Below are 144,179 nucleotides of genomic sequence, written 5' to 3'. Positions count from 1 at the left end.
TTCTTCTGCATTTATTAATTAAAATTCCTCAACAAAGAAGAATCTTCACTTATCAACTCCTTAGTTACCTTAAAATACAGTTCAAACAGAAAAGACAGGCTGGAACCTTTTCTTAAGTAGTAGATTTAACTTGTCCAATACTTCCTATGATAATGGTATTTGAGCTTTTTAAACTTTTAGTTATTTATATTTTGCCAGAATAAAATTTGTTCCCTCCACATTTTCAGTTTATTACCATGGACTACACAAGCTATTCTTGTATAATTCTTTTGACTTTTACCATATTTCCTTTTTCAAACTTAAAATGGTATGCACATACATGCTTGCCTGCTCAGTCGCTTCAGTCACGTCTGACTCTTTGTGACCCTATGGACTATAGCTTGCCGGGTTCCCCAGTCCACGAGATTCTCCAGGCAAGAATACTGGAGAGGGTTGCCATGCCCTCCTCCAGGGGATCTTCCCAACACAGGGACTGAACCTGAGTCTTCTGCGGCTCCTGCATTGCAAGTGGATTCTTTACCGCTAAGCCACCAGGGAAGCCCATGTGTATACATATGTGTGTGTAAACATATGTGTGTGCACACACACACGCACACATCTGTGTTTGCATTTTTATTGATCTTTACAAGGAACTAATTTAGATTTTACATAGTTTTGATGACCCCAGAAATTGTTTTCCCTTCTATAGGTCACTTCCTAAGTACTCACTCTTGTTTCACATTTGGAATTAATCTTGAGGGTGGATAAGGAATTTCTAAGGTAATTTGTAGTTCCAAATTACCTTTCTGTTATGTTTCCTCAGCACAGACTTAACTTCCAGTACCTCATTTTACTATGCAGAGACAAATTAGAAATCATCAGGAAAAAATTCCTCCGCTTTTTACTTTTCTTGTCAACAAATTTATTTGCGTTCTTGCCTTTAAAAAAAAACAAACTCTACTCCCATTCCCTTTCCCCACAATGAAAGAGGGCACTGCATCTATCTCTCCAACATTTCTAGAGACCTTGATTAATTAATTAATGATTTTCAATTATCATCAGATGCTACCAACTTTTTTCCCTCGGTCTAAGTCTCTGCCATCTTAGGCAAATAGATACCTCCCTTTGTCCTATGCTCCCTTCTAGTTACTGCTACATGTCTTTCTCCCCATTACAGCTGGCCTATTGAAAACATAATCTGTAGTTTCCACTCACAGTCTTCCTCTACTCCTATTACTTCCTCATATCTCCTCTTGCCAAAGTCAGCATCAGCTTCTTCCTTGATTAAAAAAAAATAAATTAATAAACACTATGCACTCACCCCAGCAGCTGATGATGCTCTTGCCCTCCTTGAAGTACTTTCCTTTCTCAACTTTCTAAGACCCCACCCCACTCCACCCTCACACTTTTTCTGACTATTCTACTTTTCTAGCTATTACTTCTTATCCTCCTCTGTGGATTCCTCTTTCTGGAATAGGGAAGACCTTCAGATGTCAGACTTCCTAGCACCTTGAGCCTTCTTTTCCCACTTACCTTGGAAGAAAAAGGTGCCAATTAATATGTACAGGGTGATGGGCTTCCAGAGCTGAACTCTAGTCCAAAACATTCTCATAAGATCTTCTGTGTCCACAGTGGACTTGCCTACCTGTCATATAAGCACCCCAAAGGTAAGATGTCCAAATCTGAACTCATTATTTTTCCTCAAAACTTGTTTTCCCTCCCATTCCTCCCTCTTGATAAATGGTACTGCCATCTATCCAGTGATCCCTGCCAGAGATCTGGTATGACAGTATGAGATGGTGTGATTACAAAACAGAAAAACCACTGGATCTTGCAAGTAAAAAGAAGATTTATCACATGCTTAAGAATAATCTCATGGAAGGCATTTGTAAGAATTATAATCAACTCTCAGAGTATCTTTCCTCAAATTCTGTATTTCCCACTTCACTTGAGTTCTTTTTTTCTTTTTTGCTTTCATGTGTTTCCTCCCTCTGTGAACTAGATTTTTCTGATAATATATGGCTCACTAAGACTACTTTAATTCTAACCCAGCATGACCTTTCAGGCCAAGACCACATCAGCATTTCTCTGATGTCCCTGTTCATACCAGGAGAGATGCAGATTGCCCCAACCTAATTGACTCAAATGGTGCAAACATGTCATGCCTATGTCCTCTGTCTTAACTGGAGCTGTAGATAGGAAGAGATGCTTTTTCGAATGAGTTGTGGGAAAGATAGACTGTATGTCGAGAGTTCTTGACATTTTACTCTTCACAAATCTTTCATATCTAAGAAATAATGATGAAATTCTGTCAAATCTACCTTTTCTACTATTTCACAAATCTAGCCACTTCATCCCCCCTCACTTCTCAACTTAATGCTGCCCTTTCCTAGATTCTTCCAACATATCCCTATATTCAGTCTCTCTTTCTTCACATCCAACCTCTACAATGTAGCCAGAGTGACCTTTTTAAAGTACCAATAATGTCACTTCTTTACTTAAATCTTTTCATAGGACATGTCAAGGCTGACATCTGACATACATGTCTATATGTTAGTTCAAACCCCTTATTATTATTATGTTAGTTGCCCAGGGCTGATGTAACAGATTGCCATAAATTTAATGACTTTAAACCACAGAAATATATTCTTTCACAGTTCTAGAGGCTAGAGGTCCAAAATCGATATGTTGGCGGGGCCATGCTCTCTCTGAAGTCTCTAGGGAAGAATCTTTCTTCCCTCTTTTCTGGATTCTGGTGTCTCCCAGCAATCTTTGGCATTCCTTGGCTTGAGCTGCATCACTCCAAGCTCTGCCTTCAGCTTCACATGACCTCCTTCTCTGTGTCTGAGTCCTCTCCTCTTCTTCTAAGGACACCAGTCACTGAATTAAGGCCCACACTTAATCCAGAAGGATTTCACCTTGAGATCCTTAACCAACCTCACCAGCAAAGACCCTATTTCCAAAAGTTCACATTCTGAGGTTCCAGGTATAATCGGTTCCCGAAGGAATCCCCTTCCTTAAACTCTGTATTTCCCAACACAACTTCACTTGAATTTTTTTCTTTTTTTTTTTTTTTTTAACTTTCATCTGTTTCCTCCCTCTGTGAACTAGATTTTTCTGCCAATATATGACTCGCTAAGACTACCTGAACTTTTAACTCAGCATGACCTTTTAGGGCGACACTACTCAACCCAGTACAATGGGTTATAGGGCTTTTATGATGTGGTGTCTACTCACCTCTCCAGCCTCATCTCTTATCACTCTCCAGCCCTCATATAATCTCTAGTCATAATAGCCTTTTGCAATTCTGGGACCACAAGACACAAGAAAGACTTACTTCTGGATTTTTGCATTTCCTGCCCACCTTTGTTTAGAAATGTCCTTGCCATCTCCCTTTGCCTGGCTCTTACAGTTTTTCAGATTCAGGGATTCTAGAAAGTTTTCCCAAGTCCCACCCATATTGCCGTATGTTGTCTGATCCCAAATTCTCATGTCACCTTCCATTTATTTACCTCAATCACAGCATGTATCCTACTACTTAGTAATTTTAATTGCTCTCTCACTTCTTTTCTAGGTCTTTTTCTCAATTCTTTGACACTCAAATAATCAGTAAGGAACCAATCACTTCTCATTTTCTTTTAATTCACTTTTGTACTCTCAGTGCCTAACACAATGCCTAATAGGAACTCAACAAATGATTACAGAATGAATGGATGTCTTTGAAAAGTAGTTCACATATGGTAAGAATTTCCAGGTGTCAAAACTGATACGCAATTGCATCTGTGATGGTTTCTTTATTCAGATTTGTCTGTTAGACGGAATAATAACTTCGTCTGAGGAAATCGAAGGAAGCACTCCATGAATACTGAATATTATATTAGGCAGTATTAAATTACCCCATTTAGTTTTGCTGTTGCATGTGTTGAAAACCCACTTTGATCTGACCACAGTCCTATTCATTTTGATTATCCTTAGATCAAAAAATGCAAGATTCTCAATGATAGCCATAAATTTGAATGATAGAATTACCATATGAATGGGTTTGAATTCCGTATTAATGTTAACCTTAAAGAAAATTACGTGGGTTTTTCCCTAAAGCAAAGAAAAGCCTCTATTGAAATTGGAAAATGTGTATACCTACAAGTGAAAGAACTTGAAATAAAGCCTTAAAGAAAAGAGAAAAGTTAAAGTAGATAGTGTTGATTACTTTCAGGTAGCTCACCACTTTCATCACCAATAGAATTTAATTATGTAAGCACTCTGAATAAAATGAGGACAGAAAAGATGTTATTAAGAAGATCACATTCCTTTTAGTTAAATCATTTTTGGAATAAAAGGCTCCCAGGATTCTTGAATGTTTTCCTTTTTGGTTGATATAGCATCAAGGATTATATAAGTATATAGCAGGCATACATACTTATATATGAGTTGCCTGAACTAAAAGAGACTACAAGTTAGTTGTGGTTGAAGGGCATCAGCGAGTAGGACATCAATGATGAAGACCGTTTCTGGAGGCCCTTGGCCTCCTGAGCAACCTTGAGACCCAGTTATGGGGAAGTCCTTCCAGCTGCATTTAAGGAGGTTTAAGAATCTGTCAAAGGGCAGCTGGTAAGACCAATGAGATGTGGTAAAGTTCTCCAGACTGACACAAACCCAAGCTCCCAAGGAACATCAAGAACAAAATAACTCAAAGGTGGAGAAACTGAGCTGTGATGAGACCAAGAAAGGGATTTTGTGGTGGCCACTGGTTTTCAGATTGTGCTCTGGGAACCCACTCAGCAAAATGGAAGAGGATGACTTGTAGAGAAAAAAAAAATGACCCCTTTGCTTCACTTCTTCCCTCCTTCCTCTAATCTCTTTCCATATCTCTGTCTCCATCTGCTCTCTCTTCTCTATCACTCACACTGACTCTCTCTGTTCCTCTCTGGATACTAGAAAACAGAAATAAAAGCAAGACAAATCCCTGCTCTTCACATAACCTTTCCCTACAGCCTATTTGCCTGTGAACAAAGGCCATAGCTGGAAGGAGCTAGATATTCTCTTGTGAATGTGTTAGTTGCTCGGTCGTGTCCAACTCTTTGTGATCCCATAGACTGTAACCTGCCAGGCTCCTCTGTCCATGAGATTCTCCAGGCAAGAATACCGGAGTGGGTTGCCATTCCCTTCTCCAGGGGATCTTCCTGACCCAGGGATTGAACCCAGGTCTCCCACATCGCAGGCAGATTCTTTACAGTCTGAGCCAACTGGGAAGCCCACAGATATTCTCTTACAGCCCTCAATTCTGAAAACCTATTCATTCACTGTTTATCATTCATTCATTTATTCATTATTCAACAAACATTTACTGAACCTGTGTGTTAGGTATACAATTTGTCTTCCTGATCAGTCATTTTCAATCCCTTTCAAGTCATGCAATTTTTTTTCCTGCTAAAAGTTTGCTGATGTTCAATATGGAAACATGAAAGCTGCACTGAGTAAACTCAAGTGGGAACATAGACCTGGCCAACTCCCGCCCTGCCCTCTTCCGCAGCCACTGAAGAACGCTATGTGGGGCCCAGCACACACACCACTGTTCTGTGATGAGCACTCTCAGACATCGCAGTGGGAATGTGAATTGGTACGACGACTGTGAAAAACAGTCTGATACATAAAGTGAACGATATGCCCACCCAGTTCCTCCCCCGACTATACACACTCAAGACTGAAACTTATACATATGAGAACCAGGGGACATATCAAGAGTAAGCATAGTTTATAAGAGCCACAAAATGAAAACAATTTTAATTTCCAGCATCAGTTGAATGGGTAAGTAAAATGTTGTATAGAATAATCAAAATGGAAAAACCAACTACATGAAGCAACATGGATGAATCTAACAATGCTGAATGAAACAAGAGAAAATAATATGGATAGTATTTACAAAATGTTCATTTACATAAAGTTCAAATGTAAGCAAAACTAAACTATATTATTGAGGAAATACCTACTGAGATGGTTTTAAAAGAACACTAGAAAGTAGAACAAAGAAGTGATTACCAGAGGAAAAGAGAAGTTCCCTCTAGGGAAGATGACAGGGGATGTTAAGGGGAAAGGTCACAGGGAGTTAGTTGTAAGTGTTCTGGGGATGCTAGTATTATCTTATCCTTTCCTTTGGGAAGTGATCACACTACCATTTGTATTATTTCTTGTGGGTGATTATACCTCCATTATTCTAATTATTCATTAAACAGACTTTTATGTTTTCTATCTTTTTCTGCAATGCTTCACACTTGCTTAAATGGCTAAGCAAACAAAATACCATTGCTTGATTCCAGGGAAGTGGGAACAGGAGGAAAAAGAACCAACATCAAAGATTTTGGAGTCTCTAGCTCCTGGTATAATGTCTACCCCAGGCAAAAGATCTATATAGTAATGTTGGCTAAACCAAACTGGCCTAGGCAATGTGACATGCTTTGAAAGAGTAAACATCTTGTAGAGCCTACAGGCTACATCTAAAATTCTCATCTTTACTCCACGTCAAAGACAAAAATGCTGCTGTGGTTCTGTGTTTCTGTTTATCTTCAGTTCAGTTCAGTTCAGTTGCTCAGTTATCCCCGACTCTTTGCGACCCTATGGACTGTAGCATTCCAGGCCTCCCTGTCTATCACCAACTCCCGGAGTTTACTCAAACCGATGTCCATTGAGTTGGTAATGCCATCCAACCGTCTCATCCTCTGTCATCCCCTTCTCCTCCTGCCTTCAATCTTTCCCAGCATCAGGGTCTTTTCAAATGAGTCAGTTCTTTGCATCAGGTGGCCAAAGTATTGGAGTTTCAGCTTTTGCATCAGTCCTTCCAATGAACATTCAGGACTGACTTCCTTTAGGATGGACTGGTTGGATCTCCTTGCAGTCCAAGAGACTCTCAATAGTTTTCTCCAACACTACAGTTCAAAAGTATCAATTCTTCTGCACTCAGCTTTGTTTATAGTCCAACTCTCACAGTCATACATGACCACTGGAAAAACCATACCTTTGACTATATGAACATTTATTGGCAAAGTAATATCTGTGTTTTTTAATAAGCTGTCTAGGCTGGTCATAGCTTTTCTTCCAAGGAGCAAGTGTCTTTTAATTTCATGGCTGCAGTCACCATGTGCAGTGATTTTGAAGCCCCAAAAATTAAAGTCTTTCATTGTTTCCACTGTTTCCCCATCTATTTGCCATGAAGTGATGGGACCAGATGCCATGATCTTAGTTTTCTGAATGCTGAGTTTTAAGCCAGCTTTTTTCACTCTCCTCTTTCACTTTCATCAAAAAGATCTTTAGTTCTTCTTCGCTTTCTGCCATATGGGTGGTGTCATCTGCATACCTGAGGTTCTTGATATTTCTCCCGGCAATCTTGACTCCAGCTTGTGCTTCCTCCAGCCCAGCATTTCTCATGATGTACTCTGCATATAAGTTAAATAAGCAGGGTGACAATATACAGCCTTGATGTACTCCTTTCCCAATTTGGAACCAGTCTGTTTATCTTACTACACATTATTTAATTCACACTGAATAAAAAATAATGATTTTCTTTGAGGACATCAGTGTTTTTAATTGATTTTTGTTTAACTCAGTATTAACTTTTAACTTCAAACTTTATAAAAATTTTTCTAAATCTAGACAAAACAACTGACCTCAGTTTCTAATGGAGCCAAACACATACTGGAAGTTTGGAGATAGACACATAGTATACATATGTTCTTAATTTTTCCTGCTTCTCCTTAAAAGATTGACCAAAGGAAACTCTGATTTTTTGTGGGCTTATTTTGTTCCAATTGAGAATTCACTGTACTCTATGCTATGCAACTAAATTAAAATGCTTCATCATTTCCTTTAGATAATAGCTATATCTTTCTACTGGTCAATTCAGTTCAGTTCAGTTGCTCAGTCGTGTCCGACTCTTTGCGACCCCATGAATCGCAGCACGCCAGGCCTCCCTGTCCATCACAAAACTCCCGGAGTTTACTCAAACTCATGCCCATCTAGTCAGTGATGTCATCCAGCCATCTCATCCTCTGTCGTCCCCTTCTCCTGCCCCCAATCCCTCTCAGCATCAGAGTCTTTTCCAATGAGTTAACTCTTCGCATCAGGTGGCCCAAGTACTGGAGTTTCAGCTTCAGCATCAGTCCTTCCAATGAACACCCAGGACTGATCTCCTTTAGGATGGACTGGTTGGATCTCCCTGCAGTCCAAGGGACTCTCAAGAGTCTTCTCCAACACCATAGTTCAAAAGCATCAATTTTTCTGTGCTCAGCTTTCTTCACTGGTCAATTATTAATGACAAATCAGATTCTTTACCTGGTTTAACACTATCTATGATGATAACCAATCCTTTGAAAATTATTAGCTTCAGATGCAATTATAGAGACATTTTAATAGTTTTCAATGTTTTAAATGTAGAATTAATTGAAAAATACTTTATATATATATATATCATATATAATACTGTGTTTTTTCAATAGCTAATTTTGTCACATATGATAGCTGTAACAGCCTTAACATAAATTGAAATAAAATGAAGAAAATTTCACTCATAATCCCAATGCCATCACAAATCAAACTGTTTTCAGTTTCAATTATACAATTAGTTCCCTACTTTTAAATTAATGAGATCATTTAAAAAGTTACTTTAGTCTTTGCTCTTCTGTAAACTAGAAAGAAAAATATTTACTATTTTTTGTTTCCCGCTTAGTTCAAAATTATATGAAGGATTCACAGCAAATGTTAAAAATTCTATATATGCTTTTATATTCCAGTGCATAAATTGTTCTATGAACATTCACTCACAGGACAAAGATCTGAAATAAAATACATCAAACATAAACCAAAATGAATAAGTAGTCATGTTTATCTCATATAAACCCTAGAAACAAAAATGTGTTTATTATATTTAAAAAGTGATATTATAGTCTCATAACTTATCCTCATATCTTTTATTCAGTTATTAAATATAAATAACATGTATTCAGAGTTACAGAAGATAATAGTTGCTTATCTGCAAGACTGGCTTTTTTTTTTTAACGATATGTAAACTTGGTCAAGCCCGGCATTTCTGTGATTGTTGTTTGTTCTTACATAAAATGAAGCCACAAAGAACTCTGTAGGTACCTTAAAAGCATCAAGAAACAACCCACTGAAACAGTTTTATTAACTGTAAAGTATTAAACCACTGGGAAGATTTATTGTACATAAGGAATGTTTCAACACACTAAAGATAAATGCGATAAACCAGAAAAATCAAATGAGATGATAACAAAGTCCAGTAAAGGTGGTCTTTGATGTAGAGCACAAAGAATGAAAGTGTGATGGTGTTCCCCAGTGGGAAGCTTCCATCTAGAATTAGGATTCAAGAGTTCCTAGAAAGAGTCAACAAAGGAAAAAACAAAACCAAAACTGAAAAATCCTTAATCTATTATCTATAACAAATGGGAACCAAGCAAAGGAAAGGAGGGCTGAATGAGACTTCTCTTGTATTTAGGAGCAGACTTTTTTGTCCTCTTCGGGGTGGGGGGGAGTTCATGTGAATGTCGCCACTGCTAGTGTGCTCAATTACTGGGAGAAAATTATTACCCCCGTGTTAGGGCAAGAAACCCTTTCATTTGGGGTAAAGAAATTGAAAACAAATTAAAATTAATGGCTACACTATTTTTCAAAAATCCCCCTTTTGTACCTCAATAAGGAGTAAAAAAATAATATATTGTTCACTAATTTTTCCTTGTACTGTATTAATGTTATCTAAATATTGCTGACTTACATATATGGACCATAATACACAATATGATCTTATATATTTTTATCATGATGTCTAAAAACACAAAAAAATTTCATGCTGAAGTCTTAACTGGCTTTATTTTTTCTTTTCTTCTTGCACCAGATCCTGGGGCACAGGCTGCTTTTTTCATCCTTCATCCCTGTCTCCCTGGCCATAATCATGCTTGTTTTAAGGAATTTTCCTGCTGATCATTCTGGAAAACCTGTTTTATATCCATTCTCTCCTCTCACTCCCAGGTAAGCTCCTTAGGTGTTCCTTGTATTCACAGTATCCATTTTCTTTTTTTCTCTTCAATTTCCAGTCTGACTTAGACCCTCACCATCCACTGAAATGACCTTCTGACGGCCTAAGCCAGTGGACGAGAAAGAAGCAAGACGGCAGGCAGATACGTGCGTAACAGAGGAGGCTATTACCCCAAACCCAGGTGGAAGAAAATGGTTGCTGGGAACACAGGGATGTTGATGAGGGCAGACAAGGCTGGATTCCAGTTCTGAGAGAGACAAACCACAGGTGACTGAGTGGGGTGACGCTGCCACTTCCTGATACCAGGAACAGCAAGTTTGTGTCGGTGCGGGAGGTGGAGAAGAGGGTTTTATTAAACTGGCTCTGTACAGGGAGTTCAGTTCAGTCACTCAGTCGTGTCCAACTCTTTGCGACCCCATGGACTGCAGCACACCAGACTTCCCTGTCCATCACCAACTCCCGGAGCTTGCTCAAATTCATGTCCATCGAGTCGGTGATGCCATCCAACCATCTCATCCTCTGTCATCCCCTTCTCTTCCTGCCTTCAATCTTTCCCAGCATCAGGGTTTTTCAAATCAATCAGTTCTTCGCATCAGGTGGCCAAAGTATTGGAGTTTCAGCTTTAGCATCAGTCCTTCCAATGAATATTCAGGATTGATTTCCTTTAGGATGTACAGGAAGATCATACTAAACACGAGGGAGGACTTTCCCAAACCAGGTGTCTGATAGAGGGTTTCCCCATCTACAAGGGACAGGAAGCTTTGGCCCCTTAAAGATTTCTGAAAAGTAAAATTAGAAGCCAAATCTTCTTTTCTAGAAACAAAGGTTATTCATTCAAACAAAAGAATGTAATCCAATATCAAAGCAGCACTTGTGACAATGACTAAGGCTGGAATTGTCTGTCCAGGGATGTTGAACTGTTTCTGCTTCAGAAGACTACATTACCATGTGAAAGATAATAATAACAATTATCAGGACTTCCCTGGTCCAGTGGTTAAGAATCTGCCTTCCAATGCAGGGGACTAGGGTTTGATCCCTGGTCAGGGAACTAAGATCCCCCATGCCAGGGGGGGCAATTAAGCCTGTGTGCCACAACTAGAAAACCCACAAGCCACAATGAAGAGCACATGAACTAAGAAGCAACAACCAAAAATAAACAAACATTAAAAAAAATTATAACAGATATCATTCATTGAGGAGTTTATATACCAGAATTTAAAATATCATGCTAAGAATTTTTCATACAGTGTTTGGCTCGTTCTTCATAGCAGTCATATAAGGTAGAGAAATAATATAATCACCATTTTAGAGGTGAGGATGCAAAGACACACAGAACAGAGTTAAATACGTGGCTGAGGTCAAGTGACAAGTGACAGAGCTAGAAGTTGAACCTAGGCAATCTGATGCCAGAACCCACCCTCCCTATCCACAGGTGCATGAGTGTCAGTCACTATTCCTTGGACCTGGGTTCTTGGAGGTGATGTGATCTAAGAGGATCACAGCTCCTCTGATGAGATAGCTCTGCAGATAAGGAAAAAGGATCTGAAATTTGGGCTATCTAACTGTAGATCAAACCTAAGAAAGTGAGGTGACCAACATTATTAAAACACTCCCTATTGCATCCTGGACAGTGGGATCCTTCTGGTTATAAGACGGCCTACACTGGTTTTCCTGCTTCATAAGAAGAACAAAACAGCCATCTAATCAGAAAGTTTTGGGAAGGGGCAATATAATCAGTGTACCAGAGAAGGGATGAAGGGGCAGTTCTCGGATGCAAGGTCTGATTGATAAACAAGGATAAAATCAGTCCCTCTGCAAGAGAGCAAATGGTTGCAATGACAGAAAGAGAGCTGAAGTCTCAACAAAATGAATCCTTAATATTTTACGGGATTAACACTATGATCCTAATCAAACACATGTTTCGGCCTCTTTTTATTTTTTATTTTTATTTTTTTCAGCCTCTTTTTAAAGTAGCATTTTTTCGGACTTCCCTGGTGGTCCAGTGGTTAAAAATCTGCCTGTCAATGCAGGAGACACAGGTTCAATCCTTGGTCTGGGAAGATCCCACTTACCTCGGGGCAACTAAGCCCATCCACCACAAATTCTGAGCCCTCTCTCCAGAGTCCATGAACCATAACTACTGAAACCCACGTGCTCTAGAGCCCACGCCATCACAATGAGAAGTCCTTGCACTGTAACCAGAGAGTAGCCCGTGCTTGTCACAACGAAAGAAAGCCCACACTGCAGCAATGAAGACCCAGAGCAGCCATAAATAAATAAAAATAAAATAAAGTAACATTTTCACCTTTTCTAACTTACAATTATAAACAAGGTCCACCTTCTTCTTCCCTGATGAATATCACAGAATTTTATCTCCACTTCCTAAGTGTCAGGACGTCCTCTTCTCCTTACCTGAGAGAGTCCCAAGGCTATAATATCTCCACTGACCATAGGATCTCAAGTTGTCCTTTTGAGAATAAAATGGATCATATAATCTTGGTGTGTTAAGGAACCAGGCTGTGATGGTCTTTTGGCTACTTGTGGTAAGCATTTCCCTCCTTCCTAATTGCCATGCAATTGTTGGCAACAACAAATATTTATTTTTAAGTTTTGAGTCTCTGGCCTTTTTCTTTTCATACCAAGTGGACACCAGCTTGCGGGCACAGTCTGAAGTCGTGCAGACCCTGAGGATGGCCTAGGTAGACTATGGGATGTCCTCTTTACATTGTCTCCACTCCCCACGGAAGCCATAGTTAAGCTCTGCCCCAAGGTATTTTCAGATCAGAAACACTTGATTTTTCTGACCGGGATTATAAACTGGAGGTATCTGCCAGAATCCACACCAGCTCTCTCCACCTCTAATCTCTTTCCTATCTAGCCCTTAAACATTGGATACATTTTTGTCTGTAAGGCAAAGTGACTTTCTTTTTCTTTTTTTTATACTTTTACAGTTTAATTTGCAAACAGAATTTTTATAACAAATTATTTTTAACCAAATCATATCTTGAAAACTGTTTATATAGAAAACCCAGGGAATAAAGTGAACTGTTCATTGTGGAAGGCCTCAAATTACATTATGACAATAGAAAATACAGGAGGTAGAAGATAACTGAAAAGACTAATGCAACATCAGATTCAAATCTATAGCTCCTGTAGCTACTTAAAACATGGTTTTAGAAACTAAAACCAACATTTCCAGTAACCATAGAAACAGTTAAAATAAAATTTGCCATGAAAGCCCTTATATCATGCTTGATATTGGGAGGTAGGAAGATGTAAGAACCAGGACACATGAGACATGACATTTTATCTACAACTTCTGTTTGCTTTACTGAGGGTGTAGTTTCAAAATTCAGTCACCTTCTTCAGCTTCAGACTCAGATTCTTCTTCAGCATTTTTGAGCCAGTCTACAAACTTTTTCATTTGCTCAAGGAAGACACTCTTCCCCTTGGCAATGTGTGCATCTTTACACCACTTTAGAACGGGTTCTTCACTCAGAACTTCAGCTTTATTAAAAAAAAAAAAAAGAGCACCACTCTTTTCTGGAAGGCTTTCATGAAATGAATGTTGTCATAGCAGTACTCCTGAATCTTCAGTAACAGAGTCAGCTCAGACTGACCTTGAGTTGTAAAGGCAGCAAGTAGAGGGCTGTATTGCTTCAATGAAAAAAAACATCCCAGAACCCATTGTCATTGGAATAGCATGGTCCAGCGTAATGAGCACCATGGAATGGAAAAAAGAGGAGCTTGTAGCGAAGCAAAGTGACTTTCTATAGGAACTCTTCAGTCCAAGAGTCAGCAAAGGAGGTCTCTGAGCTCACATGGAGCAAGGAGAACCCTAGTGGCCAGATTGTGTTCGCTACAGATCATTCCTCATTAAAAGGAACTCAGGTTCTGTGGAGGAGAGGCTGATTCCAGAGACTACTAGGTTCATACCAAAAGAACTTAGGAACCTTCTAGAATAAGCGCTCATTGGCCAAGAATGGTAAGTTTGGACATTACTGAGGTTAATAACTGCAACAGCTTAAAACACATCAAATGTATTTAAGCCTTGTGTTTAAAATGACACTTTTAAAAAAATCCAACTAATGGGTCACTTTTGGAAGGTGCTAGTGAACTGATTCATTCCTTTTGGAAACTGGTAAACAGAGCAAAGAATTAATCATTACTCCTGTATTTCCTGTACACACTACCTCAGAGTAACCAATACGTGATGATTAAATTTGGTCTTTATAGAATTACAGATGGAAAGAAAGAACAACAGAATTAGAATATCAGCATCTTGCAATCTCTCATGAATTAATCTAGTCAATGATCATCAATGAGGCTGCTAACATCACGAAGAACACAACTGGACTTTCTGTACCACATGACAGAACACACACCACCACTCACAAAATTCTCTTGAAAATTAAAAATCCAACGTCAGTCTGGTTAATCATTAGATTCAATTTACAGGAAATATAAAGGACAGAGAAACATGTTAAATGACAAGACTGGGATGCAAACTACAGTGGGCAGTGGAAACTACAGGAGATACAACCCAGTTTCTTCAAGAAAAAAAAACTACAAGGGCAAAAAGAAGGGGGGGAAAAGGAGATTTATGGGAATATCGAGGTTCTCCAGAGAAACAGAATCTATAGTATAGGTAGATAGACAGACACACAGATCTAGAGATGAGTGAACTATTATAAGAAATTGGCTCACTTGGTTACAGGTGACTGACAAGTCCTAAGATCTGCAGCCAGCAAGCCAGAAGCATAGGAGAGCTGATGGCATACTTCTACTCCATAAGCCAGCAGGTTCTAGACCTAGGAGAAGCTGACGCTGAAGCTCGAACCCAAAAGCAGGGGGAAAAATAACCCAGCTTAAAGGCAGTCAGGTAGGAGGAATTCTCCCTTATTCAGGAGATGGTCAGCCTTTTGTTCTATCCAGACCACCAACTGATTGGGTGAGACCCACCCCCATTAGAGAGAGCAATCTACTTTACTCCGTCTACTTATTTAAATGCTAAAACCACCAAAAACAAACAAAAAAACCTCTCACAGAAACAACAGAATAGTATTTGACCAAATATCTGGGAACTCTGTGGCCTAGTCAAGTTGACAAATAAAATTATCTAGCACAATAGGGTAAGTGTGGATTAAAAGAGACTAACTAAAGACATATGTCAATAATAAATGGAACATATTTGGATTCTAACACTGACAAAACAACTGTACAATTTTTTTAAGGAAAAGGATAAGGAAAATTCGAACACAGGTTATTTGATGATATAAATGAATTCTTTTAAAAACCTTTTAGGTGGAAGAATGATACAGTTGAGTTTTTTAAAAGAATTCTACATCTTCAGAAATACATATTTAAATATTTACAGATAAAATTCTATGACATTTGGAATTTGTTTTAAAATAATAACATAATCTTGGGTGGTGGAAATTGAAAGTATAGATATTGGCACTGTGTTGATAAATAGTGAAGCTAGGTGATAGGTATGTGGAAATTCATTGTATTATTTTCTCTAATTTTGTAAATATTTGAAATTTTCCACATAAAAGTTTTTTTTTAAAAAAGAAAAGCATTATTTTTCAACCTCTATTAAATAACTAATTAAGGTAAAAATCGGTGAATGTTAAAAAATTGAGTAAATGATTAATAGGAAACTTTATAATGAAAGAATCAAACTTTCAGTGCTGGAATCCACTTATAAATATTATCTATCAAAGTGGGATAATTAGGAACTTCCTGGAAGTCTAATGGTTAAGACTCGATGCTTCCAATGCAGGGGACGTGGGTTCCATCCCTGGTCAGGGGACTAGTATCACATCCTTCGCAGTGCAGCCAAAAATTAAAAAAAAAAAAAAAGAAAAAACACCTAAGTGGGATAATTGGACATTATGTACATCCTGATATGATGGATTATGAAGTACATAGTACTACCTATGAAGTATTCTTGCCAAAAAGACCTTATCAAGGGATTAGATGTAATTTTCAACATACAGAACGTTTAGAAGCTAAAGAAACAAGTTAAACCACACCATGAAGAAATAGCCATTCAAATTCTTTTGTTGAACATCCCACAGCACAGCTCACGTTTCTTCGACAAATCAGAGGCATAAATGAGTAGGGGAGAGAAGGGAGGAATGTTGTTCTGGATTAAAAACACTTGACAGAAGGAATTCCCTGGTGGCCCAGTGCTTTCCATACCAGGTGTCCAGTTCAATCCCTGGTAGGGGGACTAACATCCTGCAAGCCAAGTGGCCTGGCAAGCCAAGCTGAAACAAACAAAAAGTACTTGAGAGACATAATACCCAAATACAATATATGGTTATTGCTTGGGAACAAACTAACTGAAAGAAAAAAACAAAAACAAAAACTTTGTTGACAATCAGAGAAACTTAAATAAGAAATGAGTGTTAGATTACATTAAGAAATTATTTTTTATTTTGTTAGTTACAAAAAATTATTATTTTTAGGGTGGCCTATTGGATTATTTAGGGGTGAAATGATATGATGCCTAAGTGTCGCTTTAAAATATTCTAGCAAAAAAGTATAAGAGTGCTTGTTGAAAAAATGTTAACTGAGTGAAGAGTACATTGTTAATCTTTTTTACATTTCTGAATAATTTTGGAAATTTCCATAATAAAAGACAAACTGAAACATTATGTGCCATTCTCCATAATTTGGAATAGGTTTGCAAAGTTTGAGCCCAAATTATAGTTTTCTCTTACTAGATTCAAGGTCAGGATGGACTTCTGTTTTCTGCTTTTCTTGAAGTAGACTCCTCAAGTCAACACTCTCTATCAGACTTCAGGTTTTATGATTACTCCTTCCAGCACTAGCCCAGAGATTGAGACACAACATTTGAGATATTAAGTGGACAATTTTTCTTAGAAATTCCAGACAGAATTTTCCCTCCTCATTTTCCATCCCTCCCTCTCTACTAGATTCTTCTCACCAGTATTTAAATACATTAACAAATTAAAAACAATCCTCCCCAGATCAGTGCTTCTGAAAATTTCATAAACATAAGAATCACCTGGGCATCTTGTTAAACAGCAGATTCAAATTTAGTATGTTTGTGATGGGCCCAAGACATTGAATTTCTAATAAGGAGATGGAGAGATGCTGGTGTTGCAAATCCTTGAATCAACCTTTCAGAAAGAGGAGCTGAGCTCTTACTTCTCACTCTGTGCTACGCTGTGCTTGGCTGTTCAGTTGTGCCCGACTCTTTGAGACCCCATGGACTGCAGCCCACCAGGCTCCTCTGTCCACGGGATTCTCCAGGCAACAATACTGGAGTGGGTTGCCATGCCCTCCTCCAGGGGGTCTTCCCAACCCAGGGATCAAACTCAGGTCTCCCACATTGCAGGCGTATTCTTTACCATCTGAGCCACCAGGGAAGCCCATGAAAATTGAGTGGGTAGCCTATCCCTTCTCCAGGGGATCTTCCTGACCTAGGAATCGAACTGGGGTCTCCTACAATTCAGGCGGGTTCTTTGCCAGCTGAGCTACCAGGGGAGCCCATTTTTCACTCTGCTGCTGCTGCTAAGTCACTTCAGTCGTGTCCGACTCTGTGTGACCCCATAGACGGCAGCCCACCAGGCTCCCCTGTCCCTGGGATTCTCCAGGCAAAAACACTGGAGCGGGTTGCCATTTCCTTCTCCAATGTGTGAAAGTGAAAAGTGAAAGTGAAGTCGCTCAGTCATGTCTGACTCTTAGCGACCCCATGGACCGCAGCCTACCAGGCTCCTCCATCCATGGGATTTTCCAGGCAAGAGTACTGGAGTGGGGTGCCATTGCCTTCTCCAATTTCTCACTCTACATAGAGCCAAACGTCTCAAGAAAGTCCACACTCTTGTCTCCATTTCCTTGTTTCCCATTCCTGCTTCAATCCATTCCCCATTACCTAAATAAAATAGTCCCCATTAAGTTCCATACTACAAATCATGTGTGTTCTGTGTGTCAGTGTTCATCACACTGGACCTCTCAGTAGCATCTGTTGGAGATCCTCTTTGAAGCCATTCTCTTCCACTGCTACTATGACATCACACTCTCCTGACTGCCTTTCAGTCTCTCAATCAGAGCTTCTCATTATTCACTGCCAAATCATCTATACATGGTGGAAACTTTTAAAGATTCAGGCCTGGCTTCCCTTTCTTCTAATTCTCCTCTCTGTCTCTGCCTGTCTTTGACACCAATCCCAGCCATCCTTTGACTGTGACCTCATGAGACACCTAAGCTAGAACCCTTTGATCAAGTCACTCAAATTTCTGACTCATGAAAACAATAAGAAATTATAAATGACTACTATTATAAAAAGCCACTAAGCTTTGGGGTGATTTGGTACATTGAGCAATAGATATTCAGAACATCCCCTGACTTCCACACAGACATCTCCCCAAATAATTCAGGATACACCATCCCAAAATACGCCACTCTGGCATAGTGATTATTTTAAACTGAAGGCACTTGAGAAAAAAACAGGTGCAGGAAGAGCTCTCTGATCTCTCTCTTTCTACTGAAAAACAGGCCATAAAATCTCCCATGAGAAAGATACCCTTCCTATATCAGGAAGAAAAGAACATCCCTATCACTAGAAACTGGAAGATGATGCTGAATTGGATCTATATAAACTTACTAGAACAGATTACCAGGTGACACAGTGGTAAAGAATCTGCCTGCCGATGCAAGAGACCCAGGAGACGCGGGTTTGATCCCTCAGTTGGGAAGATCCCCTGGAGGAGGAAATGGCAACATACTCCAGTATTCTTGCCTGGAGAATCCCATGAACAGAGGAGCCTGGTGGGCCCCACTCCGTGGGATTGCAAAGAGTCAGATAGGACTGAGCACACAGGTATGCAACAACACACACAAACTCACTAAAATAACCCTTCATCTTTCACTAGTTTCCCTGTGTACTTTCTGGTTACTTCCCCACCATGTAGTGCCCCTACTTCAAACCTCTTGGGCTTCCCTGGTGGATCAGATGGTAAAGAATCTGCCTGCAATGCAGGAGAAACAGGTTTGATCCAGAAGATCCCCTGGAGAAGGGAATGGCAACCCACTACAGTATTCTTGCCTAGAGAATTCCATGGACAGAGGAGCCTAGTGGGCTATAGTCCATGGGGTCATAAAGAGTTGGACACGACTGAGTGACTAGCATTTTCACTTTCACTTCAAACCTCTTTCTTATCAATTCTTCAAAAATGTATTGTCTCTTTCTCTAAAGGGTCACTTCTTTGGGCTTTCATTTTCTTGTGAAGATTCCCATGTATATGTAAAATTCTAATAAAATTTGTAGGTTTTCCTCTTGTTAACCTGTCTTATGTCAGTTTAATTCTTAGGCTGAGCTGGAGACTCCAAGAGAACAGAGAAGAAATTTTTTCTTCCCCCTCTCTGGTCCTGTTGTTTTACAGGTTTCCCCGATTGCTGAGTAGTTTGTTGTCCTCATATATAACCCACCTCCCATCTCCAGAAACTTAGCTTCATGTTTGATTTTCATTTGGTACCTAGATGTATCCTTCTGTCAATTTTCTGTATTTACTAATCTGTCTTGTTTTCCCTATAATTTTTATTTGGTAGCATCCAAGGCACTTGTGCAGTATTTTTTTTTTAATTCCCCAAGTGCAGCCAGGGCAGACAAAATACAAACGAGACTGACTCTTACGTATGCATAACTTGGAATACAGATCCAAGTGTTTCATGAAAATAATTACCTGTGATCAAAGCAAAACCGTTAAACCCTGATATGAGCTGTTAACAAAAACAATTTGTTTTCTTTAAAAGAACATTAAAAGAATTAGATACAAAACTATTTAGGGATCTAAGCAGTAAAGATAGTTCTAAAGCTAGGAGAAAGGTCTGAATGGCCAGTAGTCTGTGGAGAATCCAATTTTAAAGACTGATAGAGGCCTGGATTAGTCATATCTTCACCCAAAGCACTATTTTTGTATATACACCTCACCTGCTCATTCCCATCAAGTAATAAATGGATACATTTTTCTAGGACTTTATTTCTCTTGGCCTTAACCTACACTCAGGATGGAAAAAGTGGGAGGAACTAAAAGAATCTTTGTCAGAGTAAAGGAAAGAGGGAGGAGTAGAAGAGGGGTGAAAAAGACTAGAAATGCCCAAGGTGGGAGGAAATGGAGAGAGAATGACACATGCATTAAGGGGGGTTGCGTCCTGGATAAGGTCATGTGGAATTTCCTTTGGGGGGCTTCCATCAGCATATCTCTTGCTCAGAAAGAAGAGCTCTCTGCCTTGACTTGAGAAGAATGTTGGTCACAAATGTAAATAAATAGAAAAATGCCATTGTAGTGTAACACCTAAATACACAGAATTATGAACAACCAAGGAGAAGGCAATGGCACCCCACTCCAGTACTCTTGCCTGGAAAATCCCATGGACGGAGGAGCCTGGTGGGCTGTAGTCCATGGGGTCGCTAAGAGTCAGACACGACTGAATGACTTCACTTTCACTTTTTACTTTCATGCATTGGAGAAGGAAATGGCAACCCACTCCAGTGTTCTTGCCTGGAGAATCCCAGGGACAGAGGAGCCTGGCGGGCTGCCGTCTATGCGGTCGCACAGAGTCGGACGCGAAGTCGACACGAAGTCGCTCAGAAGTGACTTAGCAGCAGCAGCAGCAGCATGAGCAACCGAGCCCGAGTACTGCAACTACTGAAGCCCTCTCACTCTGGAGTCTGCCGGCGACAACTACTGAGCCTGAGCCATGCTGCAATGAAAGATCCCACATAAGGCACAACTAAGGTCCCAAGTGCTGCAGTTAAGACCTGATGCAGCCAAATAAATAAATATATAGTGTTATACACCTCCAGGTTTGGACGTGTTAAACAAAAAGAATGTGCAGCTTTCCTTGTGGTCCCGTGGTTAAGAGTCCGCCTTCCAATGCAGGGGACACAGGTTCAATCCCTGGGCCCACACACCTCCAGGAAACTAAACGCACGCCCCACAATCAGAGAAACCTGTGCAGCGCCACTGCTAAGCCCATGTGCTCCAAAGCCCGCCAACCTCAACAGAGTCCAACCACAGCAACAAAGACCCAGCGCAGCCAAAAAACAAACAAAACCCAAAGAATGAATCTCTGAAAGCAAATATAATAATTGGTTTTTGTGAGAGAAAGGAGGAGAGGGAAAAGAAGAGGTAAAGGGAAGGGGAGAGACAGAGAGGAAGTAATCCTTCAGAAATTCTACCAGGAAAAAGAAAAAAAAAAAAACCAAGTTCTGTGTCACTGATACCACTACGTATTGGAACATAAAATAAATCAGTATCTCAGTCCCTAGATATTTTAACACAACTAAATAACTCACCTAAGGTAATGCATACTTAATAGATAAGGTCCAAACTGAACCACCAAAGTAATTTAGAATGAACGTAAACAGCTTCTGATATTAGGATCCTTGAGTGTGATGTATTTTGAGAAAACAGCTCTCTCCATTTCTGACAAATACCACATCTGAGATGACACCCGAATAATATTTTTAGCATCAATAATACATTTTCAGAAGGGATGTGTTATCCTGGATGCAAATTTTCAAATAATAAACAGCACTTCTTGTTCTCACTTCCCATTATGCGTCTTTCATCACCTATTTAGCCAGCTGCGCTGTGATGCAGACAAAAGCAAACATGTAACAGATGTTCCTAGAACTTAAAGCATGAGATGTTTTCAAACATGGCTAGCTACACTGGTTGGAGATAAAAGGTGTATGCACTAGAAAACAGCTTAGTTTATCCATTTAGACTGGTAGATAATGGAATAAAATCCACCACTTGCTGGTTATGTGATCTTGAGGTAAGTTACTTAACTTTCCAAGCCTCAGACTTCTCATCTATAAAATGAGAAAATAGGACTTCCCCGGTTCTCCAGTGGTTGCGAGTTAGCCTGCCAATGTGTGAGACATTGGGTTCAGTCCCTGGTCTGGGAACTAAGGGACTAAGTCCCTGGTCAGGGGGCAACTAAGCCTGTGAGCCACAACTACTGAAGGCCATGTGTCTAGAGTCCGTGCTCTGCAACAAGAAAGCCACCACAATGAGAAGCTCACACGTTGCCAAGAGTAGCCCCTGCTTGCTGCAAGTAGAGAAAGCCCAGGTACAGTAACAAAGACCCAACACAGCCAAAAATAAATCAAATAATTTTTAAACCAAAATGAGAAACCATCTCTAATAACAGTATGTACTTCCTAGGATATTTGTGACAATTAAACAACTTAATCCATGTAAACCCTTAAAAACAAACATACCTGGCACAGAGTAAATGTTCCATAACGTTACCTGCATATTATTGCACATTTTTGAATTGCATATGTAAGTGCTTTGGCTTCCCAGGTGGCGCAGTGGTAAAGAATCCGCCTTCCAATACAGGAGATGCAAGAGACTCGGGTTCGACCCCTGGGTCAGGAAGATCCCCTGGAGGAGGAAGGGGCAACTCACTCCAGTATTCTTGCCTGGAAAATTCCATGGACAGAAGAGCCTGGTGGGCTACAGTCCATGGAGTCACAAAGAGTTGGACATGACTGACTGAAGATACACAAGAGCTTTAAACAGTAAGGAAAGGAAGTGAAGAAAGCAACTTGGTTTAACGCAGTGGTTCTATAGAGCTGCTGCTGAGGCTGCTGCTTGGTCGAAGAAAGAGAAGGAGGGGAAGGAGAAGCAGAAGGAGGAGAAGGAGGGGGAGGGGGAGGGGCATCAGGAGCCAGAAGAGGAGGGAGGAGGAGTGTGAGTGGAGAAGTTCACCTTCTATCCTCTATATATGAAAGCTCTGTGTAAAATTTCAATTAAAAAATAACTAGTTATTTTAAAATAATTTAAAATAAAGGATAGTGGGGAGAGCCTTTGATTGATCAAAGATTGCAGATGTGCAATCATATATCTAATAATAAACTCTTAGAAAACTAGGGATTAAAAAGGACTTACCTAATATGACAATTGATATCTACAAAACAACCTAGAGCAACTATATACTTATTAGTAAAATGCTGAAAGATTTCTCTCTGAGGTAAGAATGAGAAAGGGATGTCTGCTCTCCATTCGATGTTGTACTAGTCAGTGATGCCACGCAAGGCCCTGTGGAACTCCCAGGCCCAGAGAACTTTGCGTCCCCCATTTCTTACAGGTAAAACTTCAGTCTTCAGGACCTTCTCTGAGTTTCCAAAAGACAGAACAGTTGCTGATCAAGGTAGGAACAGTAATGAAACCACCTGAGACAAAATTAAAGGGACCAGAGAATCTCATCAAGGTTAGGAGCCCTAACCACCTGGTAACTCTTCACACACCATAAACCTGTCAGCAAGCCCATCCTTTTGAAACTTGGCAGAAGAGAGAATACAAGACTGTTACTGCCTTAACCCTTATCACATAGCCCTGACTGACTACATAACCTCTCCCTATTTCCCAGGGAGAGGGATCACAGTTTTTGAGGCACTAGCCTACTGTGTTCCCCCTTTGCCTGGCAAAGAAAGAAAGCAAGCTACTCTTTCTTTCTCTTCCATAACTCTGTCTCCCTATTTCTGTTCGGCATCAGGGCACAGAGAGCCAAGATTTTGGCAGCACCAAGAAAAAGAAATAAAAGTTACAAAGATTGGAACCGAAACAATATGTGTGATTAATTTCAACAGTATAATTTTAAACATACAAATTCAAAATGGCCCATAGATAAATTAGAATTAATAAAATTTCATTAAAATTGATGGGTACAGGACTTGCCTGGTGGTCAAGAATCTGCCTTTGAATGCAGGAGATGTGGGTTCGATCCCCAGTTAGGGAACATGACGAAGGGCAACTCAGCCCACAAGCAGCAACTACTGAGCCCGCAGACCACAACTAGAGAGCTACAAGCCGCAACTACTGAGCCTGCTTGCCACAGTGAAAGAACCCACATACGAAGATCCTATATAGCCAAATAAATACTTTTTTTAAATAAAATAAAATTGATGGGTGTGAAATCAACATACAAAGCTCAATTCTATCTTGATACCCAAGCAACAAATAGAAAATAAGTTTTTTAAAAGACAATTTTCTACACTTTCAAAACATCAAATATGTGGTAGCAAATTCAGCAAATGAAATGTTATTGGGATACATTTTTAAAAAACAAAATAGAAGGATATAGCATGTTCTTAGATTACCAGGCTTAATGTTAAAAGGATGTCAAGTCTTCCTAAATTGACTTTCAGTTTAATGTAAATTCAACCAAAATCTCAACAAGAATTTTGTAACTTGAGAAGGTAATACTAAAATTTACATGAAATTGCAAATGGCTAAGAATAAGAGGATTGGAGGGACTTCCCTGGTGGTACAGTGGATAGGAATCTTCCTGCCAAAGCAGAGTACAAAGGTTCTATCCCTGGTGCAGGAAGACCTCCACATGCCACAGAACAACTAAGCTTGTTGTCATATCTCAGACATGTTAAAGAAAAAAAAATAACAATTCCCATTTAAAAAACTCAATTTTTAAAAAGTTATCTCCATGAAAAAATGGGCAGGAGACTTGAAAGTCACCTCACATAAAAAGATACACAAATGGCCGGTGACATATGAAAATATGCTGGAACTCATTAATAATCAAAGAAATCCAAATTAAAGCTCTAGTGATATACTCGTCATGTTGCTCAGTCGTATCGGACTCTTTGTGACCCTTTGGATTGTAGCCTGCCAAGCTCCTCTGTCCATGGGATTTCCCAGGCAAGAATACTGGAGTGGGTTGCCATTTCCTCCTCTGGGGTATCTTCCCAACCCAGGGATCAAACCTGTGTCTCCTGTATTGCAGGCAGATTCTTTACCTGCTGAGCCATCGGTAAAGTTCTGACATTACACTACACCTTTAAATATAGCTTAAAATTAAAATAATTCACAGTATTAAGTTTCAACAAACTTAACTCTAACAGACAAACTTGCTGAAGCTGAAGCTCCAATACTTTGGCCACCTGACACGAAGAGCCAACTCACTGGCAAAGACCCTGATGCTGTGAAAGACTGAAGGCAAAAGGAGAATGGGGCAACAGAGGATGAGATGATTAGAAAGCATCACTGATTCAAGGGACATGAATTTGAGCAAACTCTAGGAGACAGTGGAGGACAGAAGAGTTGGAGCCTGGCATGCTGAGGTCCACTGGGTTACAAGAGTAGGACATGACTTAGCGACTGAACAACAACAAAAGTTTTAACAAAGATGTGAAGCAAAGAAAACTCATCTGCTCCTAGTGGGAGTGCTCAATGGTATAAATATGGGAAATATTTGGCATTCTCTATTAAAGCCAAACATGCACATACCTATGTCCCAGCAATTCCATTCCCCAGATACATATCTAAGAGAAAATTAACCAAGAGACATGTACTGAAGTGTCTACAGCAACATATTTCTGATATCCCTAAACTGGAAATAACACAATGCCCATCAAAAATGTAATCTATAACTAAAGTGTGGAATGGACATACAGTGAAATACTACATAGAAATAGCTACATGAATCAATTTGGATGAATCTTACAAACATAATGAGTAACAAGAAAAATCAGACATTGATTACATACTGCATCTGTTTACATAAATGTCGATGAAAAATTAATCAGTTGAACCAAGAAAGGAAAGGAAATTTTTATTTGAACTAAATTTAAGGATTATTACCCTGGAAGAGCATCTCAGAAAGCTCTGAGAACTGTCCCACTTGGTAGAAGTCAAGACATAGTTATATAAGTTCCTTGACACAGAGGGCTGTACATAAAATGGCATATTATTGACAGTTTACATAATCCAGATCTAATCGCCATCATAGTGGGTCATGTGTCCCTCACAAGATCAAGAAGGAATGTTATCTTCTAAGGAGTTATTTTGTTGGAACTGGGAGAATGTTGCTCTTTATGGTTGAGCGGGTATTCCTGCTGATGGGAAAGAAGGTCTGGCTGATACTTAAAATGCAGATACACACTGCACAGTGGGGGAAAGGAGGCCAAAGGGCAGAGAACTTTATATTTAAATTTTTTCTTGTCATGCCATAAAATATGAGTTTTATTTCACATAAAGTTTAAACAGGCATAGCTAAGCTGTTGTGTTAAAGTCAAGAGATTACTTTGGGGGGTAACTGGGGAAGAATATGAGGGGGGCTTCTAGGCTGTTAGCAATATTGACTTTTTTGACCTGGAAGATGGTCAACTTTATTTTGTGATAAATAATAAATAATAAAATAAAATAAAATAAAAATAATAAATAAACTGTTCTCTGATGGCTTGTACATTTTTCTGTATTTATTATTTCAAAATACTTTAAATTTTTAAAAGCAATTTCATTAAGAAATCATTAGCATACAATCAAATGTACCATTCTAAGACTTAGTTCCTTGAGTTTCAAGAAATATATACAAGTTGTGTAGCTACCATTACAAAATCAAGATACAAAACATATCCATCACTCTCAAAAGCTTCTATCAACCCCACCTGCTCCTTGGCTCTGGGCAACATCTGACATGAGATAGATTAGTTTTAGTTTTATGGAACTCCAAGCATACACCATGTACTCTTTTGTGTCTGGCTTCTTTCACTTAGTATAATGTTTTTGAGATAAACCCATGGGACAGCATTTTTCAGCAGTTTGGTCCTTTTCATCTCTGGGTAGTATCCCATTGCATGGATGTACCACAATTCATTGATCTTTTGATTTATTGACAAACATTGATTTCCAGTTTGGAGATACTAGAAATCAAGATTCTCTGAACCTTTTTACACATCTTTGTGTCGACATATATTTTCATTACTCTTGGGTATATGTTAACTTTTTAAAGTTAAAAATAATAAAAAGTAAAGTCATTCAAGTGTGAAAGGCACAGTGGGCTAAGAGTGGTGGGAGAGACTTGAACACGTGTAAATGTGGCTGGAGGCAGCCCTCTTTGCATGGTGAACTGCACCTGTCTCATAAACACTGCTAATATCTCAACTGATTCATCCTGTGATACTTGGTGACATGGGGTCTCAAGTACCTCCTTTTTGAAATAAGAGTGATAGCAACCCTTGGCCTATTCGCCTGACCGCTGGAGGAATCAAATAAGGTAAGTATGAGAAACTGCTGTGGAAATATAAGGTTTTACAGCACTCCACGAAAGTGTCAGGTTTAGCATCTGTTTTCTTCAGAGAGTTAAAGTACAGAAGCAAAAGCAGGAACAGCTTTGGATGGGAATGCAGTATATGTGACCTTTGAGGCCCTGTCATATCTGTAACTGAGACCCTGAACCAACAAATTACTTATGCCTGACATGAATTAAAACGGTTCTGACGAAGTATGGGCCAACTAACAAATGACAAAGCTGTGCTTAATATATTAATGCAGTGGATCTATAGGTAGACTGAGGTCCAAGTATAATCACTCTTTTTGAAAAATAATAAAAAATAATAGCTCTTATGATTTTTTTAAGGTACAGAGCTTAGCAAGCTTTTAAACGTATTCTCATTTTATTCAACCAAAGTTCCACTCTGCTGAACTTCTTGATGCCGGAAACGGACCATGTAAGAAAAGACTATACTGAGAAACTCAAATAGAGGACTTCCCTGATGGTCCAGTCGTTGAAAATCTGCCTGCCAATGCAGGGCACTTGGGTTCAATCTCTGGTTGGGGAACTAAGATTCCATAGGCCAAGGAGCAGCTAGCTAAGCCCGAGGGCCACAACTACTCAGCCCGCATTCTACAGCCCATGCTCCGCAACAAGAGAAGCCACTGCATTGAGAAGCCTGTGCACCGCAAGGAACTAGAGAAAGCCCACACGCAGCAGTGAAGACCCAGAGCAACCAAAAATTTAATTAAATAAATAAATCTTAAAAAAAAAAAAAAAAAGGACTAACAAAACACCAGACTTTCTTATACCCCAGCAAGCAATTGAAATTGCCTTCTCGAGTCTGACTTGACCAACGCCATCACTGCAGCAAACCCACTCACCTTGGTGTCTTTCTCACAGATTCAGGAAAGCAATTTATAATCCATCAGGGTTCATCTGTCCCCTGTGAGAAGTCAGCATTGGATTCCGGATCTAGCCCAGGTCTGGATGATCGTGGTCACAGTTTTTCTTTAGCAGCGCATTTTCCATTCTCACTTGTGTTTCTCACAAGGTCCCATCCAGCAGGGATGGAACTGGTTTTCCGGATGTTTATCCTCTAAGGTTTCAGTCTAGAAGATCATGATCTCTTCTTTAGAAGCGTCATTCAAAGAGTTTTGCTAGGAATTCAAAATTGGGGAGCCACATGTGGCAGACCCAGTCATCCCCAGGAACCGAGGCAGTTGTCCTGGTGGGACCTGCAATCCTGGCTCCAGCGTCCCTCCCATCAGGGAGCAATGCCTGTCTTTGAGTTCAAAACTCCAAAATATTTAAGAATAGGGTGAGATATCTGCCTTTTTCCTTCAGGTGACCCCGCAGCTAGGATGCACATTATCAGTAAGCAGGTACCAGCAGGGGAGATGCCTTTGACCAGAAGTGGGTCACATTCATGTGGTGTCGGTCAGCCGGAGATGGGGTGTGGAGGGACACGTGACCTTGTGCCCGGAAACACTTAACAGGCGTTGCGGGGGAGGAGGCATGTGACGCTGAGATTGGAGGCCAGGCGAGCTTGTGACCTTGGAGGCGGGGGAAGCGTGCTCGGGCGCACACGTGCATGTGTGAGTAGCGGGGCGTGAGGGGATGGCATGTGCCCAAGGCCAGGGAGGCACGTGACCCTCAGAGAAGGGTGGAGGGTACATGACCTGGAAGCTGGGGTGGCCCATGTGACCGGGATGCTACGTGGAGTGTAACTCCGAGATAAGCGTGAGGGAGCACGTGACCCAGAAGTTGGGGGTGGGGGAGTAAACTGGAGGCCAATGGGCCTGTGACTCAGATATAGGAGTATGGAAGTACACAACTCCTGGAGATTGGAATCACGGAACACAGACCCCAGGGGTACGTGACCCGGAGATCGGGGTGTGGGTGCACATGACCTAGAGGCCGCGGAAGCACATGACCGGGAGAGCAAGGTGAGCACGCAGTCCCCGAGTGAGTAGACCTGATTGGGCGGGGCCATGAAGGTGAGCCGCATCGGGCATGGAAGCGTTTAAACTTCAATTCTCCTCCAAAAGGTCCAGGGGCTGGGATATTTATTATGTGGAAAAATGAGTGAATGAATGAAGAATAAATAATACTAAAAAGGGAGTGACATCTCCCAGATTGCTATTGAGTCTAATGAAGAAGTCAAAGATTGAAGGGGTGATGATAACCACCTTGATGCATAATGAATTTGATTTCATTTCTGTTCCTGACGGCAAGTTTATGAACAGTTTGCAGTGCTGAGAAGTAATGCAATATACAGTTATCCTTCAGTTTATGCCACTTAGTACCGATCTTTGATAACTGAAAGAAATCCGACGACAATTTCCTTTTACATGAAAAAAAAAAAAGCAAAAATAGCATTCAGCGTTTGCTTTGTGGCAAGCAGCGCGCCCCCAGCAGCTAGAGTGACACCACCAACCTCATTCCCAGGGGCTTACATTCATCATCTCAGCATCAAGCCGCCCTGGCTTTGAACTGTGTCTGTGGGCATCCTTGCTTTTTCTCCATTTATTTTTGTGCATCCCTTAGCAAGATGTGAAGTAAGGTAATTGCTTCTTCACTTTATGCCATTTCAATTTAGGAAAAGCTTCACAGGAACTCTCTACTTGTGGATAGCAAGAGAAATCTGTACATAGTGAGGAAATCAGTGCTTGTTTTATGATTGCTTGGCTAAAGAAATTGCCTGTCTAGAAAGAGAGACCTGGGTCTCAGCTTCCAATCTAGGCTTTGAAGCATTCTCATCTGTCTTTTCTCCCTGAGTTGTCTCAGTCCTGCCAATGTTTCCAACTATAACCTTTATGTGGATGTGCCCCTCTCTGTGAGGTCACTAACTTCATCTACTCTCTGAACTATAGACTTAATGTCACAAATAACCTCCTGATTATAGGATGACTAACTGTCATATTTTGCACAGGAATGAGGGAACTTCCAGGAAATGAATTTTCATTGGTAAAACTGGGCAAGACCCAAGCAAACTAAAATAAGTTGGTCACCTTACTATTAAATAACTCGAATGACTTTGGAGGCACCTAATACTCAACATAACTGAAATTCATTGATCTTCTTCCTCCTCAATATGATTTCTCCCAGTATTCTTTATAGCAGTGGGCAGCATCATTGTCCACACTGACTACCATGTTAGAAACTTCGGGGAGTCTTCACAAATCTTTCTCATTTACCTCTCCCACTAAATGGAGTCCTCTTTGTGGCTATTTTGGAAACTGTTTAGTTGGTTTAACTTCATCATCTCTTTCATGGACTCTTGCAAAGGCCTCCTATTAGGAAATGATACCAAAAATATTCCCCCCAGCACATCTCATTACTTATATTATTTGTATTTGTGTTTATAAAAAAAAAATTATTAATTTATCTTGATTTCAATGAAAAGTTGAAGAAGTGTTCCCAAGTAATGCAACATGACAGAATTCTAGATTAGGGGGAGAGGGGAGTTGCTATTAAGGATAATATTGAAACAATCAGCATAAAGTGAATATGGACATATATTAGATAATAGTATTTTATCAACATTAAATTTCTTGAGTTAGATCATCACCCTGCAGTTATTTTTAAGTGTTTAGTTTTTTTTTTCCCCAGTTAATTAATTTATTTAGCTGCAACACACAGGATCTTTGTTGGTCATGCCAGATCTTTGGTTGCTGGACACAGACTCTCTAGTTGTGGTACAAGGGCTCAGTAGTTGCAAGTTAAGGGCTTAGATGCTCCAAGGCATGCAGGATCTTAGTTCCCCGACCAGGAATCGAACCCATGTCCCTTGCATTGTAAGACAGAGTCTCAACACTGAACCACCAGGGAACTCCCCACTCTGCAGTTTTGTATCTAAATATTCTTGTTCTCGAGATTTACTATTGGTGGGAGGGGGGATAAATCAGGAGTTTGGGATTAAAATATACACCATAAAATATACACCATTAAAATATACTCCATAGTGTAGATAACTGATGAGGACCTACTGTATAGCACAGGAACTATAGTCAATATCTTGTAATAACCTATAATAGAAAAGAATCTAAAAAAGAATATATGTATTAATATACTAAAAGAATATGTATGTAACTGAATCACTTTGCTGTATACTTGAAACTAATACAACATTGTAAATCAACTATATTTTAATTAAAAAATTTATGAAGGTTTACTAGCTGGGTGACAGGCCATGATCTCAGCAACTTACTCTCATATTGCTAGCAAAATAATAATAACAATTGGAATAAGAAAGGAATAAAATAGAAAAAGTTATCTTAGAGGTGTGTAAGTACTTGGCAACATTGGTGAAACATTAACTAATCACAAACTACTTAGTGCCCAAATGTTTTGTGTCAGGCAGTGTGTTCAAAGGTCTCATTCATGGCAAATGCAATGAAGATCTAAGGTCTAGTGCCAGATCAATATAAGTTTTAAAGTCAGAGGTATACTGTAAGGCTTTTCCTGGCCTAAATGAGGATGTTGGGATCCCATGAGCCAAAGTTCTGTGAAAGAACTTGGATTTGCCAATAAATGCTTACCAAAGTAAAGCTTAGAAGAATAAAATAAAGGCAGAAGTAGCAGATGTTGTCTGTTGCAACACTGCCTTCTACTTCCTATTGCATCCATTCACCATTGCAACCCAACTTTCTGCTTTCTGAATTTTTTCGAATCTTTGACACTAAGAAGTGAAATCTTGAAAGGGTAAATCTAACATATACGGTCAACTGGCTTTATGTCTTAAAGAAACCAGAGCAGATGACCTTGCTAATAATATAGCACCCCTGAATCACTGAACCAATGACTAGAGATCAGTTCTCATGGGGCTGACCCATGAGAAAAGCGCCTGTTTTGTGAATCTGAATCTGAGGCCTTCAACAGCTTCCTGCACAAAGAGTCACTTTCTAAGACGTGGGGCTGGAAGGACAGCATGTCATCCTGACACTGGATTTGCTTTTTTCTAAAGCCCGAGTCCAAAACTTAAATGGTCTGATGCCACATTCAAACTCTGAACAAGCCGCCTTTGAACTCTGTCCTATGTCTAATCTCTATGCCTACTATTCCTGCAAACATAGCTTAACTTTCAGCTGTATCTAAATACCCTGCCCAACACTTACCCGTTTATGGCCCCATGCTCTTACTTCTACTGGATCACCCTTGTCCACCAGATATGCAAGAAACCTCACTTTGCTTGAAGTTTATCCCAAGTACCTTTTTGTCTTTGAAATATTTTTTTCTTTTTATATGGCTTATTTTTGTTTTTTATTGGCCCCACAGTGTGGCACGTGGGATCTTAAGTTCCTCAACCATGGATCAAACCCACATCCCCCGCATTGAAAGCGCAGAATCTTAATCACTGAACTGCCAGGGAAGTCCCCTGCTCTCGAAATCTTTACTAAACATTTTTATAATTCTTCCAAACAGAGATTGACTCTCTCATACAAAATTTTATAAAACCTTTTATTAAAATTTTTATTTTGTATTATTGTAAGTTTTCCTGTCTGCCTCCTGCGATAACTCCTTCAAGGCCCAGACTGGGTCATAGCAATTGTTCAGGTCATTTCCATTCCTCTTCTACAGCACCTTTAACCTCTCATAGCTCTGTCCTTATACTGATACAATGCCAGCTTTCCAGTGTCTTGTCCTGCCCGTTTCAATACCTCTACCAGTCCTTTTCAGGGGATTTGTTCTCTTCTTATCTAGATCTGGTGTTTTACTATCTACTGCCCTCTGTACACTTAGAGTGAGGGAGGAACAAGTGTAACTCCATCACTCCAGGTAGCCAGGAGCCTCCCCGGTGTGTGTTACACTTGCCTTTAGCATCACTCAGCCTGAAGGTTCTTCCAGTTCACTGACCATTGCACCAGGTGTCTGTGGTGCTTAGCACCCAAGCTGGTGTGAAACTTACCCATTTCCCTGCTTATTGCAGCATATTGGATACTCTGGGTGTGGGATGGACCCCCCTCTGTTAGATGAAGCTATAACCGAGGGCAAAAATGCAAATAGAAGTACAGACTGTAAGTAAAAGACCATGTTGTAATCAGTGTGATTGCTGAGTATGTACAAAACCATGCATGAGGCTGGTTCAATCCCTCGGACAGGAAGATACCCTGGAATAGGAAATGGCAACCCACTCCAGTTTTCTTGCCTGAAAAATCCCATGCACAGAGGAGCTTGGTGGGCTACAGTCCACGAGGTCACAGAGAGTTAGACATGACTGAGCATAGCATGAACCACTGCTGACTGGAAGAGACAAGAGCCGTACCAGCCCCTCACCCGCATCCCACCCCACCCCATCACCCCACCCTCCCACCCCACCACTGCATGTTGCTTGGACTAGACCTGTCCCTCTCTGTCTCTTGCAGTCTCTTGGAGGATGGTCCGTGAACCTTATAGTGCAGCTTGAGTTTTCTCCAGAAGGAGATTAAAGGGTGGAGCCCTATGGAATGGAAAATACTGGGATATATGCCATGGTTACAGTTAAAGGAGTGTCTGGTTTGGGGAGTAAACTGTACAGCAGTTCTGCCATGGGTGTATGGATAACCAGTTTTCTTGGCAACAGATGGAAGAAAAGAATAATCCGTTCTTACAGTATACCAACCCTTTGCACTCATGACCTGACTGAATCCTCAAAATAGTCCAATGAACCATGAGTTATTTTGATTTCACAGATGTGGAAAGTAAATCTTAGGTCAACTTATTAATTATTCTAACAGCAAATTAGTGATAGACTCAACACTGAAATTCAGATTCATCTAACTCCACAGTCACCATGATGTAATACCCCGAAACACATATCCAAGCATAGTTTATTCATTTATTCAAAAGATATCTGTTGTGCTCCCGCTGGCAGCAGGTACACACTGGGGATTTAATAATAAGGTAAACCAAAACAAAAACATACTTGTCCAAATGAATCTTACAGCCTAGTGGAAGAATACACATCAATCAAATCATCACACAAGTAAAAATATAAAATTACAGCTGTGAATAGTACCAGAGGGAAAAGTCCATGATGCTGCTATAAGAGTGTGAAATAAGATTCTAACCTAACAGAGTAAATGTCTATCTTCACACCTTCAGCATTCCCTCTTCTAGAAACTACCCTTCAATTTTCTTCTAGAGAACCTCTCTTCCTCATCTTCCAACTGCTCTTCAGGTGTAACTGACCTCAACACTGACTTCACTGAAAGTCACATGATCTGGTCCTGACTAATGAGAGTGGAGGCATATCACATTTTAATGTGATTCACTTTATAGTGCTTCCAGATAGTGCATTTTTAATAAACTGAAGACTTGGGGGAACTCAGCATTGTCAGATGTTGGTTAGCATTTTTCAGCAATAAAGTACTTTTAAATTAAGGTATGTACATTTTTTAGACATAATGCTATTGCGCCCTTAGTAGCCTACAGTTTGGTATCAGTTCAGTTCAGTTCAGTTTCTCAGTGTGTCTGATTCTGCAACGCCATGGACTGCAGCACGCCAGTCTTCCCTGTCCATCACCATCTCCCAGAGCTTGCTCAAACTCATGTCCATTGAGTTGGTGATGCCATCTAGCTATCTCATCCTCTGTCGCCCCTTTCTCCTCCTGCCTTCAATAATTCCCAGCATCAGGGTCTTTCCCAAGGAGTCAGTTCTTCACATCAGGTGGCCAAAGTATGGTATAAACGTAACTTTTATATGCACTAAGAAATCCAAAAATTCACAACTTGCTTTATTGCAATATTTGCTTTATTGTGGAAGTCTAGAACCAGACCTGCAGTGTCTTTCAGGAATGCCTGTACTGCACCATGACCACAGTGATTGGTTCAAAAATGCTACATGTGAGCTGTGGTTCATATATACAATGAAATACTACTCAGCTATAAAAAATAACACATTCAAGTCAGTTCTAAAGAGGTGGGTGAAACTGGAGCCTATTATACAGAGTGAAGTAAGTCAGAAAGAGAAAAACAAGTACTGTATATTAACACATATATATGGAACCTAGAAAGATGGTACTGATGAACCTATTTGCAGGGCAGCAATTTGCAGAAACACAGACAAAGAGAACAGTCTTAAGGACAAGGGTGGGGGAGAGGAAGGAGAGGGTGAGATGAATGGAGAGAGTAACAGTGGAAGCATATACACTAAAATATGTAAAATAGATAGCCAGTGGAAATTTGTTGTATGATTCAGGGAACTCAAACTGGGGCTCTGTGACAACCTAAAGGAGAGGGGACATACGTATCAGTTCAGTTCAATTCAGTCGCTCAGTCATGTCCAACTCTTTGCGACCCCATGGACTGCAGCATTCCAGGCCTCCCTGTCTATCACCAACTCCCAGAGTTTACTCAAACTCATGTCTGTTGAGTTGGTGATGCCATCCAACCATCTCATCCTCTGTCATCCCCTTCTCCTCTCACCTTCAATCTTTCCCAGCATCAGGGTCTTTTCTAATAAGTCAGTTCTTTGCATCAGGTGGCCAAAGCATTGGAGTTTTAGCTTCAACATCAGTCCTTCCAATCAACACCCAGGACTGATCTCTTTTAGGATGGACTGGTTGGATCTCCTTCGAGTCCAAGGGACTGTTAAGAGTCTTCTCCAACACCACAGTTCAAAAGCATCAATTCTTCCACACTCAGCTTTCTTTATAGTCCAACTTTCACATCCATACATGACTACTGGAAAAACCATAGTCTTGACTAGACATCGAAATTTTAGGAATCAGTGAACTAAAATGGACTGGAATGGGTGAATTTAACTCAGATGACCATTATATCCACTACTGTGGGCAAGAATCCCTTAGAAGAAATGGAGTAGCCATCATAGTCAACAAAACTGGAATGCAGTACTTGGATGCAATCTCAAAAATGACAGAATAGTCTCTGTTCATTTCCAACGCAAACCATTCAATATCACAGTAATCCAAGTCCATGCCCTGACCAGTAATGCTGTAGAAGCTGAAGTTGAACGGTTCTATGAAGACCTAAAAGACCTTTTGGAATACCCAAAAAAGATGTCATTTTCATTATATGGGACTGGAATGCGAAAGTAGAAAGTCAAGAAACACCTGGAGTAACAGGCAAATTTGGCCTTGGAGTACAGAATGAAGCAGGGCAAAGGCTAATAGAGTTTTGCCAAGAGAATGCACTGGTCATTGCAAACACCCTCTTCCAACAACACAAGAGAAGACTCTACACATGGACATCATCAGGTGGTGGACACCAAAATAATATTGATTATATTCTTTGCAGCCAAAGTTGGAGAAGCTCTATACAGTCAGCAAAAACAAGACTGGGAGCTGACTGTGGCTCAAATTGTGAACTCCTTATTGCCAAATTCAGACTTAAATTGAAAAAGGTAGGGAAAACCACTAGACCATTCAGGTATGACCTAAATCAAATCCTTTACGATTATACAGTGGAAGTGAGAAATAGATTTAAGGGACTAGATCTGATAGACAGAGTGCCTGATGAACTATGGATGGAGGTTCGTGACATTGTACAGGAGACAGGGATCAAGACCATCCCCAGGAAAAAGAAATGCAAAAAAGCAAAATGGCTGTCTGAGGAGGCCTTACAAATAGCTTTGAAAAGAAGAGAAGCAAAAAGCAAAGGAGAAAAGGAAAAATATACCCATTTGAATGCAGAGTTCCAAGGAATAGCAAGGAGAGATAAGAAAGCCTTCCTCAGCGGTCAATGCAAAGAAATAGAGGAAAACAACAGAATGGGAAAGACTAGAGATCTCTTCAAGAAAATTAGAGATACCAAGGGAACATTTCATGCAAAGATGGGCTCGATAAAGGACAGAAATGGTATGGACCTGGCAGAAGCAGAAGATATTAAGAAGAGGTGGCAAGAATACACAGAAGAACTGTATGAAAAAGATCTTCACAACCCAGATAATCACGATAGTGTGATCAACTCACCTAGAGTCAGACATCCTGGAATGTGAAGTCAAGTGGGCCTTAGGAAGCATCACCACGAACAAAGCTAGTGGAGGTGATGGAATTCCAGTTGAACTATTTCGGATCCTTAAAGATGATGCCATGAAAGTGCTGCACTCAATATGCCAGCAAATGTGGAAAACTCAGCAGTGGCCGCAGGACTGGAAAAGTTTCAGTTTTCATTCCAGTCCCAAAGAAGGGCAATGCCAAAGAATGTTCAAACTACACAATTGCACTCATCTCACACTCTAGTAAAGAAATGCTCAAGATTCTCCAAGCCAAGCTTCAACAATATGTGAACCGTGAACTTCCAGATGTTCAAGCTGGATTTAGAAAAGGCAGAGGAACCAGAGATCAAATTGCCAACATCCGTTGGATCATAGAAAAAGCAAGAGAGTTCCAAAAAAACATCTACTTCTGCTTTATTGACTACGCCAAAGCCTTTGACTGTGTGGTCACAACCAACTGTGGAAAATTCTGAAAGAGATGGGAATACCAGACCACCTGACCTGCCTTTTGAGAACTCTGTATGCAGGACAGGAAGCAACAGTTAGAACTGGACATGGAACAACAGATTGGTTCCAAACAGGAAAAGGAGTACATCAAGGCTGTATATTGTCACCCTGCTTATTTAACTTATGTGCAGAGTACATCATGAGAAACGCTGGGCTTGAGGAAGCACAAGCTGGAATCAAGACTGCTGGGAGAAATATCAAGAACATCAGATATGCAGATGACACCACCCTTATGGTACAAAGTGAAGAAGAACTAAAGAGCCTCTTGATGAAAGTGAAAGAGGAGAGTGAAAAAGTTGGCTTAAAACTCAACATTCAGAAAACTAAGATCATGGCATCTGGTCTCATCACTTCATGGCAGATAGATGGGGAAACAGTGGAAATAGTGACAGACTTTATTTTTTGGGGCTCCAAAATCACGGCAGATGGTGACTGCAGCCATGAAATTAAAAGATGCTTGCTCCTTGGAAGAAAAGTTATAATCAACCTAGACAGCATATTAAAAAGCAGAGACATTACTTTGCCAACAAAGGTCCATACAAACAAAGCTATGGTTTTTCCAGTAGTGATGCATGGATGTAAGAGTTGCACTACAAAGAAAGCTGAATGCCGAAGAATTAATGTTTTTGAACTGTGGTGTTGGAGAAGACTCTTGAGAGTCCCTTGGACAGCAAGGAGATCCAAGCAGTCCATCCTAAAGGCCGCAGTAGTGTTAAGTGTCCAACACAACACCTGCACAGACACTATTAAAAGGTATGTTTCCTTCATTCATTTATTAATTCTACAAGCATGCACTGACTTTCTACTATGTTCCCAGCACTTTCTACTATGTTCAAGTCACTGAGGTGAGATCTCTGCCCTCACGGAACTTGTGTTCTAGTGCCTAGCACTATAATTATAATTTATAGCCCATTGCTAGCTGACATATTTTATTTGGCCGAGATAGGCTTTCTTCTTTTTTAACATTTTACTATAAGAATTTCAAACATACAGAAAAGGAGAAGGGGTATATAGTGAGTCACTGTTGGCCCATCACCTAACTTCTATGTTTGTCAACAGTTTGCTCATCTTTGCACAGAATTTTTAAAATATTTAAATTGGTTAATGTTAATTGTCAGGATATTTTAATGATATTTCAGATTTAGAAAAACTAGAGCGTTAGGCAACACTGGACCCACATTCCCACACAGCAACAATTATCTAAACCCAAGAAACCTCTGACATTAGCTTATCATCAGCTAATACATATGTGTGATTATCTTATTTCTCACTTCTAATTGTCTCTCCTTTACTGAAGTCTACTGACAGATACAATGTTGTTGTTGCTGCTGTTTCTAATTGTGGTAAAATACACAGACCATGAATTTTGTCATCTTAGCTATTTTTAAGTAGACAGTTTAGTAGCGTTGAATACATTCACATTGTTGGGCAGCTAATCTCCAGAACTCTTTTCCTCTTGCAGTTCTGAAACCCCGCACCCATTAAAAAACAAGTCCCTGTTATTACTCTCCTCAAGTCCTTGGCAACCACATTCTACTTTCTATCTCTATGAGTTTGACCGCTCAAGGTACCTCAAATAAATGCCATTATCCAATATTTACTTTTTGGTGACTGGCTTATTTCTCTTAGCATAGTTTCAGTAAGATTCATCACTGTGCCAGTATGTGTCAGAATTTCCTCCTTTTAAGGCTGAATAATGTTCCATTGTATGTGTATACCACATTTTGTTTATCCAGTCACCTGTTGATTGACACCTTGGTTGCCTTCATCTTTTGGCTCTTGTAAATAATGCTGCTATGAACATGGGTGTACAAATATCTTTTGAATGAGTGTGTGTGTGCACGTGTGTTCAGTTGCTAAGTCGTGTCCGACTCTTTGAGACCCCATGGACTTAGCCCACCAGGCTCCTCTGTCCATAGGATTTTCCAGGCAAGGGTACTGGAGTGGATTGGCATTTCCTCCTCTAGGGGATCTTCCTGACCCAGAGATTGAACCCATGTCTCATGTGTTTCCTGCATTCCAGGGGGATTCTTTATCCTCTCAGCCATCGGGGTGCCCCATCTTTTGAGTACCTGCTTTGAATTCTTTTGGGTATATACTTACTCAGAAGTGGAATTGCTGAAATCATATGGTAATTCTATTTTGAATTTTTTGATGAGCTATTATATTGTTTTCCACAATGACTGCACTTTACATTCCTGCCAGCAGTTCACAAGAATTCCAATTTCTCCATATCCTTGCCAGCATTCCTTATTTTCTGCTTCTTAAATAGTAGCCATTCTAATGGGTGTGAAAAGCTATCTCAGTGTGGTTTCGATTTACAGTTTTGTAACAATTAGTAATATTGAGTGTTTTCTCATGTACTTATTGGGTTTTTCTAGGCATTCTTAGAAATATCTAGTCAAGTTCTTTAAGTGAGTGTGAAAATTGCTCAGTCATGACTTTTTGCAACCCCATGGACTATACAGTCCATGGAATTCTCCAGGCTAGTATACTGGAGTGGTTAGCCTTTCCCTTCTCCAGGGTATCTTCCCAACCCAGGATCGAACCCAGGTCTCCCGCATTGCAGGCAGATTCTTTACAAGCTGAGTCACAAGGGAAGCCCAAGTTCTTTAACCATTTTTTAACTGGATTATTTGTGTTTTTAAATTACCGTTGAGTTACACATTTTTTGTTTGTTTGTTTGACCATGACTCATGGCTTATGGGATCTTAGTTTCCCAGCCAGGGATTGAAACTGGGCCCTCAGCAGTGAGGCCACAGAGTCTTTTTTTTTTCCCTCCCACATTATCTATATGGTGAAATTTTAACTTTTGAACACAAAATGCTATTTTAAGAAAAAAAAGTTTCTCTTTACTTTTTTTAATGTGGCTTCCAGAAGTTTTGAATACACATGTGGCTCTTGTTAGATGTATACTGGATAGCACTGCTCTTGCTAATTCTGCCCAATTCCAGAATACAGTTGGTGGTAGGTTTACAGTACTGGTTTTTTAAAAAGAATGATATTTTATAAGCACATACTGCTGGTGTGTCCCTGATATGCCATCCAAATTTACTTTGAGTCTTAGTGAGCTGTAGGGCTCTAATTATCTGCTTCCTTATGAGTACTTACATAGTCAACTATAACTGTTATCATATTTTTAGGGCATGAAATGTGTATTCTATCAAGCTAAAAATAGGAAAGGCACCACTCATTCAAGGGTTAATTTAAGACTCCAGAAGAGGCAGCTTCACCATCTGAACCCCAAACCAGAGTCAACCATCCAGGACCAGACACACCTTCCTCTGGTGAACCACAAGAGTGATGGTGAAAGTTATGCCAAGTCAAAACTTTCTTGTACTTCAAGGAAACAGCATTCACTAATTAACACAAAGGCTGTATACTCCTGAAGACACTCTTGCTACTCTGCAGTACAAAGTTCAAATGACCTAAGGAAACACCAGAGTCCTCTGAGGCATTTTATTTGTACTTATTACATCCCTAGAGAAAGAACCCAAGGATTTTCCCTCCTGTATGTTTTCGTCTTGCTTCTTCATGGTCCGTGATGCCAGCTGAGGTTGTTAGTACAGTGAAATCAAACTGACGGGATGGGAGCAGGTTATTCTGTCATTTTACTAGATCTTTGAGGTGCACATCAAATCTGGGGCTGATCACTCCACACTTATTTAGCCTGCCTTTGAGGTTCACAACAATCTTCCCAGCCCTGTGATCATCAATGATTTCAAATTCGCCAATGTAACCATGCTTCATCATCACTGTTAGAAACCTGATGATGACTTTGGAGCACAACCTAATAAGGACCTGGCATTTGCCTCTCTTTTTGGCATTGTTGATACTCTTGAGATCATCCGCCAGGACATTCATGCACGCCATTCTGGCGGCACAGAAAGATAGCGAAAAGAAGCGGGCCACAGAGTCTTGACCACTGGTCTGTCAGGGAATTCTCAGAATTTTTTTTTAATATATTCTAGATATTAGCCTCTTATAGAATCTATGATTTGCAAATATCTCAATCTGTAGGTTTCTATTCTTTAATGGCTTTTAAGAATATGAGGCACTTCGTTGCAGCATGTGGAATCTTTAGCTGAGGCATGCAAGCTCTTAGCTGCCGTGTGTGGGATCTAGTTTCCTGACAAGGGATGAAATCTGGGCTCCCTGTATTGGGAGCAAGAAGTCTTAGCCACTGGACCACCAAGGAAGTCCCCAGTAGGTTGCTAATTTTTTTATTTCATCTTGATTTATATTTATATTAACTGTCTGAGTCTTTATATTCTCTTTGGGTCTTTGAATTTTTGACCGCTAGCTGATATTTTCTGGGTCACAACATTTAACATGTCTTCCTGAAACACAAGACTCTTTGACTGGATTTGGATATTTTCTAAATTCTTCAGTTAATATTAAAGACAATTTCTTTGTTCTATCATTTGTACAAGTGGTTGAACTCATCCATTACATTCTTGAATCTACCTAATTTCATTTCTCATTAACTTTAATTTGGAAAGTACCTTGCTATAATCCCCATGCATATGATACTTTAGCTTCATTGATCTTACTCTACCAGTTTTTTTAATTTTGTTCTAGTTTTTAACCACAGTACTTTCATTTTAATTTTTCTCCCCAAAGGAGAGAGAGAGATAATTTTCATACTGCAGTTTCAATGATACCTGATACCTGCTCAGTTAAATTTATTTTTATATATTCTTAAATTATTGGAGAAGGAAATGGCAACCCACTCCAGTATTCTTGCCTGGGGAATCCTGTGGACGGAGGAGCCTGGTGGGCTGCCATCTATGGGGTCTCACAGCGTCGGACATGACTGAAGGGACTTAGCAGCAGCAGCAGCGTTCTTAAATTATAGGCCGCTGATTCTTCTGGAAGCAAAGGTACACGCACAATGGGAAGCTGAGGCCACGAGCTAACAGGACTCTGATGTGCTTTCATGCTGTCGTTTCTTCTTTGAAAAAATGATCTGTGGTGTCTGTCCTATAGAAAGAACAGACAAATGCAACTCACATAGCTCCTGGCCCAAAAGATACAGATTTAAAGCACAATTTTAAGGGGACAAAAACAATTTAGTAGAATAATCAAGCAAAGTAACAAAATTTAAAGAACATTGATTTTGGATCTCATGAGAGATGATAGCATTGGTTCTTTTATTTATTTATTTTTCCATTTATTTTTATTAGTTGGAGGCTAATTACTTTATGATATTGTAGTGGTTTTTGTCATACATTGACATGAATCAACCATGGATTTACATGTATTCCCCATCCCGATCGTCATAACAAAGGCATACAAACTTCTTCAGTTGCCAAAATCAGTCTTCAGAACAAAATTCCATTATTAGAACCTTCAGTAGACCTATTTTTTTTTCCTTTGGAAACAGCCCTAAGAAACACTCTGGATACCATTACAATACTTGTATTCAAGACTGGATTTAAATGAAAGTCTTGGAGTTTCCAAAGATCTTACTTAGATCTCCAGTAAACTTTCCCTCAAGGTACAGCCAATTTATACTGTCATTATTAGTGCCTGGATTGACAGCAGAAATTGCTTTCTTTACAGGTTGGGCACAGAAGGAAGAAAACCTCTGGGAAAGAATGACTTTCATTCCAACCAACAAAGGAATAAAGACACTTTGGGGACATTTGTGTTAGGCTGACTAATGATAGTTGCAGACAGCACACCAAAAATACAGTCAAAAAATGTTTTAAAATCTTCTTTGCCTCAGTTTTTCATCTATAAAATTATTATAATAATTATGCCTATTTACAGAGTTATTGGGGGTTCCCTCATAGCTCAGTTGGTAAAGAATCTGCCTGCAATGCAGGAGACCAGGGTTCAATTCCTGGGCCGGGAAGATCCTCTGGAGAAGGAAATGGCAACCCACTCCAGTATCCTCGCCTGGAGAATCCCACAGACAGAGGAGCCTGGCAGGCTACAGTCCATGGATCGCAAGAGTCGGACACAACTTAGTGACTAAATCACCATCACCAGAGTTATTGTTACGAGAGAATGGAACACTACATGTAAATTACTTACAAGAGTTGATTTTAAAAAGAAAATATTCTTCAAATTTATTTTGGTACTTATATAAGGTATGGTTCTCACTTAATTTTCTCTAGATTATAATCTAGTTGTCTTATGAAATCTTTCTTTCCTTTGCCTTTATTTTTCAGTATATTTTTAATTCTATGTTTAATTATGGTATGTAATAATGTTCTATTTCTGAAATTTCTATTCACTTACGTGGATCTGTTTTGTACCATTATATAAATTTTTGTTGTATCATACTATCATTTGCCATCTTGAAAACTACTGTCTTCTCTTTGCGCTTCTTTTTGAAGCTATTTTTTGAGACCTTAACCTATTTAGTATGCTTTAGTGAACTTTTCATCAGCTTTATCTTCTTCTGAGAAAAATCCTATTGGTGTTTTGATTGGAATGATGTTAAGCTATAAATTGACTTAGAAAGAATAACATATTTATGGTATTTGTTTGCTTTCTTTTTCCCCCCTTCCAAAATCCTTTGGTGCATGTCATCTTTAAATATCCAGTAATGCAGTTTTTCCTAAATATATCTTTACCATGTTTGTTGTAATTATCTATCACTTTTACTATAATATTTTCAAGGTGGTAATTGCTCAGTAAGCATATGTTTTCATCATTTATCTTCTACTTTCATGTTAGACCTCAGTTATATAAAATTTAATCATACCTCTCAATTCATTGCTTAATATCAAGATCATTTATGTAATGCTTATTACTGGTCTATTTTAGTTTCTTTAACCTCAATCCAAATCCCATGTTCCTCTCCTCACTCTAATGTGTCTAATACAGATTATAAAATATGCATATGTTCTTGTGAAATACATAGTTTTAAACTTTTTTTCCTCAGCATTAATTTTCTATGATGTACCCATATTGCTGTATATATCTTGCTTCTACCTGCATAGCATTTCACATTCACTACATTTTATGTACCCATCCCTTAGCATACTTCCACCATAAACACTGCAACAAATGTCCCTGTATAACTCTCCTTCAGATCTGTGCAAGAATTTCTTTGGTATGTATATTCCCTGAGATAAGTGAGTCTGAGGCATGCACTGACATTTTTACTGAATTCTACCAGAATGCCTTCCAGAGTACCTGTACCAATTTACATTACTTCTCCGTATCCTTGCCAAACTGATATCATCCTTTCCAATTTTTGCCAATTTGATGGGTATAAAATGGTGTATCATTTTTGCTTCAATTTTGATATATCAGCTTACTAGTGATGTTGAGGATCTTTTTATTATTTGTTAGCCCTTTGGGCTTCCTCTGCTTCAAATTGCCTATTCATATCTTTTATCTATTTTTATATTCAGTTTCCAATTCTATTCCTGATGATTTACAGAAACTTTTCGTGTATTCTAGCTTTTCTTTTTTGGCTGCACTGCACAGCATGTGAAATCGTAGTTCCCAACCAGGGATTGAACCCATGCCCCTTGCTTTAGAAGCATAGAGTCTTAACCATTGGACCACTGGGGAAATCCCTCTAGTTTTTTGTTTTTAATTGAAATATTTATGTTAGTTTCAGGTGTATAGCAAAGTGATTCAGTTGTATATGAATGTGTGTGTGTATATATATGTATATATATACATATATACTTTTAGGACGGCTTCCTAGGTGGTGCTAGTGGTAAAGAATCTGCCTGCCAGTGCGGCAGACATGAGACGTGGGTTTAATCCCTGGATCAGGAAGATCCCCTGGAGGAGGAAATGGCAACCCACTCTAGCATTCTTGCCTAGAGAGTCCCACGGACAGAGGAGCCTGGTGGGCTGCAGTCCGTGAGGGTTGCAAAGAGTCGGACAGGACTGAAGTGATTTAAAACACACACACACACACATACTTTTACAGATTCTTTTCCCTTATAGGTTATTACAAAATATTGAGTATAGTTCACTGTGTATGCAGTGGGTCCTTGTTGTATATTTTAGTTTTAATGCCCTGTAGAGTTTAGTCATTGCTGGTATCTCCTCTTAGTCATTTGTCTAAGTTTATACTTCATTGAACAGAAATCTTCAAATTTTATGCAGTGATAATAATTGTTTCTTTATCTCATGTTTATATTTTGGGGTCTTGCTTAAAAAGGTTTCCCCCTGGTTCGTAAAGACAGCCCTTTCATATTCTATTACTTTAATAGGTTGTAAAATCCATTTTGAATCCCCTTAGCATATAGTAAAAATGCAGGATCAAGCTCAGTTTTTCTTTGTACAGTGATCCAGTTTTCTCATACTACCTAAGAAGCAATCTATCTATCCACTCCAGATTGTTCTGTGGTGCTACCTTTATCAAATACCAAGTTTATATTTTTAAGCTCTCCATTGTGTTCCTCTGCTTTGCTGTCTTCCTACACGAACGCTATACTATCATTACCACAGATTTTCAGTGAAGTCATACTACCATTACATTTTCTTAACCTTGTATTAGGAACACATTATCTTATGGTGAAGGGAATTGCAGAGTGATTAGTGTGACTTCTTTAAGAGTAGATAGCAATAAGTTTTTTATTTAATGACACTTGTTTTCTCACAAAATGGAAAAAATATTGATTACATCATGAGTGTCAGAGAGTCTTCAAATCCATATCAAGCAGCTAGGTTGTTTATTTACATCCTTTTCCCATGGATTTTTCAAGTTTGGGGTTTCTTCCACACCCTTTCTTCTGGCCCCACAACACAGGTACCAGGAATATGGATGAGCTTTATCAGGTCCCCTAATACAGTCAGCCCTCTGTATCTGTGGATACTGAGGCCAATTGCACTACACCATTTTATATAAGGGACTTGAGCACCACCAAGTTTTAATACCGCAGGGGCTCCTGGAACCAATACCCCATGGCTATCAAGTGAAGACTATAATTGCATGGAATTGGTTGATTATCTTACCTATTAGCCTCATTTTGGGGGGTCTTGTCCCTACTCTTCCTTTGATCAGCTTTGGATAAAAGTCTTAGTATGTGTTAGTGAAGTTGCTCCGTCGTGTCCGACTCTTTGCGACCTCACGGACTGTAGCCTGCCAGGCTTCTCCATCCATGGGATTTTCCAGGCAAGAGTACTGGAGTGGGTTGCCATTTCCTTCTCCAGGGGATCTTCCCAACCAAGGGATCGAACCCAGGTCTCCCACATTACAGGCAGACACTTTACCGTCTGAGCCACCAGGGAAGCCCTTAGTATGTGTTATTCCCTACAAACTGAATTTCTCTAAGTTTGGGGCTTCCAGACTGAAACTGCTGTGTTACTGCAAATACCCTTGTCCAAATGTTAATCTCTTTGCTACGATGCTCCACTTCTCTCCCAGCGTGTCTTCCTCCCTGTTGCTTCCTACTAAATCTTTCTCACTCTACTTGCCTGGAGCAAAGAAGAAGTAGAAAATGAAATTCACAACCACGATGTAAGAAGGAGAATGTTGTTGTTGTTGTTTAGTTGCTAAGTCATGTCCGACTCTTTTGCGACCCCATGGACTGCAGTCTGCCAGGCTCCTCTGTCCATGGGATTTTCCAGGCAATGATACTGGAGTGGGACGCCATGTCCTTCTCCAGGGGGTCTTCGCAACCCAGGGATGGAACCCACATCTCCGGCATTGGCAGGCGGATTCTTTACCACTGAGTCACTGGGGAATCCCAGGAAGGAGAATGGAGCGTGTTAAACACGAACCTTTTCGCTTGCTGAATATTTCTGTAGGTTTGGATATGCAAAAGTGGGTCCGGACCTTAGCTTGGAAGTAGACACCAGCCAGAACTGTGTGTTCTGCATAAAGAATGAAGAATTTGCATTGGAGGCTGCAATCCAGGAAGGAGAGGATTCTGAGGAGATAGCACGTGGGAGAAAGGAAGATAAACAAGCTAGCTAGTGTGTTGCTGAGCCCCTATATGGATGAACAGCCAATAGAACAATTCCTGGGAAAAGAACTCTTAAGAAGAATCAGTTTTCAAGTAGTAGGAGTTCATTTTTTAAAAAATTTTATTTTATATTGGAATAAGGGCTTCCCTTGTAGCTCCGTCAGTAAAGAATCTGCCTGTAGGGCAGGAGACCGGGGTTCGATCCCTGGGTTGGGAAGATCCCCTGGAGAAGGAAATGGCAACCCACTTCAGTATCCTTGCCTGGAATATCTCATGGACAGAGGAGCCTGGTGGGCTGCAGTCCTTGGGGTCGCAAAGAGTCGGGCACGATTGAGCGACTAACACTTACTTATAGCTGATTAACGATGTTGTAATAATTTCAGGTGGACAGTAGGAGTTCATTTTTGAGCTGTAAATACTCATACCCTGTTTGTCACCCTCAATTTGCACTGAATTCTGATAAAAACAAAAATATCTCATGTTAACAGATATATACACATCTGTGTGTATTGAGGGGGAGAGGGAAGTGGTGGTGTTATTAGTATGTATCAACTATGAAAGGGAATAAGATTCACAGATGGATTTGCCTAGTGCAGAACACAACAACTTGAGTAAGAAATAGTGAAACAATCTATTAACTGACCAGTGTCCAGTGGAAGCAGGAACTCAGAACCAGAGGTCATCACAGTAACAAGGGGAAGGAGGAAGAAGCAAAAGAGAAGGAGAAAGGAGGATGAAGGAGGGAAATAACGGTCATTTGTAAAGTGTGCCAAGATTTGTTCAAATGCTTTGCTTTTCACAGATGAGGGTAACCATGAGAATGTAATACCCAGCAGTTGCCTCTTCTCTCCCGGAGATTGCCAGCAATCTCAGAGAGGAATTGGACTTCCCACAGTAAGCAGGCCAGTCCTGTCTATTAAATATAGGAGGCCTCAATTAACATCTGGGTGGCTTTTAACTAAGCATTAACCCTTACTTACTCCCAAACATACTCCAAAGGAGCTTGAAGGCCTGGTACTGTGATAGATCACAACTATCTTCTGGCTTCAGGCCCTAAAAGCATCCCCAAACTCATCATTAGAACAAACCTTTGTTGTAATTTCCAGTGTATCATAATGACTGTGAATATTTTTAAAGGAAAAATACTTTATTAAAAAATAGAAAAAGCAAAAAAAAAAGTTTGTGAGTTGATCTATTCTTTTTGTGGATCTTGATCTTGTATCATCTCTCACTTGACTTTGATTCAGGCCAGTAACCTTCTGCTTTCTCTTAATCTCACTCTGGGGTACCCGAGCTGGTACCCTAGCTTTCACTACTGACTGTTTTTCCTGGTCGAGTCAAGTTGGAGCTCATCAGGCCCCAGACTCTGGGAACTTCCATAATGGACGAGAGTCTCTTTCATAGTCACCCTCAGTCTCAGCCGAGTCTCCTCAGCTCTTGGCTGCCCTCTTCTGGGATCAGGTCCCTCAGCCGCTGCTGTGGGCCAGAAAGCCCCTTTCTCCAACTCCCCTCTGACCTGGGACAGGTGGGGTAATCACAACCGTGTATTTGGACTCTTCTGCTGCCATAAGATCTAACAATGCTATCTTATCTATATATTCACCTGTTAAGTGTTGTAGCTATTTTACCAACAAAGAAGATTTTATGGAAGAAAAAAATAAATGCTGAGCCCTCTAAAATAATAAACCATTGTGTATGTGTGTGTGTATGTGTGTGTGTACGTGCTCAGTCATGTCCGGCTCTTTGAAACCCCGTAGACTGTAACCCACTAGGAGCCTCTGTCCATGAGATTTTCTCAGCAAGAATACTGGAGAGGGTAGCCATTTCCTCCTCCAGGGAATCTTCCCAACCCAGGGATCAAACCTGTGTCTCCTGAGTCTCCTGCATTGGCAGGCAGATTCTTTACCACTGAGCCACCTGGGAATCTCAATAAACATTAAGTGAATTCAATAAAAACATAACATTATCTGGTAATATCTGTTATCTCTTCTCAAAATGTCACTTGTAGGTTGCACATCATCACCACTGATAAATATCTGAAAGTTTTAAATAAAATAATTTCTTGCATTATTCTGGAATGGCTAATATTTTAAGATTAAATTGATATATGAAGAGTAGGGGGATATGCTCGATGTTTTTAAAGTTCTCAGTTGAGTGGGAACTTTAGAAGTATTTGTTCCTAAAGTTAGTTTGTGCTATGAATTATCTAAGAACACATGAAAAACACATGCTCCCTCCATACACACAAACACACTCACACACACAAGTGCACATTTTCTACGTAAACACAATGGATTATTACTCAGCTATAAAAAAGAATGTATTTGAGTCAGTTCTAATGAGATGGATGAAACTAAAGCCTATTATACACAGTGAAATAAGCAGAAAGAAAAACACCAATACAGTATATTAATGCATATATATGGAATTTAGAAAGATGGTAACAATGACCTTATATGCAAGACAGCAAAAGAGACACAGATGTAAAGAACGGACTTTTTAACTCTGTGGGAGAAGGCGAGGGTGGGATGATTTGAGAGAATAGCTTTGAAACATGTATATTATCATGTGTGAAATAGATGACCAGTGCAAGTTCAATGCATGAAACAGGGTACTCAAAGCCGGTGCACTGAAACAACCCAGAGAGATCGGGTGGGGAGGGAGGTGGGAGGGGGGTTCAGGACGGGGGTATACATGTGCACCCCTGGCTGATCCATGTCAATGTATGGCAAAAACCACAGCATTATTGTAAAGTAATTAGCCTCCAATTAAAGTAAATAAATTAAAAAAAAGAATTACATTGCTTAGGACCCTCAGATTTTCAAATCCTTCTCTTCTTGGCCATGTACATAGTTTGTTCCTAAATTAAGACCTTTCCTCTCAATTATATGGAAATGATTATGAAGCTGGGGAAGCAAGGAGGCAAAACAAAAGGAAAAATGAAAAGACAGGATTTTCATACATTGCTAGAGTATTAAAACGTTTTAAAATTTTAGTTATTTACTTATTTTTGGGTGTGCTGGGTCTTCATTGCTTTGAGAGGGCTTGCTCTGGATGCAGCAAGTGGGGGCTACTCTCTAGTTGTGGTGCTTGGGCTTCTCATTTCAGGGGCTTCTTTTGTGGTAGATCATGGGCTCTAGGCACATGAACTTCAGTAGTTGTAATGCATGGGTTCTATAACTTGGACTCAGTGGTTGTGGTCCAAGGGCTTATTTGCTCTGTGGCATATGGAATCTTCCTGTACCCAGGATCAAACCTATATCCCCTATGCTGGCATGCTGTTTACCACTGGACAAACAGGGAAGTCCAAGAGTATAAAATTATATAACTACTTAGGCAAACTCTGTGGCAATTTCTACTCAAGTACAATATATTCCACTCTATGACACAGTGTTTTCCCTCTTACGTATTTACCCAAGAGAAATGAAAACAAATATCCACACAAAGATTTTTACACAGATGTTCATAGCAGCTTAATTTACAGTAGCTCTAACCTAGAAACAACCCAAACATCCATTAACACTGGAATGGATGAACAATTTCTACCTGCAACAGCATGGATGAATCTCAAAAAACATTATGCAGAGCCGACACAAAAGAATATACACTATTAGACTCTGTTTTCTCTTTTTAAAAATCATTTTGTTGCTGTTGTTGTTTTTAATTACTTTTTCTTTTGTTTTTGTGAAGTTCTAGAAAAGACAAATAGGCAAAGAACACAAACTTTGGCGAGTGATTGGTGGTTACTGACTGTTAATGGGTACAAGAGAATTTGCTTGGGTGATAGAAACATTCCATATTGTACCTATATATATATAGTTGGATATATAGGTAAAAAGTCAGTGAACTGTATACTTAAGATCTGTGTATTGTACTAAATGTCAATTATATTTCAATTTAAACTAGAAAAATAGAATATATAAAGAAACAGAAATTAGAAAATCAAACAGTGACATGAGTTAAGGGAGAGAGTTGCCAGTTAGCAATATCTAAATTTTCAACGCAGAATTCTATTAAATATTCCATCCCGTGTTGAAGTAAAATGATTTTAAAAATTTATTTTGATTCCAAATGATGTCCCCAAATATGGCAGTAATTTCCTGGGCTCTTCCTTTTGCTCAGGACCCGGTCAACGTCCTGAGAGGGCTGAATCTGGGCTCTGGAATGAGAGGGGGCTTCCTGGACATACAACCTATGCAGTAGCGTAGGACAATGAGCTCAGAAAGAGTTTCATGCTCTGCTGTCACAGCCTTGAAATTCTAAAAAATTTTATCTTTGAATTTGTGTTTTGCAAGAGAAATTTGTTGAGACAATGAAGCCTGTGCGTCAACAGAAGAGATATGAACAATAGATGTGTCTGCTACTTGTTGCTGTTCTATTTGCACATACAATTTGTGAGGCCCATGGTCACAAAATTTCCATGGGTTCACAGTGTGTGGGAGTTCCATAAGACTCGAACCAAGGGCAAGATAACATACTGCATCTATGACTGAGTAAGGAATGAAGCCCTGACAGCCCCCAGAGGCCAGGTTATCTGCTTGAACTGGAACTAGTTTCCAAAATAGGAAAAAAAAAAAAAAGGCAGTGGTGTTCTAAGAAACAATAATCCTTGTATTGTGGTGGTGGCTTAGTCACTAAGTCATGTCTGATTCTTTGCAACCCCACAGACTGTAGCCCGCCAGGCTCTCCTGTCCATGGGATTTCCCAGGCAAGAATACTGGAGTGGGTCGTCATTTCCTTCTCCAGGGGATCTTCCCAACTCAGGGATCGAACCCATGTCTCCTGCATTGTAGGTGGCTTCTTTACCGCTGAGCCACCTGAGAAGCTCAATTTCTTGTATAGCCAAGTGAACATTGTGGCATAAAAGGAAAAGGAAATATAAGGCAACTCATGTTTTCTTTTTCTTTCCTTTTTAGTCATTCCTTATTTATCAGAAAGCTGAAGGTAGAATGTGTTGATAGACTGTATGCATATCAAGAAATGAAATAAGGGACTTCGCTGGTGGTCCAGTGGTTAAGACATCATGCTGCCAATGCAGGGGGTACAGGTTCAATCCTTGGTTCAGAAACTAAGATCCCACATGCTGAGGGGCATAGCCAAAAGACTAAAAAAATAATAACAAAAAATAAAGAAGTTAAATAACTGTGCAGCCAATCTAGTTGTAAGACATTTCTATCCTTCGAAAAGAACCTCTGTATTCAGAGAAGTAGTCATATGAAAATCTTATTCACATTTACAGTCTAATTTCTCTTTGGATATAAATAAAAGGATATGGGTTTTAATTATAGTATTAAAAAAGAAGCAAAATAAAAACAGTTGGATTGGCATTGTTCAGTGTTTTACTGTCTCACTGTTTTTCTTTACTTAGAACAACAAAACATGACAAGTCAGGAGAGACTGAAGAAAAAAAGAATATTTTTATTTTGGTGCCTTTAAGAGCATTTTTTTTTCTTTTTGATTAAGAAGTCCCACTTTTTCATTTTGCACTGGGCCTCACAAATTAGGCAGCCTGTGTTGCCTGGAGCTGAAACCCTCAGACAATCTTGTGTTTTGGGTAAAGGTGAGAATAATAACAAACCTAGAGAGCATATTAAAAAGCAGAGACATTACTTTGCCAACAAAGGTCCACATAGTCAAAGCTATGGTTTTTCCATTAGTCATGTATGGTTGTGAGATGTGGAACATAAAGAAGGCTGAGCACCAAAGAATTGATGCTTTTGAACTATGGTACTAGATAAGATTCTTGAGAGTCCCTTGGACTGCAAAGAGATCAAACCAGTCAATCCTAAAGGAAATCAACCCTGAATTTTCCTTGGAAGGACTGATGCTGAAGCTGAAACTCCAATAATTTGGCCATCTGATGTGAAGAGCTGACTCATTAGAAAAGACCCTGATACTGGGAAAGATTGAAAGCAGAAAGAGATGGGGATGACAGAGGATGAGATGGTTGGATGGCATCACTGACTTGATGGACATGAGTTTGAGCAAGCTCTGGGAGTTGGTGAAGGACGGGGAAGCCTGGTGTGCTGCAGTACATGGGGTCACAAACAGTTGGACTGAGCAACTCAGTTGAACTGAGAATAATGAGAAGAATAGGAAATGGTGTGGAGCAGGCACCCTGGAGCCCTTCTTAATCTCATAGACTCAGTACCTGGGCTGCAGAAGAAATTCAACCCCAAGTAGGAGAGTCAGAGAGCAGTTTGATTTTGAGAGTAGTATTGTGTGCCGTTTTTTCCAAGGTCTTCTGACCCAGGCTGATTGTGAGAAACTAACAGAACTCTTCAGAATAGCCCTACAACAAGAAGACTGTGGTAAGTGGCAAGAGGCTTGAGGTCTAATACCACTGTCAACACTGTGGAGCATGGGGATTGGTGAATCTTTTTCCTTCCCAGAATTGGGTGCTACCTACTAGGCCTTCCATGATGTGGATGAGAGGAGGAGTGACTTTGATATGGAGGCTACAACAAGAGCCTGAAGTCAGCTCATTTCATTGGGAGCCATAGGGTCAATAAAAGCTGATGAACCTTAGCTTCACAAATTTGGAGATGAAATCTAATAGGCACTGTGGCGGTTTTAAAACATTATCCCAAATGCTTTGGTGCTCCTCTCATTAAAAGGTAGGGTCCATGTTCCCTCCCCTGCATTTCATAGAATATGGCAGGATTCATGCTCTGATAGCTTCCAGTTCCAGGCAGACACCACATCCTGTCTCTTTGGGATGCTGGTCTTGGAACACACTGATTATGCTGTGAGGAAGTTGAAGCAGCTTGTGGAGAGGCTTACATCGGGAGGAATCAGGCCCCCAGTTGACACCCCTGGATGATTCTCAGCATCGTCAGCACCGGCTAACCAGCCATGAGGCTGAGTCGTCTTGGAAGTAAATCTTCTAGCTTCCAGATGACCTGCTCCAGTTGACACTGCATGGAGCAAAAACAAGCCTTCTTTGTGAAATCCCACTCAAACTACAGACTTGTGAGCTACATAAAGGATTGTTGCTGCTTAAAACCACTAGTTTTGGCATGGCTTTTTATGAGGCAGTGGAAAGAATGGTATATTCCTTGGCTTCTACCAGGGGAAAAGCTCAGCTTTGATTTAGGACTGAGGCTCTAACATTTCCACCAAGGAGAAGTCAGCTGAGTGTAGAGGTTAATCATATAGACCCTGGAGTTAGATTTCCTTGGTTACTATTTCCAGTTACACCAGTTACAGTTGTGTGACTGTAGTTTCTACACTCAGTTTCCTCATCCATCCAAAATAGAACAATAATGATGATAACTTTACCACATTGGTGTCAAGGTCAAATGAGCACTTAGAATGGAATCTGGTGCAGCGATATCATTATTTTCAGAGCAAAAGCATCTTCATAACTTTTTGAAAGTATTCTTTACTTGTGATTTTACTCTCTAGAGTAGCTGGGCTTGAGAAAATACAACTTTACCTTTTACTCATTTAGTAATGACCTCTCTCTTCAGATTCTGCTGTCATTCTGGCTTTTTATGTTCTACAACATAAAGTTTTATTTTATTTATAACCAGAAAAACAAAATCAGCAGCACAAAGAGTGGAGGTCATGCTGAAAGCCCACCTGGTGGATTTGAGCCTATCAGGTAAGCATATCATCTCATGCTTCTATTCTGTAACTGCTACTCATTTTATATTACTTGGTAAATTATTAATATAAATGTTATAGATGAACTTAAGACTACGGAAACATGAGTATTATGTTTTTGTCTGCACTTTTCTGTACTTTTACCATCTCAAAGTTAAAAGTGAAAACACACAATACCTGTTTATTATTTGAAATCTGGAAGATACAAAATAGTACAATAATTACTCATAATTTAACCACCTGGAGGTTACTCTTAAATGTCAGTACCCTTTTCTTAGTTGAAGGGAAAATGGACCAACCATCTAAGCATTTTATGAAGGTTAAAGTGGTGCCATCTGAAAGCAAAATATCAATACTACACTTGAAAACAAGTGATATCAGATACTTCAAAGAAAGTCAGGGACCATAAGTGTACTTGACACAGATGCAGAAGAGTAAAATCTCAGATGAGCAGAACATTACAACACAATGGTCATAATCTATATGACACTTTTAATTTCATATGACCGTGTTTCAGAACTCTGCCATTCTAGTTAGTAGAACCATTTACCTCAAAAAAATATCCATCTCTAATAAGCTACAAGGACCTACTTATAGCACAAAGAACTACACTCTCAATATTTTGTAATAACCTATAAGGGAAAAGAATCTGAAAAAGAATATATACATGTATATGTTGTATATACCTGAAACTACATTGTAAATCACATTGTAAATCAACTGTACTTCAATTAAAAAAAAATGTGACTCGCTAAAAATTAAAATATATATAAATGTGTGTATGTATATATATATATACATATATGTATATACATAAACACTCAAAACAATTTTGCTTTTCCTTTGGGTCTGTAAGTAGCAAAATGATTTTTGCAAATTTATTTATTCACCCAATTTATGAATGATAAAGTTATCTCTAAGGAATTTCTGCCACTTTACTTTCTCTTTGGGTTCCTGGTTCTTTCTAGATGGAGGCTTGGAGGTGTCACAAAGAGGAATGAGTGAGTGAAAGTCGCTCAGTCATGTCTGACTCTTTGCGATCCCATGGACTATACAGTCCATGGAATTCTCCAGGACAGAATACTGGAATGGGTAGCCTTTCCCTTCTCCAGGGGATCTTCCCAACCCAGGGATTGAACCCAGGTCTCCTGCACTGCAGGTGGATTCTTTACCAGCTGAGCCACAAGGGAAGCCCAAGAAGAAGGACAGTGAAAGTGAAGTTGCATTTGACTCTTTGCTACTCCACAGACTGTAGTCTACCAGGCTTCTCCGTCCAAGGGACTTTCCAGGCAAGAGTACCAGAGTGGGTTGCCATTTCCTTCTCCATTGGATCTTCCCGACTCAGGGATCGAACCCGCGCCTCCCGCATTGCGGGCAGACGCTTTACCCTCTGACCTACCAGGGAAGGAGGTTTTGAACAGGCAGATGCTTTACCCTCTGAGCTACCAGGGAAAAAAGTGAAAAGTGAAGTCGCTCAGCTGTGTCCGACTCTCTGCGACCCCATGGACTGTAGCCTACCAGGCTCCTCCGTCCATGGGATTCTCCAGGCAAGAATACTGGAGTGGGTTGCCATTTCCTTCTCCAGGGGATCTTCGCGACCCAGGGTTCGAACCCGGGTCTCCGGCATTGCAGGCAGACGCTTTAACCAGGGAAGGAGGTTTCAAATCATGTTTGACCAACTAGCTTGAAGCAGAAGCTGCTTAAAGTTAAGCTCCTGAGGCAAATGCGCTCCAGCCCCACCCAGTCCTTGTGCTCAGCAACACTGTCCTAAAACAGGATCGAGACTGTGGCTTTTGGCTTTAAAATAGGACTCCATATTCTCTCTCTCCAATTTCAACTGCCGGAGACCAGACTCAGCTGGGTTGGAATCCTCCTGCTTGGCAGTAGAAACCTTCATTCAGCACTCCACCTGGTCCATTAACAGGCTGCCAGGATGCGTGCTACTATAGAAAGTTGTTGCTTTGGCAGGTGAGGAAAGCAAGGAAATGGAAGGATTATACAACTTTATCTCACTGAGGTAGGAACTAAGGTTTGAGGAACTGAGGTAAGAACTTTACTAAGAAGCTGTTCAGCTGGAGTGATGAGTTGGTTAGAGGGTTGGGCATCAGGGCTGAGGGAAATGAGAGAAGCTGACAGGAGAAAATACGCTGCTCCAAGGGACCTGAAACGGAGACAGGTAAATCTGTGATAAGGTCAGTCAGCATGGTTCTGGGATTTTCTGCAGGAGAGTCCCCAAATACAGACAGAGAATCTTCTAAAAGCAAAATCACTAAAAAGGGAGGGTTGAGAACCTGGGTGACTTGGGGGGTTTTATGCTTCCCTCAGGTGGCTCAGACGGTAAAGTATCTGCCTGCAATGCAGGAGACCCAGGCTCCTGGGTTGTGACCATCCCTTGGAGAAGGGAATGGCTACCCACTCCAGTATTCTTGCCTGGAAATCCCATGAACAGAGGAGCCTGGTGGGCTACAGTTCATGGATCAGACAGGACTGAGTGACTAAGCACACACAGGGCATCTAAAACATAATCAAGATTTGGCTTTATAGGATAATCAGAGGTAGGATCCTCTCAATTTTTCTAAAAGAAAAATACTACAAAGTGGTTTCTCTTTAATCCAGAAATTCCCCTTAAACTGGAAAGGTAGGAGGGAGGGCTAGGCAGGAACTGAAAAGGCCTGAGGGAGAAGTGGGACTAGATGACCTTCAAGGACCTTCCCAGAGCACCCAAAGGCAGGATAGTCCCCTGAGGGTGAGCTGGAAATTTGTGAGAGTGTTTTTTGAGTGTTAGAAAGATAGCATTTAGTAAAAATGTAATCAATGACACTTCTTTTAAAAGATAAACACCAAGTATTTCTTGCTTGACTTTAGTGTACATTGAATTTTCTGGGATTGCAGCTACTGAATATACTAAAGGAAAACTCTACCTCCTTTTATGGAGAACTTTATCAAGAAACATTCAGAACTTTTGAAATAATACTAGTAGTAACATGTCAGCTAATATTATTTAAATCAATATAATACGCTTGTTTTAGTCTGCATTTGTAGCTTTTGCAGTCAAAAATTCCACATACAGGAACTGTTAGGAAATTACTGAGCTATATAAAAAATTTTAAGTTTGGGCAAAAAATGCTTAGAATTGGGCAGCATCCAATCTAGCAGATAGAAAGGAGCTCCGAGAAGCTGTACAACATGAAAGATTTATCCGTAGAAGGGTGGAGGAACAAGGAAGTTAGAGGAGGCAAAAAAAAAAAAAAAATGCATTTTGTTATTGCAAGGTTACTTTCCTTCAGTTGATGGCAGGAGTCTGTCAAGCAGTTTACCCAACTGGTGCTGATCAGATGATTCTTGATTAAATAGTTTAAGATTCCATTTCTGGGAGAACAGAAACTGTAATTAGGTCCTGGTTTGGCAACATGGGCCTTGGCATAACTGATTCCATTTTGGGCCTGTTGTCTTATTTTTTAACACTACAGACATATGACTATTCCATTATGCATTCCAGCAAAACTGTGACTAAGCATCCAACTGTGTGTTTTATTACAAATTACTTCCAGTTTTTTAAAGTAAAGGGGGTGACACAAAACACTTATTATTTATTATTTAAATATTACTTATTATTTAAAAAGGGAGGAGGGTGTAGGTATGTAGAGCTTAGACCCGTTAGCCTAGTGTAAGATTTTTTTTTACTTTGGGATCAATAGACCTTTAAGAGCATCATGAAAACCAGGAAACTTCTTATACATTTACATATAAGCATAAACACTTGCATAAGCACCCTACCCTTTGTATATGCAAATAGATTCATTCTTAAGGGACATTTGGAAGAGGAGGTCCTGGATGAATGTATGTGAATAGTTTACTAAACTATTAAAATTGGATCATTGTAAACAGAGTGAAGTTGCTCGGTCCTGTCGGACTCTTTGCAACCCCATGGACTGTATATAGCCTATCAGGTTTCTCTGTCCATGGAATTTTCCAGGCAAGAATACTGGAGTGGGTTGCCATTTCCTTCTCCAGGGGATCTTCTGGACCCAGAGATTGAACCCGGGTCTCCCTCATTGCAGGCAGACGCTCTACTATCTGAGCCATCAGAGAAGGTGTTCAGAAAACAACCCTTATTCCTTTGCAGCCTTATGTTTAAACTCTCCTCATGCTGCGTGCTAGGTTGCTTCAGCTGTGTCTGAGTCTTTGCGACCCTATGGACTATCGCCCTTCAGGCTCCTCTGTCCATGAGAATTCCCCAGGCAAGAATATCAGAGTGGGTTGCCATACCCTCCCCCAAAGGATCTTCCCGACCCAGGGATTGAATCCACGTCTCTTAAGTCTCCTGCACTGGCATGCAGTTTCTTTACTAGCGCCACCTGGGAAGTCCCTTAAACTCCCTAGAATGGCTCTTGTCTGTCTCAGCACAAAATCTTGGGCATGTTCCACAGTATTTTCACTGTCACTTTCATATAAGTTTTGACAAAGATTCTCTTTGTGACTGCATTTCAGCCAGGCACTTCTGAGCCCTCTCTTGAGTAGGCCTCAACCTTGGCCTGTAAAGATTAGAACAAACACAAACATAGTTTCTAACAGCTCAAGGCCACATCCCTAGGATGAGTCTCACTCCCTTCAAGTGCCTCCCTAGAAAACTCCATGCTGCCAAAAGAATTGACTGTTGCAGCCAATACCTGAAGATAGAGCCTTGCCTCCTTCTCTGTGGGAGAAGAGACATCTAACTTTGATAAGGGCCAACTAACAAACACAGATGGGTTTCACAGGCACCACCCCACCCTTCTAGCTTTTTATAATTTTACACTTCCCTGACTCTGCTAAGGCCCTCCCCTCTCCCTATTCCATTTTCTCCCATTAAACTGCCCAGCCACCTCTGTACAAATTCAACTAAAAGTTGGGTTCAGTTTACGCTGGAATCTTCTCCCTATTGCAATAGTGTAGTACTAATTAAAATTTGTCCTTACCACTTTAACTAGCATCTGGCTTTGTTTTTCTTTGATAGATTCAAGCGACCCACCTTTTTGCTGAAGTCACTGCACCCTTTTGGGTGATCATTTTGGGCCAAGTCCAGCTCCCTTTCCTACATCTACATCTGGTTTTGGGGTCACTTATGCACCCCCTAGCCCACCAAACTTCAGGTTCAGGCCATTCCCAACAGAGTTCTCTTGTTTAACTCTGTTATCAGAAAAGTAGCTCACCACAACATTGAGACCCTTAGGTCTGAGTCAGATGTCCTATCTTCCAAGCTTCCTTCTTGGTTGGTTTCAGAATGGCCTAAGCACCCTCCTGGGATTAGGAGACCATCAACACAATGATGCAGTGGACTCTTGCTATTCATTTCTCTTTCCTTCCTGCAATCAATTTTTTTAAATTCATCTGGTCTTTATTTAAACTTTTTTCTTCTATGTTTTATTGATATATAATTGGTACAGGGTGCTCTGTAAGTTTAAGGTGTGCAGCGTAATGATTTGAAATGAAAACGAATATCAGGAAATGATTACCACAATAAGTTCAGTGGGCATCCATCATCTCATATAGATACAAAATTAAAGAAATAGAAAAATATAGATATTTATAGGTGTATAGATATATTTTTGGAGAAGGCAATGGCAACCCACTCCAGTTCTCTTGCCTGGAAAATCCCATGGCCGGAGGAGCCTGGTGGGCTGCAGTCCATGGGGTCGTGAAGGGTCGGACACGACTCAGCGACTTCACTTTGACTTTTCACTTTCATGCATTGGAGAAGGAAATGGCAATCCACTCCAGTGTTCTTGCCTGGAGAATCCCAGGGACAGGGGAGGCTCGTGGTCTGCCGTCTATGGGGTCTCACAGAGTCGGACACGACTGAAGCGACGCAGCAGCAGCAGCAGATATATTTTTCCCTTGTGATGAGAATTCTCAAGATTTACTCTCTTATCAGCTTTTATATATAACATACTGTTACCAACCCCCAAAGGACCAAGGATCCTTTAATTTGGGTCCTTTGCCTGGAGTTGCAAATGCCAGTCAAAGGAAACTGAGTTCAGTATAGCAGAGCAGAAACTTTATTCATTGACCAAGGAATGGAGAAGAGGGAGTTCATGCTCTAAAAACACCTTCTTCCCCAGGAAATTTTAAGGTGTAGGAGGACTTGTCATCAGGACTCTAGGAAAGTGGTGGAGATAGATTTCCTTGAGCAGCCAGGGGCAGCTGGGGCTTGCACAGTCTTCCACAATTCTTTGCACATGGTACAGATTGTGCCTAGCAGAGAACAAATCCCTCCGTGGGCAGAGATCTTAGCATGGTAATGGAGCAAAGGTAACTTTCGGATACCTCCAGGTCTCATCTGCTCAGGTACGTGTCTGTGGTCAAGTCAGAGCCAGCTGGTTCAGAGCAGTTGACCACAGCATTTCTCTTAAAGCACAGATGGAAAACATTTCTGTCAAATGCCAGGTGCTTTAGAAACAAACACGGGGATAAATTAACACAAGCATACTTTAGCTCTCAGAGGCTGGTATGGATGACAATGCAGCAGCGTTCATTATGTTTATCATGTTGCACATTACATTGCTAGGACTTATTTACCTTACAACTGGGAGTTTGTTCCTTTTAAGCACCTTCATCCAGGTCCCCCTCCCCGCCACCTCCTATCTCTGATAGCCACAAATCTGATTTCTTCTTCTGTGAGTCTATTTGTTTATTTGTTTTGAAATATAATTGACATACAACGTTATTTAGTTCCTGGTATACAACATAGTGATTCTATATTTCTATACATGTCAGTATGATTCACCATGACCTTTCTACCATATGAGGACACAGCGAACCAGAAAACAGACTCTCACCAGACAGTGAAACTTCTAGAATCTTGATCTTGGACTTAGCCTCTAGAACTTGAGTAATAAATTTCTGTGGCCTTCTGGGAAGGCCACCCAGTTGGGCTTCCCTCATGGTTCAGCTGGTAAAGAATCCGCCTACAATGCAGCAGACCTGGGTTTGATCCCTGGATTGGGAAGATCCCCTGGAGAAGGGACAGGCTACCCACTCCAGTATTCTGGCCTGGAGGATTCCATGGACTGTATAGTCCATGGGGTTGCAAAGAGTTGGACACGACTGAGCGACTTTCACTACTTTCAGTTTATGGTATTTTGTTATGATGACCCAAATAAACTACCAGGATTTCAATTTTTTTGTAATTGTTGAAACTTGCCTTGTGATCTAATGCTAAATGCTGAGGATGAGTGTATTCAGTTGCTCAGCTGTAGCCCACCGGCTCCTCTGTCTGTGGGATTCTCCAGGCAAGAATACTGGAGTGGGTTGTTGTTTCCTTCTCCAGGGGATCCAGTGATCAAACTTACTTCTCTTGTGTCTCCTGTATTGGCAGGTAAATTCTTTACCACTAAGACACCCGGGAAGACCACTTGATGATTTTTAGTGACGTTCAGTATATGCTTGAAAAGAATGTGTAATACTGCTTTTTTCTGTACAAATTTATATATAAAGATGCATACATGGGAGGGGGGATCGGGATTGGGAATACATGTAAATCCATGGCTGATTCATATCAATGTATGACAAAACCCACTGGAAAAAAAAAAAGAAAAAATAAAATATTTCACCTCCCAAAAAAAAAAAAAAGATGCATACACAAGTAGTCTATTACATATAATAGATCACATAATTATGCATTATAATACTAGGTTATATTATTATACAATGTATGTTGTATGTAATATGTTATATATTACATATAATATGCTAAAAATGATCACCACATTAAACTTAGTTAACATCTGTTACTATACACAGATATTACATAATTATCAACTGTATTTCCCACACTGTATTTTTTCATACCTGAGACTTATTTTGTAAGTGGAAGTTTGCACCTCTTAATCTCCCTCACCTATTTTCCCCTCTCCTCAATCCTGCCTACGGTCAAACTTTGATTTTTATAAATATAGATGGGGTGATGAGTATCTTATTCCTTGTTGCATCCTCTGCATTTAGACTCTGCCTAGGTCAGAATAGGCTTTATAGGACTTTGTTGTTTTTTTAATGGATGAATGGTTATGGAATTGATAAATTTTTTGCATGTAAGTTAAGGCAAAGAACAACAAAGAAAATTCTAAATAAGGTATTTTTCTGTTTCAGTTTTCTTTCTCTCTTATCCAGTTTATTTTCTTATTCCAATTATGCTTTTCTCTCACTCTTTGAGTCACCAACTTTTTCCCCTTAAAGTGATTGCCTTCCTTCACCTATTCATTTTACACTCCAGAAGTCTGGCTGAATTCATTCTTTACAGTAGAAAAGAATGCTAACTGTAGGTAGACTTTCCAGAGTCTTTCTCAGATGCCCTTTTCATTCTGTGGAAGTGAAAAGAGTGTCTGCCCTGGGTAATAGAGGAAAATTGGATAGGATAAATTGCTTCCTTTTCAATTTATTTTCCACAAAAGAAATCCTGCTTTAAAGGGAAACTTATTTAAGATAGGATAAGTGAATTTGATTCTTCTTTGGGTTAGCACACAAGGGAGAAAAACACCAGAATTGTTACACTTACCCCATTGGTTGTTTCAGATGGCCAGTTCCTTTACCAGAAACTGAAGGTCTTTCACAACTGACTTTGGATATCACAGCTGAAAGAAAACATTGCATAGTATCAGCCAGCCTACAGGACAAAGACCCTAAATTCATAGACACTCCTAAACTGAAAGTGACAGAAATGTAACACAAACTAGTAAAGCAATAAAGAAAAATTGTTTGCATTACTCTAAAGTCCAGGGATGGTCATTATTTCAGGTAGGACTAGGTCTAAGGACTGAGAGGATGTTAGGGTTCTGATTATGCTTACCTCTAAGAGCCACATAGTAGGCAGGATGAGAATTCCAGAGTTTCTGCACTGGGAATTCCAGATTTGCTCTTCCTGAGTTTTTAGTAACCCTAATAGAGAACGTTTTCTTGATAGTTCCTGTAGAAAAGTCTCAGAGAAGGTTCTGATGAGTCTAGCTTGATACAGGTGCCTCAAATCAGCACTGTGGCCATGGAGATAGTATTCCAATTAGGCAGGGATAGGACTCAGCTTCATCCCTGTAACTGAGGGGTGGGGAGGCAAATGGCTAACGGGGTGGGGTCGGTCCCAAATCATACTGCACAGAATGGGTCCCTTTCAAAAGAGGCATTCTAGAAGTTTTCAAAGGAAAGAAGTACTGGCCAGCCCCCACTCTTCCATCAATATTTTTTTTTATGGGTCTCCACTTTAAACTTCTTGCAAGTTTGCACTTAATAAAAGATGGCAATTTCTTAAAGTAGCCTGTTATTAATTCCAATATTTAGTAAATTTTTTATCAGAAATCATCTCGTTCCAATCAAGATTACTCATGCTCTAATTTGCTTTTTTGTTGGAATCTTGATAGAGACGTCAAACAGCTATGACAACTTTGTTTTAGTGACTTTATGACTTGGAAAGAGAGAAAATTAGAAAAAAAAAAAAAAGACACAAATAAAACAGATGCAAAATAACTCCAAGAGTGCAGCAGCATAGTTATTACTGAGACAATCAGTAGCCTTAGTTATCATTGGAGTCAGCACGGGAGATCCTGAAATTAACTAGGATATAGGACTTTTTATGGAAAGCTAGCTGAGTTCTCGTTCCTGTCCATTTGAATTTGTGATCTGAGATCAAACTCACAGTAAGTCCCAATCTGAATTGGGATTCCCATCTTCCACCTAATTTGTTTCTCTGCCTTGATTTCATAACTCAGAAAATGCCACCAGCATCAACACGGATGACCAAATTAGAAACTAGTGTTTTCTTGTCTTACCTTCACAAACATTTAAGCATGACATTTTCTGTATCCACTCTTGAATCTGTTCAAATCTTTCCCTGTCCATTCACCTACTCCACTCACTCAATTCCTCAAGAAATCTTGAGTCCACTGGGCCAGGTATGTATCAGACGAATAACCATAAAAATAACTTTAATTTATAGTTACCATCAGTGCTATAAGGGTGAGTACAAGGGGAACAAGGAGCTCAGGGATGACTACCGAAGGAAGTGACATTTAAGTTGAAACTTGAAAGCTTGTAAGAACTGGCAGAAAGTGGGAGATCACCTGTGTTCCAGGCAAAAGGAAGTTTGTGTGATGACCATTTACACGGTTGTGATGTGTTAGAAGGATTGTGGAGGAGAATTACGGGGTGTAGGAGAAACTGAAAAATGGCTGCAATCTCAAGACATCATCGTCTTTCACCTGGATTACTGCCATAGCATTTTAGCTTTTCTCTTCGTGGACTTTCATTTTCCTAATCTCTTCTTCAGAGGATCACAAGGAGGCTCTTTGTAAAGCATGAATTCAACATGTTTCTTTCTTACTTAAAGACTCTCCAAAGCCTTGGGGATAAACACCTAATCTCCCTAGCCCAGAGTCAAGGCCCTTGTTCTCCTGTGTTTTTCTCCAGTCCTCCCTCATGGTTCCTAGCAGTCTATGTGGTGGCAGTCACTTCATTTGCATCTTTGGAAATGACTTGCGTGTGTGTGTGTGTGTGTGTGTGTGTGTGTGTGTGTGTGTGTGATTTAGTCGCTCAGTCTATCTGACTCTTTGTAACCCCATTGCTCTGGCTTATTTTCATCCATGTATCTCTGACTGTGCAACAGATTCTAACTGGAAGGCCCTTCCCTCCTGGAATTATATTCACCTCATCAGACTCAGTTTTTTAAAGGTTTCTTCTTGGAAAGCCACCTCACAGCACTCTGCATGCCTCTAACATAACACTTGGCACAAAGTCTTGAAATCCATTCATTTGATAAATATTGAGTGGTTACTATTGCTAGCACTGTTTTAGGCACTGGAGGATACACTAGTGAACAAAATAGATGTTAGGTCAGCTTTACCCCACAGGTTGCGAGAATCTGGAGCACTGATTGTGTCTTAATCATTTCTGTATCCTCAACAGATGTACAACAGTGCCAAATATAATTAAATCTGAATTGAATTGAGCTAACATTCAAGCCCAGGTCTGCCTAATTTCAAAGTCCATGATCTTTCCACTACTATGTGGAATCCAGATGAATCTGAGTCTATTAAAGTAAAAATAGTAACACTATTAAAGAAAAATGGCAGCATGGATCATAAGTAACTAGGACCTGATTCATTTTAAATGCTCAATAAATAATGTTATTTTGCCAAATCTTCCTCTTAAACTACCATCTTTGGCTCAATGAGTCACCCTCTGGCATATTACCTTAATTTTCCAACACTTCTCTCTCCTTCCTCTCCAGACACACTCTCTAAATTCAGAAACATTTATCACTATACAGTTTAATAGAAGAAAAAATTAGATACAATCTAAATGTCCTTCTATAAGATACTGGTTAAATAAGGTAAATTCTTCCAAAGGATTATTATACAATTCTTAAGTTAGCACTAAGTGCAACTGACAAAGAAAGATGACCATTTATTCTTAAGTTGGAAAAACAAGTTGCAGAATAATGTGTATAGACCAATCTTATTAAAATATGTATAGACATGATACATACATGAATAAGAAAAACTCGACAAGGATCACAACAAACTGTTCCTGAGAGCTTCATTCTGGAGGTATAGTAGGATCTTCTAATTTATATATACTTTTTCAAAACAACTTTTTACTAAAGGATAGCTGATTTACAAGGTTGTGTTAGTTTCAGGTATATAGCAAAATGATTCAGTTATACATACGTGTATACCTGTTCTTTTTCAGATTATTTTCTACTATAGGTTATTATAAGATATTGAATATAGTTCCTTGTACCATGCAGTAGGTCCTATTGCTTATATGTTTTATATATAGTAGGGTGTACATGTTAATTCCAAACTCCTAACTTTTCCCTCCCCTGTCCTTTCCCGTTTGGTAACTACAAGTTTGTTTTCTATGCCTGTAAGTAGGACTGAGATTCTTAGAGACACCCCTGACTCTCCTAGAGCTTTGCCAGCTGGGCTACGGGGGACTGACTGTGCACCCTCTGACAGAGCATATTTGCATGTATGTAGAAATGTGCTTTTTCCCCCCGGGGATAGTGTACATTATTATCATTAGATCCTCACAGTGATCTTTGACCTAAGATACATTGAACCATCTATGCAGAAGACAGATGCTTAGGAAGTCCTCCATGAATGTCCTTTATCTCCAGTAAGTTTTTAAAAATTTTAAATGTTTTATTGCAGTATGGTTGATTTTCAGTTTTTTTTTAAGTCTTTGGTACATAGCAAAGTGATTCAGTTGGTATGTATATGTATTTTTAGATGTTTTTCCATTATAGTTTATTATGCAGGAGACTCAGCTTTGATCCCTGGGTGGAGAAGATCCCCTGGGGGAAGAAACAGCAACTGGCTCCATATTCTTGCCTGGAGAATCCCACAGACAGAGGAGCCTGATGGGCTACAACAAAGAGTCGGACACGACTGAGTGACTAAGCACAAGATAGTGAACATAGTTTTCTGTTATATAGTAGGACATGGTTGTTCAATTAAATACTTTTGTATTGCTTGATTTTAGAATAAACTTGTATCATTTTCATAATTAAAAAAGAAGATAAGGGTGAAAATATAAAAGATGCTCTGATAACATAAACTATTACCATATTAATTCCTATGATTTTGTTTTAAAAGCTGGTTAGCTTGAGCACAGCTTCTAGTCTTAGTAAAGTTGAAGTGATCTAGTATTACTTAATTCTGAAACTTACAGGCTTCATACTAGGTATCAAAATGAGAAATCTTTAGTTTTACTTCCAGATCTGTTTGACTGACTTTTGACCAGGCCATTTAGCCTCCAGTCTGTATCCCTATATGCTTAGGCAATTAGACTTAGTGTTACAAGTGGCATTAATGCATTTAAGTAGAATTATTTGCCGGGGTGGGGTGGGGTTGGGGGGCGGTGTTGCCACTCATTTTTACTGGGAAGCTATTGATTTAATAAACCTTCTAAAGTACTTGATGGATTTCCTTTCACTGAATGAATATTCAGAGCCAAAAGAGGATGGAGCTACCCCAAGATGAACTTGGAAACCTAAGAGGAAAAACACAAAGGAAATTCCATCATGGAGAATATTCCTAAGCAGTTTCCCACATGTTTATTATACCTAGAGTCAGGGCCCAGCTCTTGACTCAGTTTCTCTCAAGTCACTCAGTAACAAGGTGCAGGGGATGGTGGCTATTGTGCCTCCAGGGCTCCTCATATTTCATTTTCAGAGATCACAGAGGAAACAACATGTTGAAATAGATTCCAAGACTTTTAAAAAGTGTTTTCATTTTATCTTCAGTGATTTACATGCATTTATATGCTACAGCTTTAAAATTATAGATACCATGCAAGAAGAGTCTGTGTTTTGAAAGTCACATATTGGAGAGACCATTTAAAAATTTTGTTGACAATTGTGCTCATGCTAATAGTGTTCCTCCATATCTCCTAGAACAAAGAGAGGAACACAGACGTGTAAGTGCCAATTAGCAAAACTGGGCCACCCATAACTGGAGCCCAGAGAATATTTGTCAATTCACATATATGCTTTGAGTAAGGAGTAAGTGGTCAATTATTCAGCAATTAGTTCTATGCTCAGACAGTAAAGAATCTGCCTGCAATGCAGGAGACCTGGGTTTGATCCCTGGGTCAGGAAGATCCCCTGGAGAAGGAAATGTTTACCCACTCCAGTATTCTTGCCTGGAGAGTTCCATGGACAGAGGAGCCTGGAAGGCTACAGTCCATGCGATAGCAAAAGGTTGGACATGACTGAGTGACTAACACTGTCACAACTAAAAAACTCATCAAAAGGAGAAAAAATACTTGGTAAATTTAAATTTATAATCATGAATTGGGGCTTCCCTGGTGGCTCAGATGGTAAAGCGTCTGCCTGCAGTGCGGGAGACCCTGGTTCGATCTTTGGGTTGGGAAGATCCCCTGGAGAAGGAAATGGCAACCCACTCCAGTACTCGTGCCTGGAAATATCCCATGGGCAATTGAGTGAAACTTAACAGGATCAGGAACCTTTTCTAGGGAAAGGTACATTAGAAAAGTGGCTCAAAAATAATGACCATCCTTATTGTTAAACAGATCATAAAGACTAGATATCAAATGTTATGCTAATCCTTAAAATGAACCATAGACAAAAGGAAGAATTTTTTAAATGTGGGAAGTTTTGAACATATGGAATAAAAAAGGGATATAAAGGTTAGCTTAACATATACGATGATACAAAGACATACTAAGAACAAATCCTTGAAAGGAATACATTAATAAAACTTAAGAACCATTATTTCTGGGTGGTGGACTATAGGTAATTTTTATTTGTTTATACTCTTCTGTATCTGTCAAATGTTCTGCATGTACAACTTTTGTACATAAAAGTTGTTATTGGTGGTGGTTTAGATGCTATGTCGTGTCCGACTCTATGACCCCATGGACTGTAGCCTACAAGGCTCCTCTGTCCATGGGATTCTCCAGGAAAGAATACTGGAGTGGGTTATCATTTCCTTCTCCAGAGGATATTCCCAATGCAGGGACTGAATCCGGGTCTCCTGCATTGCAGGCAGATTCTTTACCAACTTAGTTACAAGGGAAGCCCACAAGTATAATAGTATGTGGCAAAAACAAAGATTAAGGTGGGGAAGCCATGCATTTAACAAATATTTATGCTGTGGCCAAAACTATACTAGTTGCTATGAATAAATATGAAAAACATAATTGCTGCTTTCAGGGACCTTTGAGTTCCATGGTAGAGACAAGTAAGGAAATCAGCAACTGTAATTACATGTAGAGGGATGATAAGGAAGTTCCTAGACACTTTCCAGGATCAAGGTAGAGGTAAAAATGGGTAATCATAGATATGAACACAGGATTGCATAATGGGAACACAGAAAAGGAACACTGGATATAGTTTGGAAAGATTCAAGGTTTCCTACAGAAATATTTTGCTTCCCAACTGCTTTAGATTTTTGGCAATTAAGTTTTAAACATCAAATTATTATAAAATAGTATATTCAAATAGCACAGAAGTGAATAAAACAAAAAAAATCTTGATCTGATGAATATTAAAGTTATTCTTTCATTATTGCTATATAAATATACATACTTTAAAAAACAGATTCTGATGCTATATATATATATACATATATATATATATTGTTTTGTCACATAATTTTACCTCTTAACATATTGAACATCTTTGCATATATTGGCCTACCTTATTCTTAACAGCTGTATAGTATTCTACTATATGGATACACATTAATTTTTTAACCAGTACTTGACTGGTAGGGGCTTCCCAGGTGGCACAGTAGTAAAGAATCCTTCTGCCAGTGCAGGAGATGCAAGAGAGGCAGGTTCATCCCTGAGTTGGGAAGATACCCTGAAGTAGGAAATGGCAACCTGCTCCAATATTCTTGCCTAGAAAATCCCATGAACAAAGGAGCCTGGTAGGCTACAGTCCCTGGGGTCCCAAAGAGTTGGACACCACTCAGCATGCACTCACACACACACTTGGTTGGCAGACATTTAGGTTTTCTGGTTTTCACTATTACACATAAGTTGGAAATGAATACCTTCATTTATACATCATGTATACTCGAGCTAACATTATTTTGAAGCAAGTTACTTAATCTCTTTATGACTAATATTTATAAAATCACTGAAAGAGTTGTCAAATTTGTCAATATTTCTTATATAAAGTGAAGAGTGTGTGCATGCTCAGTTGTGTCCAACTCTTTGCGATGCCATGGACTATATCCTGGCAGGCTCCTCTGTCCATGGAATTTTTCAGGGAAGAGTATTAGAATGGGTTAACATTTCCTACTCTAGGGTAACCTTCCCTACCCAAGGATTGAAACTGCATCACTTTCCTCTCCTGCATAGGCAGGCAGATTCTTCACCATTGAGTTACCTGGGAAGCCCTTATTTCTTATACAGGGCTTGGTTAAAAAAGCGTTTTTCAAACTATTATAATGTTATGCTAACTAATAAAATAAACTATTATGTGATAAATCCTTTGTTTACATTTCACTAAATGAACAAAATAATGGAAACCATATTACTGGTTGAAGACAGAGTCTTGTATTTTTTTTTAGTTAGCTTGTTTTTTAATGATTAGGAAAATAACACAGGCCCTTAACAAGTATAAAGATTCTCTACCTGGAAATAAACATTGGTAACATTTTGATATCTATTTAGTCAGACTTAATCTTTTGATATAAAGTTTTTCTAGATGACAGAAAATGGACAGTCCTGTAACTGACATTTTTCAGTAATGTCTGCTGTGAACATCTTTTCATGTTATCATTTTTTACAAAGAAGTATATCATCATTTTAAATGGCTTTTGTAATTATAAGCAACTTATCAATGGATACTTTATAAAATTGTTGGACACCTTTCTTATTATTTTACTAATAAAAATTCTCAGATGTAGAATAGCTGTTGATACACAAATGCCTATTCCTTATTATCTTATACCTTCATCTAGTTTTTATTCTTTTTAAATCTTTGTCAGTCTGCTAGGTGAAATGTAGTACAGTATGTCACTATTAGTTTTATTTTCATTTTTTCTGATTTTTAGTGAGGTAGAACATCTTTTCATATAATTACTGACACATGACTGGCTTCTTCATGTCCTTTGACCTTTTAAAAGAGTATGGTTGCCTGTTCCTTAATAATTTGTAAGAGCTCTTAATGTATTTATTATGTAAATTGAACATTATTAGATATTACGGATAGTAACCAACTGTATATAATTAAATATTAACATTTTTGTCATCCATGTTACAACTGTTTCTCCATTCACTATTGGGTTTTCAGCTTTATATCTTTTGCCATATGAAAGGTACAATTCGTGTTTTCAAAGCATCAATATTTTCCTTTGTTTGTTGAATTGACACCATGCTTAGAAATAGAAGCAGCAGCAGGTCTCGTCCCAATACGTACGTTATTTCTATGGAAGCAATGTGGTGTGGTGTAAAGAACGTGAATTAAGACCCAAACACACTTGAGTTAAAGTACGGTACAGCCAAGTGGTGGCACCCACATCCTATGTTGTGTAATCTGAACCAGTTTCCTCATCTGCAAAAGGAGGAAAACAACACCACTTCAGAGACTAGTGTAAGAATTAAGTACTTGCCACAGACAAGGAATCCAGCAAGTGTTAATTCTCATTTCTTTGCACTCAGCGAGGCATTATTAATTGCCAAGTGTCCATCTTCCCTACGAAAACGAAAAGATTGGGAGGTGTAATTTTTGGTGACAGTTTATATTCAAACATTCTTTCAGGTAGCTTTTGTTTTTTTTATATTTATTTTTTTCAGGTAGCTTTTAGAAGCAGTTCATTAAACTACAAACCCCATAATGCACATAAAAGAACCATAAAGTTTCCGTGTATGAAATCCTCATGGCTTGGAGGAGGGCGAAGAGCCAAGAAATTTTTCTTCTCCGGTTTTTCCCTCGTTAAGACACCCTTCCCCTACATACTTGCTAAAGAAATACGGTTACTTTTCTTACTTTGCGATACCCCTTGAAAGGCTGATTTCACAGGTTTCAACGTGAGTCTTCAGTTTCAAAGCAAAAAAGGCATCGCAATTAGAAAACGGTGACGCCCACAAAATTTATTATACCGAACCTTACGAGTGTGAGGGACCGAGATACTGTTGAAATAATCCTCCCCTGCTGTAGATTTAATAAAGAGAAAAACGATAATTAGCACGGTTATATCCAGTAGCTACTTTTATCCCTGACAATCTGGGCTTCGTTCCCAATCAGCGAGTCTCGTCTCCTCAGTCACCGGCCTCGCGTATATTATTTATGTTCGACACTCTCGTATTTGCATACGACAGTGGATCCACTGCTTCAAGGCGCCGGATTAGTCCTGCGCCAACTCCGTCTGCGCTCCGCTCGCGCAGGTCTGTGTACCGGCGAGCATGTGATCCCTCAGCCTCCCAGGCCTGAGCGAGGTATCCGGCGCATCGCGCGCGCCGCCGCTCCTCAGCGCATCCAGCCAGGGTAGACGCCGCGGCGCGAGCCACTCGAGCCGGCGCGGCCGCCTGCCGAATCGGCGTTCTCCTCTCGCCCTCCCGTAGCCCCACCATCCCAGGCTCCGGGGCGGGCGCGGACGGGGGGAAGGGCGGGAGGAGGGGCTCCTCAGGGAGCAACGGGGAATTCCCCCTTCCACCGAACATTCCCGATTGTTCACCATCCTCACGTCAGCAGCAGGGGGTAATCCCCGACTCCAGCTGCTCCTGACGTCACCGCGCAGAGCCACCGCCCCCCGCGCGCTCCTGCCTCCGGGACCTCCTCGAAGCCCCTCCCCTAGGCATAACCACGCCCTCTTCCCCTCCCCCAGCCGCTCGACGTAGAGGGCGGTGCTTCTTTGGCCGGGGCGTGAGCGGTTGCTTAGGCCAGAAGGTTCTCTGGTGGAGACGCTCCTCCCGCTGCCCCGCCCAGTAGGTTCGTTCGCACCGCTTCTTCCACACCCTATCTCCCTCCTCCCTCTCCTCGCCCCGCCTTTCCCCTCCCTTCTCCTCAGCCCCTTTAGTTTCTTCCCCGCCTCGCCACCTTCCACGATCTCGCGAGACTTGGCCCAGAACATTGCGGATCGGGTCGGCGCCATTTTGGGACTGAGACTGGTTGTGGGGGAGGGAAAAGCGGCAAAAGGGGATTATTCAAAGTACCGAAAACCTCCTCCCGGGATCGAGCGCAGTGGCACCCCTAGGCCAGGGGCACCTCTGGTGTGGCAGAAGGTAATAGCGTCCTCTGCGCTCGGCGCCAGGGTCTAGGGATGGGAGGGGGTACCCGTGTCGGCGTTGAGGTTTGAGGGGTCGGGAGCGGCGTTGGCGGCGCGAGGTGTGAGGCTGCCCAAGGACTGGGGGGTGGGTGGCGGGAGAGCGAGGACAGAGAGGGAAGGACGGCGCGGCGAGGCCCCTCTAGGTATTGACTTGGTCCGGGTGGAGCGGAGGTGGCGGTTGTGGGAGGGGGTGGGTGGCTTAGCCCGGGCGGCTTGGGCGGGGGGGTGTTGTTTGGCGGAGGCTGGGAATGGGTCCGACGCCTTTCGTGCTCGGTCTTCCTCCCTTCGGCCTCTCGCAGGCGCCCGCCTCCTTTTGCACCGCTGCCGCTGTCTGAGGGTTGAGAGAGTCCAGGCCGAGTTGTGGCCTTTGGTTGTTTCTCAGCGCACCCGCTCAGCCCGCCTCTCCAGGTCCGTGACTGTGGACCGAGGCGAGCGCAGCCTTGCCCCTCTGAGTCCTGTAGGGTCTGAGGGAACTCGGTCTGGTTGGGGAGAAAAGCACTCTTAACGTGGTATACGAGAAGGGCTCAGTACCTTCCACCCCCTCAGTGTTGAGAGAAACCTGTTTTCTTAATTCAAGGAAATGGGAACCCTCACATCTCGTGGCTGCCGGGTAAGTCTTACCCTCGGGCGGATTTAAGGAATGTTCTTGTCCCACTTCCCGGCCACTTACCTTCCTACTCTGAATGGGGAAAATGTGCCCCTTTCCTTTGGACATTCTGATTTGGAGGGAGCGTCTTTCTCTTTATATCCCTCATTCGCTAAGTTGCATTTAGTAATGCTGCGTGGCAGCACACCTGTCTTTGCGTTTTCTTTTGGTAGATTTGAATAGAAAATACGGAAGATCTCTTAGAAGATTGTTTGCTCGTTTGTAACATTTACTCAAAGTATAAGAAGGTTTGCTTATATAATTCCTCTACCTTATATCTGCACACCCTTCCCAGTTGGAATCAGCACTTGTCTACCGTAATACCATCTCCCACCTTTTTTTCTCCCCCTCTACATATTTTGAAGTCCTTTTCATACAGTAGACCTTTTTTGGGTGCGGAAGTGCCTTTCCCTCCAGAGGTTGACTGTTGAGGATGGGGATTAATTTTTAGTTCAAAATTAAAATTAAGTGTGTAATTAAAAAAATTTTTTTTATAACTTTTACAGGTGATTGAATTACTCAGATATGAAGATCATCTTCTAGGTTTTGTGTAAAAGGCCCCGGATATTTCAAGTGGCCATTTTGGAATTACAATGTTTTTGGATAATTTTACCCCAGAAGTTTATTAAAATTGGCAAGAATCATCTCTGAAGTGAATTGATAGTAGTGAACAATTCTACAAGCTACTTAAAAAGAGACCCAGGCATTTCTTCAGTATTTTGGTTCAAACGGATTATATAACTGGTTTAAAGTGTTTCAGCTGGTGGTGTTTTTGCCTTCCCCCCAACCCCTCCCCTGTTGTTGGTGTTCTTCAGCCAAAACTGTAAGATATGTTTGATTTGTGTACTGAGTAGTTTCGGCAGTTTTCAAATTACTGTTTAAATATTGCTGAAGTTTTTCATGGCAGTTTATTTTTACCTTTATTAAAAGTTTTAGGAATTTTTGACCTCAGCCCTTTTCGTGTCACAATGGGACAGCTTTTCTAAATGAAGACATTGAATGAATACAGAGTTTTTTTGCTTTTATCTTTTATTTACGTGGAAATTTAAGATGTGGCAGTTTCCCAGCAGCATGGTAGTATTGAGATAGTCTCTGTTTATGCTGATGTTTAGGAATGCTCTTCAGATGTGAAATTTTCTTTTTGTTTTTGCTTTTTGACTCATAAATTGGATTATTTCATCTGGAGTGGATAAGTACAACAGTGACAAGTACATGGAATAATAAAGAAGACTTTAAAATCTTAAAATCCAAGGAACTTGGCTAATTCTGGCGATAGCCATATGAAAACTTTAAAACAGAAGTATGGGTAGCTGACTGAAGTAACTCTATGTCAAATAGCCATAGGTTAAGTGTCTTCAAAGAACTTGGATATTATTTCAGAGGATACAAAATAAAAAAACAAACTGGAAAACATAAAGATTACAGAGACAAACCCAACACCTTCCTGTGCAGTCCTGTTGGAATTTGTAAGTACTATATGGTGAGCAAATCAAATGTTCATTTGTAAACTGTAATGAGTCAACTTTATCCTATGTTATTCTTTGGAAGCCTTTCAGTTTCTTGCAGTCAGATTCCTTGGCTTCAGTTTCCTGGGCAGTCTGTAAAGAACTGTTAAGTAAATTGAAATGCAGAAAGAATTGTTAAGAATATTTCAGATGAAACTGTTCACATTTGAAGTTTTTGTGCTTCTGAAGAGACAAATCCATATGGTCAGTATGGCTTTATGGATTAATAGAAAGGTAGGAAAAAACTCAACAAATAGCCAATTTACTTCCTAAATATGAGTTTAGATTACATTCTGAACGCAGTTTAGTGTTCCAGTGTAGAATTAGGTAGTTGTTTAAACAAATTACAGGGCTTGACTTTTAATCTGGTCTTTCATGAAGTAAATTGTTTTAAGGGGTAACAATTCCTAACTTCTTAATCCATTACAGAAATTTTTTGAAACAAATTTTGAAGTGGCTTTGTATTTCAGATTGTTCATTAAGTTCCAAAAAGTTTCAAAAAGTCATTACTAGGAACAGAAACTGAGAGGAAGAGAAGGTACACTAAGAACCTTTAACTTAAAAAAAAAAAAAAGAGTATATATTTTCTGCCTCCAGAAGGTAGTGTTGCCTTAAGTTTATAAACAAATCTTGGTTAAAAAAAAAAAGTTGTGAATATTAATTGCTGTAATAAAAATCCTTTGACAAAAGAGTATCATCTTTTAATTGTTTATTTGAGGATTGACTGGTATTATGATTTGTTATTGCATTTAGTTTATTTTAGTGAGTCATAGGCATTCAGTAGAAGTGTTTTTAAAAAATTGACTAAAATTTATTTTTGAAGCGGTTTATATTAACAGACGAATGTAGCTAAAGTTAAGAGGGTTATTTTTTTCACTTAATTATCTCTCTGAGATTAAAAAATACTGTAATAGTTGCACACTTTGCCAGGATAGCCTAATAACTGGTCATTTGACTCATTTATTGTTTTGTTGTTATGCTGTTGAATCCTGTTAGCTCTCTTAGAGCAGGAGAGGTAGGAGAGTCCAAAAGATTGTAGGTATTTAGACATACGTGGTATTTTGTTTTCTGATGTAAAATTGAGATTAGAGTTAAATAAATCTGTCAGAAAAGAATAGGAGATTTGTTTTCTCTATCAGAGCTTTGTGTAGTACTTCTAACTTAGTTTACACCTTTATTTATATAAACCTGTGATGAGAACAACCCCCTTTCTGCCCTTTTCTTTGCTTCGGAAGCCTGTATTTTACGTATTGCTCAACCTTAGTGGGTTTTCAAGTTACTTATCTAAGAACATGCATTTTGAATGTGATTAGGAATTTGAACTGGAAGTGAATGGTTCTTTTATAGAAAAGAACCACATAAGATTTACTGTTTGTGATTATTTTTCTTTAAATTTCTCCTGTTGCTCCAAGCAGTAATATCAGGATAAAGATGACTCTAGTGACCAGGGTTTTTAACAATTAACTTTAATCCTTGAATTTGCTTACGGTAGTTGTTCAAGGGCAGCTTTATTCAACTTGAGTGTTTTGATAAATATTTCATTATTTTCTTGGCATTGAGATACACAGTACCAGAGTAATTGAAGTAATGGTTGGGTTCTTCCCCCCCATAAATACCTCTATCTCCCTTTCTCCCATTCCCCCCTTCCCCCACTTCTGTGCCTGAACAATATATAGGTCTAAAATAACAATTACAATGATTAACATTTGTAGGTGATGATTGTGTAGTACATAGTAGTATATCATAGAGAAAACTACTACTAGTTGTATAGGTGAGAAATTAAAAATTTTAGGGAGACTGAGACTGGTGTAGGAGTCTTGACCAAGTCTCCAAGTTGGACTAGAGAGACCCAAACTAGCCATGTTTAATACTGTCTTCATGTGGATTTTACTTTTATTAATTGTTTGAATATTATCACTGATATTTTTGTTTTTCTTCTCATTTACTGCTTTTCTTTAGTTAATAATGATTACTAGTGGAGCTTGGAGACCAGCTAAAAGAAGAAAAACCACTGTTTTACAATTTGTTAGTAGCTATTTGAGTGCTAACTTTTGGTTAGCTAAAAATTAAAGTATGGTTTCAGATTATGAAATGAACAGAAGAGAGAAGAAAGTAAAATTCAACAAGGGAAGGGACTAAGGATGGGAACCTCTAATCTGAAAGTAAAATTACAAGTGAGGCTAGAACCTAAATAGGCCAGATTATCTAATTGTCTTTGACTCAACCACTTTTTAATAAAAGCGTTTAGATAACAATTTAGATCCAGTTAGGGGTAGTGATGTAGGAAAAGGGTAGTTTTGGGGGAGTTAGGACTAGTATTTGGAATATTAGAAAAGGGTCTTTGTGACCTTGTATATTTACTTAAGGGCTTCCCAGGTGGTGCTAGTGGTAGAGAACCTGCCTGTCAGTGCAGGAGACCTAAGAGATGGGGGTTCGATCCCTCGGCGGGAAAGATTCCCTAGAGGAGGGGATGACAATCCATCCACTCCAGTGTTCTGGCCTGGAGAATCCCATGGACAGAGGAGCCTGGCGGGCTATAGTCCTTTGGGTTGCAAGAGTCAGACGCGACTGAAGCGACTTAGCATGCATGCACGTATTTACTTAATCTCTTTTGGCTTTAATTTTTTCATAAAAATGATGGAAATAAAATATGTGAAGGCTTTTTTGTTAATTGTGAGGTGTAGTACATAGGTAAAGTTTTATTGTATGTGTAACATTTTAAAATTCTGTTTAATATGTTTACATGTTAAACTAATACTATGGTCTCTGAAATTATTTCTGTCTCTTGTTTCTGTTAACGGCATTACCTGCATCCTAGTCACGCTTTCCTTCTCATTTCCAGTTTAATCTATCATCCTAGCTTGATCTTTGGCTAAGGAAATACCCTACTTTAATTGAGTTTGTGTGTGTGTGCTTAGTCGCTCAGTTGTGTCCATCTATTTTCAACCTCATGGACTGTAGCCCGAAAGGCTCCTTTGTCCATGGGGATTATCCAAGCAAGAATACTGGAGTGGGTTGCCATGCCCTCCTCCAGAGAAACTTCCCAACCGAGGGGTTGAATCCGGGTCTCCCCCATTTCAGGCATATTCTTTACCGTCTGAGCCAACAGGGAGGTCCTTAGTTGAGTTTACGTCTCTACAAAGTCTTTTACTGTGGCCAGAGAAATCTGCCTAAATTACAGTTCTTGGTTTTGTTACTTTAGCAGCCTTTTGGGTCATGTCTGGAATATTTCGGAAAGAGCAAGTTGCAAAGAGATGTATCCTATGTCCTCCCCTCTTTTAATGTTTCATGTGTGAGGGGCTCCTAACATGAGTTCTTTCTGGCTATGTGGATGGGAGACTGATTTGAGAAGTCTCTGAAATAGATGTATTTGAAAGTGCTTCCATGTATTTTTTTGGAGAGCAGGTTCAACAGCAGGATCACGAGACACAAAATGTAATTACTGATAAGACTTTTATGATTGGATTTCCTTTTCAGTTTTACCTGCCTGCTTTTCTCCTTTTTGTTAGCTGTCCCACCCAGCAGAATGCTTACAAGCTTTTGTGCTGTATCTCTGCAAGTAATTGCTGTTTTCTGCATCTTTTTATATAAAAGATCATATTCAGTTTCTTTAAAAAATTTTTTATTTATTTATTTTTGGCTGTGCTGGACTTAGTTGCTGTGTGGATTTTTTCTAGTTGTGTTGCTTGGACTCCAGAACGCTGGTTCAGTAGCTGCGCTCCTGCTGTGAGGCATGTGGGATCCTCCCAGGCCAGGGATCAAACCCATGTCCCATGCATTGGCAGGTGGACTCCAAACCACTGGACCACCAGGGAAGGCCCAGTTTTCTTTAGTCATCTTTGTGTTCACAATTTGGGGAGTGCGTTGTTTTCATCTTCATTTCCTACCCGTTAATTCAGTTTCCAGGTTATGTATTTTTAAAACTCTGTTTAGAAGTTGTTCCGTACTTGTGTTTTTGTTTTTGTTTTTTTGAAGCAAGGATCTTAAAAATTCTAGTTAAATGGATTGTTTTGGTTGCACCTCGCAGATACCTTTAAAAAATTTAGCTGAAAAATTGTCATTTTTTTGTCTTTACGTATGTGTGTATACTAGTAAAAACAAGTTAGCTTTCAGTGAACATAAATAACACAGTTGACTCTTGAATGACATGGGGATTATGGGCACTCACCTTTGAATTGGATAATTTGCATATAGAAGGCCAGACGTCTATATCTGAGGATTCTTGGTATCTGCAGTTTTGCATCCACAAATTCAACCTGTTTTGGGTAGTGTAGTAGTCTAGTATTTAACATTGATAAAAATCCACATGTAAGTGGGCCTGCACAGTTCTAATGACTATGTTGTTTAAGGGTCAATTGTATGTTCTTGTTTTTTTCTTTCTAATGGCAAAACATTTTTTTTTTTTTTTACTTAAAACTGTATATTCTTTAAACAGGGGAGTTAAAAGAATACTATTGCACATGGATTTTCTGTGGGTCAGAAATTGGGTAGCAGTTTAGCTGAGTGGTTCTGGCTTCTATGTCTTTTACAAAAATCTCAAGGGTTGCTGTCATTTGAAGGCTTGACTGGTGCCTAGAGGGTCTCCTTCTAAGAAGGTGTTCCTCTTTGGGCTAGCAGGTTGCTGCTGGCTGTTGTCTAGAGGACTCAATTTCCTTTGCATATGTAGATCTCCAGCTGTTTGCATGGCAGCTGCATTTCCAGAGGAAGTGATCTGAGAAGAAAGGTAGGTAGAAGTGTGCAGTGCCTTTTCTGACCTAATCTCAGAAGTCACTTCTGCCACATTCTTTTCATTAGAAGCAAGCTGTTAAGTCTAGCCCACAGTCAAGGAGTAAGAAGTATGGTTCCACCTTTTGTCAAAAGATTTTGTGGACATAGTTAAAAAAACTAGGGGGTAATTCTTTTACAACCTGTTGTTGTCAGTATGGGGGCTTCCCAGGAGGCTCAGTGGTAAAGAATCTGCCTGCCAATGCAAGAGGCGGGGGCGGGTTGGTTGATGTCTGGGTTGGGAAGATTCCCCTGGAGTAGGAAATGGCATTCCACTTTAGCATTCTTGCCTGGAAAATTCCATGAACCGAGAAGTCTGCAGCCCATGGGGTTGCAAAGAGTTGGACACTACTGAGTGACCGAGGACACCCACACGTTGTCAATATAATTAGGTAAAGTCTTCATCCCCACAAATAGGTTGTTTTAAGTTTAGAGAAGAAAATAGTTTCTAAATTTGTATCAGTTTAGCAGATATAAGTCTTTTCTGCCTTTTGAGCCACTGTATGAGATAGAGAAGTAAAATCTTCGGCCCCATTTGCACTAATCTCCCAGTCTGTGTAATGAGGAACTTTTCTATTGTAAAATAAATGTAAAATTTACCATTTTAGTCTTTTTTGAGTGTACACTTCAGTGACCTCGAGTACCTTCACATCGTGCAATTATCACCACTGTCCATCTCCAGAATGTTCTTTTATCTTCTCAAATTGAATGCTACCCATTAACTCTCCATTTTCCATTCTCCCAAGTCCCTGGCAGTCACTGTTGTATCTTCTATGAATTTAACTACTCTGGGTACCTCTTACCTATTGATACTGTACTCTTTGAAACACTTCTTAAATATTTTGAAAGATATCTTCAAGGAAATTAGATATGTTTATAATAAAGTAGACTTTTTGGTTCTAATTAATAGTTTGTGGCAAAATACCCATAACATAAAAATAACTGAAATGCTGAATTTTAAGTGTATAGTTCTGTGGCATTTAGGTACATTCATGTTGTTAGACACAGCCATTACCAGCACTCATCTCCAGAGCTCTTTTCATTTTGTAAAACTGAACCTCTGTACCCGTTAAACCATAACTATTTCTTGCTCCTCCCAACCCTTGGAAATCACCACTCTCCTTATGTCTCTATGAACTTAACTACTTTAGGTACCTCGTAGTAGTGGAATCATGCAAATTTGTCCTTTAGTGACTGGCTTATTTCCTTTGAGCGTCTTTGAGGTTCATCCATGTTGTACCATGGGTCAATCAGAATACCCTTTTTTTAAGACTCTAATCCATTATATGTGCATGTACCACATTTTATTTATCCATTCATGCATTAATGGACACTCGGGCTTCCACCTTTTGACTATTGTAAATAATGGTGCTGTGAACATGGGAGTACAAATATTTGTTTGCATCTTTGCTTTTGATTCTTTTGGATAGATACCCGGAAATGGAGTTGCTGATCTTGTGGTAATTCTATTTTTAATTGAGGAACCACCATATTGTTTTCCATAGAGGCTGCACCGTTTCTTACTTCTACCAGCGATGTACAGGGGTCCCAATTTCTTCAAATTTTTCTCAGCATTTGTTGTTTTTTGTGTATTGTGTTCTAATGGTTGTGAAGTGGTATTGTTATGGTTTTGGTTTGGATTTCCCTAGTGGTTAGTAATGTGATAAGTGATGTCTGGTGTGCTTTTTGGTCATCTGTATGCTTTGGAGAAACACCTTTAGCCCATTTTTAAACCAGACTGTTTTTGTTGTTGAGTTATAGGAGTTCTTTATTCTTGATATCAACATCTATCATAATGAATGGGTTAATCCATATTAATACTTATAATGTTTCAAGCAGTATTCAAACCTTTTTAACTGTATTAACTAATTTGATCCTCATAGGTGCAGCTTGTGGGAAGGTTCTATTCTCGTTTTATAGGTAAGAAAATGAAGTCAGAGGTTTTAAATTGCTTATTAAGGTTACACAGCCAATAAGTGGGGTTTCTGAGTCCACACATTCTGTATCCAGAACCTAGAACCTCCAACCATTATGGCTCATAGTTAGTTTTAGGATGATAGTAAGTAGGAAGAAAGTCAAATTCTATTCTGTTTCAGGAATTTAGAAACTTTATTCTTAGCCAGCAACTAAATTTTATTTTCCTTAATGTGATACAGTTGTGACTTGTTAATAAAATGCTCACATAAGTTCTTTTTCAGGAATATTTTCCTTTAGAATCACCTCATGACTAATGTTTATATAGCAATTTAATTTATAAAGTGTTTCCCCAAATTATCATGTAAAATAAATGCTATTTCTGTTCATGGTTTAAGAAAGTCAGTCTGAAATTAAATAATTTATGCAAGCTTCTCAGTAAGTGAGGGAACCCTAATTTGGATTATTTGCATTCTTCTGTTACAATTAGCTTCCTTAGCATTCCAAGGTTCTAAATAGTAGGTCTTATTCTAAGAGCAGTGCTATCCAACAGAACTTTGTGAAAAGGTGTAAGATTATGTGTCTGTTCTTTCAGTATAATAATCACTAGCTATATGTCATTGGAGAAGGAAATGGCAACCCACTCCAGTAATCCTTGTCTGGAAAGGAGCCTGGTGGGCTGCAGTCCATGGGATCGCAAAGAGTCGGGCACGACTGAGCGACTAACACTTTAAGACTTCATATGTCCTTATGGATATTTGAAATGCAGCTAGTGCAGATGTGGATTTCAATTTTAAGATTTGTTTAATTTTTGTTTAAATTACAGCCTATGACCACTAGCTGCCATATTGGACAGCACAGCTCTAGAGCGGTGGTACAGAATTCTGTCATATTCCTAACCTTTTGTGACAAATACTTTTTAAAGTGCTCTATACTATGCTGAAATAAAATAGCCTATGCATATAGTAAGATCACAATGTTATACAGCCGTAATGAGAAAATAGACATTTATGATAATGTATTTCAATATATAATAGCAAAGTATGATCAGATACCCTCCTCTCTGCCCCCTAATTTCCAGACCATACGCTACAGGTTATTTGCCCTTCTTAAAAAGAAGCAGGTGATCTAATAAATACTCTTGTTCTTTAAGGAAGAAAAGTACCTCAAGTTGATTAATTTTTGCTTTAATATTATTTACTGCTAGGGTAGTTGAGTGGGCAGTTAGCCACATTAAAGCTATCATACAGTGTAGTGACATGATAAGCATCTTTTAATGTGCTTTGGTGAAGTGTCTATTCAAGTCTTTGATCCATTAAAAGATTAGCTTGTTTTATTGAATTTAAGAATTCTTTATTTTAACTATAAGTGTATTAGATAACGTATTTTGCAAATTTTTCCTATCTGTGGTTTATCTTCATTTTCTAACTGTGTTTTGGAGATCAGACATTTTAAAACTTGTAGTAAAATTGGTTATTTTTCTTTCATGATTTGTGCTTTTTTTGTGTCATAAGAAATTTTTACTTAACCCGAATTCATAGGATTTTCTTCTGCTTTTTAGCTTTCTTCTGGAAGTTTTGTAGTTTATATTTTTAGATCTGTGATCCATTTGGAGTGAATTCTTTTTTTTTGCATGTGAAAGGATTGAGGGTCATTTTTTTCTTTTTTAAATATAGATGTCTTACTCTCCTGTTTGTTGAAAAGACTTTGTTTCCCATTGAATGATGTTGAAATACCTCTGTTGAATGTCAATTGACCTTACATATGTGGAACTGTTTGTGTCTTCTTTGATATATGTCAGTTCCACAAAGCAGTAGTTAATAAATACAAATGGTAGCTTTTGACTTTTTCTTTCTGCTTTATTTTAAAACCTGATTGACATCTTTTATAGGAAATTTAGGTTAAAGGGGGAAATTGTTTTTATGGGGATATGAAATACGACCTGTTGCAAAATAATGCCATCTTGAATTCATGGAGCAATTGTCTTTTGAATGGCTTGCGATGTTAGATATTATCTAATTTATATGTAAGCATACTTGGAAAATAAATGACAGCATTTTTATGTAGCAAATGAGAAAGTAAGATACAAGCATATCATCTTATTTATGGTAAAATATTGACTCAACAGTGGATCTGGGATTTTTATTTCTTGAGTATTAGTCTGTGCTAGAGATGTTTATTGCCTGGTAGATGTTTGTTATGTGCCTGTACTTTGATTGGTGCTGGGCATTTAGTAGCAAACAAGGTAATAATACAAGATTCCTAAACTCATGTAGTTTGTCTTCTCTGAAGTTCGGTGAACATAGAGTAAACACAGTCCTTAAATTTGAATGCTGATTTCATATCATCTAGTAAATAAAAGCTATTTAATGTTGGCCAGGCCAGCCTTTTTAAGACTTTATTTTCTGCTCTGGTAAAACTAGTTTTTTTCTTGCTTCACAAAGTTATCATTACAGAAATAATCAATGTTAAATGCTTTGAAATTGTAAAATGATGGCAACAGTAGTAGTAGTAGTAGTAGTGTTACGGCTGGGCCATATAGATAGTAGTGTTTGAGGAGCATGTGATCAGCAGGAGGGAGATTGTAGATAAGGGAAGGTAGGGAACTGAGCAAAAACTAGGTGTATTTAGATTGCATTTATGACCTGTTTTAAAATTGTTGAACCATAGTCGTTACACTCTTCTGAGGTAATTGCTTAACTTGCAGTATGGTTCCAAATTTTAGATGGCATCTTTATGCAAAAGATCTCAAATTTAAATCTCCAGTCCAGACCTCCTCCCCATATTCTAGGCTTGTAATTTAATCGACCTTGACTTCTTTATTTCATTTACAAATTTAACATATCCAAAACTGAACTTGTCTTTGAGTCTTTCCCAGCCGCTTTGTCCGTGCTTCCGTAGCTCAATAAACGGATACAGCATCCGCCTATTCAGGCTAAATAATCAGGTCTCATCTTAGTAAATCTCTTTGCTCTCCCAAATATATCCATTTCTGCTCCACCATCACTGTTCTTTTACAAGCCTTGATCTTCTCTTACTTGAACTGCTTGTAGCCCTGTAACTTTGTAATTGTGCCATTCTTGCATTATTATAATTCATTATTCCCAGAGCATGGTCTTTCCATTGGACCTAAGAATAACATGCAGACTCTGTAGCCTACAAGCAACTTCATTGTCCCTTCTTTTTCTCTGCAACCTTGGTTACTGTCATCCTAGACCATTGATTTGGCCTTTTCTTCCTTAAATCCACCAGGCATTTTCCTTCCTGTCTTTGGGCCTTTATGCTCTGTCTCTTTTCTTCTTTAGCTCAGTTTAGGCTCATATGTTACATTCTGAATGACTTTCTGTAATCATTCTGTGTGAAGTAGGCAACCCCCTTTGTGTAACATTTGATTTCTCTTGTTACTGTATTACATTCAGATCAGTCTCTTAATTGTCTCCTCTCACCTATCTTTATTGCATAAACTTCTGAGGACAGGTACCTTGTCTCATTTTTGTTTATTGTTATATGCTCCGTGCGTTTAGGTAGAGCAAAGACATCTTAGATAATGTAATCCATCCCCCACCTACACCACCACCCTCAGTATTTTATTGTAGAACTTCTATTTAACTGCCTGGGGGCTAGGTAAAATTTGTTAGGGGATTATTTATAGCTGAATTTCTTTGTTGTCTGATCATTTAGAAGCGGTTTTATCTGCCTGAGAGTGTTAGTTGCTTCGTGGTGTCTGACTGTGCAACCCTACGGACTATATATAGCCTGCCAGGCTACTCTGTCCCTGGAATTCTCCAGGTAAGAATACTGGAGTGGGTTGCCATTTCCTTCTCCAGGGGATCTTCTGGACCCATGAATCAAACCCAGGTCTCCTGCGTTGTAGGCAGATTCTTTATGGTCTAAGCCACCAGGAAAGTTCTTTATCTGCCTAGACTTAAATAATCGTTACATGAACTTCTAGTCTGTTTGCTAGATTCAAGGCTAACGTTGGGTTTGCTGTAACCTTTCTGAAGGGACTGCTTGATAAAGACTTGTTTTTATTACAGCCCTGGCCTTTTAAAAAATTTCCATAGTTTTGAAATGTTCAGTCAGAGGGATTGAAATTTAGTGGAACTAGTCTCAGGCTTAAAAAGATAAAACAGTTTACATTTCAAGGAGTGACCTTGAAATATGTGGGTGGCCAATTTTAGGCTCATTTTCAGAAATCAGGAAGGCCATGACAATTCATTTATATTAACTGATATCTTTGGCAAATGCAGATTTATGTCCATAGAGCTTTAATTATTTTTGGTATTGCAGATTTTCTCAGTTTGCTTTTGGCTTTGAATCTTTTAGATCCCTTCCAAGGGGGCTTATTTAATAAAATTCTGGTAGGATGGTAAACTTAAGGCTACTGTAGCAAGTATCATTAGGTGAGTGATGAAATCATTGCTTCATGAACACTAGCTAGGTTGAAAACTACTTGATTATCAAGATGTCTTAAGGACTTTTCCTATGCAAGCCTAGTTGCCTTAGGTTTATTTATTTATTTATTTATTTTTTAGCTCATAGTTTAGATCTTTCACATTGTACTCTTTGATCTCCATTTAAAATGAGTTCCTTTTATAGGCACTTTGTGGAAATGGGAAAAAGTGAGTAAAAATGTTTTCACCTTAGTACTTTAAATTAGGGCCTTCCAAGGATTGAATTTGATGAGAGAACAAGTCTTGTTTGGAGATAAAGTTGGCTAGGTTAGTGGAAGGCATGTTGTGACTGTTGTGGAAGTTCAGACTACTTGTCTTCTTTTTGCCACCTAAAAGACTTTGTCTAGATTGAGATTGAGGTCTGTATTTTCTATGGTTTGATACAAAGCTATAAACCCAAGATGGTGCCTGACAGGTAAGGCAGAAACTTAAAACTCAGAACATAGAGACTGACTTACATACTTGTTAAACTTAAAGCTAATATTTTATATAACACATGGTCTCTACCTAATGTACCCTGGGTTATTTACAGTATGTGTAGGGTGTATATAGAGGTTAAGAATTTGAGCTACCACTGATTAGTACTGTGACCCTGGGAACTTTAAAATGTACTTCACATCTAAAAACCTGTTGTTCTTTTTTGAAGAAAAGATAATATCAACCTCCTGGGGATAGTGAGAACTAAATGAGATAATACTGTAAAATCCTAAGCAGATTGCCTAACAAATAGCGTGTGTGCATGTGAATATATATATTCATTGTATATTTTGTCTTCATAATCAGGTCCTTTAAAAAGTTCCCTGAATTATTTTCTAAAAAATTATTTTAATTCTTTTACTTTTAGCCATGTTGTGTGGCTTGAGGGATCTTGGTTCCCTGAGATTGCCCCCTGTAGTGGAAGCACAGAATCCTAACCACTAGACTGCCAGGGAATTCCCCAAATCTTTAAATTTTCATATCAAGGATCCTGAATCTGTTAGCACTTTGTGAACTGACTTATTCATAGGGTTAGGTTTACTTATTCATTTGTTGAAACTTGGTTGATGTTCTTAGGATCTTACCCTTCAGTGTAATTTGACTTTAGAAAAAGATGGATTATATAAAAATGTTTGAGGATTCAAGAACTGGTAAAGTTGAGTCAGACTTAAGAGGATTTAAAATTATTTTGAATACATGCACCTAGTGCAAATTACAAATAGTACATAGGTGTTTTTTTTTTTTTTTTTTAATAGAAAAGTCACCTTCTCCTTTTGTCCAGCTATAGTTCTTGTCTGAATAAACTGTTTTCTATGAATTTTTCTAGAGATCTTATAGATATATAAGCACATGATATTTTTCTTTCTAGTACAAGTGGAAGCATGATGTCCACTTTGCTCTTTTTTTTTTTTTGGTCTAAGTTGGGTTTCATTGTGGTGTGCACGTTTAGTTGTGCTGCAGCATGTGGGATCCTAGTTCCTAGACTAGGGATTGAACCTGTGTCCCCTGCATTGCAAGATGGATTCTTAACCATTGGATCACTAGGGAAAGTCCCTCCATCTTGCTATCTAACCTTCTTTACTTAAGGAATTATCTTGGAAGATTATTCCATATTAATACCAGTAGACCACCAGGAAATGCCTGAGAATAAAAATTTTACATATAAGATCTTTTTCTGTGAACTCTTTATATCCTTTTCTCATTTTACCCCTTTTCTGTGGGTTCTTTTTCTGTTGATTTATAGGAACATTTGTGTATGAAGGCAAACTACCTTTATATATGCTTTGTGTGACAAGTATTCCCTGCCCTCCCCCAGTATAATGATGTTTTATTTGACATTGATTATGATTTTCATCAAATAGAATGTTTTTTGAGTTTGTATGTAAATACGTTTTTATTCTCTTTTCTTGTGTCATATGTAGAAAGGCCTTTCTTCCCTTTTCTGAGACAATTAAAATTTCTCTTACTTTTTCTGTAATGACTTTGACTTTTTTCTCCTTTAAATTATTAATCTGTTTGATTATTTTGAGTAAACTTTGAAGTAGGAGAGTTGTCCAGACTTTTATACTAAATTTCTGTATGTGTTGTCTACGTGGACTTTTCGTTCTTTCACTGAGGTTTCTTTCTGTTCACATATTGATGTTATGGTGCCTTAAAGTCACTGTGACTTTTAAAGTTGAGTTATGTTAAATAAAAAAGGGAGTTAAAAAGTCATTTAATCTGGAATTAAGGAACCACATATTTAATGTTTATTATTTCCTAATTCTAGATAATTGATTTGCCTTTGAAATGCAGATTATCAGGCCCATTATTCTGTAAATAGGACATGAATTCTTCCCCCCCTCTCTCCTGTTCTCCATTCAGTTCATTCATTCCATACTAGTATGTGTTCTTTTGAAGGATGTTCTTAAAAGTGTTGGTTTGGAGTTTTGGCTCCCTATATTTCATTTTTGTTACACAGAAAACAAATATGTCAGATATTTCTTTGTGGGAAGCTTAATTGTTTAATAGAACAGCATACATTTATGTTGAATCTTTTGATAAATAACTTGTGGTGAAATGGTTAAGGTTTTTCTTATGAAAGATTTTTATGCCTTTAATCTTTTTTAAGTTTGAGATATAAATTGACATATATGATTTGTGTAAATTCAAAGTGTATAACAGCATGTTTTCACTTAACATATATTGTGAAACGATTACCACAGTAAGTTTAGTTAGCATCCATTTTCTCATGCTGTACATAACATCCTTAGTACTTATCTTGTAACTGTAAGTTTGTACCTTTTGATTATGCTTCTCCATTGGGTTCCTCACTCCAACTCTGTAACCACAAATCTGATCTCTTTCTAGTTTTTTTTATTTTAACAGATTCCACATAAAAGTAAGATCATATAGTATATGTCTTTCCTTGACCTATTTCACTTAGCATAATGCTCTCAAGGTCTACCCTTTTTTGTTGTCACAAATGGCAGGATTTCCTTTTTTTTGTACCACAGCTGCTTTATCCATTCATCCGTGGATGGAAGAGTTTCTTAGAAAGGTAATAGTTGTTTATCATGTTGAGTTAAATTTTGAATGCTTGATATTTAAAGCACAATTTAAATTATAAACCAGTCTTAATGTATATTTATTTACTTTGCAGTACTGTAGAGTTCATATTGATACTTCCAGTTCAAGTTTAGGACCACTGGGTTTTTGTTTATTGCCTTCTGTCTTACGTGTGTATTTCCTTTTTTCAACGTTTAGAATCTTGGTTCTCAAGGACACTTTAGTCTGTATTTTTCTTTTTTTTTGGTAATGGGATGCTTTCATGATAATTTGTTTAGATTTCCTCTTTACTGGGGATATTTTTAGTAAATTGTCTTTTTCTAAAAATTGTCCATTTCTATATTTTCAGCTTTAATTACATAGAGTTGTTCAGATGGTTTATGATTTCAAATGTTGTCATTTTTGATTTTATATATTTGTGCTAGTAGCTTTTCTACTGATCTGTCCCTACCCCCACCTCACAGCAGTTTTGGATTTATAGTTCTTCAGCTTTTCCAATTTATTAATTATTGGTTTTGTGACTTTTCTTCTTTTCATTTATTTTGTTTTAAAATTGCATGTGGTAGAGGCTTGGTTTTGTTATTTCTAGTTTAATTGAATTGTGGTCAGGTAATGTGAATCCCACGGACAAAGGAGCCTGGTGGGCTACAGTCCATGGGGTCACAAAGAGTCAGACATGACTGAGCAACTAACACACAATGTCATTTGTAGGTATGTTTGAAATTTATTAAAGATTTCTTGGTGGCCTGAGATGGGTGCTTGAAAAGAAGATATACTTTCTGTGTTTAGAGGTTTAGCATTTGATACATAAAATCTGTTAAAATTTAAATGAGTATGGTTTAAATCTTCTATACGCTTACTAACTTTTTATCCACTAGGTTTGTATTGGAGTGAGCAAGATGTGTTCAAATCTTCTGTATTTTTCTTGTATCACCTGTATTTTATGCTTTATGAAAGTGTATCAGTGTTATTGGGATCATAAATATTAGAATTACCTTGTTATTGTACATTTCAGTTATAAAGTCCGTCTTTTTCTACTTTAATGCTTTTCTAGTTTGAATGCTACCCTGTTAGTACACTTACTGATCATTTTCTTGTGCATTGTCTAATCGACTGTTAATCCTGTCCAGTGTTTTTCACTTCAGATACTACATTTTTTATTTCTAGAAGTATTTTTTAATGTTCTCTATTTTTCTTTACGTTCCTATTTTCCCTGTCCTTAAACATATTTATAATAGTAGGTTTAATGTTCTTGTCTGATAATGCTGTCATATCCATCATATCTGGCTATCTCTTTAAGTAGATTCGTCCTCTTGTTATTTGTAGTATTTTCCTGTGGGAGAGGCCCCCCCCCCCCTTTTGCATGACAGATAATTTTAATTATTTTTGTTTTGTTTATTTGGCTTCTCTGGGTCTTCGTTGCTGCAAGGTAATTCTTCTAGTTGTGGAGAGCTGAGGCTAGTCTAGTTGCGGTGCATTGGCTTTTCATCACGGTGGCTTCTCTTGTTGCAGAACACAGGCTGTAGGTGTGCAGGTTTCGGTAGCTGCAGCTTGTGGGCTCCAGAGTGCAGTCGCAGTAGTTGTAGCGCACAGGTTCAGTTGCCCCATGGCATATGAAATCTTCTCAGACCAGGGAGCAAACCTGTGTCCCGTGCTTTGGCAGGCAGATTCTTTACTACTACTACCACCAGGGAAGTCTTGCGTGAGTGAAAATTTTTGACTGAAAGCTAAAGATTATGAATTTCATATTGTTAAGTGTTAGGTTTTGTCATTGGACTTTGCTTTGGGAAACAAGCTGGAATTAGTTGGGTCCTTTCAAGAAAAGTTCTATGAGGAAATTTATACAAGTAAAACACAGAGTTTCATGAAAATCCTGTAATAGTAAAATTGAATTGGTGTGCAGGTTTTAAATTCTGGCTATGACAGAATAACAGGCAACCAGATAACCAGATTTACACACTCATCTTAGAAATCTAAAAAGCCAGACAAAATGTATAATACAGGCTTTTAGACATTGGATAACAGGAGGTGGTCGGTCTTATGAAAGCCCTCATTGCTTGAAGAAAAGTAATAGATTACAGCACGGGGCAGGGAGTGATGGGGTGAATTCAAACAGTCTGGTGGTCTTACTAAAAGTTGAGGAGACAGCTGAAAATTTGGAAAGCTCAAAGTTGATAGAATTTGTGGGGCAAAGTAATAGGGAAACTGTTGAGTGCAGAGAGGACTCAGAATAATCTACTCAAGGCTTGTGACTTACAACTGGACTTGCATGTGCATGTTTGGAAGTGACTGAAGCCAGGGAATAGAACCACCAGAAAGGAGTAGGTGAAACAATTCCAGAGATTTACATAGGGTCAGGAAAAGTTTATGTTTACATCAGCTTCAGTGGAAAAACCCACCTAAGAGTTGGAGCATAGGCTGTAAGTAGAATATAGGCAAAATCTTCAAAAGGATTAGCTCCAGTTAGGGGGGCAAAATTAACTCTAGACTACAAGCTTTTTTGGACCCACCCTAACAAAGAGTTTTTTAAGTTTGGTAGCTGAGTTCCAGTGTTTATTTATTTATTTTTTGAGTTCCAGTATTTTAATTTGTTATGAAAATAGCTGAACATCTTTTCCTGTCTAATAGTTTTTTTCTTTTTTAATTTGCCTCAGGTTTTTAGTTGCAACATGCAGGATCTTTGTTGCATTGTATGTGATTTTTTTTTTTTGTGGTGGTGGTGCCTCGATTTTCTAGTTGTATGTGGCTCATGGCTTCCAGGATGCTCAGTCTTTAGAAGTTGTGGCACTTGGCCACTCTGGTTATGGCACACGGGCTCCATAGTGGACTGGCTGAGTAGTTGTGGTGCCTGGGAGCTTAGTTGCTCCACAGCATGTGGGATCTTAGTTTCCTGACCAGGGATTGAACCTGCATCCCCTGCATTGCCAGACAAATTTCTTAACCACTGTACCACCAGAGACGCCCCTAATGGTTAATTTTTTTTTATGAACTGCCCATAAAGTGACTAGAAAATGTTGGTCACTGGTCATTTTTTCTTTTGACTGCACCACACTGCATGTGGCATCTCAGTTCCTCTATCAGGGATCAAACCTGCACCTCCCTGCAGTTGGAACCCTGGAGTCTTAACCACTGGATAGCCAGGGAAGTCCCTCTCTTCTTTCTCTTTCCTCCTGGTTGTTAGGAATTGCTTGTCTAAGAATGTATTTATCTTCTTCACTTTTGATACTTTGAGTATAGCTTTCATGATTCAAAATACTTTTTCCCTCAGCACCTTGACTGCTATTTTGTTGTCTTATAGCATGAGATGTTTAAGAAGTTTGATGCAGTCTGATTTTTTTCTCTTTCATGTGGAGATGTTTTGTTTTTATCTCTCAAGAAGTTGTTCTATATTTTTGGGGTTCTGAAAGTTCCATTTTGCTAGTTATTTCTTGAATTAGGTATTTCCTTTGTGTTCGTGGTTTTCAGTGGTCTCTTCACTGTTGCCACTTTCCTTAAAATGTTTGGTTATTACTTCGCATTTAAAAATGATTAAAAAGCTCTTTGGGACTTTATGTGTGTGAGCGGTGCTTTTTGAATGTCTGTTAATGTTGAAGGACTCTGAAAAGTCAAATATCTTTGTGGTGTTAGTGCTCATTTTAGCTCTTTATTTGGAGAATCTGCCCCAACTCCGTCCTTTCCAAGTACTGCTAGATACTCTGTGTACATTCATATACCAAGCAGCAAGCAGTTCTCCAATTTTTTTGTGGATACTCAACTGGGTTTTCTACAATTGAATTCAGTTTGGATTTTCTGACACTTATTACTTGGAGTTAGTTTAGACTGTACAGGTTAAGGGCTCAGTCCCATAGGATTGCCCTTCTGGTCCCACTTCAGATAAGAATATCAAGTAGTAGATTTTCAGGTTACCCACACTTCTGTGTGATTTGGCTTTAAATTAGAGATGCCCATGGACACCCCTCCCACCACCACCAGATCCCCCTGCCACCCCCCAGGTTCCATATTTTTCTGTAACGGTTTACAGAATGCAAGAACACACTACTGTTACTGGTTTATTGTAAACGATATTCTAGAAGACACAACTGAACAGCCAAATGAAGCGGTACATAGGGTGCTTTCTGGAATAGTCCCTTTGGAGTTTGGGGTATACCACTGCCTCAGCAAGTAGGCACATTCAGCAACCTGGAAGCTCTGCAAACCCGTTCTTGGGTTTTTACAGAGGTTCTAGTACCTAGGAGTGAGTGATTAAATCACTGGCCCTTAGTGATTTGTTGCGAGTTGCCCAGTAGTTCTTGAAAATTTTGTTTCTGGTTTTCTGTCAGTAAAAAGTTTTCATTTGTAACACACATGCACTAATGGACACTGCACACAAATTTTAAGTATGCAGTGTGAACACCCCATATTAGCACCATTTACTAGGAACCCCAAATTTTTTGTGTTCTTCTCATTTTCTAACTTTGAAATGTTTTTCATCTTCCGTTTCTCAGTCTCCTTACCTCTTCACATCCAGTCCTTTGCAATCACCCTCCTGTAGATTGTGTTTCTGCAGTCTCCGTCTGTCTCCCTCCCTCCACATCATTTCCATTGTTACTACCCCCTTATTCTTTTTTTTGTTTTGTTTTTTTCTTTAATTGAAGTATAGTTAGTTTACATCCTTATTGTTTATTTTATATATGGTGGTGTGCATCTTTTAATACCATAATCCCAGTTTATGCCTCCCATTCACCTTTGCTCACTGTAAGGTTTTTCTATGAGTCTATTTCGTAGTAAATTCATTTGTACTACTGTTTTTTAGATTCTGCATATAAATTATATATAATATTTGTCTTTCTCTGACTTATGTCACTTGGTTAGATAATCTCTGGGTCCGTCCATATTGCTGCAAATGGTATTTCATTCTTTCTTATGGTTGAGTAATATTCCTCTGTGTGTGTGTGTGTGTACATGTTCTTTATCCTTTCATCTGTATGGATAAATGTCTATGGTTGCTTCCATGTCTTGGCTATTGTAAATAATCCTTCTATGAACATTAGAGTGCATACATGCACTCTTTTCGAATCACAGTTTTTGTGTTTTCCAGATGCATGCCCAGGAGAGGGATTTGCTGGTCATACAGTAATTCTCTTTTAGTTTTTAAAGGAGCGTCCATACTGTTTTCCACAGTGGCTGCACCAATTTGTATTCCCAGCAAGTGTGTAGGAAGGTTTAGTTTTCTCCACAACCTCTCCAGCATTTGTTATTTCTAGACTCTCCGATGATGGCCCTTCTGACCAAGTGAGGTTGATAACTTGTTGTTTTGATTTGCAGTTCCCTAAGAATTATTGATATTGGGCATCTGTTGATGTGCTTTTTGGCCATTTGTATATCTTCTTTGGATACGAATATCTCCAAATATGGAGGACAAATATCTATTTAGGTCTTCGCCCATTTTTTGTTTGGGTTTGTTTGTTTTATGTTATTGAGTTGTATAAGATGTTTGTGTATTTTGGAAATTAAGCTCTTGTTGCTCACATTGTTTGCAGTTATTTTCTTACAGTCTATAGGTTGTCTTCATGGTTTCCTTTGCTGTGTAGAAGCTTATAAGTTTTATCAGGTCCCTTTTGTTTATTTTTGTTTTTATTTCTGTTGTCTTGGGAGACTGGTCTAGGAAAACACTGGTACAATTTATGTCAGAATGTTTTGTTTATGATCTTTTCTAGGAGTTTTATGGTGTCATGTATTATATTTGTCTATAAGCTATTTTGAGTTTGTTTTTGTGTGTGGTGTTCTGACTTCATTTATTTGCATGTACTGTCTCCTTATTCTTGCTCTCTTTACTTCCATTTTTTATAAGAGAGCTTTGAGTTTGGCTTTTATATTACAGTTTTTAGAAAATTGAAGGAAGCTAGTTCTTTTCCACTGAAATTGAACTCATGGACAGTTCTTTAAAGTTTTTTAAGTAACACAACTATTGAAAACTTCTGTTATGAGTGAGTTGGTAATGGGAACCAATACCTTTACTCGCAGGGTGATTTTCTGAATCCTCCCTGCCCCCTTTATTTTACAACAAACTATACCAGATTTATTTTTTCTAAGCACTTTTCCAGACATACAGTTGTAACTTTAAAACTTCTGAGTGCTTCCCTTGCCTGCTGAATTTAGTTCCAATTTCTCATTCCTATGAGCTGCTCAAGGCAGTACTTAGTGTCCCCAGAGTATTTTCTCTACTTAGTTTTAGATATACTGGCATGTTGAATGGTGTTGGTTGACATGTTCATTACTGGGTTGATGTGTTGAGAGTCTGTTGACTAGATTCATTAGTTCAAATAAGTTTGTAACAGAATGACTTAGTACCACTGAGAAAGGAAACCCCCAGTAGTAGTAGTTGTTTTTTAAATTACTTATTTTTGGTTGTGCTGGGTCTTTGTTGCTGCTCATGAGCTTTTGCTAGTTGTGGCGAGCAGGGGCAACTCTCTCGTACTGCTCAGGCGTCTCGTGGTAGATTCTCTTGAGAAGCACAGGCTCTGGCATGTGGGCTTCAGTAGTTTCAGCCCTCAGTCTCAGTGGTTGTGGCCCACAGGGTTAGTTGCCTGCATTACATGGAATCTTCCTGGACCGGGGATCAAACCCATGTCCCCTGCATTGGCAGGCAGATTCCTATCCACTGGGCCACCAGGGAAGTCCCCCAGTGTTTTAAGAGACCTGTTCATAAATATTCTGTGCTTACTCTAAATTATTCACACAAAATGGTTCCTTCAGGTTTTTTAAGGTGTGGGGACAGACAAGGAGAAAATGATAAATTCCATTTCCTTTCTGTGTCCGCGCCAGAGAGTGTAATTTTGTTTTCTGCTTAATTGAAACAAGACATTAAACGTTATGGTTTTGTGTCTTAGGCTAAATATTGAACATTTTAAATAACAAGATCTTTAAATCTTAAGGGATGGTAATTTAAAAGCTTCTTGGTAATTCTAATTTATAATACCATTTTTTTTAAACATTCTACATTATATGAAACATTGTCAGTTGTATCTAAGAAATTATATATATATATATTTAACCATAGTCATACATCATTCTGTTTTTTTCTCATGTTGATATTCCAGTTGAACTAAGTCATTTCTGGGATTTTATGATGTTATAGCAGTGTTTTCTCAAACACATGGTTTAAGAAACCTTAAGGGTAAACCAGTCACCTCTGATCCAAGGTTATTTTACTTGAATAACTTAAATTTTTTTATATTGACACATATACAGATAAAGTACAGTGCAGAAATTTCATGAGTTTGTACAATAGGACTTGAGGACGAGTTGTTTTGGTTACTTTCTGAAAATACATTTTGGAGGGGGCAGGTTTGTTAACTTTGTAAGTAATTTCTGTGGGAAAAAGTTTGAGAAATATACTGATAATGAACAACGAGCATGGTTTTGAGGCAGGAAGATTTGAGTTCATATTGTAATGTAACAGGCTCTGTAGTTTTGTTGTTGTTCAGTTGCTAAATTGTGTCTGACTCTGTGACCCCATGGACTGTAGCCTGCCAGATTCCTCTGTCCATGGGATTTCCCAGGCAAGAATACTGGAGTGGGTTGCCATTTCTTTCTCCAGTGGTTCTTCCTGACCCCCAGGGATCAAACCTGCTTTCTCCTGCATTGGCAAATGGATTCTTTACCACTGAACCACCTGGGAAGGACCTAGTCTGGGGGTAAATTATTTATCTCTTCCTATTTTGCCCCCTCCCCCCTTTCAGAGAACATATATAAGCTGATGCCACATATATTTTTTTAAAGTTTATCTGTTTACTTTATTTGAACTCTGATAATATGGGCATTTTTTTTTTAATGGCAGAACATCATTTTTTTCCCTTAAACTGCATTTTCTTTTGACAAGGGAGTTAAAATACTTTTGCACGTGGATTTTCTGTGGGCCAGAAATTTGGTAGCAGTTTAGCTGAGTGGTTCTGGCTTCTTCTATGTCTTTCATAAAAATCTCAAAGATTGCTGTCATTTGTAGGCTTGACTGGTGCCTAGAGGGTCTCCTTCTAAGAAGGTGTTCCTCTTTGGGCTAGCAGGTTGCTGCTGGCTGTTGTCTAGAGGACTCAATTTCCTTTGCATATGTAGATCTCCAGCTGTTTGCATGGCAGCTGCATTTCCAGAGGAAGTGATCTGAGAAGAAAGGTAGGTAGAAGTGTGCAGTGCCTTTTCTGACCTAATCTCAGAAGTCACTTCTGCCACATTCTTTTCATTAGAAGCAAGCTGTTAAGTCTAGTCCACAGTCCAGGGGTGACCTGGATTGGGAGGATTCCCCTGGAGTAGAAAACGGTAACCCATTCCAGTATTCTTGCCTGGAAAATTCCATGGACAGAGGATCCTGGCGGGGTACAGTCCATGGGGTTGCAAAGAGTTGGATGGGGCTGAGTGATGGAGTGCGCGCGCACACACACACACACACACACACACAGTTTGCACTTTTCTCTGGTTAAATACTTCAGATGGATAATTTGGTTATACCTTAACTTTTGAAGGATATGAGGCAGCAACTTTGTTTCCATTTGTTAGCTTGTTAGCTGTTAAAGAGGGAAGACTGCCATTTTGAATCTAGTGCCTTCAGCAGTGTTTAGTGCTTGTTTTTGCTTACATTGGCTGTTTAGTAAATGAGCTGATTTGAATTAAATTTTATTCTATGTAGACCATATTGTTTGCAGTATAGTTCTAAATTAAAATTTATCTTTATCAGCCCTTTAAAAAAGATCTCATTCAGGGATGACTTAAACTGTTCAGTATTGTGAGCTTGAAAGAGAAGCTCAGTGAGTAAAATTTTGTTTATAGAGTAAGGGTTTTTTTGTAGTGGTACATTTTGTATGAAAATTGTTAGCTCATTATAAGTTTTGGAGTACTTCAGTTATGTTTTGTGTATTAAGCCTTTAGTAGTCCAAAATCTCGAGAATTGAAAGCATGCTGTTGCCAGTAATTTTTTTTTTTCCCCTTAAATAGAATTCTTTTTGTAGGGGTGAAAGTAGCAATTTTCACATGTAGCAATTTAACAAATAACAATTCTTATAAAATTCCTCTTCTGTTTTAATTTATTTTTTATTTTTATATGTAAGTAAAACAGAAAGGTTTTGAACAACTTAATAAGAGAGAAGCTGAGGGGGATAGGGGACTTAACAAAAAAAGGTTAAACAAGCCAATAATATGGAACTTTTTAAAGAATGGAAATTTCTAATACTCTAGATTTCTTGTGAAATTTGCTTATGTTTTATATTTGAGAGTCTAATCTGTAACTGAGAGTTTGATAACTAAGAAAAGATATTAGACACTGTTTCATAACTGAAACTGCAAAAAACAGTAGAGCAGTAGATTATTTTCCTATGTTTAGAGGTCATGTTCCTTAGGCAAGAGTTTTTTTGTTACTAAATATTACAGTATTTACCATCTTTTCCTGATTATCATTACTTTAAGTACTCATTTAAGAATAGTACTCAGCCTTAAGACCCGTTGAATCAGAATCTAGGGGAAGGACCTTTTACTTTTTATTAGGGAAATTTGGAAATCCCCTAGCGCTTACTCAATATTCATCAGACTTCATTAGTGTTATTGCAGTAGTGAAGCAGACACAACAGTGGAATAAGATGTCAGAGTATACTTTTCAAAAGTTATAAATATGAAACTTCCCTGGTGGTCCAGTGGTTAAGACTTCACCTTCCAAAGAAGGGGGTGTTCAGGTTCCATTCCTGGTTGGGGAGCTAAGATCCCACATGCCTTAGGGCCAAAAAAGCCAAAACATAAAACAGAAACAATATTGTGACAGATTCAACAAAGATTTTAAGAATGGTTCACATCAAAAAAAAACTTTAAAAAATGTTAAAAACATGACTTAAAAATATAGAATAAACGTCACAGCCTCATCATTTTTAAAAAATGATTAAAAAAAAATAACCTAATTCTTGAAGATTTTGAGCTAGTTGTTAGAGTACATATAATGTGTCTCATATAATGTTACCATCTCCAGGAGTTGGTGATGGACAGGGAAGCGTGGCACGCTGCAGTCCGTGGGGTCTCAAAGAGTCGGACATGACTGAGCAACTGAACTGAACTGAATGTCTCTCAAGTTAGTGTCTCTCCTGTTGAAGACAGGCTGTGCTTTGGTTAGGATATTATAGAAGTGAAATGGTGCCCTGTCTTGCTCATTGGCACACAATTTCAGTTTGTTCTTTACTGATGATACTCACTTTGATCTGTTGATTAAGGATTTCCCAGGCTATGTGCCAGGCCATTTCATTGCAAACTGTAGTAACTTTTTTTTTTGAGGTCCTTAGAAATTGTATAAATAACTTCTTCCTTCTAAAATTTTTCAGTTGTATATGTATTTATCTGGATTCATAGTGTTTCATTCAAGGGGTTATAATATAGCACATTTATTTATTTTTATGAGGTGAAAGACACATTACATGAAATTAACCATTTTAAAATGTATAATTCAGTGTCATTTAGTACAGTCACAACGATGTGAAACCAAGTTCCAAAACATTTTCATTACCCTCTAAGAAAAATCTGAATCCATTTAGCAGCCAGTCCCATTGCTCCTTCCCAGCAGTCCCTGGTTAGGTCTCTGCTTTTCATCTCTGTGGATTTGTCTGTTCTGGATATTTCATAGAAATTGGGATTGTACAGCATGTGATCTGGCTTCTGGATGTGTTTGGCAGCTTAGCATATTTTCATGGTTAATCATAATAGAATATGTCTTCTATTGAATACATACACGATTTTTTATTCATTTATCTATAAGTGGACATTGAGATGTTTCCACCTCTTGGCTGTTGTGAATAGATCTTCTGTGGACATCAGCATTCAAGTATTTTAGTATCCATTTTCAATTCTGAATGCAGTGGTATTGCTGAGTCATATGCTATGTGTTTTTATCTTTCTGAGGAATTATCAAACTGTTTTCCCCAGCACTTGCATCAGTTTACCTTCCCATTAGCAATGCACCAGGGTACCAGTTTCTTCATATATTTGACAACACTTGTTATTTTTTATATACTTTTAATTTTCATTTTTATATTATTTATATATATATAAGTTTATTTATTTTAATTGGAGGCTAATTACAATATTGTAGTGGTTTTTGCCATACATTGACATGAATCAGCCATGGGTGTACAGACACTTGTTATTTTTTTAAAACTAATTAATTTTTGGCTGTGCTGGGTCTTTTCTGCTCTTGGGCTTTCTGTAGTTGCTGCGAGGTGGGGCTACTCTTGTTGCAGTGGGCAGGCTTCTCATTGCCGTGACTTCTCTTGTGTTGTGGGGCACAGGCTCTAGGCATACAGGCTTCAGTATTTGTGGCTTGTAGCTTCGTTGTCCTGTGGCATGTGAATCCTGGACCAGGGATCAAACCCATGTCTCCTGCATTGGCAAGAGGATTCTTAACCACCGGACCACCAGGGTTGTCTAACACTTACTCTCTTACTATTTCTTTTTCTTTCCGCTTTCTTGGAGGGAGGTTGAGAAATGTCTGTTCAAGTCCTTTGCCCATTTTTAAATTGTCTTCAAGAACTCTGTATATTCTGAACACTGGACACCTGTTAGATAAAATTAGCAAATATTTTCTTCCATTCTGTTGTCTTTCCACTTTCTAGATGATATCCTTTGTATAGAAGTTTTAAATTTTAGTGAAATTCAAAGGTGCTGTATCTAAAATTCCATTGCCAGATCCAAGTTAGTGAAACTTTACCTCTGTTTTCTTCTGCTAGTTTATAATTTTAGCTTTTGTAGGTCTTTGATCCATTTTGAGTTAGATAGATATCAACAGGAGTTTATTGGGTATCCACGTGTGGAAGTCCATTTGTTGTGGTCTTAGCAGTTTGGTTTAAACAAAAAGTCAGTTGGCCATACATGTATGACTTTTTCTGGATTCCCAGTTCTGTTCCATTGGTTTATTTATCTATCCCTTACTCTATACCAGTAAAACATTGTTTTGATCATTACAGCTTTGTAGTAAGTTTCAAAATAGGGATATGTGAGTCCTGTAACTGTGTTCTCCTTTTCCAGTAGTGTTTTGGCTATTTGGGGCTCCTTGCAGTTCCAAATGAATCGAGAATGGCTTTTCTGTTCCTTCAAAAAGGGTTGTTGGAATTTTAATAGAGGTATGTTGACTCTGTTATTGCTATCTTAACAATACTTAAGTTTCCCAATCCTTGAACAAAGCATGTCTTTATATTAATTTAGATCTTAATTTTCCTGTAGCAGTGGTTTGTAGTTTTTAGTGAACAAATCTTAAAACTTCTTGGTTAAGTGTATTTCTGGATACTTTTTGAATAGACTTGTTTGTTCATTTCCTTTTGGACTGTTATTGCTAATGTATAGAAATGCTACTGAATTTTCTGTGTTGATCTTGTCCCCTGCAATATTGCTGAGTTTATTAACTCTAATAGTTTTCCCCACAGATACAGAAATCAGGGTTGATTTCTTTTAGGATGGACTGGTTGGATCTCCCTGCAGACTCTCCAGAGTCTTCTCCAACACCACAGTTCAAAAGCATCAATTCTTCCGCGCTCAGCTTTCTTTATAGTCCAACTCTCACATCCATACATGACTACTGGAAAAACCATAGCTTTGACTAGGTGGTTATGTGTCTTGGTGTGAATCTTTTTGTGTTTATCTTTCTTGGAGTTCAGTTAACTTCTTGGATATGTATATTTTGTATCTTTAGCTAATTTGCTAAGTGTTTAGCCATTATTGTTTTCTTTTTCTGCCCCTCTTTTCTCTCCTTCTGAAACTTTTGTTATGTGTATGTTGGTATGCTCGATGATGTCCCACAGGTCTTTATTCAGTTTTGTTTTGTTTTGTTTTCTTCTAGCTCCTTAATCTGGTAATTTTAATTGACCTCTTCACTTGTCAGGTTCTCTGATTCTTCTTTCTGCTGGCTCAAATCTGCTATTAAACTGTCTAGTGAAATTTTCATTTCAGTTAACGTACTTTCTAGCTCCAGAATTTGTTTGGTTCTTTTCTGTAATTCTTATCTCCTTATAGATACTATGTTTGTTGAGACATTGTTCTGGTTTCCTTTAGCCCTTTGTATTTAAGACAATTGATGTCTGTTTCTCATCAGTGGCAGTTTCTGCTAATGTCACACCCTCCCCCCACCCCCCACCATGGGCTGTACTGTATTGTTTCTTTGCATGTTTTGTAATGTTTGTTAGAAAATCAAGCATTTTGAATACTGAATCAATAAGTTGGAGACTCTAGGAGTCAAATATTTTTTTCTTCCCATCGTTGGAGTTGCTTACCTCTTGGGTTGTGGCTGTGTGTACATTTAGTGACTTTTCTAAACTATTTCTGAAAGTCTGTATTCTTTGTTTTGGGTAGTTTCTGAAGTCTTTATCCCTCAGATTGTAATCACCTAGTGTTTTGTTGTTGTTTGAGAGAAATAATATTTTAGTAAAGTTTAATGCAAAAAATCCTTGGTGAATAAGAAGTTATCAGGCTCAGTATATTGTCTGAAGGTTGCAAATTTTTCACACATAGGCAAACAAGAAATCAACTTAGTGCTTGTAGCACAGCTGAGACAGGTTGAAGCCTTTAATAAGACTTTACTAAAGGTTTAGTGGTTATAGAAAGTAGTTTCAAGGCAATATAATAGTTTGTTTCAGCTGTCCATGGATATGGCTATTCTCAGAGCTCTTCAAACAAGAGCCATCGTTACCTTGTCCAGCTTATGTTTTGTTGCAGATATGTGTCTGGAGCCTAAAGGGAATAAAAACGAAAGAAAAGAAATAACTCTCCCGGTCTTTGTTTTATTGGATCTGTGTTAGGGCATTCTGTCTTTCCTTTAAATATTTATTTTTGGCTGCATTGGGTCTTAGTGTGGCAGGCGGCATCTTTGTGGCGCCTGGGCTCTTACTTGTGGTATGCGGACTCAGTAGTTGTAACTGTAGGCTTAGTTGCCCTGCAGCATGTGGCATCTTAGTTCCTCTGTTGTTCAGTCGCCAAGTCGTGTCTGACTCTTTGCGACCCTACAGACTGTAGCCTGCCAGACTCCTCTCTCCATGGAATTTTCTGGGAAAGAGTATTGGAGTGGGTTGCTGAGCCTGCCACCAAGGGATCTTCCCTGACCCAGGGATCAAACCCATGTCTCTTGCATCTTCTGCACTGCAGGCGGATTCTTTTACCTTTCAGCCACCAGGGAAAAATTTTTCTCCATTCCTGTGTTCTCTGGCTGGGGCTCTGTAAATTAAATTGAGGAAAGACATTAACAAGAGAAAACAAACAAGTTTATTAGCACGCGGTCACCTGGCTGTACCTCTCACCATCAATAACTCAAAAGAGGATGAGTAGAATCTGGGATCTGTATACCTAACTTCACAGGGGAAAAGAATATTTGTAGAAAAAAGCAAATGATTTTTGAGACAAAACGGATAACTCGGTCCTTAGGCGTTTGTGGCAGTGTTTGAGTGTGGTGCTGAATTTTTTTTTTTTTTCTTTTTTGTTCTCCCAAAAAGAGAAGATGAGTTGCTCCCGGAGAGGGGATTAACAAATTCTTTTGGCAGGCTCTGCATTTAGGTTGATAAGGAATTTTAGGAACTCACATGTCTTCAGCTCAGTTTTTCTTATATCAGAGTGGCTTGTTTTGGGGATGGCACATCCTGATCTCGTCACACACTTCTGTAAATGTTGTGATATTAACTAGTATTGCTCTTTACCTTTTTTCAGAACAGGAAAATTTATGCCATTAGCTATATATGCTTTATTCTCTATGAATTGATTTAAATTAGAATTCATACAGACACACAGAAACAAAGAGATAATAGTAGTGGTTTGTCACTTAGGAATAAGTTGTAGTGTGTAACTTACCATTTAGCCTTTGGTTTTCTATGATTCTTGGGGCTACTCTCTAGTTGCTGTGCGCAGGCTTGGTGTTGTGGTGGCTTCTCTGTTGCATAACGCAGGCTGTAAGGTGTGCAGGCTCAGTAGTGCAGCATACAGGCTTGGTTGCCTCGTGGCATATGGGATCTTTGAGGACCAGGGATCAAATCAGTGTCCCCTGCATTGACAGGCGAGTTCTTAACTACTGGACCACCAGCGAAGCCCTGATCATTTAATTGAGTATGTAAACATTTTCATTACCTTAGTGAGTTAACCAGTTTCTGTTTCTTGTATCTGACGTTTGTTGACCTTCCTTCCGCCCCTTCCCCTTTCCAGTACGTTGGATAGTAGAATAGGAGTTTTTTTGTAGTATCTTGAGAATTTTTATTTTAGGAAATACTTTGGTATGACTTAAATTCTGCCCTAGCACTTATATTTGAAAGAATTTTGAAAAAGGATGATTAGCAGCAGTATTGATAATTTTGCTTTTTAAAATTTCCCTTTTGAGGTTATTCTGCAGTTGTAAGTATAAGATTAGTAAATTTAGACATTAATGTTCAGAAAATTTGATTTCTTCATTGACTAATTTCTAAGCTCTATATTGAAATGAGTACAGTTGCCCAGTTGGCTTCTTCCCCATTTAAAAAAAAACCTGTGAATTTACTGTGTTTAGATTGGGCTGGTGACTTGAAATTTTTGATGCAATTGAGAGAGGCTTCCAAAAAGTTAAATTTAGAATGTAGAAGAATGGTGGATGCCCATTGTGATGATTGTAATTTTAAAAATCCTTTTAATTGTGAAATTTTCAAATATACATGTAAGTAGAGAGACTACTTAGGCACCTCCCTGTACTAAGATTTATAAACACACGGACAACCTTGTTTCAGTGACACCCATATTCCTTGTTTTTTTCCCCCTACAGCAAGTTCCAGATACATGGATTTAATTGCAAAGACTTCAGTATATGTCCTTTTATATACAGTTGACCCTTGAATAGCATAGAGGTTGGGGTGCTGTCCATCCACGCAGTTCAAAAGTCTCACTTGAGAAGTCAAAAAATCTTTACAGTTGGCTCTCCCCACTTGTTGCTCCACATCTTTGGATCCAACCAGCCTCAGGTCATGTGGTGCTGTTTTACATATTTAGTGAAAAAAAATCTGTGTATAAGTATCTCAGACCATCACGGTTTGAGACCTTACTGTTGAAGGGTCCACCATACCATCGTTGCACTAACAGTTACATCTACAGTGACTAATAATTTCTTAAAGTCATTTAATATTCAGCTCATGTTCAAATTTTGGACTGTTTCATAATTTTCACTTTTTGAATTTAGTTGGAATAAGGATCTATTTAAGGTCCACATGTAATTGATTGATCTGTCTGTGAAATCCATGTATTTGTTGAAGAAGCCAGATCATTTGACCTGTAGACTATCTTGTGATCTCCATTTGATGGGATTACTTCCCTTAGTTGTCCTTTAATTTATTATCTGTGTTGAATTTCCTGTAAATTGGTAATTAGATCAGAATTCAAATTCTGTATGGGGCAGGGGGGAAGAATATGTGCTGTGTACATAGGTAATGCTGTGTGCATCATATTGTGTCACAGCAGGAGACACTTTATAACTAGTCTGTGATAAGACTATTGTAATTTCAAAACTAAACTTCATTGAGGTAGTTTATAGTAAAATTACCCAGTTTTAAGTGCATAATTTGGTGAGTTTTAACAAGTGTCTACATTTGTATAATAACCTTCACCACAATTAAGATAAATACCCAGTTACCCTTGAAAATTTCTTTCTTCCCTTCGTAGTCATTTCCCTTCTCTCCAGGCTCTTTACCCTCCACTGTGCTGATCTGGTTTGTCACTGTATTTTTGCCTTTTCAAGGATTATAATTGAAATCTTATAGTAGTCACAACACTGTAATTTAAAGGAGGTATAAGATAACTTTGGCCAGGAACTATATAGATCTAATGCTTTCCACTTTTGTATGACAGGGACTTGCCATGAGGTGTTGAAACCTTGTTTCGCTGAGTTGGAGAGACTGGACCTAAATGGCGCAGCATGACTTTGCTCCAGCCTGGCTTAATTTTCCTACCCCACCATCATCAACAAAGGTATTCTTTCTTCATCTCTCTTTTCTTTTTGTCTTTCTGTCTGCTTTTATTTAGTTCATGTTCTACACAGATGTAGTTAAACTAAATGTTTAACTTAATGTAGTTAAACTTAATGTTTTGCAGAGAAACACCTAAACTTTCTTATTTCATACTTAATGTGTTGGTTTATCTATATATGTCAATTTTCAGTATACCATCAACATTCTAAACCATTTACTTCAAAAGTTGTCTTTTGTGCTAAAGTTCTGCATTTTAAAATTCAAACCAGTTAAATACATTGCACATTACTTTTGTGGCTTACCTCTCTCTGTACTATTCTTCTGATAACTAACTTTGCTTACTTTCCTATAGATAACGTTAAAAAATCAGAAGTTTTTAAAGTTTTTCCTTACAATTGGAAGACTTCTTTTTCAAATAAATGAGACTATGTGGCATATTACTCAATTTTAGGAGTTATGAGAACTTTGCAGTGTTGCTACATATCAGATGACTCACTGATTTTAAATGTTCATTTTATATAACCAAAACAGAACTTAGTGTATAAGACATGCTTGACATTGAAATTGTCATCCGCTTATAAGCCTTCCTGAGAGGGATGTTGAAATTGATTAGAATCAATCTATCTGGCTCCATACTGTCTTCCACTTTGTTTTTTCCATAGTGCAAGGGAATCAAGAGGGAGGTCTTAATCATCTGCTTACCTATTAGTCTCTACCATGCTAAGGCATTCATCTAGGACCTTTTGGGGGTCCAAGCAGTTTTTATAGAACAGTTTGCTGAAACAGCTTTTAGGGGAACAGTTTTATAATTTGCAGAGTTGTTCCCCAGTAAGGACTTGTCAGATCATAATATATTGGAAAAGTTGCATTGGGGGAGACACAGCATGTGAACTGACTTTATTTTATGCAGATGGATTCTCTGGAAGCCTCATTGACTTGTCTGTTTTCATATAGTGTGAGCCTAGACCCACTCCGGTACTCTGACCTGGAGAATCCCATGGATGGAGGAGCCTGGTAGGCTACAGTCCATGGGGTCACTAAGAGTCTGACACGACTGAGCGACTTCACTTTCACTTTTCACTTTCATGCATTGGAGAAGGAAATGGCAACCCACTCCAGTGTTCTTGCCTGGAGAATCCCGGGGATGGGGGAGCCTGGTGGGCTGCCGTCTATGGGGTTGCACAGAGTTGGACACGACTGAAGCGACTTAGCAGCAGCAGCAGCAGACTAGAATCTAGGATGCATTTTCTATTTTGTAGTATTTTCATTTGTGAATTTTGTAAAATGATCAAACATTTTATTTCATAGATTATAAAATGGGATCACAGTTGTTAGGAAATGGGAAAACCATTTCTTAGTTACAGACTGTTCGCCCGCCTTTCCTCTTCTATTTAGGTCTCTGAAATTTGCTTTGCTCTTGTTGTTTATGTGTATCCCACCCCACTAGTTGCTGTCAGCTATGCTTTTCCTGGATTCAGTTTTTTCTAGACCTACTTCAGAGCCTGGAAGCACATGAATTTGTTGCTTCTTCATTTCCTTTTTCTCTTTGAAATGAGTTAAGATTTGTTTTCATTTGTAAACATATCAGTAAAAATTACCAGCACCTGGAAAGTTAGTTACAAACATTATTGAGAATAATTTTTGTCTTCATTGAAGTGTTGATTAAGGTTGATTAAGATTGACTTTGTTATGTGTGGTGGCATTCTTAATGCTTTCTAGAACCAGACATTTGATCTGGATATAGGCCCTCATGAAACGAAGCCTTGATTTTGCCAATTCTAAATTTTCAATTAATTCTTATTTATTTTAGATTACCTACAGAAAATAATGTCAGTTTGAACTCTTAACTAGCAATATTTGAAATTATCTTCTTAGACCTTTTGCAAAGTGTTTTTAACAAACACAAATAAATACACACATCTTTTGGTATAATGACTTATACTGTCTATATCACTCAAAATCACTATTCCTGGGTTTTCAGTTATCATTCTTGTTTTCTGACAGAGCCCTTTTAATCTTATCCTGAATAAATGGGATAGTCATAAATAAATGTTGGGTTCTCTTTTTCAACTTTGTGTTACGTTTTTTCTTTATTATTTGAAGAGATGATAGGAGTACTTGAATTAAGGGTTAACAATGTTTTCAACACTGCATCTGAGCAGTTTTCTAAGGTATGTAGAATTTTAGCCCCATCATGTGGTGAAATTTTAAACTGCATGTGGTGGTTTCTATCTGTGAAACAGACATACTGGCATTTGAACTGTTCCCTAGGACCCAATGAGAAATTTTACATTGTGTTTTCATATGCACATAGCTGTAACTAAAAAGTCATTTATCTGTGTTCTTCTTTCTCTTGGGGTCTTTTTATTCCAGTCAAAAAAAAATGCTAAAAAAAAAAATACAAATTGCTACTAATTATGTGTCTTTTATAATGAGACCTCACCTGCAGTTTGAAAAATGGAATTGTAATTACTTTCCTTCAATAATGTAAGTAGTATCAGTTTGCATTGAAACTGTTTGCTTTTTAAACTTTAGGCTAAGAGAGGATGAGAAAATTTAGTCAGACTGGTAGCTGAATTCATTGAAACTTTTTTTGTTTACTAAGATTTGTTAACTGTTGATTCACATATTCTGGGAATCAGAAAATTATGCTATTATTTTTAAAAATTCAGAAAAATATTTAAAATGTGATAACTAATATTTCCTCGAGTCATTACTACATACCAGTCACTGTGTAAAGCGCTTTATAAGAAGGCAAACAAAAGCATAAAAGGTAAAATACTGTTCCCCTCTTCCATCACCCCCCCAGCCCATGTAAACAGATGGGGAACTGAGGTTGAGAGAGACAAGTAACTTGACCTGAAGTGCTTGAGTTAGCATAGGAACATATGTGTGCTTGACTTTAAATAATTATGTTTATTTAATAGCTTTCTTTTTTTGATTATTAAGAAGTAGACTAATTTTCAGAAGTGAAATACTGGGATGTTTTAATGTATATATCAGAATATAATTTTATCTTGGTTTGGGTAAGCAAATGAAATTGCTTTTTTTTTCCTTTAAGGATAGCATCTCCAATAATCTATTTCTGTAGTTAGTACATGGGTGTCTTCACTGCAGTGGCTGTGTACAGTTGACCCTTGAGCAATATGGGTTTGGGTTATTTATGTCCACTTATGTGGATTTTTTCTCCCCAATAAATATGTACTGTAGAACTGTGTGATCTGTGGATACTGATTTTGACCACGCGTAGAGTTGGCACCTCTAACTCCCTGCATTTTTCAACTGTCAACCTTAATCTTTTATTGAGTGAATCTGCATAGATTAATTGGACCTATTAATGGACTAAGTTGCAGGAATGCTTGGGCATCTCTTGAATGTATTTGTAGGGGAAGTTCCTAGCAGCAGAATCTGTGAATTAGGAAGTTTATACCTTTTGATAGATAGTGCCTAATTGCTGTCTAGAAATGTTGTACCAGTTTATAATCCTATAAAAATTTCATGGAGGGGGGCAGTTTTTTCACTATTGGCAATGCTGGCTATTGTCCCATTTTTTCATATTTGTGAAATTCAATGAAAAATGACACTTCATGGTTTTGATTTGCATTATTTAATTATGACTCAGCATATTTTTGTCTTAGGAAATGTTATTCATGTAACTTATTTCTTAGTGATTTATTTGTAATAGCTCTTTTCATATTGAGGAGTTTGTTGCGTATTCTGCATATATTTTCCTACAGTATACTTGTCTTAATAATTCTAAAAGAACCATGTGGATAGTTCTAAAGAAATATTTAAACGTACAGAGAACCATGGAGAATAAGTCACATCATAACATTTTGCAATTTTATCTTTGTGTCTCTTCTGGAAGTAAACAATTGAAGTCTGCTGTTGACTTCTTCACAGTCCTTTTTCTGTCTTCATTTTTTCCCCAGAGATATTCTCAGTGCCTGTTCTTATATTGTTACTAGCTATGTGAATATCAAAAGGAGTTTTCTGTATATGTAGAACATTAAATGATTAACATTTATATTCTTTTTTTTTTTTTTTTAAACATTTATTTTTATTCATTTGGCTGCATAGAGTCTTAGTTGTGGCATGTGGGATCTAGTTCCCTGACCAGGGATCGAACCCAGCCCCCCTGTATCAGGAGCGCAGAGTCTTAGCCACTGGACCACCAGGGAATTCCCAGCATTTATATTCTGAACCTTGTTTTTATATTTGTTATTTATAGCTTTTAGAATTCCCCCCATGTTGATACCTGCAGATTTGCTGTAATTACCTTAAAAACTCTGTTCCCGAGTCTCCTGCATTTCAGGTGGATTCTTCAGTCTGAACCACCAGGGGACCCCCAAAACTCTGTATTCTATTTTTTGCCTCTGTATCACACTGTGTTTGTCTCATTAAGTTGAGATTGTTTATATCGCTGGGAAAGATTGAGGGCAGGAGGAGAAGGGGACGACAGAGGATAAGATGGTTGGATGGCATCACCGACTCAATGGACATGGGTTTAGGTGGACTCCAGGAGTTGGTGATGGACAGGGAGGCCTGGCGTGCTGTGGTTCATGGGGTCGCAAAGAGTTGGACACGACTGAACTGAACTGAACTCTCTAATATGAATACTGTATTGACTGTTTTCTTACTGTCTCCTTGCATGCATGGATAAGAATTCTTTAGACTCCTGCTTCTCAGACTTTAATGGCTATGAAAATAACCTGGGAATTTTGTTAAAATGCAGATTCCAATTTCAGTAAATCTCTAATGGGGTCCTAGTCCTGACAGTCTTCAAAGTACTGTTGATTCTGCTTGTCTCTGGACCACATTTTGCATGGCAAGGCTCTGACCTATAGTTAAAAGAAAAATTGCTGGAATTCAGTTCCATACTGCTAATTTCTTTTCCATCTGGTATACTGATTTATACTTCTGTATGTTGTACATAACTATACTTTTTACTTTGTACTCTTGCCCTCTTGCCAAGACTTTGTCAGATTATCAGAGTTAACATTTTTGCCCATCTTTGTTATGAAATGTATTTTTACTGTTTCTTGGACATTGGGTTATATTTCTGTGAATTGCCTATTCACATTCTTTGTTCATTATTTCTTCTGGGCTGCCTTTCTGGGGGGAGTACTGGTTTGGCGGGGGAGAGAAAAAAGTGTGTGTGTGTATATGTCTGTATGTGATCTTTAACTGTTTTACGTAAAGTTGCATAGTTCTTTTTCAGCCACCCAAGTATTTCTCTCTCTCTCTACACACACACACACCCACCCACACCCACACATATTCAACTGCTTTATAGTAGTTCCTGTCTTTTTTTTTCTTTCTGTAAAAGTCTTATTTTTTTAGCTGTGCTGTCTCTAAGTTGTGGAATGCAGGATTTTTGGTCTTAGTTGTAGCATGTGTGATCTAGGTCCCTGACCAAGAATGAAACCTGGGTGCTCTGCTTTGGGAGCATGGAGTCTTAGCCAGTGGACCACCAGGGAGGTTCCTATTTGTTGCTATCTTAAATGCTATTTTAAAAAGCTTTCTTGGGACTTGGCTGGTGGTCCAGTGGCTAAGACTCCACACTTCCAATGCACGGGGCCAGGGTTCGATCCCTGGTCAGGGAACTAGGTCCCACATGCCACAACTAAAGATCCTACATGCACCAACTAAGACCTGGCTCAGCCGAATAAATAAATATTTAGAAAAAAACTTTCTTATTAAGTCTTTCTAGCATATATATTGTATCTTGTATTAGTGTTGTTTCTAGCAACATTGATTAATTTTTACTTTAATGTCTTTTGGAATTTTTAATGTGGAAAATCATTCATTCACAAATATCAGTTTTCTTTCTATATTTTCAATCCTGTTACTTGTGTTTCTTATTCATATTTTACTATGCTAGCTATATGTCAGAGTCTGAAAGGTCTGAAATTTTATCCTACTTTCAAGATAACTGTAACACGCTAGTTTGTTACTGTTTCTTGGATGCTGGCAGAAGATGAGACTTCCGGGTCTCATGAGACAAAGTGCATTATTAGCACAGCAGGCGGCATAAGCATGATTTGGCACTGGTTCTTCCTGTCCCTTAAAACCTCTGGGAGTTGACATGGAGCAGCCCAGGTATATGCCTCCCTTGTATATCTGCCACATTTATAAGAATACTGCTCTTTGTCCCAGAGTAGGACATTACCTGACCCTCGATATTCTCTGCGAAGATAACCCTGAGAAAAGGGCCATAGAAAGAGCTGTCAAGGCCTTGTGTTCTTGGCATACAAATAAGAACATGGAGGGATTCTGTGTCACATCTTTTTGCCTTTTCATACTGTTCATGGGGCTCTCAAGGGAAGAATACTGAAGTGGTTGGCCATTCCCTTTTCCAGTAGACCACGTTTTGTCAGAACTCTCCATCATGACCTATCCGTCTTGGGTGGCCCTACACAGCATGGCCCATAGTTTCATTGAGTTGTGGTCCCTGTGATTGGTTTGATTAGTTTTCTGTGATTGTGGTTTTTTTTCTCTCTGCCTTCTGATAAGGATAAGAAACTTGCTGACTGACTGTGGGGGAAACTGGGGCTTGTTCTGATGGGTGGGGCCATACTCAGTAAACCTTTAATCCAATTTTCTGTTGATGAGTGGGGCTGTGTTTCAAATCCTAAAAGATGATGCTGTTAAAGTGCTGCACTCAATATGCCAGCAAATGTAGAAAACTCAGCAGTGGCCATAGGACTGGAAAAAGGCCAGTTTTCATTCCAGTCCTAAAGAAAGGCAATGCCAAAGAAGGTTCAAACTACTGCACAGTTGCACTCATCTCACACACTAGCAAAGTAATGCTCAAAATTCTCCAAGCAAGGCTACAACAGTACAGGAATTGAGAACTTCCAGATGTTCAAGCTGGTTTTAGAAAAGGCAGAGGAACCAGAAATCAAGCTGCCAACATCCATTGGATCATAGAAAAAGCAAGAGAGTTCCAGAGAAACATCTACTTCTGCTTGATTGACTATACCAAAGCCTTTGACTGTGTGGATCACAACAAACTGTGGAAATTCTTCAAGAGATGGGAATATCAGACCACCTTACCTGCCTCCTAAGAAATCTGTTTGCAGGTCAAGAAGCAACAGTTAGAACTGGACAGGGAACAACAGACAGGTTCCAAATTGGGAAAGGAGTACGTCAAAGCTGTATATTGTCACCTTGCTTATTTAACTTATATGCAGAGTACATCATGTGAAATGCCAGGCTGGATGAAGCACAAGCTGGAATCAAGATTGCTAGGAGAAACATCAATAACCTTAGATACGCATATGACAACACCTTTATGGCAGAAAGTGAAGAACTAAAGAGCCTTTTGATGAAAGTGAAAGAGGAGAGTTAAAAAATTGGCTTAAAACTCAACATTCAAAAAACGAAGATAGATCATGGCATCTGGTGCCATCACTTCATGGCAGATAGATGGGGAAACAGTGGAAACAGTGACAAACTTTCCTTTGTAGCTCCAAAATCAGATGGTGGCTGCAGCCATGAAATTAAAAGATGCTTGCTCCTTGAAGAAAAGCTATGACCAACTTAGATAGCATATTAAAAAGCAGAGACATTACTTTGCTGACAAAGGAAGTGTGGTGTTGGAGAAGACTCTTGAGAGTCCCTTGGACTGCAAGAAGATCAAACCAGTCAATCCTAAAGGAAATCAATCCTGAATAGTCATTGGAAGGCCTGATGCTGAAGCTGAAACTCCAATATTTTGGCCACTGGATGTGAAAAACTGACTCACTGGAAAAGACCCGGATGCTGGGAAAGATTGAGAGCACGAGGAGAAGGGGACAACAGAGGATAAGATAGTTGGATGGCATCACCAACTCAATGGAATGAGTTGGAGCAAGCTCCAGGAGTTGGTGATGGACAAGGAAACTTGGTGTGCTGCAGTCCATGGGGTTGCAGAGTTGGACTGAGCAACTAAACTGAACTGAGGGATGCTCAGGGTCCATGATGATTTCCTGTCCCAACAGTCCATACATGTTGCAGCCAAACTTGAATTTCGCATGATTGTAGCCCTCTCAGCTACTCTGATTAATTTGACAGAGACTAGAACCAAATCCATTTAATTGTCTTACACAGCAATTAAGGCTACTACTACCAATGTCCCAAGCAACAGCGAGTGAGACCAGGATTTAGCCAGTTGTGAATAACTTATGGGGTACTAGTAAATGATTTTTTTCAGCCAACCAATATATGGTCTAAAGCCACTCTGTTATCCTTTAAAGTCCACTTAAGGGAGGGACTTCCCTGGTGGTCCAGAGGTTAAAACTGCACACTTCCACCACAGGGGGCATGGGTTTGATCCCTGGTCAGGGAACTAAGATTTCTTAGGACTGCCCCCCCTCCCAAAAAAAAAAAAACACTCAAGGGAAACTGACTTGAGATTTGGTATTATTATTACCTACAATTATAGAGGCAATACAGTGGGTCAGAAAGCAACCCTGATCCTCAATAGAAAACATTCTGTGGCTTATTCCCGCCCCCCCCCCCCCCAACCCACCTACAAAATGATTGATTCAATTTTCCTGGTATGTAACTATTCAGAGATTTGAATAGTTCTGCACCTGTGGTGTTGGTTGGCAACTTCAGTGTACATAACATATCCTCATGCACATCCTCGTGAAAAACAGATCTCACAAAACCAAGCATTGTTGCCTTGTTCATGTCGGTAGATTCTCGTCAACCTGGATTGCATACTGTGGTGACTCTCTAATCCTCTTTAACAACTGTGTCTTGGTATCTTCTGGTGTTCCATCAGTTCATCTAGTTATGGTGCTAGCTGGAAGAGGAACACATGCCGCCTTTTGGGCTGCAGCCTTTCCTGAAAGTCTAAGACAGTTGTCCTTAGCAGCAGGCAGAATCAACTCTTCATTAATAATACAGACCTTAACTTTAGCAATTTTTAGTTAGCTACTAAGAATGATGCTCTCAGTGCAGACACGTTTGATGAAGTGGAGGTCTTCAATAATTGCTTCTGTTCCTCATTATGTCTTTTTCTTTTGAAAAACTCCAGAGGCTTGTCTTTTAATGCAGGGTACTTGGGCTCCATGCGGTGAAGCAGTTTTGAAGGTTTCATGGCTTCTTTGGGTAGCCAGTCAGCACATATTAAACAAGGTAGACTTGGAGAATGTGAATCACCTGTTGCAGTGTACTTGTAATTTAAGTAGGATTCTTAAGTGCAGCTTTCTTTTTTGTTGGCAGTCTTAAGAGTCTTTTGCTGTTTCACCTGGGTCTTTCCCCACTTTTCAAAGAAGTGCTCCAGCAGTGTTTGTTTTCTTACTCATTTTGGCTAGGATTATCTTTTGTGGGGCTTCCTTGGTAGCTCAGCTGGTAAAGAATCTGCCTGCAATGCCAGGAGACCCTGGTTCGATCCCTGGGTTGGGAAGATCCCCTGGAGGAGGGCATGGCCACCCAGTGCAGTATTCTTGTGTGGAGAATCTCCAAGGACAGAGAAGTCTGGCTGTCTGTAGTCCATAGGGTCACAAAGAGTCGGACATGATTGAGCAACTAAACACAGCACAGCTTTTGTGGGCCTCCCAAAAAAACTGTGACCCAGACAAATGTGCGGGGTGGGAAGGAGGGATGGATGGAAGTGGTAAATAAAACAATGGGCAGGCCACACACAGACTAAAATAAGTGTTGGATTCTAACTTAAAGGTTTTCACCAGATGCAGCTGTACAGTTGAAGGACATCAACTCATTTGCCCCTATAAAGCCTGCCACCAGATGTGGCCCAGTTGTGACTTGACATTCACTGATAGGGTTTTGATGATAATCTGTAAGCAGTTGGTTTATTATGGTCTCTGTGCAGTGAGGAGTCCATACCTTGTGGCTCAGCTGGCAAAGAATCTGCCTGCAATGCGGGAGACCTGGGTTCAATCCCTGGATTGGGAAGATCCCCTGGAGAAGGGAAAGGCTACTCACTCCAGTATTCTGGCCTGGAGAATTCAATGGACTGTATAGTTCATGGGGTCACAAAAGAGTTGGACAGGACTGAGAGACTTTGACTTTCACTGCAGTCAGACCTCTGCTAATGGTAATCTGTATTTGCAGCTGCTCCCCAGTGCTACTAGCATCACCATCTCAGCTCCACCTCAGATCATCAGGCATTAGATTCTCATAAGGAGTTGAAACTTAGGTCCATTCTGTGCATGGTTCATGGTAGGGTTTGCAATCCTATGAGAATTTAATGCTTTCGCTGATCTGACAGGAGGTGGAGCTCAGGCAGTAACGTGAATGATGGGGAGCAGCTGTAAATACACTTGAAGCTTCTCTCACTCACCCACTGCTCACCTGCTTGCGGCTTGGTTCCTAACAGGCCACGGACCTGTATTGGTCCATGGCCTGGGGTGTTGGGGACCCTTGTTCCAGGGGATAGGGAGATCATTAATTGTTCTCCTTTGTACCTGTGCTTTCTGGTGTTAAAGATGTTTCTTCTCCTGATTGCTAGGGTTTTTGCTCTCCCTCTGTATACAGCCATGAAATCTGTATGCAGTGTGTCCCATTCCCATAGCTCTAACTTCACTTAAAAACTCTTGTACCTAGATATTTTAATCTAGAGGAACTGGATGTGAGTGGGACAGGGGCATTTTTAAATAATTTTCAGAGACCCCATTTTAAAGATACCTCACCCTCACCTTGGTCTACTTTGGTGGGGACTCCGTGAGAAGTGTACACAAGCAAATGGCTGTTGTCTACATGTCTAGGACCTGCCAGTTCAACAGGAGAATCCAGGTGGCCAAACTAGATTTGTTTGAATTCCTTTTTGGTTAGCCATCACCCTGAGGGGTTGCCTGGCCTGTAGTTGTTCTTAGGGAAAAGAAAGAAACGTTATATCTGGGGATAATCAGAGCAGAATTTTTAGTGTAAGTCTGTTTACTGTCATAACTCTCCACTGTGTCATCCTGATTACTACACAAGAAGTGGCCAAGAGGAGATGATTCCCTTTTGGTTATGCTGCATTCATTCATCTTACTAAGATGTGGGAAGAGATGAGGGGTATAGAAGTGTAGTATAAGTGGTTCTGAGTTGAATTTTGAGGAGACTGTTAAAATGCTTGTCTGTACTTGTGAATAATAGTATGAAACGTCCATTGAGTACTTTGAGTATTGATTCATTGCAAGATGACTTTTTGACAAAAGATGTACTGTTAATGAACTGTTCTGGTCTGGAATATACCCAACACATTTCATGAATTAATTTCAGGAGACATAATAGTGTGACCAGAGTTAGCCCATCAGACTGCAGCAATAATAATGTAACCTGAAAAAGTTTCAATAGTGGTACAACTCCATTGAGGACTCCATGAAGAAGTCAAATCTTTGATGTAGTTCTGTGTGGTGTGTTCTTTACAGTGAGGCAAATGGACCAACTTTTGGCAGGAGTCACAAGCTGGCATGCAGTAGAGGTTTCTGCATCAGAAAGATAAAGTCCTTTCTTTTGTAACCAGTCTGTGATAGTGGGTGTGTTCCATGTCTGGTGTGATGATGGGTCTAGGTGGTATGCTGAAGATTTGATCAGCATTCTAATTTCAGTCACTCTCAAAGCCCATTCACTCTCATCAGATAGCAAGCTTTACTGAATCAACATGAGTGACTCAGATTGTCTCAGCAGCAGCTGCAGTTTCCCATCATGGGTGACTCCAAGAGATGTTTTTAATCGGCCAGTCTATAGTTTTTCCGTGATAGATGAGATGACGAGGCTACTGGCAACAATACAAGAGTTAGAAAAATATAAAATGTCTTGTCCTTAAGAATATCTAAGGCAGGGATCATAGCTTTTATTCCATTGAAGTGATTGGCACTTACCCATTTGGTTTTCCAGAGTTTGTTGGGGCTGGGTGGCTACTGTGTGTACCATCATCTTTTAACTTGGCTGAACTATCAATGAACCAGGCTCAATCATGTAGAGGAACTTTTCTGATTTGAGAACCTTATTGAAACACTGGCTTGTCATGGTGGCAGGAGGGAGAATAAAGTATACTGCAGATTTATGTTTGGCGCTTCAAGGGTGAGGCCAGCTGTGGTGTTGAACACATAATTTCCATTTGATCAAGAGCCCTCTTGGGTTCTTATATTGGTTAGTCTTTAGTTTAAGTTTGCTTTCAGTAAGAGCTCAGCATTATGGCAGGAGCCACATTCTTTTTTTGGCTGACTAGGGATTGAACACTGAACCTTGGCCATGGCAGTGAACGCCTGGAATCCTAACCACTAGGCTACCAGGGGAACTCAGTTTTTAAAAGGAGTGTGTACTTGGTGTGTGTGTCAGGCAGATGGCATCGCAGTACTGGAAAATAGTCTTTCTGAACACTGCAGAGCCAAGTCTTTGGCCACATACGATTTTCTTTTTTTCCCTTCTGGAAGGTGTACTTTTTATTAGACCATTTTGAAGGGGATGGGAATCATCTGTCAACCTGTGACATTTCCTGAATGGGAGAATCTAGAGCATTTTTAGTATAAGCATGTAACGTTAACATCAACTATGAAACACAGTGGTACGTTGAATTGGCCTAGTGGCCCCACCTGCAGGATTGCTTTAATTTCCTACTCTTACTGCTGAGATTTTTCCAAATTCTTATCAGCCATGTTCGGATACTAGGGTCCATTCCCACCATGGGCACACAGACTGAGGAGTTTGTTTATTTTATTTATTTTTTAAAATTTATTTAATTGGAGGCTAATTACTTTACAGTACTGCAGTGGTTTTGGCCATACATTGACATGAATCAGCCATGGGTGTACATGCATTCCCCAAACTGAACCCACCTCCCTCCCCATCCCATCGCTCAGCGTCATCCCAGTGCTCCGGCCCTGAGCACCATGTCTCATGCATCAAACCTGGACCGGCGATCTATTTCACATATGGTAATATACATGTTTCAATGCTATTCTCTCAAATCATCCCACCCTCGCCTTCTCCCACAGAGTCGAAAAGTCTGTTCTTTACATCTGTGTCTCTTTGGCTGTCTCGCATATAGGGTCATCGTTGCCATCTTTCTAAATTGCATATATGCGTTAATATACTGTATTGGTGTTTTTCTTTCTGACTGACTTCATTCTGTATAATAGGCTCCAGTTTCACCCACCTCATTAGAACTGATTCAAATGCATTCTTTTTAATGGCTGAGTAATATTCCATTGTGTATATGTACCACAGCTTTCTTATCCATTCGTCTGCCAGTGGACATCTAGGTTGCTTCCATGTCCTGGCTATTGTAAACAGTGCTGCGATGAACATTGGGGTACACGTGTCTCTTTCAATTCTGGTTTCCTCAGTGTGTATGCCCAGCAGTAGGTTTGCTGGGTCATATGGCAGTTCTATTTCCGGTTTTTTAAGGAATCTCCACACTGTTCTCCATAGTGGCTGTACTAGTTTGCATTCCCACCAACAGTGTAAGAGGGTTCCTTTTTCTCCACACCCTCTCCAGCATTTATTGCTTGTAGACTTTTGGATAGCGGCCATTCTGACCGGCGTGAGATGGTACCTCATTGAGGTTTTGATTTGCATTTCTCTGATAATGAGTGATGGTGAGCATCTTTTCATGTGTTTGTTAGCGATCCGTAGGTCTTCTTTGGAGTGTCTGTTTAGTTCTTTGGCCCATTTTTTTATTGGGTTGTTTATTTTTCTGGAATTAAGCTGCAGGAGCTGCTTGTATATTTTTGAGATTAGTTATTTGTCAGTTGCTTCGTTTGCTATTATTTTCTCCCATTCTGAAGGCTGTCTTTTCACCTTGCTTATGGTTTCCTTCATTGTGCAAAAGCTTTTAAGTTTAATTAGGTCCCATTTGTTTATTTTTGCTTTTATTTCCATTACTCTGGGAGGTGGGTCATAGAGGATCTTGCTGTGATTTATGTCAGAGAGTGTTTTGCCTATGTTTTCCTCTAGGAGTTTTATAGTTTCTGGTCTTACATTTAGATCTTTAATCCATTTTGAGCTTATTTTTGTGTATGGTGTTAGAAAGTGTTCTAGTTTCATTCTTTTACAAGTGGTTGACCAGTTTTCCCAGCACCACTTGTTAGAGATTGTCTTTTCTCTGTTGTATATTCTTGCCTAGACTAAGGAGTTTAGTATGTATGTGCATATCAGAGTTACAGTCTAAGCTTTCAGGACCTCTCTTGATTTCTTTAGCATGGAATGTGGGAAAGTTCAGGGAGGAGGGGAAGACTGTTCCTTTGGGGGTTGCATGGGTGGCCTGGAGGCTTTTTCTCTTCTGGCTTCTCAAGCCAGGATTGGTGTTAATTTCTCTTTTATGTACCTCCTGGCTGGCCCCAGGAAACACCCCAGCCTGGGACATTTCATGCATTCATGTACCACAGTGCCATGGCTTTGCCTTATACGGAAAAGGTTGAGTCACTCTTGTGCTTAATACTGTCTCCCCTCCATGGGGCTGGGAAGGATGGTGACTTGGGTACCTGTGTGCAACAGAACTATAAGAGTTTGTTTGTTTCTTGCCTTAAGTTCTGACGTACACTTTCTTGTTAAAGCAGCTGAGTTTGATGTGGGGAAGAAGAATCAGAAAGTACAAAGAGCACAGAATAAATCCACTCCAGGAAGCTAGGCTTTGCAGTTTTCTTTGTTTCCAGTGTCAGTAGCAGTTTGGCCTTAACAAATTTACTTTTAATGTTTTCAGTCTTTCCCAAACTCTCTATTCTCATTGCTATTCAGCTTTGGTGACCTCTTGACTTCAGCAGCTACAGCCATATTGCCTTTCAGATGGGACCCCATCTCTCATGATAATACATCACTTCCTTCTACTCAGAGGAGAGAGTTTCAGCATTAAAGCACTGTTTGGACATCTTGCTTCAGTCCTGCCCCTTGCCACTTACTTGGTCGCTAAACAGTGAGGAACCTTTACTTTCACCCATCATTTGGATGAGAACAATTGTTGCCAGGTCCTGAAGAATCTTATCCTGTGCCCCTGTCTGGCCTTGTTTTTCTAGAAAGTTTTAGCTTTGAGAGCGTGGTATCTTCATCACCATAACTGGTAGGGTTGTGAAGTGTTTGGGTTTTTACCCTACTTAAAAGCTTAGCAAGCCAGGCTGTCACTGTTGTTTCATGGATGCTGGTGGAAGACAGATGAAGGGCTTTGTCTTTCATGCATAGAAGCAGCATGAGGATGAAGCCAGGAGCAATAGGGGAACTTGGACCAGTAAGTCCCACCGTGGCCATGAGGAGGAGCCTACTTAAGTAAAGAGTGTGTGCAGTGTGTTTGTATTAAAACTGAGGAGCTTTTCTGTTTGTCCTGGAGAGAATTGTAATAATTGTTTTTACAACATTCTTTCTTTGACAGATTTTTAAAACACTTGTTTTGGGGAAGAGGAGTTTGGAAGTAAATCTATAGAGAACTTAAAATAGAACTGTAGCTTGATTCGCCATAATTTTCTGATCTTGAAGAAAACCTTGAGCTATTTAAATCAAAGAATGTGAAATACACGATAGTATGTTTTATTTTAAAAGAAGTGTACTATATATATTTGCCTTGATGCCTTTACAGTGTCTTTACCTTTAAAGTTTTTGAGTGAATATAGTTGTTAAACTTTCAGAATGGTGCTCTGGTTTATCTTAGGTAGAAAAAATAGATTAACAGTGGAATCCCTCTTACAAGTTTTTGGTTACCAAACAATTGAAATAATTATAAAATATCCTACTTAACCATTTAAAATTCTCGGGAATAAATAAGCCAGTGTATTACTAGTTTCTAAAGTTAGTCAGATTTTATATATATGTTTATCTTATAATTTGTTTCAGTCGTCACTGAATTTTGAAAAGCATTCTGAAAACTTTTCATGGACAGAAAATCGTTACGATGTGAACCGCCGACGACACAACTCTTCAGATGGCTTTGATTCTGGTATTGGACGTCCTAATGGAGGTAAAGTTGCTGAGGAATAGTAGAGTTTAAGAAGAATTTTCTTCACATTCTTGCAGGAATTGTTTTGATTGTGATTGAGTCTTTAAGCATAACCATCTTTGAATTTGTAATACTTTGCCATTATTTTGAAAAGGTAACTTTGGAAGGAAAGAAAAAAATGGATGGCGTACACATGGAAGAAATGGTACTGAAAACATAAATCATCGAGGGGGATACCATGGTGGAAGTTCCCGTTCTCGTAGCAGTATTTTCCATTCTGGAAAAAGCCAAGGACTACATGAAAACAACATACCTGACAGTGAAGCAGGGAGGAAAGAAGACAAGAGAGAACGCAAGCAGTTTGAGGCTGAGGATTTTGTAAGTTGCTTGTAATTTTAATACGAATGAGGTTTCTACAAGTGCTATTTAAGCATCAGATCTCTCAGGAGATTTAATCAGTACACATCATTTTCTCCAGAGATCACACTTGACAGGTTCAATTGTTTTTTAATTTTTATTTATTTATTTTGGTTCAGTTATCTTTAGTCTTTACATTTCGTTAGGCTTTCTGTACGTAACTCTTTCCTTCCCCAATCTTCTTCGTTCCTTACGTTTGTTTACTTATTCCTGTGTCTCACCATGTGGTTTTTTAAAACTTTGGATAAATTTATGTCATTTTATTCTTCATAGAAGTTAAAAAATTTCCCTTTTCTAAAGAGCAAACATCTACTAAGCCTAGCTTTAGAGTACACATTCAGTGCTCAACTCAGTTTTCTTTTTAATAACCTGAGCATCACTATGTGAAGTAATAAACTTGTACTTTGCTTTGAGTGTGAGCTTGTTAACTAAAGCATTCAGGGATGCAAACCTAAGAAGAATTAAGGATTGGTCTGATTTCCTCTTGTCTGCTCTTAACCTTATGCTAAGAGAGGATGATTTCTCATTTTGATGCCAAGACTGCATTCTCCTGCATTTGCTTTCTTCTTTTTTTTTTTAACACTTTTTCTTCATGTAGTTGAGGATGAGGAGAGTATTTAAAGACACTTGTTTTCTTCAACTTATCGTGAGTATAGATATTAACCATTTTAATTGTTACAATAAGCAGAAAGTAAGATTTATGAATAATTAGTGTTGTTAAGAGTTCATTATGTCAAATTTGTCAGTATATTCTTGAGATTACTTTTAAAAGGAATTTTTTTTTCTTAAATATGGGCAGTTTAAACATTTGCTCTTTTTATTCCACCTTTTATTTCCAGCCATCTCTAAATCCTGAATATGAGAGAGAACCAAATCAGAATAAATCTTTAGCTGCGGGTGTATGGGGTAAGTAATTTTTGATCTATCGTTGACTGGTATAAAATGTTATTTTTAGGTTTCACATTTGTGTTTTTTAAAATAGTAGGCTAGAATTAAACTTTATCTTTTAAATACCTGTTTTTGATGTGCTAAGCTATAAAAAAAAGGTAGCACTTTAATAAAACAAGATATTGGGGACAGAAGAAAAGCTTGATTTGGATAATTATTTACACATATTAGTACCATTAAGTATATTCAGATATGAGTTTTTTAAAAAGTAAGTTAAATGTAATGAATTGATATCATTTGGAGAGCAGCTCGATAATCTGTTGAAACAAAAAATTTAGTTTAACTCAACTTACAGTTTTTCAAAGTTGAAAACTTAACTGGAAAGATTTTAATCATAGTGTGCTATAAAAATAATTTTTTACTTAATGAAAATGGTTCTACACAGACAGTATTAAAAATAATTGTCTAGAACTAGTCTATGTTTGAAATTATTTGCCTTTTTGGTTGTCAAATCTTGACAGTTTTTCTGGTAATGACTCCCTTTTTAAAACTGCTGAAAGTTTAATTTGATAGCATCTACAGAAGATTAAACTGCACTTAGAGTAACTTAATTAGCTTTTTAGAGATTTAAGTGAAGTTTAAAATAATGGAATAATTTAAAATATGAAGATTTGATATCTGAAAAATAAATTTAATTATTTGATACCAAATTCAGAGGCGATGCATCTGCTTTGGAACTTGTACACACGTTCTTGTGTTTTTCTATTGAAAATAAGCAATTTACCAAAACAAAAGGATCGTGGCTTATGACAGCATAATAGTCCTAACGATAAAGGCATTATTTTAAACTTTGCCACTTCCTGTGCTGTTCTTTATTGTATTTGGGGGTGATATGCTGGGGGAATTATTTTGTTTCTTTTGATCTCCCAATTTATTTAAGGGCTTCTTGAGGGTGGGGGTGGGGGTGGTCAGACACTTTTGTTAGAACCATGTGAATGGCATTGTTTTTTCTGTATTGCAAATTAGTATTTCTACCACTCTCCCCAGGCCTACACGCCCAGACACACACATACCCAACCAAAAAAATCTCCCAAGCTCCTCTCTTAGGTATGTTTCCTTATTATTCAGTTTTTCTGGGAACAGCTGATTGCATAAGAATATATAGAACCACCTGCAAGGTGTTAAATAAAATCTCTTAAGAAATTAGGAATAATTTGGATTTGATTAAAATGAAAGTAAATAAAATCAGGAATGTTAGTGAGCATTTGTCATATAAAACTACCTATAGATACTACTGGTACTGATCCTTGGTTAATAATTTTAGAAATGATTTAGAAATACATTTTTTAAAATATTGAGAATAAAATGTATTAATATAAAGATTTTGGTTCTACTGTTTCAGGGTTGGTCTAAGGATTTTGAGCACTAGTTGAAAAGATGTTTAAAAGGAAGATGTACTCTTTACTGTGTCTTAGGTAAACTAAAAAGTGTGTCTGCATTAGAAAAAAAAAAAACTGTGACTTGATTAATTGTTAAATTCCCAGTACTTCCCATAGGAATACAATGAAACTTTCATTGTATTACACTTCACTATTCCTTTCTTAATTTATGCCCTGGGTTCCCAAATATTGTTTTCCCCATTGCAACATTTAAAATAGCTATGTTCCTGAGGAAGACAGAGAATTTTCAGTAGAACTTATCTAGTGCTACTTCCTTCCAGGTAAGTCAAAATTTAATAATGGAAATGTAATATATATTAAAAAATACCACTGGTTTGTCCCTGAAACTGTCCTTTTGTAAATCAAAAATTGCAAGAGTCTAAACATAATATCCCAATTAAAAAAAATAGTTTGAAGTATTAATAGCTAAGCTATTTAAACCTGTTGTTATATATGTTTAACTCTACCTGGAACTTAGTTTTATTGGAAACTCCTTGTAGTTTGTAACTGACTTTTGTAGTGTTTTTATCTTAACCAGGATTACTGTTGAGCTTGATTCATACTAAATTTATCTCCTATATCTAGCAATTTAAATATAAAACAAAAAATCAAGGCACTTCAGTGTTCCTGTGAGAATTTTAAAATAATTTAGCTGGGTGATTGATTTGAGTAGTGAGAAAGAGAGAAAATGATATGTGTTTGTATGCAGTTTGAGACATTAGTAACTATCAAATTGACTTGTGTTTTTAGAAGTCCTACTGGCTATTCTGTGTTGACATAATATGTCAGCAACATAGTATTAACAGAGCCTAACATTTTGTGCTTAAGATACTAAATAATGAAAACCTTTAGTCACTATTAATTAGTTTTGTTTCAACTCAGCATTTACATTTGTGTTTCTCCTTTGATAATTTGATGAACTTCCTAATTTTTGCTCATATTTGATACAGTACTATGAATTTTATTTGTTTAGCCTTCTAAATTAAAGCAAGTTGGTGACCAGTTCTTAAAGATGGATTGTTTTCTAGAGAATTCTAATGATACTAGCCACTAGCATACAGGTTGAGTGACATGATAACACTAAATGAGGTTTAGGTCATGAAAACAAGTGAAAGTGTTTAAGGTGACTTTGTAAAGGGATTAAGAGAAGGGAATAATCTTTATCAGATTGCTTTATATAAAAGTATTCATATATTGGTATGATTCTACGTTCTTCAATGTCTCAGGTGAAAACAGTTGTTAACATAACAATAAGAAAAAGGTAATATAACACATGTTCACAGTTGAGAAGATGACATAAGTAAGAGAGTTAGAGATAGTGTTATCAGTTAAGTTGTTTTTGTTTTAGAAAGCCTGCTCTTTTTCATGAGTAATGTGGGTACCTTGTTAAAGGAAAGAATATCATGCCTCTTCTTTGACATTATGTCAGTGAAACTCATGTGACTAAAAGTCTCATACTACTGTGAAACAAGATTTGTACATTATATAAAATATCAAAAATAGCAATATTCAAATAATACCAATCTATAGAAAAATAATCTTTAGAATATTTTTGTCCTTTAAAATTAGTGTTCAGATGGCTTTATTGCTATGGTACCGATTCTTTGCTTCTGATACTCATATGTTATTATGTCTTATGTGATTGAGTTTCCTCTTCAGATTAGTGTGAAAGCAATTAAAATACTATTTATCCTTCACTTGACTATTATTCACACAGTAAAGTTGCCTCTTATATCACGATGAGGAAACTAAACTAGTAACTGTCATCACTGTGATGATGAGGGGAAGGGTGGACCCTGACTTGGTAGTGTACACTTACAAGACTCTTATTTTGACCATTCAGTATAGGCTTACTAGTAGTATTTTAGTTGAAAATGGTATACGTTTTGAACTGTCTGACCTAGCCAATACTCTAATCCATTTTCTCCAGTAATATAATGTAGTGGTTAAGTGCATTATCAGATAGTTCTGGGTGCTAACATTAGGTCTTTTACCTATTAGTTACTTAGACTTTGGGAAGGTTACTTAATCTCAGTGAATTTTCTTGTCTGTGAGATGAGGATGGAGCACTATGCTAATACTAATGAGAAAAGCATTGTTAATATTAAATTATCTGTTAAATTGGTATCCTTGATCACGTTACAGCTGTTTAATATGAGTTAGCTAATTATGTTCAAATCCAGTAAGTCAGGAAGATTCTGATAGATTTACAAAAAGACAAAAAGTGATAGATTCAAAAATAAAAGTGAAAACTGATTGAATCAGAATATAAGGCAACCATATGGAGAGCATGAGAACAGAAAAGAGAATAAGGAATTGAGATGTCAGCTTGAACTTATGCATGTGGCCAACTTACTTTGTATTATACGTGGCAGTGTTTTAATTCTAATTTTTCTTCAAAAGATTGAGCCTGTCTCCTCCACTATTGCCTTTGTATTTAAGGAACAAAACTTACTACAACATTCAAAGATATTGGGAGAGCATGAAATAACAAGATGATAAAACAATATTTAAAGCCAGGTATCATCAGATTACAGTTGTTTGTGAGGATAGAAGGAAATAATGATATGAAAATCCACAACTCATATTTGCCTTTAGGTGTTTTGAAGGTAGTTTGAATATCTGCTTATATGAGCTTGATAATAAGCATATATGATTTATAGAAGGAAGTCACCGAAGTCACTAATTCTTCTTTATAAGTGTTAGCATCTTTCATCAATGCATAAATTTTCTCTTTAAAAAGATGAGCAATTTGAATCTTTTTCATGAAGTTTACCAGTTGATAAAATGGAGAAAGTACAGAAGGGGTCATTGGATACTGTTTGAATCTAACAGATTCAGCACCTAGCTCAGAAGGTTCATGTCAAGAGAATTTGCACAGATAATCTGTGAATAGATAAACCAGTTTATAAGTAATAGAAATGATGCAGATTTAAGTTACTAGGGCTGCCATCACCTTTTCCATTGCTTAGATGTGATTATTACCATCAAGAACCAGTTTTCCCACCCTTCTTCTTTCCCTTCTCCCTCCCCTCTCCCCCTTCCTCAGACCTCTCCCCCACTTATCTTTTTGGCTTCTGTGTTCTTGTATTGATATTTAACACATTAATTTGAGTGCTTAGCTAGAATGTCTCTATCAAAAAGTAGGGGCTCTGAAGTCCAAGTTCTCAATTTTGGTCAGCCAGTCTCTTGATACCAGCAGTTCAACAACCAGCATCTGCTGCTCTTTGGAGAGTCTTCCAGAGCATCAGGGAAGGGTGGCGGGAATTGCCTGCAGCTCACCCTGAGGACACAGACACTGGTGGCACACACAGTTGGGAACACTTCACCAGGTGAACACCTCTGCTGTCAGCCGCCGTGCCATCCTGGCCCATTAGACTAAGAACACATTTCTTGTTAAACAGGCAGGTTTATGTAGTGTGTTCAGCATAGATGTATATGATATAGGTTAGTCTTTATTTTGTTTATTTCTGTTGTAATTTTTCTCATCTATACTCTTGTGGTTGTTCAGTTTAAGTTTTAGGTTTAAAATTCTTCAAAAAGACACCTTTAATTTGAAATACAGTTGCCTATTACAGTGGAGATTGTATATGACTTTTCTGGACATTTTTCTTTAAAGAGAACATTTCATTGTAACTCTGAGCCAAGAACTGTTGTTTTTCATTTTATAGATGAGAGTAGTGATGTTGGAGCAAGTATCAAAATTCTGTAAATCTGGTACAAAAGCACATGGTCTTAATTTCTGTACTATTTGAGTATGAATGCTTAGTAAGTAAATCAGCACTGTGTCCGACTTTCTTTTTCCTCCCAGTCCCTTTCATCATCTTTTAGGTAACTTTATTATCTTTTACTTTACTACCTCTTGTCTGTGACTGATTTCTTAGGCTTCATCTTTCTTTGTAGCATTTTCTTTCATTCTTTGCACCAAAGACCTCTTTGAGGAGACTGTGAGAGTATTTCTTAGGTATCTAGAAATCCAGTTTTAGGAAAGGTGGACTTTGTAGTCAGAAATTATATTGAGGCTTAATCATACCTGCATGCTTATCTGTTCTCCTCTTCTGTCTTCTAGTTTTGATGAGTGATGACTTAAGTACAAAAATATTATTTCTTTTTCATCTTGTACCCTCAGCCTTCAGTGTGAAATCATTTACTTCTGCCTAAAGTACATTGTTTAGGATTTATTTTAGTAAAGATTTTACTTTAGTAGATTTATGTTACTTTTCTTGGTGATTGATTTTTGTCTGAAAAGATTTCATTTCTGTATTCTGCTTTATAAGGCGTTTCCAAGTCCCACTCTGCAATCCAAGATTCTACAGTGGAAATTAGTCCCCTCCTCAGCTGTTGGGTTTCTTTGTGCACACACTCTAAGCTGAAGTTTCTTCCTTTACTTTATTTATTCTCTTGAAATACAGGTTGATATCATTCATTGCTGAGGAACCTCCTCCTGTTCTTTATTGCTGTATTTGTTTACCTCCCTCATTATAGGGGGGCTTCCTGGTAGCTCAGATGGTAAAGAATCTGCCTGCATGCAATGCAGGAGACTTGGGTTAAATATCTGGGTCGGGAACATCCCCTGGAGAAGGGAATGGCAACTCACTGCAGTATTCTTGCCTGAGAATCCCATGGACAGACGAGCCTGGCAGGCTACAGTCCTTGGGGTTGCAGAGAGTCAGATGGGACTGAGCAACTAACACTCATTATGGTAATTTTAACATAAGGATCTAAAAGGGAAGGAAGATAAACTTGTATGCTTAATTGACGATATTGGAATAGAAGTCTTTGCCAGTCATGTATGAGCTTATTGTGATGTACAGATAAAACCGCCTCCTACTTCAGCACTTGGATTTTTCTGAGATTAGACCTTAGAGACTCTAAGACTTTTTGCATTTCCCAGCATCAGTCAGTCATCCCTCAGATTCCTGAGGTTCATTAACTTAGATTTTGAGTACCAGACTGTTAAGATTTTCTCTTATATTCTAATTTAAATAATTGGTAATTTCAGGAGTCTTTTTACTATTTTATTTATGCTGTCACCTTCTGCGTACCAGAAGTAATTGTAAAACTTAAAATTGTTTAGCAGTATTTCTAATGTTCTTCATTGGCCTCTGTGTAAGATCATTATTCTTCATTTTCGTTTTGACTTCATTGTGTTAGTTCTTCAGAAAAACTATATATTGGTAATGTAATTAGTGTCCTTGTGTGCCTGAAAATATTTTTCTTAGGTTTCACATCTTGGGCCTTTGTAGGTAGCTGAGAAGTTGGAATGTTTGCCCTAGTAGATAAACTTTGAATGTTTAACTTTCAGAAAGATGAATCTTTTCTCAGTTTGCTTTAGGTTCTTGGGTGGTGTGTTCTTTGGTTTGTTTGCTTGTTTTTGCTACACCACAGGGCTTGTGCAGTGAAAGCACTGAGTCCTAACCACTGGACCACCATGGAATTCTCAGGTTCTTGTTCTTTTATTTTTTTAGCATTACAATAAATGAACTACTTTATCAGCTCTATAGTTTGAAGAGTTAAGTTTCAGAGGGACTTTGAGAATGCCTCTCTCTGTATCACTAGTAGTCCTTGTTTAGTTTTTGAGATAAACCAGTAGAAAATTTGGTTTGTTTGATGCAGGCCATCATTATATACACATGTACTACTCACTTTCTCATAGGATCATATCTTAAACTAATTTTAATTTACATTTTCCGCAGTTTTGTTTCCAGTTAATTCTTTTCTTCGAAACTCTTCAGTGGTGAAACTGATGGCTTTCAGAGTTTTTCTATAGGAAGAAAGACATGTTACTGCCATTATTGGGAACGTGCTCATTGTAACACCTGTTAAATTACACATTACCTGTTTGGTTACACATTAACTGATTAAACTCTAGAAGTTATATTTCATATTTTAGCAAATTTAGTTGTCTTGAGAAAAGCTTTCTAGTACTGTCTTCAGAAGCATGGATTGAGTTGGATCCCCTGCAGCTTGCACAATGCCTTCAGTGTAGTTTGGATGGCCAGTTCATTCAAATTATATTTGAATAAACTGGTATGTGAAAACATAGTTCCCCTTTTCATTAGTCATAAATTGAGCAGGAATTAAGAAATAGAGGGACTGTAGATCCTTTCTTACTGGTAATAACTATGAATGAAATAAAAAGAATTAGGAAAACTTTTCAGAATGGGAGAGAGGAAAATGTATCTTGTATTTCACGTCTTAAGAGCTGTTAGGATGAAATTTATAATTGAAAAATATACTCAAATGTAATTAAATTTGTCTTGGTCATAGTTACCATTCTAGGTCACTGTCTAACTGAATTCATATCTGAATGTTAGATGACATTGCTGAGTTCCTTGCTATGGTCTGGTGATTGTTGAAACTTTATTTCTCAAGCAAGAATATAATTCATACTTACATAGCTTAGTTATTTTATCCAAGAAGCAGCTGTTATTTCTAAATACAGTAAAGTTTGGAATATACTATTCTTTGGTGATTTAATTTTATGCTGAAATTTAAACTGTATAACTGTTGCTCGTGCTTTATTTATACAGAATATCCCCCGAATCCTAAATCTAGAACTCAAAGGATGCTGGTCATTAAGAAAGGTAATACAAAAGACTTACAACTATCTGGATTCCCAGTAGTAGGAAATCTTCAGTCACAGCCAGTTAAGAATGGGACTGGTCCAAGTGTTTATAAAGGCTTAGTTCCTAAACCTGCTGCTCCACCTACAAAAGTAAGTTCTAAATTGTTAAATATGCAAGTTATAAGTTGATATCAACTGAGTTACTTTGGCCAAAAAAATGTTGAAAAATTCACATCAAGGTGGGGAGGGTATTGGTGGGCTGCTGCTTTCTAAGTGGAAAGTGTTGGGCCATTGTGTATCCTTAATTACCTTTTAAGTGGTTTGTGTGTTTGTATGTTTTCTTGTTTTAGTAGTCAGTAGTAAATCTGTAAATACTTGTTTGCCAGATGCATCTGTGATATATTTGCTTAATAATGGTTTAAAATGCTGTCCTTCATCTTCAGTTTTAGGCTTTTGGAACTCTCACTTGTGTTTTCTTGGTATTAGGCAAGAGAAACCTAACTTAAGGTTTATAAAACTTGGAAAAAAAAGCAAGGTAGTTAAATGTTTCATCTGAATATCAGATTTGGATTTTATTTGTTAAAAAAAAAAGGAGGAGACCCATGTAGAAATGATTTTAAAAAATTAAAATTATTTTTAAAAAATAATTTTTTTAAAGTCATATTTAGTCATCTTTATTTTATAGTATTCACTTTGTTCTCTTTCTCCTCTATGTAATCTGTTTAGATACACATTAATTAATGTTTGTGTGTTTTTTCTTTAGCCTACACAATGGAAAAGCCAAACTAAAGAAAATAAAGTTGGGACTTCTTTCCCTCATGAGTCTACATATGGTGTTGGCAACTTTAATGCTTTTAAATCAACTGCCAAGAATTTTAGTCCATCAACAACTTCAGTGAAAGAGGTATGGCATTTAATAAAAGTACTCCTGAAGAGCCAAATTATCTCAGTCATGATAATTTATTATCTCAGTCATGATAATTTAATTAACAGTGAACAAAAGGCATAGATTCATTGAACAAATTCATTAAAGAGACTTTAGTTCTTCCAGAATTCAGATACTTCTTTCTGTTTGCTAACTAATGTTGCAATTTAAGGAGGGATAATTTTAAAATTTCTAACAAAATGTCCAAATAACCTAAAGTGTAGAAAATTCTGTGGCAAAATAAACATGTGTAACCCATGAACCAGAAAGAGTCGCTTTAAAAAAAAGTATTTATTTTTGGTTCTGCTGGGCCTTCATTGACGTGCAGGGTTTTCTTGAGTTTTGGCAAGCGGGGGCTACTCTCTAGTTGCAGTGCCCGGGTTTCCCTTGTGGAGCACGGGCTCTAGGGTGCTTAGGCATCAGTGGTTGCCGCATGTGGGCTCAGTAGTTGGATCTCCTGGGCTCTTGAACACAGGCTCGGTAGTTGTGGTGCACAAGTTTAGTTGCTCCTTGGCATGTGGAATCTTCTGAATCAGGAGTGGAACCCATGTCTCCTGCGAAGTCGAGTCCAACTCTTTGTGACCACATAGATGTAGCCCACCAGACTCCTCTCTCCATGGGATTTCCCAGGCAAGGATACCGGAGTGGGTTGCCATTTCCTTTTCCAGGGTATCTACCTGACCCAGAGATCGAACCCACGTCTCCTGCTTGGCAGGCCGGTTCTTTACCAGGGAAGCCCCAGAAAGAGTAATTTTTAAGAAAAGAATTATGAAAACAGATGTTTTTACTTTTGTCATAAAGTTATGTTATGATGTAGGATTAAACCTTGACTTAAAAATGAGGATTTATATACTCTTCTTTTGGGGATGATGGACATTTTATTAGTATTAACACTTGGGGCAGAGAAGAGGAAGAAGAGAGAAAGATGCATATTTACTGACTTTGAATACTTAGTAGCTTACACATTTCTTTCTCATTTGGCCAGCTTTCTGAAACTTCTAGATCAGGGACTTCCTGACCAGTTCAGGGACAAGAGACACTTGTGACTATATTGTAGTCACTGAGATTGTTCTGGGTACTATATTGGAGCATTATAACCCCTCATTGACTAGTTCTCAGTCATAGAATTTTAGAGCTGTGCTAGAAGGACCAACATTCCCAGCTGGTTAATTGTGGCTTCAATTCATTATAGTCTGCAGATGTTATTGCTAAGTTAAGCATTTTGATTTATTCCCAAGGCTTAAAATTCCTGTGACATAGAATTGCAGCATTCTCTTTCCTTCTGTGTTCCACTCTCAGTATATGAAAAGTAAAAGGACTCCAGTACATGTCCCTTTCCCACCCTCCTCTGCTCTTCCACAAAACTTCCCTTTTGAAATCCTATGTGATAAACTCTTAGTGTACCTGTGCATAAATAATTATACTAGTTCGTTTTAGAAGCTATTATTAGAACCTTCGAACTCTGTGGAACATAATTTTTAAAACTGCTTTTTAAAAAATATATATAAAAATATTTAAACAATTTCAGGATCCATTTTATAAAATAGTATTTAAATCTCCTAATTTAGAATGACAGGTTTTAGTATTATCAGACTTTGTTTCTCAGGTAAGAAAGATTTTATATTTAGTCATTCAGTGAGATAAATAAAAATAACAAGGATAGTGGAAAATAGAATTTAAAATCAATTTTGTATATTGTGAAGAAAATGAAATAGCCATTATAGTTGTGAACTTTATGTTGAATTACTTCTCTATGTATTTATCAACATTCTAAATTTTTTTCTTAGTGTAATCGCTCAAATTCTTCTTCACCTGTTGACAAACTTAATCAGCAGCCTCGTCTAACCAAACTGACACGAATGCGCACAGATAAGAAGAGTGAGTTTTTGAAAGCATTGAAAAGGGACAGAGTGGAAGAGGAGCATGAAGATGAAAGCCATGTGGGCTCAGAAAAGGTAATTGAAGGTGTAGGTAATTCTTGGCGTGACGTTAGCATGTCATTGGAGTAGTTGGGCAGATGTTATTTAGGATCTTTGAATATTTTCATATTTCTGAAAGCAAGGCTAGTTAGCTATTTGCATAAATAATGAATTCCTTTCTGAATAGATTTTTCTTACTCTAGTTGCTGTGCAAAAATGAAATTTAAAAACATTCCTGTTCATATTTGCACTTTTAGTTTTCCCCATCTTGCCTACCTTTATCCTTTTAATTTTGTTTTTGTCGAATAGATGTGAATACTTGAAGTTAGAAAATTGCCTTCACAACTTAGTTTTACATCTTCTGAAACTGTTTTCTTCATGATTATATAAGCATTACAGTTATGTTTTATCCATGAAAATCTAACCAGTATCTATTATAGTTGCCTTTTTTAATAACTATCTCTAATTTTTTTTAACTCTTCAAAAATCAGGATGACGACTCATTTAATTTGCATAACAGCAATAGTACTCACCAAGAAAGGGATATAAATCGAAACTTCGATGAAAATGAAATTCCACAAGAGAATGGCAATGCCTCGGTAATTTCCCAACAGATCATTCGGTCTTCAACCTTCCCACAGACTGATGTTCTTTCTAGTTCACTTGAAGCAGAACACAGGTCGGTGTTTTTACTTTTTTCTCTACCCAAAATTTTGATTTTATATGGAAAATTGATTTTTTTAACAACTTCATTGAGATATAATTTATATACTCTTAATTTCTTTACTCAGTTTGTTAATTTGGGGTATATTTGAAGTTGTATAGCTGTCACCACAGTCTAATTTCAGAACATTTCTTTACTCCATAAAGAAACCCCATGCTCATTTACAGTTACTCCTCATTGTTACTGTCTTTCCTGCGTAACCACCAGTCTACTTTCAGTAATACTTTAAAGGTTCATCCATATTGTAGCATGTGTTTCTCTGAAAATTGAGTGCTATTTATTTTCCATGGCTTTAGATTTTCTGTAAATCTCTTTTGGGTGGGGGCGGGGGGCGGAGAGGAGGGGGAGGCTTGTGGGATCTCAGTTTCCCAACCAGGGATGGAACCCAGCTCACAATAGTGAAAGCCTTAATCCTAACCACTAGACCACTAGGGACCTCCCTGTAAACTTTCTTAAGTTACATACATATTTAAGTACTCATGTTGCTTGATTTAAAAAGGTATCAGTGATACAGTTCTCAGGATTACTTTTTATGTTCAAATGTGTAAATTAAAATTTAAAATGAAATAATTTCACACATATATTACTAGTTATTATCAAGTTTCAGTGTACCATCACAGTATTGAGGATAGTTTCAACATCAGAGAGGTAATTATTGCCTTGTTTAAGCACCAAATGAATTAATAGAAATGAGTGCCAGAGAAATTCAAAGGAATTTGGGGTTAGATAGCATTATGGCTTGAGTACCAGTTTGAAGATTTTAGTTGGAACCTAAATTAAATCTTAAAGGGTGAGACAATACAGGCAAGGGTACTGGGTAGTCATTCTGAAATGGGGGTATGAAAGGATGTTTAGAGTAGAATATATGCATGGTTTGTTTTAGGGGTGATGTATAGCATGTCTTGACAAGAGTGTGGAGTCCTAAATGGAGTTAGAGATACATTGCAAAGGCAAGGCTTTAGAGATCTAGTCAAACTCTTTGAGTGCTTCAGATGAAGAAGGAGCTCTTGTCTTATACGTGGTTTTTGATAGAGTAGGATTTGTGACCCAGGTCTTCCACTTCTAGTACTATGCTTTTTCTAATGTAAGGAATTTGAATTTGTGGTCGTTGTGTGTTATGGAGTTTGTTCTTTTAGAAATTGGGAAGCTGTTGACTTTGGCAGAGGGTGATAATTGTGAAAGTGGTATTAGAGTGATTTGATAATAGTTTGAAAGAGAATGAGAAGCAATGCTAATGGAAAGGCAAAGTGCAGATCACTGTTATGATCTATTCCTAATTGTGGGGTTTAGTCCAGAGACCACAGAGTTTGGTGCAGTGTATATTAACTTGGGAGGCAGAAAACCAGAATTCTGCTTCTTTGCTATCAAGTAGGCAAAATTTTTTACTTATATGATCATGGTTGTTCATCTGTAAACTGCGGGTATACTGTGTTGTTGTTCAGTTGCCAAGTCATGTCCGAGTTCACAACCCCATGGACTGCAGCACGCTAGGCTTCCTCGTCCTTCACTGTCTGCTGGAGTTTGCTCAAACTCATGTCCATTGAGTCAATGATGCCATCCAACCATCTCATCGTCTGGCGCCCCCTTCTCCTCCTGCCCTCAGTCTTTCCCAGCATCAGGCAGGGTCTTTTCTAACGAGTTGGCTGTCCGCATCAGGTAGCCAAAGTATTGGAGCTTTAGCAGTAGTCCTTCCAATGAGTATTCAGGGTTGATTTCCTTTAAGATTGACTGGCTTGATCTCCTTGCTGTCCAAGGGACTCCCAAGAGCATTATCTAGCATCACAATTTGAAGGCATCAGTTCTTCACCACTCTGTCTTCTTTATGGTCCAGCTCTCACATCCATGCATGACTACTGGAAAGACCATAATCTTGACTATATGGACCTTTATCAGCAAAGGGATGTCTTTGTTTTTTACTGTACTATCTAGGTTTGTCATAGCTTTCCTGCCAAGAAGCAGTCGCCTTTTAATTTCATGGCTGCAGTCACCATCCACAGTGATTTTACAGCCCAAGAAGAGGAAATCTGTTATTGCTTCCATCTTTTTCCCTTCTATTTGCCATGAAGTGATGGGACCAGATGCCATGATCTTAATTCTTGTAATACCGAGTTTTAAGCTGGCTTTTTCACCTCCTTTACCCTCATCAAGAGGTTCTTTAGTTCTTCTTCGCTTTCTGCCATTAGACTGGTATCATTTGCATACCTGAGGTTGTTGCTATTTCTCCTGGCAATCTTGATTCCAGCTTGTAACTTGTCCAGCCTGCCATTTCGCATGATGTTCTCTGTGTATAAGTTAAATAAACAGGATGACGATAAACAGCCTTGTTGTACTCCTTTCTTAATCCTGAACCAGTCAGTTCCATAAAAGGTTCTAACTGTTGCTTCTTGACCTGCATACAGGTTTCTCAAGAAACAGGTAAGATGGTTTGGTGTTCCCATCTCTTTAAGAGTTTTTTACAGTTTGTGATGCTCCACACAGTCAAAGGCTTTAGGTGAAATTATGGGTATATTTCAAGTCTCTGAGCACTGATTTTTTGATGAGATTGTTTGACAGTATATAAAAATCTACAGAGTAGTCAATTTGTGACAGGTTCAGTTTGAAAAATGAGTTAGGAATAAAAAGGAGTAACAAGTGCTTAAGGGATGTAATTATTTAAAAAACAAAAACAGAAGTAGAAAACCTAATGAATAACTAAGAACATGATGAACTGTAGTGGCCCTAAAGAAATGGGGAGGTGTGTTGCTTCTATTTTTAGTATAAGAATTTAGCAAATTTTCTTCAGTTTTTAGCCTAAAAGAACCTTTTGCAGGTTTCCAGCCTTAGAGAACCTCTTACACCAAAGATAAAGTAATTAGGCATTTCATTCTGATCTTATTATTTAAAACAGTTTATTGGGCATAATCTTACCTATTCACTTTCAGAAAGATATTTCAGAAAGATAAACCCTAACATCTTCTGTGTGGATTTTGTATGATGGATCATGTTTTCTTTCACATAATATAAAAGGACTTAATTTGGGTGAAATTCTAAATTAAATTTATTCATTTCCATTCCTTTCCAGATTGTTAAAGGAGATGGGTTGGCAAGAAGACAGTGAAAATGATGAAACATGTGCACCCTTAACTGAGGATGAAATGAGAGAATTCCAAGTTATTAGTGAACAGGTAAGAACTGAATCATGTAAGCTCACTTTAAAAATAGCCCTTCCTTAATCAGAACAACATATAACTAAGCATTTTTAAGGGGTGAGGTTAGATGTTTTATTTAGGGATTTGTTGAGCATCCCATTATAGGTCAGATTGGCCTTTGTTTTAAATAGGTCTGCAAGGCTGACTTCTTTAAATCCATGGATCTGCAGTGCTTAGAAATTAGTGTAAAGAATGTATCTGATTTATCATTTACCAGGCATTTAAAAAATGACTTGGTGATAAGAAGTAGAAAACAACAGTAGCTTTCTCAGATGTGATTTCATCTTTTATCCTTTTCTTGGCACAGGAATTTTGATATCCTAAACGTCTTTTTTTTTTTTTTTTAATTTCTGCATAGTTGCTTTTTTGAAAGAGTTATTGTTTAGTCACTAAGTCATGTCTGACTCTTTTGACCCTGTGAACTGTAGCCCTTCTGGCTCCTCTGTCCATGGGATTTCCCAGGCAAGAATATAGGAGTGGATTGCCATTTCCTTCTCCAGGTCATCTTCCTGACCCAGGGATCAAACCTGATCTCCTATGTTGGCAGATGAATGCCACTGAGCAACCGGGGAGTATTCCTTAGAAGATGTATGGTAGAGTTGAGGGAAATCTCAGGGAGTTTTTCAAATTTTTTTTCAAATCCATTGTACTTCTTGAAAATAGTTCTGGTCATACAAAAGCGATTTTCTGTATAGAAGTATTATCAATGTTAATAATCTCAAAACACTTTTCACATGCTTTGAATGAAATTTTTGAGGAAATTAGTTATATTTACTTAATAGATTCATCATCCTAATTAAAAATTTGTGCCAAAATGCAAATAGCATAAAATTTACCATTTAAATCATTTTTAAGCATACAGTTCTATGGCATTTAGGTACATTCATATTGTTATGCAGATGTTACCACCACTCACCTCCAGAGCTCTTTTCATTGTTAAAACTGAACCTCTGTACCTATTAAACCATGACTCTTATTCCTTGTTCCTCCTAACCCTTGGAAACCACCGTTCTGCTTTCTGTCTCTGAATTTGACTGCCTTAGCCCCTTATGTAAGTGAAATCATGCAGTATTTGTCCTTTTGTGACTGGCTTATTTCACTTAGCAGAATGTCTTCGAGTTTCATCCATGTTGTAGCACAGGTCAATCAGAATTATCTTTTATCAGAGACACAATAATCCATTATATGTGTATGTACCACATTTTGTTTATCCATTTGTCCATTGATGGACACTTGGGTTGCTTCCACCTTTTGGCTGTTGTAAATAATGCTGTGTGAATATGGCTGTATAGGTATCTATATCTGTCTATCTACATGGCTATAGATCAGTAAGTAGTGTCTCTTTCTCTGTCTCTCTCTGTGTGTATATATATATATACACACACACACACACACCCCCCCCCAAAATATTAGAATATATATGTGTATATATATAAATGGTTTGGTATGCTGTAAATGCAGCTCTCCCAAGAGTAGTGATTTATTCCTAGGAAATATTTTGTTATATTGGTTTGATCTATAATCACCTATATAACTAGTTTTTCAGAAATGATACCATAATCTGTGGAGTTTTATTTACCTTTATTGTATTCTTGGTCACATTTAATTATTAGAGCATTCTTAGTTTGTAGTAACTCTTGGAAGATGATTTATTTATTCACTTTATTTCTGTTGATATTTTAGTTACAGAAGAATGGTCTGAGGAAAAATGGTATTTTGAAAAATGGCCTGATCTGTGACTTCAAGTTTGGACCCTGGAAAAACAGCACTTTCAAACCCACTATTGAGAATGAGGACACAGAGACAAGTAGCAGTGACACATCGGATGACGACGATGTGTGAAGGATTTCCTAACAGCTTTAGAATTATAGTGTGATACATCTCTCATACAGTTTGGGGTGAATTGTAAAAATGAAGAACTATAATTTATGTAGTAAAATACCCCATTAGAAGATGATTTTTTTGGGGGACTTCAATATGAAGAAAACCAAGAATGTTGTGTTGGGCTGTGTTGAACATTATTTCTTTGTAAATGAATGTTGTAGAAATGAGGACTTTGGTTGATCCAACATTGACTTTCTTCATCACTGCAGCATTTCTCTGACTAGCAATGTGACGATGTAACAAATGAGAGTTTCTCATTTAATAATAAAAAAATTGTGTAATGTTTTGCAAAGCTTCTGTCTTAAAATGTCCAGGTCTTAAGAAAAAAGGCAGCTTACACTGTTCTGCTTGCAGAGTCATATCTTTTCGTACAATGGAAATCCTCAAGTCCACTTTGTGTGGCACTGTCCCCAGCCTTCCCCCTCCTCCAAAAAAGGACAATGTAGCATGTTGGCTAAAACTGGAGCAAAGTGCACTAAAACTAAAACTTTAATTTCCTGAACTCAACTGTTGTGCTAGTCACGTTTTAAAACATAAATTGCTCTTTAGCCATTTGTAGTTCAGTAAATATAACAGGAAAGACTTGCCACACTTTCTTCCAAATTTAAGGAGGTGATTTTCAAGAGCTTTATTGGGTATGTTGTAAGACCAGGATTTTCAGAGTTGATGGGAAAGAGTCTTGTGGGAAAACTTATTTTGATAAATTATTACACATGCAGAAAACTGATCACACTGACTGGATCTGTCCACATGGAAAATAAACTGGATTTTCAGAATATTGTCGTTCTTTGTAGTGTTCAAGATATTGGTCTCTAAACACATTGTGGTTTATTCACTTTTTAAAACAAAGTTATACTTTAGTTATTTCTTTATGGTGATTATTTTTGAGTTTAGAAAAAGAAAATAGTTAAAATAGCCCTTTTATTATCAACTGCTTAAGTTTATTGAATGAATGGTAAAAACCACTTTATTTTTCATTTGCACGTTAATAATAGAGTTATTTCTCTTTACTGCTCACTGTAAGGGTAAATTTGCTCTCTCTTTTTAGTATTTTTGATTGTTCTGATTTTGTTTACCCACATTTACTTTTAGCTTCTTCCACCCCACTTCCATGTTTAAATATATTCTGATTGTAAAAAACATAATCTTAAAGCAAAAATGTTTAAAGTTAACGTCCTCAAGATGTTTTCTCAGAAAGCTGCAGTGCTTTTGCTGTTTCCATTTCAGTAATCCTATGCAGGTTCCCCAGCTTTCACCAGAAGCCAGATTTTTTGGTTCATACTGAGACTGCTGGTGATGGGGAAATTTATACAAAACACAGATTTCACCCCCACAAAACTTAATGAGGATGGGTGGATATAGTATTAAATATATCTTAAAATTTATCTTTTATAATAGGCTTTTATTATATAATATGCCATAAATCAGTCTAATTACATAAAGTGAAAGGTAGCATTAGCCACAAGTAAACTGAAACAAAGCTCTGTCAGTATCATATTGAATGTTTTTGGAACTCTTAGATTGCACTGACTGGTTTATGGCTTAATGAAATCTATCAGATGCAAATTGTACTTGCTAACACAAGGTCAAAGGGATCTGAAAAATGTGGTTTACGTTTGAAATTAATTTATTGTGTTTTCTAAATAGCTTTTAGAAAAGATTCTATAATTTTCTATTTTTTGTCGTTTTCTGTTTTCTATTGAGATAATTTTGCCTTAAGTCTCATTTTTCAGCAGCTACTGTTTGTTGTGTGTTCACACATTGTGATATTGAGTGTTTCCATTGTGGTAAGATACAATGGTATGGTTATTCTATGCATTTAATGATAGCATTAACTAGTTTGGCTACTGAGTTGATGGAGCCATATGGATGTATTTTGATAGAATGTTTAAAGCGTAGCATGATTTTAACTTGCTCTTGAAATATGGGCAGCTGGTAGACTTCGGACTGTATTGTTTGAAAGGGAGCCCATGAGTATTATGGAAACTAGTTAAATTGTACATCTAGTGTGAAATTGTCAAACCCAGGATGTGGAGGCCTGGGGGGAAGTTACTGCTTTTAATTGCTTCAAACTGTTTCTCTGCAGCAAGTTCTTTTTTACAACCACTTTATTGTGGTATAAATTGGCATAAACTACATATTTAAAGCTTATAGTTTGATTATCTTTGCCTTGTGAAACCATTGCTGGAGTCAGGGTAGTGAATATATATGTCACGCTGAGAAGTTTTATGTTTCCTGCTTTGTAATCTTCCCCTTTTACTACTACTAATACTCCCTCTCCCCAGCCTTTTTTTTAATGAGCAGAATTCTTACGGTAATGGGTTTAAAAGAGCATTTCCAAAATTATATCTTGTCTTATATTCAGGATTATGGTAACTTTTATTTCCATAAATATATTTTTATTAAAGTTGAAATAAACATAGAAATGTTAATCTAAAAAAATCAGATTTGATATCAGATCAGATTCAGGTTGACCTTATTAAAATTCAATGTGTTGAAGGGCTTGGTATCTATAAACATTTTAAATTTCTTTGCTAGTGTTTGTACTGTTGTTAGAATATTATTACATAAGCATTTTAAACTTACTTACGGGTAAGTTTAAATACTAATAATGTCCTAAGTAACTCCGTTCAGTCACTCAGTCGTGTCCGACTCTTTGCGACCCTATGAACCACAGCACGCCAGGCCTCCCTGTCCATCACCAACTCCTGGAGTTTACTCAAACTCATGTCTGTTGAGTCAGTGATGCCATCCAACCATCTTGTCCTCTGTCGTCCCCTTCCCCTCCTGCCTTCAATCTTTCCCAACATCAGGGTCTTTCCAAATGAGTCAGCTCTTCGCATCAGGTGGCCAAAGTGTTGGAGTTTCAGCTTCAACATCAGTCCTTCCAATGAACACCCAGGACTGATCTCCTTTAGGATGGACTGGTTGGATCTCCTTGCAGTCCAAGGGACTCTCAAGAGTCTTCTCCAACACCACAGTTCAAAAGCATCAATTCTTCGGCACTCAGCTTTCGTTATAGTCCAACTCTCACATCCATACATGACTACTGGAAAAACCATAGCCTTGACTAGACGGACCTTTGTTAGCAAAGTAATGTCTCTGCTTTTTAATATGCTGTCTAGGTTGGTCATAACTTTTCTTCCAAGGAGTAAGCGTCTTAATCTCATGGCTGTAATCACCATCTGCAGTGATTTTGGAGCCCCCAAAATAATAAAGTCAGACACTGTTTGCACTGTTTCCCCATCTATTTGCCATGAAGTTATGGGACCGGATGTCATGATCTTAGTTTTCTGAATGTTGAGCTTT

At 38.5% G+C, this 144,179-nt stretch overlaps 1 protein-coding gene and 1 pseudogene across 3 annotated transcripts; one reads left to right on the top strand and one right to left on the bottom strand.

Annotated features, from left to right (window-relative positions):
- Nucleotides 1–40,970: 40,970 nt before the first annotated feature.
- Nucleotides 40,971–41,399, bottom strand: LOC122454242 (annotated as a pseudogene).
- A 32,072-nt stretch (nucleotides 41,400–73,471) lies between these two features.
- Nucleotides 73,472–141,646, top strand: GPBP1 (GC-rich promoter binding protein 1). Of its 3 annotated transcripts, none has more exons than XM_043488550.1 (13): nucleotides 73,472–73,747; nucleotides 74,944–75,903; nucleotides 106,935–107,054; nucleotides 122,816–122,939; nucleotides 123,073–123,296; nucleotides 124,175–124,241; nucleotides 125,271–125,330; nucleotides 132,196–132,380; nucleotides 132,994–133,134; nucleotides 134,943–135,110; nucleotides 135,566–135,753; nucleotides 138,860–138,962; nucleotides 140,670–141,646. In XM_043488550.1, the coding sequence occupies exons 3-13, from the start codon at nucleotides 106,992–106,994 to the stop codon at nucleotides 140,826–140,828; spliced, it is 1,482 nt and encodes a 493-aa protein (XP_043344485.1). In that variant the 5' UTR covers nucleotides 73,472–73,747; nucleotides 74,944–75,903; nucleotides 106,935–106,991; the 3' UTR covers nucleotides 140,829–141,646. The 3 variants fall into 3 exon arrangements, with proteins under 3 accessions (XP_043344485.1, XP_043344486.1, XP_043344487.1); XM_043488551.1 differs by having other exon boundaries at nucleotides 74,944–75,917; XM_043488552.1 differs by lacking the exon at nucleotides 125,271–125,330.
- Nucleotides 141,647–144,179: the final 2,533 nt, after the last annotated feature.

This window comes from Cervus canadensis, chromosome 16, assembly GCF_019320065.1.
Source record: "Cervus canadensis isolate Bull #8, Minnesota chromosome 16, ASM1932006v1, whole genome shotgun sequence".
In the NCBI taxonomy this organism is placed as follows: domain Eukaryota; kingdom Metazoa; phylum Chordata; class Mammalia; order Artiodactyla; family Cervidae; genus Cervus; species Cervus canadensis.
This window is presented reverse-complemented; position numbering and strand designations above follow the sequence as displayed.

What these genes read in the sequence shown, in the direction of transcription:
- GPBP1 (XM_043488550.1), top strand. Translation starts at nt 106,992, where the DNA reads ATGGCGCAGCATGACTTTGCTCCAGCCTGGCTTAATTTTCCTACCCCA. An exon ending in AGTTTGAGGCTGAGGATTTT is followed by an intron (nt 123,297 to 124,174) that starts GTAAGTTGCTTG and finishes TTTTATTTCCAG; the next exon opens with CCATCTCTAAATCCTGAATA. An exon ending in GCCATGTGGGCTCAGAAAAG is followed by an intron (nt 135,111 to 135,565) that starts GTAATTGAAGGT and finishes TTCAAAAATCAG; the next exon opens with GATGACGACTCATTTAATTT.